Raw genomic sequence first — 115,953 nt, 5'->3', positions numbered from 1 at the left:
GAGCATCAGATTTTGCCTCAACACTGCCACTTGCCCTGATGGCGGGTGAGACTGGAGCAAACTCTCGTGTGGCCTCAGACTCATAATTTAAAATTTACCATCCTAATCATTTTTATGTGTGCAGTTCCATGGCATTAAGTATTTTCACATTATTGTGCACCCATCACCAGCCTCCATCTCCAGAACTTTGTCATCTTCCTAATCTGGTACTCAGTACCCACGAACTCCCTCTCCCTCCTCTCCCTAGCTCCTGCCAACCACCCTTATGGCTTCTGTCTTTGTGAATTTTACTATTCTAGGTTCATCATATGAGGGAAAGAACACAGTATTTGCCCTTTTGTGACTGGCTTATTTCACTGAGCATAATGTCTTGAAGGTCCAACCATGTTGTAGCATGTCAGAACCTCCTTCATTTTTAAGGCTGAATCATATTCCATTGTATAGATACTCCCATTTTCGGTTAGCCATTCATTCACTGATAAATATTCAGATTCTGCTTTGAATTAGTAATTCAGCAAAATCTTTGGTTGCAGATCTCAGGAGTGAGGGCAGCCTGTCCGAGCCTGAGCTGAGCCTGAGGTCACTGTCCCCCTCTTCCTGCCTGCTGCTCCAGTGGTCGGCTTCCTTCCTGGGCCCACTCCAGGCTTGTCCACCTTCCTGTGTGTCAGGACAGCTGGCCTGATGGGGTCAACACTGATTTTAAGCCTCAGGGTTGCCAGAGGGATCTTTTCAAACATAAGTCAGCTCAAGGCCCCCTCTGCTGGCCTCCCTAACCCCATGCCTCTTCACTTGGATTGGAGGAAAAGCCGAGGGCCTACAGAGCCCTGCACGTGCCCTTCAAACCCTGCCCCTATGTCTCTTCAAGCTGGTCGTACTCTTCTCCCCTTTCTGTCTTCAACTTCAAGCGTGTTGGCCTCCTGCAGCTCCCTGAACAAGCTAATCTGGCTCCAGGCTGAGGTCTTTGAACGAGCTGTTCTCTCTGCCCGAAATGGCCTTCCCTAGGTTTTCCGGTGGTCCTCACCTTCTACAGCCTTTGTTCAAATTTTACCTTCCCAGTCACATCTTCTACGACCGCCGTGTGCCCCACTCTTCATAGAGGCCTTCCAAATACCTTGGCCAAAAGCATTGCTGTTGGTCCTGTGAAATCTCAGACCCTCTCCTTCTGGAACCCATAAATTCTCACCCTTTGTGTTAGTCACAGGACACCCAACGCACCTGGCTCCGGCTTCTTTTGATCCACAACTGATAAATGGGGAGATACTTCAATATTGCTAAGACCTAATTGTTTCTGTTAAAAATAACCTAGATATTTCATATATTGGAAAAGACTCCTCTAAAAGAACTCTCTCTAACCTCATGGGAGAGGCCCTCATCAAGTACAGCTGTCCGACCCTTGTGCTGCCAGACTCCAAGGAACGGACCCTTGGATTCATGGTGACACACCTAAAGAAAGCCTCAAACCGTGACTGGACCGCCACGTCATCTGGTGACCTGAAAGTAAAGATTTCCTAAAACTGAAGCACGTGACATCATATGAGACAACTTCCCCGAGATATCTGGACCCGGCCTGTTGGAAATTTGTCGCCAACCTTTGATGATAACATAACACTTCAGATGATCTTCAAAGTCTATGATCCTGATAACATATGATGGACTTTAGATTTAAAAATGCCTGAGAGTTCTCTTTCCTACCCATCCTTGTCACTTGAATGTGACCTTAATAGGTTTCCAATGTGTGCACTTTCCCTCCAACGTGAGACACCACAACCAGGAAGCCTTTCCTGGCATTGAGGAGCAAAAACTGTTGTAGCCAGAAAACCTAACTCTTTTTTTTTTTAATTGAAATATAGTTGATTTACAATGTTGTGTTAGTTTCTGGCGTGCACAGTGATTCAGTTATACATATATATTTTATATTCTTTTTCATTATAAGTTATTACAAGATACTGAATATAGTTTCCTGTGCTATATATTAGGACCGTATTTTTTATCTATTTTATGTATGGTAGTCAGTACCTGCAAATCTCAAAGTCCTAATTTATTCCTCCCTCTTTTTCCCTTTTGGTAACAATACATTTGTTTTCTATGTCTGTGAGTCTATTTCTGTTTTGTAAGTTCATTTCTGCCATCTTTATATTCCACACATAAGTGATATCATAGGACATTTGTCTTTCTTTCTCTGACTTACTTCACCTAGTTTGATAATCTCTAGGTCCACCCATGTTGCTGCAAATGGCATATTTCATTTTTTATGGCTGAGTAGTATTCCACTGTATATATATTCACCACATCTTTTTTATCCAGTTATGTGTCGATGGACATTTAGGTTGTTTCCATGTCTTGTCTATTGTAAAGAGTGCTGCTATGAACATTGAGGTGCATGTGTGTTTTTTGAAGCAGAGCTTTCTCCAGATATATGCCCAGGAGTAGGATTGCTGGATCATATGATAACTCTATTTTTAGTTTTTTAAGGAATCTCCATACTGTTTTCCATAGTGGCTGCATCAAATTACATTCCCACCAATAGTGCAGGAGGGTCCCCTTTTCTCCACACCCTCTCCTGCATTTATTATTTGTAGACATTTTAATGATGCCATTTCTATTGGTGTAAGCTGATGCGTCATTGTAGTTTTGTTTTTCATTTTTCTGATAACTAGCGATATTGAGCATCTTTTCATGTACCTATTGGTCATCTGTACGTCTTCATTGGAGAAGTCTGTTTAGGTGTTCTGCCCATTTTTTGATTGGGTTTTTTTGTTGTTGTTGTTGTTAATTGAGTTGTATCAGCTTTTTGTATGAAATTAAACCCTTGTCAGTTACATTGTTTGCAAATATTTCTTCCCAGTCTATAGGTTGTCTTTTCCTGCTGTTTATGGTTTCCTTTGATGTGCAAAAATCAAGAGGTGGACACAGTTCTCTGAGATCTGCATTGCTGAGGCCTGAGGAACACGGCAGAGGCGGGGTTTGGAAGGGAGGGTCTGGGGTCCGCTCTGGCCCTGATGAGTTCTGAGGTGTCCTCAAGACTGTCAATTTGCATCAAACACAGAGAGCCAAACTCCCAGATTTTACTCCTCTCTGTATGAGGCTCTCTTCCTTCCTGGCTACCAGCCTGTTCACCTTGTGCCAACTCCCTTGTTTTAGTCTGGGCTGCTATATCAAAATACTGTAACTGGTTTTATGGCAAACATTTATTTCGCACAGTTCTGGTGGCTGGAAGTCCAAGATCAAGGTGCCAGGGGAGTTGGTGTCTGGTGAGAGCCTTCTCCCTGACTTTCAGATGACCACCTCCTTGCTGTGCCTCCCATAGTGGAGCAAGGGACAGCTCTGGTTTCTTCTTCTTCTTCTAAGGGCACTATTCCCATCAAAGGGGCTCCTCCCTCATGACTTCATCTAAACCTAAGTACCTCTCAAACGTTCTACCCCCAAACGCCATCACATTGGGAGTTAGGGCTTCAACCTATGAATTTGGTGGAGACACAAACTTTCAGTCCGTAACACCTTTTGCCTCTCCAGTCCTCCTCATGGGCGAGCCCATCCCCTTCTGTGTGCTGGTGGCCCCGTGGGAGCAGACGCTTCAGCAGCAGTCTTTGCTGCCAGGGTTGGGTGGTGCCGGGTGGTGGAGGAGGGCGAAAGTGACAACAGGCTTTGACTGGGCTCAGGGATGGACAGAGCTGGCTCAGAGCTGGGCAAGAAGCAAGTGAACTGGGAGCCCAAGGCTTTGGCTCCAGGGTGTGGGGCTTGGAGTCCCCAGGGTAGAGTAGTCAGAGTAACTGGGCATTCCTTCTGAGCCAGGTTCTGTACTTCAGCGTGCTATTTCCTCAATTTTACAGGTTATGAAGGCAAGGCTTAGAGACGCTAAGTAACCTGCAAGGCCACGCCACCCAGCTAGAAATGGTAGAGACAGTGGAGGGTGTCGTTCTGGCTCCCAGCATCGGTGGGAGTGTGTGCGGGAAGGAGATGGACCACAGTGACTCACAAGTTGTGGCAGCCGGAATGGTCGAAGCACACACGGTTTCACTGGTCAAGCGAATGTTGGGTCCCCAGAGGTCCTGTGCTTTTCCTTTCCCTGGCCCTTTAGTGGGTGTCAGACTCAGCTTTCCACACCTGGGCAGACAAAAGCTCGGTACTGCCTGTGCGTGAGCTTTGGGGAGGGTGAAGCCTAAATCGTGCAGGCCTGTCCTCCATGTCCAACTTCATCAACAATTGTTTTAAGAACAGATAAGCATTTTGTGAATACATTATATGAATCGTCACTTGGGTCTGTGGCCCTCATTAAATTCTCCAAGTTCACTGGCCATTTGGGGAAAATAAATAAATAAAATTAGTTTGCTACAGCATGCCAGACTCCAGAAGAAATCCAGAGAGACTGTATTGAAATTACTTTTATTGTTAAGTGAAACATAGATATAAAAAAACTGACCTAATGCGTTTTACAAGTTGCCACCCCTATAACCACCACCCAGGTAAACAGCAGTCATCCAGTGGCCCCTCCACGTGCCTTCTTCAGCCACACCAGCCTTACCCACCAAAGTGACCTCTAACTAATTTCATAACAACCACATCTGCATTTCTTTATAGCTTTATCACTCAAAGAGCATCCCCGGGCATTAGGATTTAGTATCATCCTTCTTGCATTTTACAATTCAAAATGTCTTAAGTCTTTTTAATTTGCAGGTTCCCCCTCCATCTCATCTTTCCCTGATCATTTGTCTGTTAAAGGTCCTGGACCTTAGACCTGTAGTTTCTCCTACTCTGGTTGTTGCTGTTTGCACACTCATGGTGGTGTTTTAGCCTGCTTCTCTGTCCTCAGGGCTTTCTGCAAACTGGTTCAGAGGCTTGACCAGATCCAGGTTTGGTCCCTTCGTCAGGAATCTGAATGGTGGAGGTGTGTTCCTGAAGGGGCAAACCCCACAAACGAACCAGCAGGACCTCCCAGGCAGGGCCACTGCCTTCCTGCTTTTGTGCTTCTGTAAGATGGCTTGCTTCCAGGAAAATGAAACTTACCCCTAAAATTCCATTGGTTCCCAAAATCTCACTCCTGATCGGCCCATTTCTAACACCGTATTTGCATATGGCACGAACTTAATTGAAACCTAAAACCCTATAAAAGCCTGTGTAAACCTCCAGACGGGGTCCAGAGCTTGGAGTGCGAACGCCTCTGGGCCCGCCGGCGTAATAAACCTGAGTTCTCTAACCCTCTGAATGTTTCTTGGTCTCTCGCCGGGATTCAGGTTTCTGTAACATTTCATCCATCCGCTTTCTTGAACTCATATTTGTTGCCTCCAGTCTCTACAACATAATTTATTATGTAATCATATGCCTTAGTGTTATGCATTATTCATTAATGTCTTCATGAGTGTTACTGAAGCCTCATCTGTATTCAGTGTAAGCTCCTTAAGACTGGAGATTGTCTTTCTGCTTCTTTTGCTTTGGAAGCAGTATAATAATCATTGATGGAAATAACCAATAAACAGTCTGTAGTAGGAATGAAAAAAAAAAAAAGAGTTTTATTTGAGCCAAGCTGAGGACGTAGCCTGGGAGATACAGATTGAAGAAGCATTTGAATTTTGTTCCACCCGACTGCAAAATAGGGCAGGCTTATGAAGGCAAAGATCTGCAGATTTACCTAAGTAGTTTGTCAGTGATCAGAATCGGAGCTGGCAAGGAGTAAGCCTGCTTGTTAAGCAAGGATTGTTTAGGGTCCAAAATGGCTACATAGTTACAAGGGGGGAACTTGAGACCCTAAGGTTACAGGTGGCAGCTGCTAGAAGATACTTATTTTGAGAACAGTTGGTGGTGTCCTTGAGTCTGATACAATTCAGAAAATTCAAGGTCTCAGTGATGCAGGAACCTACCTGATACCATATCCACTGAACCAATCACTCCATTTTGATTTTTAAATGTAATATTTTCTTTAGTGGTTAGAGCAGATACACAATGAAGGTTTGACAGGCCATAGACCAGCTGTTTTAGTTAGCATCAAGTTAAAGTTAAATCATGTATACAAGCCTGAATGACTTCCTCAAACCTCAGTATGTGGAACTTTCTTCCATCATAATCAATCACAATTTTGGAAAGGTTAAACCCAACTTTACATGTCTCTGATAGTCCCTTAAAAATGTGTTCAGAGGGATAGTCAGCTCCTACGTACAGATGAAAATTTGGACAGGTCCAGGCCACTTCTGCTCACTCTTAGGCACCTGTGATGGCCACAACAGGGGCCCCCAAAGATGTCTACATTCTAACCCCCAGAAAACATAGTAAAGGAGAATTAAGGTGGCACATGAAATACATGGAATAAGTTTGCTAATCAGTGGATTTTACAATAGAGAGATTATCTTGGATTATCTGGGTGGACCCAGTGCAGTCACAAGGGTCCTTAAATGTGGGAGACAGAAGCAGAAGAGCAGCTCAGAGTGATTCAACATGAAAAGGACTCAGCTCAACATTGGTCTTTTGAAGACAGAGAAATGGGCCAAGGAATGCGGACAGCTCTTAGAAGGTGGAAAAGCAGGCAAACATATCGCACCCAGAGTCTCTGAAAGGAACACAGTCCTGCCAGCACCTTCAGCCTAGCAAGATCTGTGTCAGACTTCTGATTTTCAGAACAATAAGACAAAAAAAAAAAAACAAAACCCCGAAAACTGTGTTGTTTTAAGCCACTAGATTTGTCTTTATTTGTTATAGCAGCAGTAGAAAATGAACACTGTACAGCAGATTTACCATCATCTGAATTCCCAAACCTAGTCTCAGTTCAGAAACAAACCCTCTTCTTGTTATCAGACCTGAGACTAATGAAGGTGCCCTTCCCCATTCCTCCCCAGTTAGGGTATGTGTGCGGGACTCCCAGAGAGCAGCAGTGCTTTACAAAGATAATCTCGCCAGTCCTGCCCATCCCCAGCTCCACCCCCATCTTTCTACATGTAAAGATGATAAAAAGAGGGAAGAGTCAGGGACCAGTTCCTTGAATGAGCCCTTCCTAAATTCTGCATCCAGGTATCTCTTACACTCGGTGTGGTATCTGATGGCTCTCAGACTGGTGACTCGGTTTAAACTGAAGCAGAGGGAGTCCCATTTTAAAATGTTCTGCTCTACAATCAAATACATACTAGTTGCTAAATGAATACACGCAGACCTTGAGACTGGCCTATATATTGAATTTGCTGTTAGAACAAACTTTCTTGTGCAAAGTCCTTGCTTGGTGAGCGCTTTTCACACATTCATCTTTTCCAATCTCTATCAAGCTTCTGTTTTTAGCCTATTTTGGAAATTGATCTTTTCCCAGCAAGACTGCCTGTCCTGTATGTGTACATCAAAGTACAACGTGTTCCTTTTAATAATCTGTCTTAAGGTATTCTGTGCAAACAATAATTCCCAAAGGCTTTGCCGACATTACCACCAGTCTGGACTAACTTGCCCCACGTCCCAACTGGCAAAGTGACGAAGACAGAGCTCTCAGCTGCTGCCATACACGGAGTTTCTTCAGAAATGTAGTTTACTGGCATAAAGATGAAAATGAGATGAGTGTCAGGAATATGCACGTGTGAATTACTATTATCAAAATCATTTGCCTGATACTTGAGTGTCCTTCCATTAATAGAGTTAGTGTTTTTCTGTATCAATCCTAATATGATCACCTAAATGAACTCTAACCTCTGGGACTAATTATTGTCTTGTGCTGAGAAATGAGTGTGACTGTTGACTTGGTACTGAGGGATTCATTATTTTCAGGCCTCCTTCAGGGACTGTTTCTGCTCCATCGGAAAGTCTGATCTCTTTGGATTTAAATTATACAGACTCAGGTGCTGAGCAGATCAGCACAACTGAAGTGAGGAGAAACACCTTCCCAGGTGTGGGGATGGGAAATGGGGAAATGGGGGACCTGGTTTCCATGTGTGGCTCAGGCCACACCGCCTTTTGGGGACAGGGAACATTAGCTGGGGCCCAGGGATTACCATAATGAGTCTCCTCAACCAGTGCCCGCGTGGGGTTCTCTCTGGAGTGGTTAATAGGAAACCTTAAAGAAAAAAAAAAAAGAATGCTTACTTTTCTGTGATAATGACAGTAGTCAACAGAGAACCTGTAGTGGAAACATCATATTTTCTCAAAGAGCAGGCTACTCAAAGTCTCAGGAGGGTCTACCAGTCTAAAGCAAACAGATACAGTAAGGGGTTAACATACTTGAAAAGCAAGGTAACCACAAATCAAAAGCATACAACAGAGTCACGAAAACTAAAAAGAAACCAAGCTAATACAAAAGAAAATTATCAAACCGGTAAAATACCATATGATATCACTTAAATGTGGAATCTGAAAAAAAAAAAAAAAAAAGGCAAACGAACTTATTTACAAAACAGAAACAGACTCACAGACACAGAAAACAAACTTATGGTTACCGGCAGGGGAAGGGGGTGGGAAGGGATAAATTGGGAGTTTGAGATTTGTAGGTACTAATATATATAAAATAGATAAAAATGACTAGTTCATATTGTTTAGCACAGGAAACTATATTCAATATCTTGTAGTAACCTGCAGTGAAAAAAATAGGAAAACAAATCTATGTACGTTCATGTGTGACTAAAGCATTGTGTTGTACACCACAAATGGACACAACATTGTAAACTGACTATACTTCAATAAAAATAAAAATTAAAAAAAAAAGAAAGTCTTAGGAGGGTAAAACCTTGTGGCTTGCTGGCAGCCAGTTCACTCAACTTGGATCATATTTATATATGTTTATATGCATACATACATATACACATATGTATATATGGATACATACATAGACACATGTTTCTATATATTAAGAAAAAAACGTTAGGCTTACAGAAAAACTGTAAAAATAGTAAAAAGATTATACCTTTAACCCAGCTTCTAAGGCTGACATTTTATAGAAGCAGAGCACGGTTGTCGAAACTAGAATAGTAACTACAGTCCTTACTCACATTTCATAATGTGCAAACAAGATCTCGTACTGCATTTGATTGCCTTTGTCTTCTTAGTCTCTTTCCATCTCTGACGGTTCCTGAGTCTTTTCTAACTTTGACACATGGTAAGAGTACCACTAGGTTATCTTTGTAACAGAAAAGAACAAATCTGACTCCGTGTTAGGTCTGCTCCTTTGGCTTTAACCCTGTGCCCTGTGTTCCAGGCTCAGTCTTGCTGGCTCTGCACCTTTTGTGAAATAGCGTTGCCTTTAGCCGGAAATGTAAGGAGGGCCTATTCTCAAGGCTCTGACCTTTAAGAGTAGTAACAGTTTCGTACTTATATAAAGATAACAAGTTGCAGAATAGAAAATGATGTTTGTTCTCTTACAGGTTTAGCAGGGGCACCATGCCCTGACCCACGTGGACAGCTGCAAGAACAAAGAATTCCTAGAAGTTTGCAGCAGCTAACCACACCCACTCCTGCTTTTTAATAAAAAAAGAGCCTTCATTCTGACTTAGGGGAGATGGTTCTCCAAGACACTAGTCTGCCATCCTCTCGGTCGGCTGGCTTTCTGAAGAAAGTCGCTATTCCTCACACCAACACCTCATCTCCCGATTTACTGGCCTGTCGTGTGGCGAGCAGAACGAGTCTGGACTTGGTAACATCTTGTTAAATGGCCCTGAGTTTGGGTTTGTTGGCTGCTTTCTCATTATTAGGTGAAGGCCATACATGTTTGTCAAGAGTGCCACAGAAGCGGTGTTGTGTCCTCTCCAGGGCATTATATCAGGGGGTCCCTGATGTCAGTCTGTCTTGTTAGTGACGGTGTTAACCTTGATTAGCAAAGACAGGTTTTGAGTTAGGAGATGGTGGGGGAACACATGCCACAACAAGCATAATGTCCCAGCCTGGGCAAGCGGCCAGCTGTTTCTTTGGGAGGTAAGTCTGTCCACTCACTGCCAGCTGGGGGCCTTATACCCTAAGGGGACTTCTATCCCTCGGACCTGGGCTGTGCAAAACCACCATCCCTCCTTCAGGGGTTGAAGAATGTGGCCGACTTGATAGAATGCACTGGCTTGGGCTTTGCCAATCCTGTTCTCAAAGTTTTAGTGTTTCTCAAACACATGTGACTGTGACTATAATAACAACAACAATAGCAAGACTGATGAAGGTAGCAAAATAATTGACATCTACTGAGCCAAGCATAGGACTGAACGCTTCACATTTAATATTTTATCACTCAATCCTTACGACAACCTTGAAGTAGGTACTATTATTATTTTTAGATAAAGAAATTGAGGATACGAAGCAAGATGGCGGAGTAGAAGGATGCTTGTAGCTCACCCTCTCCCACAAATACGCCAAAACTCACATCTGAGGACCTACTCAGCCAACCAGAGCACCTGACGAACTCTGACAGAACATCGCCCTCTTCGAAAGACAAAGACGCCAAAAATCTGGTAGCAAAACAGGGTGAAGACACAAAGACCTCTCGATAAAATCATTAAGAGCACACCATCTCCAGGATAACCAGGTAACTGATACTCCTTAAGCCACAGTGCCAGAGAGATATGAGCAATAGGAAGAAGCAGAGGAAGCACTCCCAATTAAAAGATCAAGAGAAATCCCCTGAAAGCACGAGCAAGGAAACAGACATGGATGGCCTACTAGATAAAGATTTCAAAAAAGGAGTGATCAAAGTACTGAAGGAACTAAAAGAAATAGTGTTTAGAGATACAAAATATCTCAAAAATGAAATAGAAGCTATAAAGAAGAACCAAGTAGAATCAGTAAACTCATTGGCTGAGATGAGAGCTGACCTAAAATAAAGGCTGTGCAAAGCAGGGTAGATAATGCAGAGGAACGAATAAGGGACCTAGAAGAAGGACAACAGAAAGCACCCAATCAGAACAGCTGAGAGAAAAACAAATAAAGAAGAATGAAAACAACATAAGGGACCTATGGGATAATATAGAGTGTGCCAATCTATGCATAATAGGGGTTCCAGAAGGGGAAGAAAGAACAAAGGGGACTGAAAAGGTATTTGAAGAAATCATGACTGAAAACTTCCCAAACCTAAAGAAGGAATCAGATATCCAAGTACAGGAGGCTCAGAGGGTCCCAAACAGGAAGAGCCCAAACAGACCCACACCAAGACATATCATAATCAAGATGGCCAGAGTCAAGGATGAAGAAATGATCCTAAAGGTAGCAACAGAAAAAGCAAAGAGTGAGTTACAAGGGAACCCCCAGAAGGCTCTCAGCTGATTTCTCTACACAAACACTACAGGCCGGAAGGGAGTGGCAAGATATATTCAAGGTCCTGCATGAAAAAAAGATGCAGCCTAGGATACTCTATCCAGCAAGGCTATCCTTTAGAATAGAAGGAGAGATAAAGATTCACAGACAAGCAAAAACTAAAACAGCTTAGCAACACTAAACCCACGCTGAAAGAAATATTGACAGGTCTACTCTAAATAGAAAAGCAGCAGGATGCTACAAAAATGAGAAACTCATAACTGGAAAGGAGATAACTGCCATGAATTACAAATAGAATAAACACAAAATTGTAAAAGAAGACATCTAAATCATTAAGAGTGGGAGAGGGAAGCAAGGAGAGCCACTGTGGAAAACAGTACAGAGATTCCTCAAAAGACTAGGAATAGACTTAACGTATGACCCAGGAATCCCGCTCCTGGGCATATATCCAGAAGGAACCCTACACCAAAATGACACCTGCATCCCGGTGTTCATAGCAGCACTATTTACAGTAGCCAAGACATGGAAACAGCCTAAATGTCCATCAACAGATGACTGAGTAAAGAAGATGTGATATATTTATACAATGGAATACTATTCAGCCATAAAAACCGACAACATAATGCCATCTGCAGCAACATGGATGTTCCTGGAGAAGGTCATTCTAAGTGAAGTAAGCCAGAAAGAGAAAGAAAAATACCATATGAGATCGCTCATATGAGGAATCTAAAAAACAAAACAAAACAAAACAAAACCTAAATACAAAACAGAAACAGACTCATAGACATAGAATACAATCTTGTGGTTGCCAAGGGGGTGGGGGGGTGGGGAGGGACAGACTGGGATTTTAAAATGCAGAATAGATAAACAAGATTATACTGTACAGCACAGGGAAAAATATACAAGATCTTGCGGTAGCTCATAGTGGGAAAAAAATGTGACAATGAATATATATATGTTCATGTATAACTGAAAAATTGTGCTCTACACTAGAATTTGACACAACATTGTAAAATGACTATCACTCAATAAAAAAGTAAAAATAAAATAAAAGAAAAGAAAAAGAAAAGAAAATACACACACACACAAAAAAAAGAGAAAAAAAGAAATTGAGACCCAGTGAAATCAAGAAATGTGCCCAAGGTCACAAAGCTCCTAAGATGCAGGGCCAGAATTCAAATCTCGGCCTCTGGGCCCTCGAGTCTGATCCTTCACCAAACACCATGGCTGCCTCCAACTAACCAAAGGGCCATATAAGTAACACACATCATCAAACGACCCAGCCTACTCATGGGCACAGCACAAACATACACACACCCTACACGTTCTCACACACACTCACAAACACAGCCGCACACAGTTACTCACACTCACCCAGTCGCATAACTGAAACAGTTGCGCAGAATCATCGCTGCCAGGTGTGATGCCTCTATTTTTGTCTTGCCTTCCATTTCATTTCTTAAAATGCTGGACTTTGCAATAATGATTCTCTAATAAAGGGTGAGGAAACCCTGCCTGCAGCCCACTGTTCTTTCCTCTATGCGTCAATCCTGGGGCCAGCTAGCAGAGGGACCCAGAGGGTGAGGACAGTGTGGACTGGCTATGCCATAGACATTTCTGGGAAAACCTGTAATTATGAGTGTGGAATATGGGTTAAACTTCTTGAGTTTCCTCATGTAAATATGGAAGCAGCTTTGAGTATGCCATTCAGTTTAAGAAATCGAGCCTTGCCAAAACCTTAGAAATCCCATGGGTGTCCGCCCCAATTGTGTCTTTTCACATTAACTACCGTCCTGAAGTACCTTTTAATCATGTCCTTACTTTTCTTTATAATTTTACGTGTGTACATGTCTCCAGATAGTTTTAACTTTTGGTCCTTATAAAATGAAATCATGTAGCAAGTTCTCCTTTCTTTCTTTCTTTCTTTCTTTCTTTCTTTCTTTCTTTCTTTCTTTCTTTCTTTCTTTCTTTCTTTCTTTTTCTTTCTTTCTTTCTTTTTCTTTCTTTCTTTCTTTTTCTTTTTTTGGCTCAGTGTCTTTTTTTTTTAATTTTACTCCTTTAAAACTATATTATATTTTCCAAGAATAATTTCCAAATTCAGTTTTCTGTTATTTATATTCCAAACTTATATGTATGTATTCCAGGTTATATTTTACCTTATTCCAGTATGATTTCAGTATGATTAAGACTTTTTAAAGACCATATTTTGCCAAATAGAGTTCACAGAGTATTATCCAGTAATCTAAACTTAAGCCTTAGAATCTACGAGTCATCCAGAAACATTCTTATTACAATGCTTTTTAGGACTTGCGTACTGTCCCATGTCCTATGACCTCAGGAATATCAGGATGAAACTATACCTATAAAGAGAAGTATCAAGTAAATTTTAAGAGAGAAATTCATTATATATTTTTACAAGGAACTATCTGGGGATTTGAATTATAAGGGAAGAAAGCATGAGGAATCAAAGTAATAGTTACTACTAATATTTTGAGAAAGCTTTGGCTCACTGTCTTTTGTTTGAGATTCACTCAGTGTTGTGTGTGGCTGAAGTTCCTCGTTCCCTTTTTCTGTGGTGGTCTGCTGCATCCCTTCTGTTGAGAGCTGTTTGGGCTGTCTCTGGTCTTTGCTGCTGTAAATAGATCGTGCCACAGTGGGCACCCTTGTCCTGTCCGGTGCACCGTGCAGGAGTTCTGCAGGGTGAGGAGGCTGAGTTGTGGGAAGGGAAGAAACGGAGATGCTTTTGGCTGTCGGACCTGTGAGGTGATGTGCAACTGTCTCTGGTGGGTGGAGACCTGGCGTGCTGCTCAGCTCCCTGCAATGAATGCTCAGGACAGCTTTCCCACCGACTCCCACCCTCCCACACACCAAACAATTGTCTGGCTCCAAATGCCAGTGCCGAGACAGAGAACCCCTGCTCTAGGGTCGATACCTGGGGTGGACTGCTGGCTGCCTGGGTGGGTTTGTGCACGTTGAACTTCAGTAGATACTAACGGGCTGTTTACACCCTTTCAGCAGTACATGGCCTCTCGAATTACGCATTGTCCTTTTCAGCACTTGATCATCGCTGCCTTTCAGATTTTTGCCAGCTTAGTATATGTGGAATGATGTCTCACTGTGGAATTTTCATATCCTGAATAGCAATGAGACTGAGCATCTTTTCGCGTCTGTCTGCTTTTTTATTTCCTTTGAGAAATGCCTCCTGATATCATTTTGCCCGTTTTCCAGTTGTTTTATTTGTGCTTTTCTTACTTGTATCTGGGATTTCTTTATATGCACTAGACCCTTCTCATCTCCGAGACACTAACCCTTTATATTTGTTGTAGGTAACTTCTCCAGTTCATGAGTTTATTCTGATGAACAGAGAAGTTCTTGGTTTAAGCGGGGAAGAACTTACTTTATTTATGGTTAATGCTTTTTACAGGTAGGTGCGCTTCCTGCTGGATCCCCAGGCAGACAGGACTGCCTCCGAGGAGACCACACTGGAGCAGCACTGAAACTAGGTCTCAGTGAGGGTAACATACCTGCTACCAGGGGCCCAGATGGGATGGGTGTTACTGGGTCCCTGGGTGAGCAGGACCGAGAGCAGAGCTAGAGCCTGGCCACTGGGTTGCTTCAGGATCTGAAGTCTGGTCCAAGGCTGGTGGGCCTGTTACTAGAGGCATGGATGGTGTGACTTCTCCTGAGTCCCTTGTCAGATGGGACTGGTTGCAGGACCATGGCCAGGGAAGCCTGGAGCTGAGTTCATAGGGGGTTGGGGCTGCTTTCAGTTTGCTGGCAGAACCATGTGAGCTTGCCACCAGGCTGCAAGTCTGCCTTTTCAAAGCAGTTGTCCTTGGTCTGAGGGTTCACTGGTTTTTTGTAACCTCCTACCTGGATCCCAAAGCTTCCACAAAGGCACTTTTGTCTGTGGTTGCCAGCCAAATCATTGTTTGTGTAGGGAGATGCAGACTGGGGACTTTCTGTTCCACTATCTTGCTAGGGTCACTCCCTGTCTCTCTTTTCCTAGTTTAGATCAAACGTGTCAGTTCTGCTATTCAAGGCTCAGTAATTTTACCTGCTTGACCAGTTACTGTGTTGAAATCTCTTACTATTATGATGCATTTGTCAATTTCTATGATTATATTAATTTTTATTGTATTTTGAAGTTATATTAGTAGATGCATAAAGTTTAAAATTATTATAGTTTTCTGATGAGTCATACCTTTTTTCCTGTGACGTTACCTCATTACCTCTGAAAAGACTTTGTTTTAATCTTATTTGTTGTTTTTGATTGTAAAAAACACATGAAATAAAATCTACTACCTTAACCACTTTTAAATGCACATTTCAGTGGTGTTAATTCACATTGTTGTGCAATCTCCAGAACTTCTGTATTTAACAAAACTGAGGCTATACCCATTAGACGTCAACTTTCCATTTTCCTGTCCACCCACCCCTGGTAACCACCATTCTTCTTCCTCTTGCTATGAATTTATAAATACTTTAGATATCCATTTAAGTGGAATCGCACAGTATTTGTCTTTTTGTGACTGGTTTATTTCACTTAGCGTAATATGCTGCAAGTTTCATCCTCAAGTTGTAACATGTGACAAGATTTCCTTCCTTTTAAGGCCGAATAATGTTCTGTTGTAGGTATGCACCACCTCTTGATCCATTTATCTGTAGGTGGACATTTGAGTTGCTCTTATCTCTTGGCTTTTGTGAATGGTGCTGCTGTGAACCTGGGTGTCCCTTTGAGACTCAGCTTTCAGTTCTTTTGGTTAAATGCCCAGAAGTGGGATTGCTGGATCCTATGGTAGTTCTGTGTTTAAGTTTTGGAGGAACCACCATACTGTTTGACATAGTGGTTTCACCATTATGCATTCCCATCAGCAGTGCACAAGGGTTCCAGTTTCTCCACATCCTTACCAGCATTTGTTATTTTCTGTTTTCATGATAGTGGTTATCCTAGTGGGCATGTGGTGATACCCCATTATGGTACGGTTTACATCTCTCTAATGATTAGTGATGTCGAGCAACTTTTCATGTGTCTGTCTGTGTGCCTGTGCCATCTGTATGTCTATCTCTGGGCCATCTGTATATCTTTTTTGGAAAAATGTCTATTCAGGACTTCTGACTATTTTTTGTATATATATATTTTTTATTGAAGTATAGTCAGTTTACAATGTTGTGTCAATTTCTGGTGTACAGCACAATGCTTCAGTCATACGTATACATACATATATTTATTTTCATATTCTTTTCACCATTAGTTACTACAAGATATTGAATATAGTTCCTTTTGCTATACAGTATGAACTTGTTGCTTATCTATTGTATATAAATTAGTATCTGCAAATCTCAGACTCCCAATTTGTCCCTTCCCACTCTCTTCCACCTGGTAACCATAATTTTGTTTTCTATGTCTGTGAGTCTGTTTCTGTTTTGTAAAAAAGTTCATTTGTGTGTTTGTTTTTTTAGATTCCACATATGAGTGATAGCATATGGTATGTTTCTTTCTCTTTCTGGCTTACTTCACTAGAATGACAATCTCCACGTCCATCCATGTTGCTGCAAATGGCATTATTTTATTAATTTTTATGGCTGAGTAGTATTCCATTGTATAAATACATCATAGCATCTTTATCCAGTCACCTGTTAATGGACACTTAGCTTGTTTCCATGTCTTGGCTATTGTAAATAGTCCTGCTATGAACAGTAGGGTGCATGTATCTTTTTGAATTAGAATTCCCTCAGGATATATGCCCATGCATGGGATTGCTGGATCATATGGTAAGTGTATTTTTAGTCTTTTAAGGAATCTCCATACTGTTTTCCATAATGGCTACACCAAACTACATCCCCACCAACAGTGTAGGAGGGTTCCCTTTTCTTCACACTGTTTCCAGGACTTATTGTTTGTGGACTTTTGAATGATGGCCATTCTGACTGGTGTGAGGTGATACCTCATGGTAGTTCTGATTTGCATTTCTCCGATAATTAGTGATATTGAGCATTTTTTCTTGTGCTTGTTGGCCATTTGTATGACTTCATTGGAGAACTGCTGATTTAAATCTTCGGGCCCATTTTTGGATTGGGTTGTTTGTTTTTTTCTTATTAAGTTGTATGAGCTGTTTATATATGCTGAAAATTAAGACCTTATCAGCCTCATCTTTAGCAAATATTTTATCCTATTCCGTAGGTTGTCATTTTGTTTTGCTTATGGTTTCCTTTGCTGTACAAAAGCTTATGAGTTTAATTAGGTCCCATTTATTTATTTTTGCTTTTATTTCTACTGCCTGGGTATATTACCTTAGGAGAACATTGCTGAGATTTATGTCAGAGAATGTTTTGCCTGTGTTTTTGTCTAAGAGGTTTATTGTGTCTTGTCTTATGTTTAAGTCTTTAAGCCATTTTGAGTTTATTTTTGTGTATGGAGTGAGGGAGTTCTAACTTCACTGATTTACCTGCAGCTGTCCAGTTTTCCCTACACCACTTGCTGAAGAGACTGTCTTTACTCCATTGTATGTTATTGCCTCTGTTGTCGAGGATTAATTGACCAAAAGTTTGTGGGTTTATTTCTGGGCTCTCTGTTCTGTTCCATTGATCCATGTATCTGTTTTTGTACCAATATCATGCTGTTTTGATTACTGTAGCTCTGTAGTATTGTCTGAAGTCTGGGAGGGTTATTCCTGCAGCTTCTTTCTTTTTCTTCAGTATTGCATTGGCAATTCTGGATCTTCTGTGATTCCGTATACATTTTAGGATTATTTGTTCTAGTTCTGTGAAAAATGTCCTGGGTAATTTGATAGAGATCACATTAAATCTGTAGATTTCTTTGGGTAGTATGGCCATTTTAACAATATTGATTCTTACAATCCAAGAACATGGATATCTTTTCATTTCTTTAAGTCATCTTTAATTTCCTTAGTCAATGTTTTGTAGTTCTCTGAGTATAAGTCTTTCACTTCCTTGGTCAGATTTGTTCCTAAGTATTTTATTTTTTTGTATGCAATTTTGAAAGGGTTTGTTTCTTTACTTTCCTTTTCTGGTATTGCGTTATTAGTGTAGAGAAATGCAACTGATTTCTGCAAAGAGAATCCAACAACAAATAAAAAAGCTTATACACCCCAATCAAGTTGAGCTCATCCCAGAGACACAAGGATGATTTAACATATGCAAATCAATCAATGTGATATGCCACGTAAACAAGAGAACGGACAAACATCACATGATTATCTCAATAGATGCAGAAAATGCTTTTGATAAAATTCAGCACCCATGTGTGATAAAAACTCTAACCAAAGTGGGTTTAGAGGGAACATATCTCAGCATAGTAAAAACCCAGAGCCAAAATATTACTCAATGGGGAAACATTGAAAACGTTCCCACTAAAATCTGGAACAAGACAAAGAACAAGACAAGGATGACCACTCTCACTGCTTTTATTCAACATAACATTGGAAGTCCTATCCATAGCAATCAGACAAGAAAAAGAAATAAAAGGGATCCAAATTAGAAGGGAAGATGTAAAACTGTCACTATAGGCAGATGATGTGATACTATATATAGAAAACCCTAAAGACTTCACATAAATAAATACTACAGCTGATAAACAAATTCAGCAAGGTAGTAGGATACAATATTAACATAAAGAAATCTGTTACATTTCTTTAAATTAACAATGAAATATCAGAAAGGGAAAGTAATAAAACAATCCCTTTTAAAATAGCATCAAAAAGAATAAAATACTTAGGAATAAAACTGAACAAGGAGGTGAAAGATTTATACACAGAGAACTATAAAACATTGACTAAGGAAATTAAGGGTAATATTAAAAAAATGTAAAGATATCCCATGCTCTTGGATTGGAAGAATTAATACTGTTAAGATGGCCATACTGCCCAAAACAATCTACAGGTTTAATGTGACCTCCATCAAATTACCCAGGAAATTTTTTTTTGCAGAACAAGAACAAATTATCCTAAAATTTATATGGAGTCACAAAAGACCCAGAATTGCCAAAGCAATACTTAGGAAGAAGAACGAAGCTGGAGGCATGACCTTCCCAGACTCCAGACAATATTACAAAGCAACAGTAATCAAAACAGCATGGTATTTGCACAAAAACAGACATATGGATCAATGGAACAGAATAGAGATACCAGGAACAAACCCACAGACTAGAGTCAATTAATCTTTGACAAAAGAGGCAAGAATATACAATGGAGTGAAGACTCTCTTCAGCAAGTAGTGTTGGGAAAGCTGGACAGCTACAAGTAAGTCAGTGAAGTTGGAACACTCCCCCATACCATATACAAAAATAAACTCAAAATGGCTTAAAGACTTAAACAAAAGACAGGACACTGTAAATAAAACACATGGAAGAGAATATAGGCAAGATATTTTCTGACACAAATCATAGCAATGTTTTCCTAGGTCAATCGAGGCAATAGAGATGAAAGCAAAAATAAACAAATGGGACTTAATTAAACATATAGGCTTTTGTACAGCAACAGAATTCATAAACAAAATGGAAAGACAACATACAGACTGGGAGAAAATATTTGCAAACGATGCAACTGATAATAACTTAATTTCTAGAATACAACAACAGCTCATACAACACAGTATCGAAAAGCAAACAACCTAATTAAAAATGGGCAGGAAACCTAAATAGACATTTCTCCAAAGAAGACACACAGAGAGTCAATAGGCACCTAAAAAGATGCTCAATATAGCTTATTATCAGAAAAATCCAAATCAAAGCTGCAATGAGGTACCACTTCACATTGGTCAGAATGGTGCATTAAAAGATCCACAAATGATAAATATTGGGGAGGGTGTGGGGAAAAGGGAACATTCCAACACTGGTGATGGGAATGTAGTTTGGTAAAGCCACTATGGAAAACAGTATGAGATTTTTTTTCCCATAGGGCATATGATCCTATAATCTCACTCCTGGACATATATCCAGTGAACACTCTAACTCAAAAGGGTACATGCACCCCAATGTGCATAGCAGCACTATTTATAATAGCCAAGACATGGATGCAACCTGAATGTCTATCGACAGGTTGGATAAAGATGTGGTATGTATATGTATACACACACACACACACACACACACACACAAACACACACACCAGAGTACTACTCAGCCATAAAAAAGAATGAACAATTGCCATTTGCAGCAACATAAATGGACCTAGAGATTATCATACTAAGTGATGTAAGTCAGACATAGAAATACAAATATGATATCACTTACACGTGGAATTTAAAAAAATGATAGAAATACACTTATTAAACATAAAGAGACTCACAGACATAGGAAACAAATTTATGGTTACCAAGGGGAAAAGAAGGGGAGAGACATACTAGGAATTTTGGGTTATCAGATACTAACTATTATATTTCAAATAGATAAAAAACAAGGTCCTACTGTATATACAGGGAACTACATTCAATATCTTGTAATAACCTATTTGAAGAAGAATATGAAAAACAATGTGTATATAAAACTGAATCAGTATGTTGTATACCAGCAACTAACACATTATAGATCAACTATGCTTCAATAAAAATAAGTAAATGAATAAAGTAACTACCCAGGTACAGAAGTAAATAATGTAGAGTGTGGAGAATGGTGAATCCCAGCTGAAACATGTAGAATTGCTTGTATACTTGAAAGTTGCTAAGACTAGATTTTATGCATTCTCAACACACGTGCGCACACACACACACACGCATGCACGCACACACAGAGACTTAGCTAACTAACGTGATGGATGTGTTAATTATCTTGATCTTGGTAATCATTTCACAATGTATATATCTATCGAATAATGATGTACACTTTAAATATGTACAATTATATTTATTGTTATTTATTGTTTATCCATTATTCCTCAATAAAGTTGAGGGAAAATAATTGATCTGTTCTTAACAAAAAGATAAAGTCAAATGCATACCTGAGATCTTGTAACCTGGGCTATGGATTCTAATATCATTTATGTAGATTGTTTCTCTGATGAGATTTTCTCATTTCCTGATTCTGCTTCAAAATTTGTTAACTCCTTTATCTGTCTCTACATGTTTTACTATTTTCATTTAGCTCAACAATAACTTAACCTCACTGGAAGATTGTCCAACACAATTTAATAAACATCTTAAACCTATCAGATATGAACATTTAAATGTTTAACCAAATGCATAGGACTGTAGATAGATTTACAAGTGTATTTTATATTATCTTATAAGCAGTAAAATACACCAAGATATTGTGCTCAGTCTGTCCAAACCTGAGTAAATGGAGTCACTTGGGTTTCATACTAACCTAGGAAATTAGTTAGGTCCTAATATGTGTCCTAATTGGTATATTTGAGAAAAATCAAATTTCTGCTCTCAAAATTCTGAAAACAGTATGAAGACAATTTAAGTCACTGGAGACCAACAAATGCTTATTCAGAGACTATTAATTGCAAGAAAACTATGGACCATTCAAAGATGAGTAATTCAAAATTGTAGAATAGATAAACAAGATTACACTGTATAGCACAGGGAAATATACACAAAATCTTATGGTAACTCACAGAGAAAAAAATGTGACAATGAATATATATATGTTCATGTATAACTGAAAAATTGTGCTCTATACTGGAATTTGACACAGCATTGTAAAATTATTATGACTCAATAAAAAATGTTAAAGGTGAAAAAAAAAAAGATGAGTAAGTCAATCCTAAGGAACTTGCAAGCTATTTGTGTGAGTAAAAGTGTGAATCAAACGTAATACACAGCAGAATAAAAACAGACTGAGTCAGAGCTAAAGGGAAACTATGAAATCCATAATAAAGGAGCCGGTAAACCAAACTGAGAGTTTCAAGACTATGGAAGAGAGGCATTTCCATAGACGAACACAGAGGGAGAAGTCCTTCCAGGCTGAGGATCAAAAATGATGACTCATGAAATCATGTGAAAAGTCCAAAGCTGAATAAACCAATATGGCTGTAGAACAGACTGTTGATGATCAGTGCAGGACACGTGGTTGGAAAGGCACATGAGGACCATGTCATGCATCAGGGTATCTTGAATCATGTACAGCTTGTTGAAGACACATGCTTGTATCAATTTTTGAAAGAATTTGACTCATGAGGTCTAGGGAAATTGGGTATTTATGTTATGCTCAGTCAGGTTGGGTAACTGTTAAATAGAACCCCACTCCCTCACCCTCATTGTAGTATGGTTCGTATTATTAGAAATCAGAAAGAAAAGCAGTGTAATTTGTTGAATGTTGTTGACACACTGAAATGCAGAGTTGAGTTTTTCCTAATAGCACTAGCATTATAAAAGAGGCATCATCTTTTCCCTTTGAACATCAGCTTTCTCCATAGAACCTTCCTCAGAGCCTCCAACACCTCCTTGTTCCTCAGGCTGTAGATGAGTGGGTTCAGCATGGGGGTGATGACTGCATTAAACACAAAGAGATGCTGGCCCACGTCTAGGGGCAGAGAGGAACCTGGGGTCATGTAGATGATCATGGCTGGACCAAAGTAGAGGCTCACCACACTGAGGTGGGAATAGCAGGTGGCCAGGGCTTTGTTCCTGCCCTCGGGGGAGTTCATGTGGAGCACAGTGAGAAAGATGAGGACGTAGGAGGTCAGGATGAGACCAAAAGGTATGAGGAGGAAGACAATGCCGGATGCCAGCACCACCTTCTCATAGGCTGAGGTGTCCTCACAGGAGAGCTTCAGAAAGGCCATGACTTCACAGAAGAAATGGTGGATTATCCTGGAGTCACAAGTAGAGAAATTCATGGCATAAACTGTGTGAATTAGGGAGACGAGCACCCCTCCAGCCCACGAACCCGTGGCCATTTGCAAACAGACCCCGGGGGTCATGATGACTGGGTATCTGAGGGGGCTGCAGATGGCCAAGTAGTGGTCAAACGCCATGAGCGTCAAGAGAACACACTCAGCCACTCCTAGCATCAAGTAAAAGAAGATCTGGACTCCGCAGCCAGTGTGAGAGATGAATGCATGTCCAGAGAAGAAGTCAGCGAGCATCTTGGGGACAGTGGTGGAGATGAGGGTGAGGTCCATAAGGGAGAGCTGGCTGAGCAGGAAGTACATGGGGGTGTGGAGGTGGGCATTGCCCCAGATCAGTAGGGCCAAGACTGAGTTTCCAGCGACGGCTACCCCGAGAATGAAGAGAATGATAGTGACGAGAAGGCCAGGATGCCTGGAGTCTGAGAAGAGGCCCAGGAGAATGAAATCCGTCATGGAGGACCCGTTTCCCTGCTGCATGTCTTACTTGGCTGGTTTGATCATGGGAGAGAAACACAGACAGTGAGACTGCTCTTCCCATATTAATACATGACGGATTTTAATGTGTTCCTGAAAATCAAATATTTGTGGAGTGAATCCAGATGTACTGTAATATATTTAAATGTGGGAAAGATGAATGGTTTGGTATCGATTGTTATTTTAAAATATTATTTAGCAGTCTATCTGGCAGGATAGGCAATGCTAATGAAGAATATCGATTCTGGTCACATTATGCTACATTGTTTGGTACCTTGTTGCTAAAATTCCATAAGTATTTCCAGTCAGTATGAAAAAACTCATATATCTTGGTGGTGTGACTTACAGAGAACATGTAGACTGCTTCCAAAGTGGTTTCTTTTCTTTTTCTTTTCTCCTTTTGCAGAGGGGAGGTAATTAGGTTTATTGATTGATTGATTCGTTCATTCATTCATTCAGTGTAGATCCTGGGGGTTGAACCCAGGACCCTGTGCATGCTATGCACGTGCTCTACCACTGAGCTATACCCTCCTGCCCAAGGCACGGGTTCTAATGCACAGCCGCTGATGGGATCTGGAATCTCTGCACATTTATGGCTCATAGACTCGCCACCTAACTTTAGGTTTATCCTTAGGGGACGCACAGATCAATAAGCCAGCAGCTGTATCAGTCATGGGTGGAAAATTTCATGGCTCCAACCACTGGGGCTATCCTAGAATGCCTTGAAATGGACTTCAGCAGGCTTTCACGACCCCTGTGATACAGCAACCAATGTAGACTGATTTGAGAAACACTGGGCTTGCTTTCTTCCCTCTTTCTCTGTCATGTAACTTTACCCCATGCAATAAATATACCCATTTGAACCAATCCTTCCATAATCTATTGTATCATGACATCAAAAATTTCAACATTGTTCCTCTCTTTTTGGCATTTGTGGAAGAGGCAAGAAAAAATTAAGAGAAAGAGTTACAGCCAAGAACTATTTTGATATAAAATCAGGAAGGAATGGATTCATAGAAACTTAACAGTAGTTTCTCATTCTTTTGTGCCCTCTGTATTGTCTTAAACATGTGTCTCATTAACATCTTTTAATTTACAACACAATTATACATCTTAGCACTAGGAAATGATCATGGAATGAGTAGAATCGTTTACTCTACATTCTGGATACTTTATTAACATGATTCCAAATGTATGTGGCATTATATTCATCCACCATTACCTATCCCACAGATATAGTGTGAGAGTTTCAGTCGTCACTTTTTCCCCTGATCACATTGGAGGGGCGTAACTGTAGGAGTTAAGTCAGACACAAATATTCTGGACAGCATTCTGCAAGACATTTTGCAAAACAGGTGGGTGAAACATTGTTTACTCTATGTCACCCTGGGAAGCATTTATTAGCATATTAAAGACTGAATACTCTTATATTAGAAAATAAATCTCTTTAGCTTTTGAATCCAGAACCTTCTATATAGTTTGACACTGAGCTTGTTTTTCCAATCACATTTATTAACATTCCCTAGTCTCAGATTAGTGAACCACTATTTCGAAATGTTGAATTAGACTTAAAAGACTTTAGCAACTGACAAGATTTTTCCTCCTAGAAATTCTAAATAATATTATCGTTTTTCTTTTGACATCATTTTTTAAATGATCTGGCTAATTGACACAGAGCTCATTGACTCTGGAGACGAAAAATCCAATTTTTGTGAGAACAATGAGGAATAAATAAACAACACAAAACAAAGCACTTTTATGAGTAATTTTTTTGTGTAAAAATATTTGAACTGCTATGCCTTAAAATACACATAAGAACATTTACTGTAGTTGTCTTGCTTTTAAAATAAATTACAGGAAGCATAATAATTACTCAATGAGCAAAAAATAGTTCAGATTCCTATTACTGCCCAGTTGCATAGAACGATGCCAGGAAGAGAAGGTGGGATGAGGAAGAATAAGAAGGAAATCGGGAAAGAGGAGAGACATGATGGCGACACAAAATAACAAGTAAGGGCGTGTGATGGAAGGCGTGCCCCATTCTTCCACCCTTTCCTGAATGCCACTCACTGGGTGTGTCTGCCTGACGGTTCTATTGAAAGTGTATCATCGGCTTGCTTTATTTCCTCATCCTTGTTTCATATTCCTTCCTATTCATTGTCACCATCTGCAATCTTATGATTTGCATGTTTATTTGTCTATTGTTTGTTTCCCCTATGACAATGTAGCTTCTTTGAGGGCAAAGAATTGGTTCCCTACTGTTTCCTCAGTGCCAGTAAGATGCCTGGCAAGTAGCAGACACTCAATCAAAGTTTATGGAACAGATGAATAAAAAGATGCACAAAAGGATGGAAAGCTTCTATGCATGCAGAGAGTGAAGGAAACGGGGCGGAGACCAGGGTGCCTAGCAGAGTCTCCTGTTATGTAAACTGCGTGATCACACGCCCCTGCTGCTTACTCCTTGTTCTCCTCCCAACGAATACTGTACCTGCTGGCACTGCCCACTGATCTTGTAAAAGCCAACTTGGCCTCTGTCTTCAGCTCCTCAGCCTCCATCTTCCATACACAACGAAGGTCCTACTGCAGCTCAGCCAGGAGTGCCATGGAGCTGGCCTCCGGACTGGGGGTAGGTAGACGGTGCAACGTCAAAATGGACAGCATGGCTTTTCCCACTCTGGATGTGGCAATCAGCACCGCTTTCTAAGTCTGAAGGATTCAAAAGATGGTTTTCCAACACGATAGCATTGTGTGAAGGGAAACAAATGAGCTGGGTTCATATCACAGAAGGGTGACTGGAGACAGGATTCTAGGCAGCTCTGGCCTGGCTCATAATAGGCCTTCGTGAGTATATGTTGAATTTACAAACTGAAGCATGAATTTGAGCATTCACTGTTGAATCTGTACGTCTGCAGACAATATTTTAAATATTGTGATTTGTACTGAATAATCTAAGATGCTTTTTTTTGAAACTTGGCTTGGTTAGAGCTCCTTTCCAAAGCCTAGAAACCAAGCAACAAAAAACAAACAAACAAACAAAAAAAACACATCTCTGGGAAACAGGGATTTTATCTACATTTATAACACAAATAGTTTATTTTGCTTAGATTGACTAGTTACGAACTAACAACTAGCTGATCAGTTTAGTGCCATTATAAACTGTGTACATGTAAATACAGATGATCTATGAAATTATCTAATATTATGTGCTGCAGGGTCTGGCCATTCACTGAATTCTCCTGCAGCTGCTCAGCTCTCCAGGAGGGTTTTACCACACACCTGGGAGCGTCTCCTGAAGTAACTTGAAGATATCTCCCCAAATAGGGCATCGCAACTTATTTATGACCCTTGTGTGTCCCTCCACATAAGCCTTGGACGATGACTCCTTTCTCCATTGTGCGCTACCTTTGTCAACATGCGTGTGTCCATCCTCGTCACCTCCTGGGGATTCCGGATGCTTCTACTTCCCCCTTTTTGTCTTCCGCAGCTCATCAAGTCAGACATTAGGTCTTCTATGTGCAGAGTAAAGCCTTGTAACTGATAATCTGGATGAGGTTGGCACTGGCAGCTCACAGTGGATCCAGGGTGTTTCTTGCAGCCCAAGGAGCGGAGATTAAGTACAGCAGCCGTGGACAGGAGATGCCCTGCGGGCTCCCTGCGGAGTGTGTTGGCTCAGGCCAGCCCTGGCAGGTAATTAGCTCAGGTGCCAGGGGGGCAGAGCCAAATTCCCCTGGGGAAAAAGCCACCCTCGGCTGCGTGCTTAGCAGGATGGTGGAGAAGCAAGGTGAGGTTTAAACCCTGCTGCAGTTTTTACAGCCTGTGTGTCCTGGGCGGTGTCCATTGTCTCTCTCACTTCTGCTTCTTCATTCACAAGTTGGAGAGAACAGTAGACCTTTCTCACAGGGTTGTTGCGAAGATTACATGGAAGGTTCAATGAAATCATGCATATGAACAGTGTATCTCACCTGGTCCATGATCGTGTTCAAATGAATGTTCAGGAGTCAAGGGTATCACGGAATGACTGACATTGATTTAACCTGAATTAACTGCGATGTCACTCGTAATGGATGATTTGGGTGCAGGGAAGTTAAGAAAACAATTTCACTGTGGTTTGTATTGTAAGATACACAGTCCAATCAAATTAAAGGTTTGATGGCTAAGCTAACATGGGGGGAGGAGTGTGTATTTGGAGAGGAGAATCTGACTGACCAGTATTGAGTGGGGTGGTTTTAAATGTATCGAAACACACTGATAAACAGCGGCTTCAGGTCAAATTCTGTTCTCTTTTCCACTCATCAGAAACCTCCAGCAGCTGCCGCAAGTCCCTCTGGCCCCATGCTGGGTCTAACTGTGTTTGTGCCCGTTCCTGGGCACATCGGTTTGCATTTCTTCTTGTTCCTGCAAAATGCTTTGTAAAGTCTTGAATGCTTTATGAAATTGTAAGTAATTTATACATGCTGTAGACTTGGTAAATGCTTGAGAAATATATGTCTCAGCTCAGTGTTTAAATGAGGGGGTGGCCAATGATTAATAGCCCTTCCTGTGCAAACATTATTATTTTGCATGACAGTCACTTGCAAGGCATTCCTGTGTGCCTAAATAAGCTCTTTTTAGAACTTTACAAATAAACTCATTAAATTCTGACCACAACCCAGCAAGACAGATACTGTTTTCAACATCTCCATCTTATAGGAGAGAAACTCAGGTCTAGAAGGATGTACTAATTTGTCTAATGCTAAAGAACTGTGAGAGGAGAAGCCTAGAGTGAATCCTAGAAGTGTCTCTTCAGAGACCATAGTCCCCACCACTGGGCCACACGCCTAGGGCCTGAAGGTGTCCCCAGCCTCCTCCCCATGTTCCAGTGCCCCGGTCATGCTCCCTCTCTTCTCACCATACTCCCAGCCCCCTGACTAGACTCCCAGCCTCTTGCTAACACTCAGTGCATTACCTGAAGTGAGTACCTTCCTCGCTCACAGGTGTTACCGGCCAGCTCTTCAGGAACAACTCAGAACCCTGGGAATTCTGAGGCACCAGCGAGAGCTTGGATCCAGGTGGACTGTGCTGCCATTCATCACCATTTGTGTCTCTGACATCAGCCACTGTCCGCGGGGTTGCCCGGGAGCCAGTACTCAGGTTTACCATTGACTGTGGCCAGCCCAGACACGTGAGGATGTCCCTGTTGGAGAGAGCCAGGGCCAGCCACCCTGCAGGCGCAAGGGTGGAGCCTTGTCCTAGACTTCTTACTATGCAGCTTGGGCTTAGAATTGGGGAAATCACCAGTTAACTGAAATAAAAGAAGGTCAGCGGATTAGTCGAAAGCTGTTCCATGTATCTTGCCAGTCACAGCATTGAAACGAACACCCCCTTTATTTCCAGGCAGGAAGACACAGAGAGAACCGCCCTCCCACCCCACGACAGGGAACCGGGGCAGCGTGCACTGGATGATGCATTTTGCAGGAGGCTTTCTGCACAGGATGAAGCTTTCACACAGCTCACAGGTGGTCACCTGGTTCTCAGATCTGGCACTTGGTGTTATCATAATTACTTACAAAATCCCGATGTTCAAAAAAGTGAGTTGAAAAATAATCAAGACATTACCCCCCTTATTTTATACGAATGATTCAGCTGAGAAGGCCCTGAATTTAAAGCAGAAGCCTTGGGAGGTCTCAGATCTAGCTCTGTTTCTATGACATGGGCCAAGTCACTCACCCCATTAAACCTCATACTTGGAAGACACAATAAGGAGGAGTTGCGAGATTATTCTATATGTGTAAAATAAAATAATAAAATAAAATTTCTCATTTTATATAAATATTTATATAAATAAAAGTTCTCATTAGCAGTAATTAGTAATGGGTACAGGTTTATTCTAATTATCACATTGTGCCAATTTATAATATGCATAAATGTAACATAATAATCCACTTATTTTGGCTGAATAAATTTAAATTGAGTATATGTGTGTATATAACTAATATATTAATTATACGTGCAATTAATGCAATACATTAATTAATGATAGCAAGTAAAATGAAGCAAAATTTGGTGTGATCGATGTCTCACCAAATTGAGTGCTTGTTTCATTGCGGCAAAATTACAACAATTCAGTACTTTCCATTTATGATTAACAACTCTTCATAGTTATGCTTCCTAATTTTCGGCAAAAATTCACAAGACATGTTATTCCTCACATTTTACAGATGAGGAAATGTCAAGGGCTACTAGATCAACCAGAAAACTTACTCAAGGTCAAGACGGAAAGGAGTTGAATTATCCATCCCGTCACGTCCCGCAGCAAGGCTCTCCTCTTCTGTTGGAGTCAATTGTTGCCAAGCCAAGCTCTCCATCAGCCAGTACACAGCTTGGTTTGCTGCCCTGATTCTGCCAGTTATGAGACCAACACCAAAGAGTAAGTCACTAAGCCTCCTTTAGATTCGGTTTCCTCATCTACACAAAGGAGATGAAGACAGCCAGATTACAACGGATCATTTCAGAGACTTCTGAAACTGGTGTGAAACCCAGCAGTCCCAGAAGGGTGGCCTGGAAAAGGCTTATTTGAAGGATAGTAGGAATCTCGGGTTCTGCACATCATGTTTACCAATGAATTCACTAATCAGATACGTATTGTGAGCATGTTGCAAGGCATGGGATGTACAGAAGGGGCCCTTAGTCCTGGAGAGAGAGCTAGAAGCAGCGACTCAGCCTGCGGTGAGCAGAAGAGGTTGTGCAGAGTGAGAGGTATTGCATTAAGATCTCAAGGGGGCGGGTAGTCCAGGCAGGGAGTGAGGGCTGGGGAGTGGGGTGGAGAAGGGTTTTCCACGCAGAGGAAACAGCCTGTGCAAAGGCCCAGCAGTTGGGAGAGAACTTGACATCTGGAGAGGCTTCTAGCTGTTGGGCGTTGCTGGAGCACGAGCAGATGGTGGAAATGATGGTGGACTCGCTGGGCCACGTCATACGAGACGTTGCTTCCACGTAGGGGAATCTGTGCTTTACCCACGGGCCACGGGAGCCTTTGACCCAGGGAATGGGTGTCTGCACACAGGAAAAATCACATTGGTTGAGGTGTGGGTGAACTGTAATGAAGCAAAGGGCCAGAGCTGGAGCAGTCATAAGCAATTATTGCTAGAGATCAGGGGAAGAAAAGGAAACGGAGGTAAAGATATTCAGCATATTTGGGAGGTTAACAAACATGGCTTATTGTGTAACTGAATGTGCAAAAGTGATGCTTGTTAGAAAGAGCTTTTATTTCATTGGCTCAAAAAATTGGAATTAATGGGCAGCCGAACGTTTGATACTAACGAGAACAAATGGAATGTGAGGTCTCAGGTAAGTCTCTTTATCTTCTTCCCAAGAACATGACAATTTTCTCATATCCTTTTGCTAAATCTGAAAGAAGGAAGGGCGATCCTGGTGAGTGAAGGATGATCAGGTGACTGGGGGAAGTTTATTGTCACACAGAGAACTGGTTGTGACTTAGACCTCATATAGATTTCTTTAGAAGTGCTCCTCTGTGCTCAGAGAACTCCCTGATTTAGTTACTTGAAGCTGACAATATCAGGAGACAGGGATTTGAGGGGTCCGACATTTGTAGAGGTGATACAGGGGCACAGAGTCTCACTGGGTTTCCTCAGACCCTGCAGCCTCCCAGGGATGCTTGAACTTTGAACTGTCTACTCATCAGGAGATGAAAAGCTACTTTGAGATGAGGTACCTCCCCAGCACCTTCCTCATCAAGCCCCCCACTTCCCTGTTCCTCAGGCTATAGATGAGAGGGTTCAGCATGGGGGTGAGGATGGTGTCAAACATAAAGAGAGCCTGGTTCAAAATCGGGGTATGGGAAGACCCAGGCCTCATGTATATCAGCGTGGCTGGGCCATAGTCAAAGGTGACCACAGTAAGGTGGGAGGAGCAGGTAGCCAAGGCCTTGTTCCTGCCCTCGGGGGAGTTCATTTGCAGGACCTGGAGGAAGATGAGGGTGTAGGAGGTCAGAATGAGGCCTATGGGGAGAAGAACCACAGCAGTGCTGGTCATTACTACCCCTTTCTCATAGTCAGAGGTGTCCTTGCAGGACAGCTTCAGGATGGCTTTGACCTCACAAAAGAAGTGGTGGAGTTCTCGGGGGCCACAGAGGGGAAAGTGCAGAGCGTAGGATGTATGGACCAAGGACGCCAGAGCCCCGCCCACCCAGGACCCCACAGACATCAGATGGGTGACCTGGCGGCTGATGATGATCGAGTATTTGAGAGGGTGACAGATGGCCACATAGCGGTCGTAAGCCATGAATGTCAAGAGGAGGCACTCAGCTATCCCCAGAGCCAAGGTGAAGAAGACCTGGGCCCCACAGCCAGTCGGGGAGATCCTTCTCCTCCCTGAGAAGAAATTGGTCACCATTTTGGGGACTATGCTAGAGATGAAGGCCAGGTCAATGAGGGAGAGTTGGCTCAGCAGGAAATACATGGAGGTATGAAGGCGGGGATCTGCCCAGATGAGGAAGATCAGGGTGGTGTTTCCTGTGATGGCAATGGTGTAGACGAGGAGGACAATGGAAACAAGGAGCCCAGTGTGTCTCATTCCAGGGAAAAGGCCCAGGAGAATGAAGTCTGTGCTCAATGTCTCATTTCCTGTCTCCATGTTCTCTCCTTACCAGTTCCACCTGAAAGATAATGGGGGCTTTCAAAACACACATGTATATAAGACAAACGAATTAAACCAGGGTGGTAAATTTAGCAATTGATAGCATAACATGAAACCTTTTCTGGGAACTGAAAACAGAATTTTATCCAATTCATAAAGGAGTTGAAATCATAGGAGAAGAATTAATAACCAGAGCATAAAGATGACACCTACTAGACTTTTTCCCCATCAATATTCTGAACTTTTCTATATGCACTTTTTCTACTTCATCTTTAATCCTCCTCTTTTGATAATATGAAGAATTCTAATATTCATGCTTTTTCATGTTCTTGGTTTCAGTCAATGTGATTTTGCATCTCACAAGGATGCTTTAATAAAATAATTCATGATTCATGTATAACATGGGCTAGACATATCTTTTGAAGTAAAGAACTCTATTTTGGGAAACCTTAGAATCAACTTGATGCTGCATTTCCTTTGGGGCAGGGACCATTGAATGCTGACACATACACGGGCCTCAGAAACATTTGCTTGCTCAGTAGAATGGGTTTTCTAAGTCTCTTCTCATCAACTGTATTCAGAGATTCAACAAGCAGCAAAGATTAAATTTGATGTGTCCAAGAAGGATGAGAAAGAACACAACTTTTAAAGTTTTTGTCCATTCTCATTGTATTTAGAGTCAACTTAGATGGAATTTGGTTTCATCCGTATAGAGAGAAACAAGGAAATTGTGTCAAGGGTCTTACAGCTTCCACCCACTTGCCTTTTGCATTTCTAGCCAGCCTGATCCACCAGAAAAAGAACACCCAAATATCTGAGAGAGATATCTTCTGTCAGCTTTGGGAACATTTCATAAAGATAAAAAGTGTTTTACTGAGCCTCCATGAACACCAGGAGCCTCTGCCCTGAGGTTGGCAGAGTCCCTTAGCCAACTGGGGAGAGTTGCTGCCCCATCTATTTCTACTCTTACTACTTGGTTTCTTGAACCCCTCTGAGCTCTGACTTGTGGCTCTTAGACACTACTGTGCACTAGGACCACATGGACTACTTGCTAAAATGCAGATTCCAGAACCCACTCCCAGAGATTTGGATGCTTGGATCTAGCATGAGATCCTGAAATTTGCATCTCTAAGAGGAGCCCAAATGATTCTGATACTGGTGACATAGACTGGGTTTGAGAAGGCTGGTCCTGACAAAGACATGAGGCCCCTAGTAAGCAGTGATATCTAGGCATACTGTTACATTCTTCTGTTAGCCACACAGACACACACATAGACTGGCTTCCATATTTTCTCTTAACTACATAACTAACACAATTGACTGGTACTTTGGACAGCTCCAGAGCTCTGGCCCTGTAAACCACAGGCAGTAATGGAATGATTACAGTTGTTCTGTGTCACATGTCAAGTTGATTAGCTGATGCCTTACAGATCGGATAAAGAGCTGTTACACATGCTGATGAACATACACATACATCTCATGGATGCTCAGGTGATTAAAACCATTTTTCATTTTCTGTTTCGAAATTAAGAACCTATTACTCCCAATAGAGTTTGCTCCTCAGAGTCAACAAAATGAACTGAAGGCCAGCTGGATTCCTCTGCATGAAAACTTAAAAAAAATGATCAATGCCAAAATAATTTACTGCTTCAGTGAGTTATCTTAACAAACACCAGCACAGCCATACTGGTGAGTTGATATAATTTGTTGTTCCAAGATCCCAAACTACGTTCCAAAGTAGTTTCATAGGTCCATGGTATGAGTTTTGCTATTTCTTCTTATGACCCTACCTAAGCCAACCACGTGTGTGTGTGTGTGTGTGTGTGTGTGTGTGTGTGTGTGTGTGTGTGTTTGTGTGTGTGTGTTAAAGATCACGGAAGTAGCCAAAGATGTATTAAACTGAGAAAATGTTAGCTCTTTCCCCCATGGCCCCTCTAAAACTGGGGAAGAAATAAGACAGCAAGCAACTTAGCAAGTTTCAGACTAAATTCTGCCAAACTTACAGACATTTATTGAGTAAACATGAAGACACAGGCCGGCTTACAAGAAACTCCATGGGACCTATTCTGTGAGTTCAAGGAAGCCTTGTTCTCACCACCTGTTGTAAGAAAGATTTATTCTGGGAAGGTACTAATAGTGAGAGGCAGGTTTCTGCCACCCAGAAAGCCTCTGGACAAACAGAATCCAGTTTAAGGCTTGATATGACCTGGCTGGTGAGGTTAGCCTCGATCCTCATAACTCAAAGTAAAAGAGGCATGTGCCCAAGCCTAATGTATGACTGGAAGATACATCTGAAACAATTTTTTGTTAATCCACATATTAGGGTTATATTGAATTTTACTTGTAGCAACCCATTTCTACTATTCATCCTGTTAAAACAGCAAAATGTTATTCTCATCAGAAAAAATCTTATCCTGCCACTCTTTTTTTTAATTAGTAATTGTCCATTTCTTCTTCAGCAAAATGTTTAAGAGCCTCTGGTCTAGAACCTAAGATCTCATCTGTTTCAATATTCTATGATTCTAAGATAATTGAGTACCAAAGCTAATTGATTAAATACTTCCACATTCTAGCCGGTAATCTTCTTGATTTTTCTCTTTCTTTTAATTTTACCAACATTTTGGTATTCTGAACCCACATTTTGTTCTTTTCTTCAAAAAATCAGCCATATGAGCTAGTTGATAGAGTAAATTAAGCCTAACATGTCATATCCTAATTCTGTTCCCTGGAGCAGACTCTTCAAGGAAAATTTATCTTTTTCTTTTTGGATTCTGATCTGGATTGAATGGTCAATAAGGGACAGAAGTCCCAGTGTTATTTCTCAGTGACCCATGTGGATGAGGCATGAATATCCTTGGAATACTGGCTATCTAGGTCAAACATGACACTTCTGGGAACCGGCAAAGTCATAGTGCATGGTGGATTTTCCCTGGGAGGCCAGGAAAGAAGTGGGACTTCAGAAATATGTCCAGCTAAAGTTTTTTGTTGCTAATTCACTTTATTGGCCTAAGAAAGTAGGTCCCAACTCATTCAGTGGGCGACAGTGTTTCCACTCCTTTTAGCTGTACAGTGTAGTTGGCATGTCAGGAAGGAGATGCTTTAGCTTAAGGAGTGGTTGATACAGACCCACCTGGGAGAGCAGTTGTCAGGTGAGCTCCAGTCATTGAAACACTTACTTTTGCACTGAAGCTGATAGTTCACAAATGTTATCTGGTTGGATCACCCACAACAACCCCTGAGATGGAAACAACAGCTGTTTCCTTCCGACATTATAGATTGAGGAATTTATACTCCGAGAAATTAAGTGAGCTGTTGGTCAAAAAAGCAGATACTGGAAGACCTAAACAAGCAGTTCTCCAGTGAAGATGTACAAATGGCCAATAGGCACATGAAAAAATGCTCAGTATTGCTAATTATCAGAGAAATGTAAATCAAAAGTACAATGAGGTTATCACCTCATACCAGTCAGAATGGCCATCATTCAAAAGTCCATGAACAATAAATGCTGGAGAGGCTGTGGAGAAAAGGGAATCCTCCTACACTGCTGGTGGGAACGCAGTTTGGTGCAGCCATTATGGAAAGCAGTAAGGAGATTCCTTAAAAGACTAGGAATAGACTTACCATATGACCCAGTAATCCTGCTCCTGGGCACATATCCAGAGGGAACCTTAATTCAAAAAGATACCTGCACCCCAATGTTCACACAGCACTATTTACAACAGCCAAGACATGGAAACAACCTAAATGTCCATCAATAGATGCCTGGATAAAGAAGCTGTGCTATATTTATACAATGGAATACTACTTAGCCATAAAAAATAATGAAATAATACCATTTGGAGCAACATGAATGGACCTGGAGGTCATCATTTTAAGTGAAGTAAGCCAGAAAGAGAAAGAAAAATACCATATGAGATCACTTACATGTGGAATCTAAAAAAAAAAAAAAAAAAGACAAGCAAACTTATTTACAAAACAGAAACAGACTCACAGACATAGAAAACAAACTTATGGTTACCAAGAGGAAAGCGGGTGGGAAGGGATAAATTGGGAGTTCAATATTTGCAGATAGTAATATATATATAAAATAGATAAACCACAAGCTTATAGTGTATAGCATAGGGAACTGTATTCAATATCTTGTCATAACTTATAGTGAAAAAGCATATGAAAATTTTGTATCTTCATATATGACTGGAGCATCGTGCTGTACACCAGAAATTGATACAACATCGTAAACTGACTCTGCTTCAATAAAAAATATATACAAAACAAACAAATAAAAGCAGATACTGGAGTCTGCTGAATCTTGCTCAAGGGTTTCATCCTCTCAAACTGTACTCCCTGGTATAAATAAGGTGATGGTGTTGCAGTGATTTTTATGCTTTATTTTAATCAAATGCTCTTTGTAATTAACACCCCAAAATTCCCTGCAGCTACAAAAGGAGATTGAAACAGCAGGCATTTTCAAGGGAAAAGTTAGTGAGATTTTTTTTTTCTCTCGTCCAAAAGTGAAAGCCTGAAGAATAAGTTTTCATTTCTGAACAGGTGTTTTGATGTTACATAAACACCTGCAGTAGGAGTCTGGTGAAGGCTAAGTGAAGTTCCGGGGTGGGAAACGGCGTGGGGAGGAGGCACAGATGGTTGTTCTCCGAAGGCAGCACAGCAGAAGATGTCTGTGAGCAAATCTAGAGGGCAGAAGGCATGGTCATCCTGCACCTGCCAGGAAGGCATCATTTAGACCATTTTCTTATTAGAAACAAAGAAGAAAAGGAATCTAAGAAACAACAGCTCTCCAGAATAATGCAAGGTCCATGTGGGAAATGCACAAGACAGACTGAAAAGAAACTGCTGAGAACAGAAAGCAGAACATGGACAAGACGAAGCAAAAACTAGAACGGAGTAGGACCAGACATTTGGAATGTGATTTGTTTGTGGGAATGATTGACATGTAATTGATTAAATACGGGATATTTTGTTTAGGTGACAGAAAGGTATGTATAAATATGTTTTGTAAATCACTGTTTTTTGTTGAAATAATTTAGAATCCCATCTCTGGAGGGGTGTGTATGTGTGTATATTTTATGTATAAACATGCATATGAATTTATATTTTAGGTGATTCCTTTGCTTATGTGTACTTTCGATGGCCTCTGAGTGTTTATATTCCAATATGTTACTTTGCTGTCACTGCTTAATGTTAGGAGAAAAACATAAAATTCTTTCATACCTTGTTGAGTTGGAGAATATGGTTTTCATTTAGCATTACAAAACCAAGAACAATTTAATGACATTTCGTACATAGCTGTCAGATGTAAGGCAGGCTATCTAAAAGCACAGAAGCACACTGATTCTTTTAAATATTTGTAAATCTGAGCAAGCAAATTTGGTTCTCACTAGATGTAGGACTTTCTGCCTCCTCTAATTTCAGGAGAGACCCTTTTGCTCTCTGTGGAAGAATGGGAACATTCCAGATCTGTGAGGGGCAGAGAAAAGGCTCAAGTGTTATAAAGCCCTTTGCAAAATGATATAGGATAGTAAGACTTAACTCTTTCGTGGACAATGTGTACAGGGAGACCATTTCTCTCCTCCGTGGGTTTGTAGCTATAATACTCAGTGAGGTCAAAACAGGAAGTCGGAAAGTTCTAAGCTGAGTGTGACCTTTCAGGAAGTACCCCTAGCTGGTATCCTCACTGTGCCTGGTCTCACCTGAAATCCTCAAGGTCCCTTCATGGTGGTGTAGCTCTGTTCATTGGAGCTGTACGCTTGGCGGCGTCAGGATGACTGGCTTGGTCTTCATGAAGATTATTCATTTGACTTCTCCTTGAGCCTCATCATTACACCGTGACCCACAAGGGTTAAAAAAGGTGCTGGATCACCCAGAGTACTCGTGCACCCGAATCTTCACCAGAATCCAACAAAGGACCCAGCGTCTTAGAGGACAGGTCTCTAATGGAACCTATAAAAGCCTTAGTTATGTTAACTCACAATTGAGAGTTAGCGTGCTATCCCTCCCACAGCTGGTGTCACTGAGTGAAAACAGCCCAGATTACTCCTGTAGTGTCTTTTCTGGACCAGTGTCTCCCCAGCTTGCCCAACTGTAGACATCACCTGAGAGCTGAAGAAACAGAGGAATTCCAGGGCTCCTGGATCTAAAATGCCGGGCAAGGGCCAGGAATATGTGTATTTATTATGGTTTCAGGTTATCTCTACCCCCAGACAAGTGTGGCAAAAACTGACTAAGGGAAGATTTAACTGGTCTCCAAATAGTGATAGCTGATGACAGGGCTCCTGGTGGTGGATCTGAATGCTGGCTGCACATAGAAGTTATCTGCATCACTCAGGAACCTGGTGGTGTAGCCTTGGCATCAATAATTTAACTCTTCTCCCCGCCCTTGTTCTAATATGTAAGTAATGTAAAGGGACACAGTTTCTCCTCCCCCCGCAATAGATAATTAAATCTGCTGCTCTCAGGAAACAGGCAGGAGGGAAACAAAAGACCCCAGGTGCGTGTCTTCCATGTTGCAGGACATATGGATATAGGCAGAGCCTCTGTACAAAGCCTTTACCCACATGTGTGCTCAGTAATAGTTGTTAACTTGGGATTCCCACTGGTTTAGGACTATATGCCTCTCAGTCTGGTTATTGGGTAGTGCCAGTGGCCTTTGGGAATTAGAGCTGCAAGTTCCAAATCCCAGATGCCCCCAGAAACAGGCTCAGATCCCTGTGGCACCGGCTCAGTCTTTTGAAGGTTTCTTCTGGATTTTCCAGCTTGTGTGTTACACATTAGGCTAAGTGAGCTAACGGGACGATGCCACCTGGAAACAGAGTATTATTGGAGCTCTGTGCCCTTATCTGTACATAACAAAGCTGGACTGCATGATTTCAAGACGGAAATTTCATGAATAAATAAAACACAATCAGAAGCTTGGATCTATATAACATAGCAGTTGCTCCTTGCTCGCACTGTTCTAAGTGATTTACACATTTTAACCCATTGAATCCTCTCAGCAATGCTAGGTGACAGGTGCCATTATTTTATCCCAGTTTCTTAGATTGTCAGAATTCTATAGTCTTGTTTGGTGCTGTGTTTGCATTAGACAATGGGTATGAACGCAGAGGGAGTTATTGTGAACACACACAAAAAAGAAAATTCTTAGAGTCAAGAGAAAGAAGGCAGGTTTCCTGTTTGTTCCTCCTGAAACAAAATAATGACCTTGAGGTAATGGTGGGTGAGCTTCTGGCAACCGAACAGCTGCCTTTGCCTTTGATAATTCAAGTCAGATCAGACTATTTTAATGCCATTGACAGTTGAAAGTCCTGTGTCAGAAGCTCTGCTTGCTGAGCCCATTCTGAAATTATGAGTTTTCTCACAGCTCCACAGAAGGGACAGCTCAGGCCTTCTTCACATTTGGTGAATGCATTTGTAACTTGGGCATTTCTGAGCAAAAATTATGCTCTATGTTATTTAGAAAAGCAGTGCGGTTTCAGAATTTTGTATCAGAAGAATTGCATCTGAGACCATGGATAGGTTATTTTATTTTTATTTTGCACAACAATGGGATTGAGACAAATGGTCTCTAACATAATTTGTAACAGAATTTGTCAAGTCTTAAAGGCTCCTGAAAGCAATTCAAAGGAATGTGCTAACATAAGATTATAATCACGTATAGCAACCTAGGTGTCTTTTCAACTTTCCCAGAGGGCATCTGCTGGTGACTATACTCTTCAAAGCTTCTAGAATATCCTTGTTTCTCAGGCTATAGATGAGTGGGTTAAGCATAGGGGTGAGGACGGCATTAAACATAAAGAGAGACTGATTTAGTCTGGGGGTCTTAGAGGATCCAGGCCTCATGTAGACCAATATGGCAGGGCCAAAGTAGAGGCTGACCACACCGAGGTTGGAGGAGCAGGTGGCCAGAGCCTTGTTCCTGCCCTCGGGGGAGTTCATGCGGAGGACCGCAAGGAAGATGAGGGTGTAGGAGGCCAGGATGAGACTCAGAGGGATGAGAACCACCAGAAAACTCGAGACCACCACTGACTTCACATAGGCTGAAATATCCTCACAAGTGAGCTTCAAGAGGGCCATGACCTCACACAGAAAGTGCGGAATCTCTCGGGGGTGACAAATGGGAAAATGCATGGCATAGGCTGTATGAACCAGAGAAGTTATAGCCCCTCCTGCCCAGGACCCAGTGACCATCCTTTTGCAGGTGGAATGGCTCATAATGACTGAGTAACGCAGTGGGTTACAGATGGCAACATAGGTGTCATAGGACATGAGGGTTAGCAGGAGGCACTCAGCAATCCCCAGGGTTAAACTGAAGAAGATCTGGGTTCCACAGCCTATCTGTGATATGGTCCTTTCCCCTGAGAAGAAGTCTGTGACCATTTTGGGGACAGAAGTTGAGATCAAGGCCAAGTCAAGGAGGGAGAGGTGGCTGAGCAAAAAGTACATGGGAGAGTGAAGTTGGGTATCCAGCCAGATGAGGAGAATGAGAACAGCATTGCCCAAAACAGCCATAAAGTAGACCAGAAGGGTGAGGCAGAGAAGGATCACGAGGTGGCTGAACTCAGGCCAGAGCCCCAGGAGAATAAAATCTGTGGTGACGGTCACATTGTTTCTCTCCATGGTGGGACGTTATTGCCCGGGAAACAGCTGTAAGAACACTGTTCCATCTGATGATGTGTTACTGTATATCTGGTCTCCTTTCTTTCCCACCAGGACTCCTCTGAATGTATCCCTGCTGACTTTTCTCCTTGTTGTGGTCTCTTTAGTGTTATGCGTAACTTCTCAACGTGCAGACTTTTCATTAATGATACCTCATGGATTACACACTCTACCTACTGTTACAAATTGTAATCATTGAAAGTAACCAAATACGAACACAGGTACATTTAACATTCTATCAACAACAACCAAAAAATCAGTGAATCTGATGAAAATTTATCACGTGTATTTCTTAAAGAACTAATTCAATCATCACCTTGAGGCCCTTTGCATACACAACTTCAGCTGAAGAATTACGATCATTTTACATTGTGAACAGTCAACATTTTCATTCGGTCTTGTGAGGCCTTATGGACTATAAAGAAGGGTCCCCTGAAGATGCGAAGGAGACGTCTTGATAACCTGAGTGAAGAAAAGTATTTTCAGAACTGTGTATAGTCAGTGTTTATATTTTCCTTCCTGCATGGGGGTTTTTCCCGTTTGCCCATGAGTTCTCCTTACTTTGATCCCAACTCGAGCATCTCTTAAGTCAGCAGAACTAGAGCAGAATGACTAACTATGGCACCAGCGTTGAGGGAGGGACCTCAAAAATCCAATTTTTGCCACTTGCACAAAAGTCACTCTACACTGCATGACGTCTGGACCTGTCGTCAAGGTAACCCCAGTACTAACTGATGCTGCACAAGCAGCGGATACAAGGCCATGATGGGGGAGAGTGTTAGGATCCAGCCTGTAAGCAGTGATTTAGTTGAAAAGCTAGACTATCTTCTGTTTATCAAAGGTTCAGTTGGGCTTATAAGCTCTAGATGCAGATACAATACTGTGGACCAGTTAAAAACACAATCTCCAGAAGATCAATACCAGGGTTTGAGGCTCCTTCTGCCAGATGACCACAGTCACCTGCCTGATGGCCTTGGTCTACCTGGATCATCCTTCTGTGCTTCATAAAACTGGACTAAACATACCCACAACCCAGGGGTGATGTGCAGATTTAAAAAGTTAATGAGTACAGATTTGGGAACGTTGCCTGGCCTGCAGTGTTAAATGCATATATTAGGCATAATTAGTAGTTTCCTTTGCACAAATGGCAGAACCAGTGCCTTCAGGTCCCTTGTTACTTACAGAGCTGTGCATACTGGCGTAGTCCATCTGAGTGATTCTGCTACAGTTCTTGTCGGTTCACCTGCGCCTGTAAGGTGCATTGGACCTAGACGGTATTATGGTAAGTCAGACAGAGAAAGACAGATACAGCATGACTTCACTTATATGTGGAATTTGAAAAACAAAACAAATGAACAAGCATAACTAAACAGATACGGAATCATAGATACAGAGAACAAACAGGTGGCTGCCAGAGGGAATAGGGATGGGAGGAGGAAAGAAATAGGTGAGGGAGATTATGAGGTACAGTTTTTCGATTACAAAATAAATGAGTCACAGGTATGAAATATAAAGTGTGGGGAATATAGTCAATAATTATGTGATATCTTTGTATGATGACAGGTGGTAACTACTAAATTTACCTTGGTGATCATTCTGAAATATATAGAAATATCAAATCACTGCGTTGTGTTACCAGGAACTAACATAGTATTGTAGATCAATTGTACTTCAAAAACACCAGCCAGAATGGCTATCATACAAAAGTCCACAAATGACAAATGCTGGAGAGACTGTGGACAAAAGGGAACCCTCCTACTCTGCTCGTGAGAATGCAGTTTGGTGCGGCCACTGTGGAAAACAGTATGGAGATTCCTCAAAAGGCTAGGAATAGACTTACCCTATGACCCAGGAATCCCGCTCCTGAGTATATATCCAGAAGGAACCCTACTTCAAAATGACACCTGCACCCCAATGTTCATAGCAGCACTATTTACAATAGCCAAGACATGGAAAAAGCCTAAATGTCCATCAACAGATGACTGAATAAAGAAGCTGTAGTATATTTATACAATGGAATACTATTCAGCCATAAAAACGACAACAACGCCATTTGCAGCAACATGGATGTTCCTGGAGAATGCCATTCTAAGTGAAGTAAGCCAGAAAGAGAAAGAAAAATACCATATGAGATCGCTCATATGCAGAATCTAAAAAAAATACATAAATACAAAACAGAGATAGACTCATAGACATAGAATACAAACTTGTGGTTGCCAAGGGGATGGGGGGTGGGAAGGGACAGACTGAGATTTCAAAATTTGTAGATACTGTCAGGCATATGTAGAATAGATAAACAAGATTATACTGTACAGCAGAGGGAAATACATACAAGATCTTGTGGTAGCTCATGGTGAAGAAGAATGCGACAATGAATATACATATGTTCATGTACAACTGAAAAATTGTGCTCTACACTGGAAACTGACACAACATTGTAAACTGACTATAACTCAATAAAAAATTTTAAAAAATTATACTTCGAAAACAAACAAACAAAATATAGAAAAAGGGATCAGATGTGTGGTTATCAGAGGTGGGGGACGGGAGCAAGGGGAGTCCTTTTGACTAAAAGGTACAGTCTTCCAGTTATAAGATAAATGAGTACTAGGGATGTAAGGTACAAAATGATAACATAATCGACCCTGCTGTACGTTATGTATGGAAGCTGTTAAGAGAATGAATCCTAAGAGTCCTCATTACAAGGGAAAGTTTTTTCTGTTTCTTTAATTTTGTGTCTATACGAGATGATGGGTGTTCACTAAACTTATTGTGGTCACCATTTCCTGGTGTATGTAAGTCAGATCACTATGCTGTACACCTTAAAGGGCTGTACGTCAGTCGTATCTCAATAAAACTGGAGGAAAAATGATGTTAAGTATAAGAATTTATAACAGGTGCATGAGTGTGATCCAGGGGGAAGAGCTGCGAGTAAGCCATAAGCTTCTGAGGCATATTTTAAAAAAATTAGTGGATAGAGGAACGGCAATTCAGTTTTACTTTAATTGATAAATCGTATTAGCCACTTTCAGAGTCCCAGCTCAAATGCTCCCCCCTCTGTGGTCCTCCCAGTTGGCATCCACTGCTCCCCTATTCTTCATTCTTGTTCATCAGCCTATCACAGTGCATGTCACAGTCTGCCTTAAACCACAGTTATTTGTGGACAAATGTCCTGTCCTTTAACTCTGTAGACTGTTAATCTTTTCAGAAGAGGGGTTCTGCTGTTGTTCTTAAATACTTTGAACTCTCAAGACAGCCTAGGCCTGTACTTTGCAGAGGCAGGTTATCAATGATTGTGTGACAAAATAAATTTTGTTTGCATATTTTCTGCTTTATAGCTTCTGAGAATCCAATAATACAATATTTGATTCTTACGGTTCCATGAAACCATGTTCTACCACTTTTGGGCTATATCCTCCCCCCCAAATCAAGCATTCTTGGTTCTAAAGTTGCCTGTTGAAAACACACTGGTCCCCTTCTCCGGATCTATTAAATTGTATTCTCCATGTGGTTCTTATTATCAGGCCAGACTGGTAAGTACAGGTATAGTACAATATTTATTTTATACCAACCAGGAACTGAAACTCACTGAGGTTAGGTGACTTGGCCAAGTTGACTCAGTGTTGTACAGTAATTGTGACCTTACACGGTAAATCAAGTAAAACTTGAATCCCATGAGATGTGTCTTTCAGATACATCCAGTATTTTGTTATAACTTATATCCAAAACAATAAAAATCTCACTTTCCCATCATTCTTTCCTTTTATTTCAGGGTACATCTAAGATTATACATTTTTATAAAACCATATAGTCAGGTGCTAGGATTATTTAATATTGGTGGTAAAGTAGGTGAATTCCAGATTTATGTATTGACAGACTTGGAAATTAATCCTCATTTTTTTCCATGTTATTTCACGGACTCATTCAGTCATCCTTTCACTCTGCACAGGTCTATTGAGTCCAACGTCTGTGCTGGACAAACGCTAGTGTAGACTATGAACATTCGACAGTAAGACCTCACCTCTGGCTTCATACGCTTGAGGGAATCAGATGGATTATTATAACAAAATATGAGATTGTTTTAAATCAGTCAAGTTGTTCAGAAGCTACAAAGAAATAAGGGAAGTCTTTGTGCTGAATATGATATTTTAACTCCGTTTTGAAGGATGGCTAAGAACTTTTCCATTTGAGAGAGGGTGTCCCAGGTGTCAGGAACACTGTGCATAATGAAGCAGAGAAACAACAGAGAAGGATTGTGGGCAGTTCTTTGGGTTTAGGGCTCAGGCCTTCTGGAGAAAAGTGAGAGAAAGTAAGCGAAATGTTAGAAGTAGTATGCACAATTGCAGAAGGAAAGGAAGCCACGGGGATTGATGTGATCATGCCGGAGAGAAAGTATAGTAGAAAGAGAAGAAGGCGAATGGCTTTACGAATGATTTTATGAAGCCAAACCTTAGGCAACTTCTGGAACGTTGCAGATGTTCAGTGCACGTTTCCTGAATGTCCATCATCTTTGGCTGTAGGCGTCAGGCACCCTGATCATGTGCTGTATTGCTGGTGACGATTCACGGTGCCCTCTGTGAGCCTGTTACATAGGCAGGCAGCTTACTTAGGTTGTCATAGAGTCATATTAGCAATGGTTCATGCAGTATTTGGACAAAGAGCGTTTAGATGGTGCACTGGTCTTAGAACTACTGTCCTCTGTTCATGTGGGAGAGGTTGACACATTTACCATTGACACTCTCCAGATTGATTTGTAGGGATCACAGAGGACAGAGGAAGGACAAGAACCATGTTCACTGATGGTGGTGTACATACAAGAACCATGAGAACAATGCACATTGTTGGTCATTTTCCTGTCTAAAGCCAAATTATGAAGAGGACTATTCATATCTTCATTTGAATTATTCATCTTCTGATGGCTTCCCTGGACCATATCAGGTGCCCAGCATTCTCAGGCTTTCTGTCAAGTTCAAGGATGTTCCCAGTAATTGATTGGCTGCATATGTTGCTCTAATATTTTAATCTGATGTGTGGGTGGTGAGACGGCTAAATTTTTAGTAAAAAAAAAATTTTTCCTTCATTCTAATGCTGGAATCCCAAGCATCAGAGCCAGAGTAACAGGGAAATGTTGGGGTCTTCTTGGTCTACTAAGTTAAAATACAAGTAGCCACACTTTCCTCCTGCCAACAGGAGTGATCCAATGTGGTACCATTTTCTTTGCAATTTCCCCACATTGCCTTCCTATTTCTCTACTAGTTTTCTTCTATCCACTTAACTCTCTGCCCTCTTTCATCACTTTAATCCACACTGTGTCATATTTTCTTCCCGTCCCAAAAATGAGCTCTCCAAATAGCTTTACTTCTTCCCTGAAGTGAGGTTGGTCTCACCTCTCTTACCTATAGGTGTGCTGTAGGTGGAGAGTCAAACAAAAAGCCTATTTTTTTTGTTGTTGTTGTTTTGAGATGGCTTTTAATTAACCAATTACTATACACTTAGAAATACATTCTGCCCCTCAGAAATACATAATATGATGTATGAACACAGGGGACACAGTGTTTTTGCTGATGGCTCTAATTTTACTCAGTTCATTTCAAGGAGGACTTAAGATTTGGGTTTGCCTGTTGCCCTAGGTCAATGCAAATATTTAAATAATCAATTTATAGTGAGACAAAGACATCTTAGGTGTCTATAGTAAAGAAACAGAATCTTTTTGCATGACACTTAAAGCATTTTAGTTAAAAGCAATTAGACTTGCTGCCTTGAATGCATATTGACATCATTCAAGAGAAATTTGGTAAAATTCATCACCTTAGCAACAATGATAAGAACGTAATAGTTACTGATCACTCATTAAATGCTATCATTTTACCTGCATTGTTTATAAGTAAATTCTCTCAACAATCCATGAGATAAGAATTAATTTATATAAATTAATAACTGTATTCTCATTTTTCTACTAAAAGCACTGGAGCTTAGAGGGACTGAGGAATTTTCCAGAGACAAGGAGCCATCAAGTAACCCTGGCAACCTGCTTCTAGAGCCTGCCTTCCACCTACCGAGTGATATCTCCCAAAGTTACCTCTTCATCAGAATCAAAGACTTCTGTGAGAGAACTGATTTCTGTACCACAGCCAAAACTTCCTGGAATAGGGCCTGGGCTATTAACAAGGGTCTCAGTTGAGTCTTAAGATCAGATGAGTAGTAATTCTTCAGGGAACCAGAATGCTTTAATGCCATATAATATACATAATATTCTCAGAGAGTGCATTTACCTCTTCAATCACCACAATCCACGTATTGAATCTCTCCTTTGTATCTGCTTTCTTCTAGGTGCTTGTCCCTCTTCTTGAGGGTGGTCAGATCAGAAAGCCAGGCAGAAAGGGACACATCTCTTTTGTACCACCTGTCCTGGAATGAACAACCAACATGGCCTGGCACTTTTTGGCCCACCTGCCAATTCTGCTACACTGATACATCAATACATTGTTATGGTGTCCGGGGACCTTCATGAGACATCTAAACTTCTCGTGGCCTCTCCGCCAGGGAGCCAGTAGAATGGAGCGGGATTGGACACTCCACACCCGGCAGTGGCTATCTGGATGCAGTTCTTACCTCCTTAGACATCAACTTTGCCTGTGCTCAGCCTTCAGATCAGTCCTGATAATCCCAAGGCAGACGTGTTAGCCATGAAGACAATTCTGTCCCTCTCCCTGACATAAGAACCGCTCACTGATGACAGGAATGCCTCTCTGTCACCTCTCCTCACTCTGGATGAGGCAGGGACAGAAAAAAAAAATCTTAGTCCTAGCTATGATGACTTTGGATTTAGCATGACCTTCCAAATGTTTTCCGTCAGAAAAGTACTGTTGGATGAGATGGTATGATCTTTGAGAGGCTAACTGCTGTGGTGATGCTAATGTAAGTCTGCTTTCATAAGTCAACTTTAAAAAAATACGTTGGCTGATGTGATAATCATTGAGTTTGATTTATGTTTTAATATTATTTTTATTGGATAGACTTTTAAATTAATTCTATTTTTACTGTTGTCACATCACTGTGCAAAATCAGCTAAAATATAAAACTTGGGGGAACACTAGAAGAAAGTTATACAGACCCAACTGAGTCAACGTGTGTTTCATTGATTAGAGAAAATAACAGCTGTGCGTGTTCCTTTACTGAATACCACATTGCTGGTCGTCACACACAGCGCTGCGTTCAGTGCCAATGCCAACCCTCGGGGATGGGTGCTCTCGACACATCCAGTTTACAGATGTCAAAGTCAAAGTGTAGAAAGATGTCAACTCTTTGCCCAAGGTCCCAGAGTAGATAGGTGGTGGGGATGAACCTTTAACCCAATTCTTTCAGGCTCTGGGGGCCATGACCTTGACCACTACCATTAATACAGGATTTTATACCCAGAATACACTTAACCTTCTTTATCGTATAACTTATGAGGTCAAATTGTCCTAGAGATGGAAAATTTAAATCAAGTCCAAATAAACCATTAAATAAAACCCCTTATAATGAACATGAGGACAGGCATTATTAACCACTCATACAGCCATGCCTTTGTCTCTACATTCTCAGTATGATTTGACAGTTTCACCTGCTTGGCCCATCAGAGTTAATACACACTGGATAATTAAAATTATAGTTAATAGCCCATGATTATCATCATTAATGCAAATTAATTGTTAAAGTATTAATACGATTAGCTTTGTTTCATAAATAGAGAAAAACTTCACACAACTCTTCTGCTATCTAATGCCAGAGTAAGTTGAAGTTGGCTACCTCATGAATTCTGTCATTCCCCTTTGTCATTGCCACCGGGAAACCTGGGTGTCTTCGGTGCCACTCCCTGGGTGAGAAGTGCAATGGTTCTTCTTTCCTGTGTCAGAACTGAGACTAAGAATTGGTTGCGGGTGTGGGTAGATAGAGGCTCATTTTATCATGAAGTTGCCCCAAATCTTATCATCAGTGTGAGAAGTAACTATAAGTTACGGTTGCTGGTCAGAGGCAGGATGTGTCTGACATAAGCCAGACTCTTTGGTAATTGAGGATCTCACAGGGGAGTGTCCTGGAAGCATCTTGTCCCCAGATTTTAATTAGAATGACTTTGTAGCATCAGGTCTGAAACTTTATGATTATTTTCCAAAGAAAAATAGCCACCGCTCACGATCTCACTGGCTTTTCCTTAGGCTACCACACATCTATCCAACATTTTTATTTAGCTCTGCTTCTCCTCCACCCCATTCCTAGACTTATCATTTTAGCAAAGGATAGAGAGAGGCTGGAATGACCTACATGGATGCTAGGTTTACATTGTATTTAATATAAAAGTGAGGAAATATCCATTATAGAAACCAATAGATGGAAGAGAAGTGCTAATGGAAATTATGGCAAGAAGAGAAAGTTTAGTGGGGTGTTCTAGGTCCTATCTCCATTTTAACCCATATTCTGTGGTCTGGGATACATGTATTTATAAGGGCAGTTATCTGAGTAATTTATTGTATTATGGTTGAATTGATGACCTTAAGATCCTTAAATCTCCATTTAAGCCAATTCACTTTACAGTGTATATAAAGGCTTCACAGATTTAACCCTTATTTCATGATCTCTATCGTGTGCTAGTCGAGGTTCAAGAAAATGAACCTTCTCATAAACTGTTGGTGGTCGGGCAAATTGTTACAACCTTTTAAGAAAGTAATCTGAAAATATCTGTTAGAACACACTTACCCTTAAAACTATTCTGTAGAAATAAAAGCACCACAATATAAAATACATGTTCAAGAATGTTAAATGTAATTACCATTATCCGTGCAAGCAAAAACCTGGAAATGAGCTGAACACTGTGGCACACATTCAGATTTTTTACATTATGTATCTGTTAAAAGGAATGTGCTAGGTCCATATCTATGTAATGGGAGAGATGTGTCCACGACACAATGTCAAGTGAAAACAACTTGCAGAATGGCATATCGAATAACAAGTGGAAAACTCCATAAATCTGGGTCCATGATAGTATATTTTTGTTTGATCAAGAAGAACTGAGAAGAAGCATTAGCCTCAGGGTGCCAACATTGCATTCTTGAGGAGAGCATGAATAAAGGGAATGGGAAAGTTACTTGGGTGTTCCCTTGTCATAACAAACAGTGCTTCAATAAACAGCGTTTGAATTTTTGCAAGTGTAACTTCAGCACAGGTTTTTAGAAGTGAGATTGTTGGGTTGAAGAGCACTGTGAGTGTAATTGGCTAACTACAAATTCCTTTGTATACGGTGTGTATCACTTTGCATTCCCACCAGCAAAATATGAAAGCACTTGCTTTCCACAGCCTCACCAATGACGTATAGTGTTAAGCTTTAGAAGTTTTGTCAATTTTGTAGGTGAGACATTGTGCTTTTAGTATAGTATTATTTTAATTTCTACTGTAAGCACTTTGATCATTTTTTAGTATTTAAGAGCCACGTGCATTTCCATATCTCTTAACTGTCCTTTCAAATCTTTTGCCATTTTTCTATATGGTTATTAGTTTTAAATTCTCATTTTTTAAAAAAGATTTTAAATATTAGAAACATTAGTCCTTTGTGATAGAAATGCAAACACATTTTCTTCAGCTTGTCATTTGTCACTTGACATTGCTTGGAGACTTTTTGGCCACACAAGGTTTTTCATTTTCATATGATCAGATTAATCAATTTTTTTACCTCAGTGATTTTATTTGTAACAGGTAAGGTAGATTGTGTAAATTTGGCTAAAAGGATCTTTGTACTATCTCTGTTAAGTTTTAACGTGAATACTGTATATTTCATTAAGTTCTACTTCCATTTAAATACTCTGGAATAATTCAAATAGTATTCGGATAATCTGATTTTTTAATGTTTGGTAGAATTCTCTTGTGCCTTGTGTCTGGTGCTTTTTTGTAGAATGCCTTCTGTATCTACTTTTTCCTATTTCTTCTATGTAATTCAGTTCTTTAGACTTTCTCTATTTCATGACTCCAGTTTTCTAGGAATTCATCAATGTAAGTTAGTGCTTCAAATTTATTTATTTAACTATTTTAATATTTTCTATTTTGTTGTATTGATCAGTGTTCTCTAGAGAAACAGAATCAACAGGATGTGTATGTGTGTTTACACACACACATGTATATCTTTGTATATATGGAGAGAGAGACAGAGAGGTTGATTTTATGGAATTGGATCCTGCATTGTGGAAGCTGGCAAGACCAAATTGTACATGTCAGGCCAACAGGATGGAGACCCTGCAAAGAGATGATGTCGCAGCTCCAGTTGTAAAGCAATTTGCAGGTAGAATTCTTACTTCTTCTGAGGGTCCAAACTACCTGCTAAAATATCTTGCTCACTTTTAATTTTTTGTGTTCTTGTAATTGATTTGTATAAATACTAAAGACAGATATACGTCTTTAGATCTCTCTGTTTACATATCGTGAATATCTTCTTTCAGTTTGTGTCATGTCTCTTCATGTAATTAACTGTGTGTCTCAAAGAGACATTTTCATTTGATAATATTTTTAAATCAATTTTAATTTTTTTGTTTTATGAGTTTTTTTCTTTTATGAGTGATTTTTTGTTTTCTAAGTAATCTTTACCTACAAAGTTGTAAATGTTTTGTGTTTTCTTCTAGAAGATGTGTGGCTTAGCCTTTTATGTTTGGGTATATGTTTCCTTTAGAGTTAGTATCTGTGTATGTGATGAGTTAGAGATTGACGTTCATTTTTCCCAAGCGTTTATCCGGTGATGGTGGCTTCATAGAATGAGTTTGGGAGTATTCCCTCCTCTTAAATATTTTGGACGAGTGTGAGAAGAATTAGTTTTGGGGATCTTTTCTATGTAAATTTATATACTTTTGGCTTTGGTGTGCAGGCTGTATGTAGAAGGGTAATTATGCTTTCAACATTCCATTCTAATTTTCAAAAATATCTCAACAAATTTCTTGGGTTGAGATAATTATTTTTATATCCAGTTGTCTCTGGAGTCAGAGAAATATTTGAAAACTAGAGGAATTTGTCTTCAGTTGCCTCCTGTCTCCTGCCCAACCCAACTCAGTGTCCCTCTTCTATATGTAGCATCTCTGTCCTTGGCTCCTTAAATGGTGGTTACCCTGCATTCTCTTTCAGAAAAGCCTAATTTTTCTACATTCCATCCCCATAGTGTTCTAGTTTCCATCTTAAAACATAATGCATTCAGTTATAAAATTTTCTTTTCATATTGCATTTATTAACATGTTTTTAAAAAACATTTTATCTGTTTACAGAACAGATTTGGGTTGCTCTACAACAAAAGATATACACAGAGAATTGTTAAAGTGGAGAAGCAACATCCAAATCATGAAAAAGAGAATGGAAAGAAATAAAAGAACTGTGATTTTTTTTTAGATGGAATTGCAATTCCCCTCAATTACTATGCACTTAATTATTTTTATTTAATTCTTTTCCCCTTGAAGGACTAAGTCATCTCATGAAAATATGCTCCTTTAGCAATATGGGTCACAAGTACATGGTCCAAAACACAAGTTGAGTGCCTTCCCTAAGGCCCACCCAGAAAACTATCTGCTACGAGTGTCACATGGTTAGAACGTTCACTTCCATGGCTTCCATATAAAAATAGAACCCTTTATGAAAACTGTCAAACTTAAATAATATGCTTTATGAACAGGAATTTTTAAACAGAATCTCTTCAGCTATAACTGTTTTTCATTATTATTTCTCCACTTCTTTTTAGAGTTATCTGCTAAACACAGTCTTATCTGTGGGCACTCCTTGGGGTACTGGAGTGTCATGGCACTGCTGAGTGGGTGGTGACAGCCTCATGTCAGTATCCATTAAATGAGCTACTCCCTTTATCTGAGATGGCCGAGATAATTTTCACTTTTCAGTAAAGTGGTATATTGACACAGCTTCAGAGGACATTCCCAGGGCCCTTCTTTGAACCAGATTCCCTAAACCTAAGTCATTCCTCTAGAAATTCTGGACAGACCATGTTTAATATTTTTGCCATAGTTGATATTTGACAGAAAGAAGTTTAACTTCTCCAAAATTCAGCTTTTGTACCTCTGCAGTAAAATTCCCAATGAATGGCTTCTGAGACATTTGAGAGGGAGGATGTTAGGATGTCAGGGTTCCTTTTGAGCATTTCCTATTCACTGAAAAACTAGTTTCTTTTCCTGTCATTTCACTCAGTCATTAAAAAATGTGTAGTAGGTTCCTCAACTTATCTCTGTCTGTATTGAATATAATCAATTTTTGACATAGGTCAACATTTTAGGAACTCATATCACATCTTGTTTAGTTTTATTCGATGTCATAAGTATTCTAAATCATTCATATTTTATCACATACATAGTCTTTTGTGTATTTTTAAACTTATTTACTCACTTGCGTGTGCTCAAGACTTTAAACTTACGGACTATTCCAAACATAAAGAAAAAGTTTATTCTCTGCTCTTTTTGAAAATGACAATTTTTTGCTAGCTACCTTAACCCATCCCACAGCTAAACAATAAAGAAATTAGGAAACCTTAAGGCTGACAAATCATTTTGCGAGGCCAGTCTAGAAAATGAACTAGGTCAGCAAATAGATCAGCAGCTCCGATCCTTTGGTACATGTGAGAATCACTGGAAGTTCTGCTGGTCAGATTCCTGAGCCTCACATCACCTATTCTAATTCTGTTGACTGGAGATGGACACAGAACTTCACTTTATGGGCACTATTAATGAAAATCGAAAGTGATTCTAAAGCAGGTGATCAGAGAATGACTCATTGGAAGCACTGACATAGATTGAAGACTTTGCTTTTTATAGGATTAGAAGAATTAACAATTCCTGTTACGTAGAACAACAACAACAACAACAACAACAACAAACAGTGGCAGATTTACTTGATTCTCAACAATCTATCAACATGCTCATGAATTTAACCAGTGGATACTTCTGAGGCACCAGCTGTGTGCCTGGGGGTGTTCTGCATTCTATGGGTGCAGACATTGAACTTTTTCTCATGGAACCAACATGAAACTTGGCAAATACTATGGTGCACATGAATGTCAAGTAGGTATGGTGTCGAGGACTGATGGACATAGTCCCTTGTCCTTCATCAGCATATCATATGGGACAATTAGACAGAAATTTCAAGATGGAGACAGGAAAGGAGTTTAAATATTTTTTTCCCTGCAGTCGAAAAGGAAAAAAAGCAACTCAGTTAAGATTGGTTGACTTTTCTAGGATCTTGCTGGGGTTATTTTTTTAACTGAAAATTTTTCCTTTGCTGGTGCATTTTTGAATTATCTACAACTGATGGTGAAAATTCTGCCGTCTACCTGGAGGGCTGACACCCCCCATCAACTTTTTCAGTGCACTTAGAACTTCTTTGTTTCTGATACTGTAGGCGAGAGGGTTCAGGAGAGGGGTAAGGACAGTTCCAAACAGAAAGAGACCCTGATTCAACTTTGGAGTCTTGGCAGAGCCAGGTCTCATGTAGATGAACATGCCTGGACCAAAGTAGAGACCCACCACACAGAGATGAGAGGAGCAAGTGGCCAGGGCCTTGTTCCTGCCTTCTGGGGAGTTCATTCTGAGTACAGCAAGGAAGATGAGAACATAGGAGGACACGATGAGAGATAAGGGCAACAGCAGAACAAGGATGCTCGTCACCACTACTGCCTTCTCATAGGCTAAGATGTCCTCGCAGACAATCCTAAGGACAGCCATGACTTCACAGAAGAAGTGAGGAATCTCCCTGGGACTGCAGATGTGAAAATGTAAGGTGAATGCAGTGTGGCCAAAGGAAGTAAGTGCACCTCCAGCCCAAGACACGGCAGTCATCTGCAAGCAAACCCTAGGACTGATGACGACAGGGTACCGCAGGGGGTTACAGATGGCCACATACCGATCAAAGCACATGAAAGTTATGAGGATGCATTCTGCAATGGCCACAGTCAGGGAGAAAAATATTTGAGTCCCACAAGCCAGGAATGAGATGCTCCGCCATCCAGAGAAGAAATTGACTGCCATCTTGGGGATAATGCTAGAGGTCAACATCAGATCCATCAAGGAGAGCTGACTGAGCAGGGAGTACATAGGGGTATGGAGCCGAGAATCCAACCAAATGAGGACAATCAGAAGAGTGTTGCTGGTGAAGGACAATCAGAAGAGTGTAGATCAGGAGAATAATGGAGACCACAGCTGTGATGTATCTAAATTCAGGGAAGAAGCTCAGGAGGGTGAAATTTGTGGGATCTGTCTCATTCCCTACCCACATGGCTCTCTGTGATGACAACAGAAAGGGAAGAGATTTGTAAAAAACGTCACAGTAGTGAAGTAATTCATTAAAGTTTGCTTGCAAACAATTTATGACAACAGTGGCCGGCTTAAAAATATTCATCCATGATTATTTGCATCAATTCTTAATATTTTTGTTGATATCCCTTTTCTGTGCTCTAAATACTTTAGAAACTAGAGTGTACGTATTATAATGCATCTCATTCACTTTACTGTTTGAGAGGTATTTTCATATATTAAAACAACTTTTGAAATTTATAGATTTTACAATTATAAAATTCAACACTGAATTTGACATAATTCACAATCTCCAATTGCACATTGTCCAATTTTTCACTATTTAAGAAAATGACACTATTTCCATTTTTATCTTTTCAGTAATATTCTTAGCAATGTTTTTGAGGCAAATAAGTTGTTTTTATTTCCAGGTCAGATATTACAGACTTTGTTTGGCTACGGAAAACATTACTAATTTAATTTATAGAAGAATTTTTAAAATTTGAAAATCCTTCCTCTTTACCCAAAGTTTCTGGCCCTGGGTATTATAATTTAAGGAGAAACAGATCATTAGGACTGTGGTTTGTGTTATATACATTTATGGTTACTAGACTTTTAATCTAATGGGCTCTGCTTTCTACTCAGGGAAAAAAACTCATTATGTTTACGTGGTCTGAAGTAAATTCAGATTAAGTATCAGTAAGAGAGAAAGTTTTTTTTTTTTTTTTCCTACATGACCTTTTAGAGTGCCTGCCCTTGCAAAATTTATATTACGTTAACCATTAGTTAAGGAGTTATGTGCATGATGGGCACAGGGAAAAACGTTGGGGCTCCTTTTCCTTTGACTTGCCGACTTTTTCCTTCTAAGACTTTCTTGGCTGTATATAATCCTTCCCCTGATGCCTGAATAGCCCTTTAAACATCTACACAAACTCTTGTTCAGTTTATCACGAGAGGACACACACCCATCTCCTGCGAGACTCGTAAGACCTCATTTCAAAAGCCTGACTGCAACAAGCACAAGAAGGGGCAAACTGCAAGCAGGTAGTACTCATGAAAATGCTTTCCAAAATTCTCATAAAGGAGCAAATTGACTCTAACCATGTATTACAAACTCATACTCATTTAAATTTAATGTAAAGCAAGATTAACATTAGTATGTTTACAAAGAACAGATGTTTATAAGCGTTTGAACAGATTGAATAAAAAAAGTATAGACATTACTTACAAAAACTTGATACAGTTTATTACTAAATCACGATTTAAAAACCACCCTAACAGATTAGTAGTAGAATAAAATATTCCAATATCCTTTTCTATTATCTTCTTGACAACCTGTGACACTCATTTGTTAATGAAAGTATTGAAGATATAATTTCTGAACTGCTAGGCTCGTCCTGTCTTCACATGTGTGTCGATGTATGTGTGTCAACATGAACGGTGAGACCCAAGTTTCCTTTGCTTTTTACAGAACGATCTAGGAGAGTGTTTTGCTCACAGTACCTCTTCCTTAGAAAGAATGAGCTAAAATACTAAGCCATTGTTTTCTTTGTTTAATCTCGTGCAATTTGATCTCAACTCATTGCTTCCATCCAGACACTTGATTTAGATTTGGTCACCAAAGATAACGATCAGTTTTTAATGCAGGAATTGTGGTAGCAAAAATGGTCTAAGTCTGTTCTCCCATTGCTTGGCCACCGAACGCCTTCATTTCTTGCAAAGAGCCAGCAGACCTCTGCGGGTTGGCACTGCCAGAGAATAAGCACCTATGTTTATATATACAACCTTTATTTGAGCATTCTTTTGTTGATCATCTTCAAACCAAGAGATTTCTTCACTAATCAGGTCCTGCCTCGTGTCACTGGGTGTTTGACTTGACAAGTTAGCCTGATTTTAGATGTGGAGATAGTTTAAAATTAAAAAAACAAACAAACACAATTTTAATGAAAAAATTGGTCAGCATGTATCTTTTTTTTTTAATTGAGGTATAGTCAGTTTACAATGTTGTGTCAGTTTCTGGTGTGCAGCACAATGCTTCAGTCATACATGAACATACATATATTTATTTTCATATTCCTTTTTGCTATGAACTACTATAAGATATTGAATATATTTCCCTGTGCTACACAGTATAAACTTGTTTATCTATTTATATATATCAGTCATTATCTGCAAATCTCGAACTCCTAGTTTATCCCTTCCCACCCCCTTCCCCCTGGCAAACATAAGTCTGTATTCTATGTCTGTGAGTCTGTTTCTGTTTTATATATAAGTTCATTTGGCTTTTTTTTAAAGATTCCACATATAAGTGATATCATATGGTATTTTTCTTTCTCTTTCTGACTTACTTCACTTAGAATGACATTCTCCAGGGCCATCCATGTTGCTGCAAATGGCATTATGTTGTCATTTTTATGGCTAAATAGTATTCCGTTGTATACATATACCACATCTTCTTTACCCAGTCATCTGTTGATGGACATTTAGGCTGTTTTCATGTCTTGGCTATTGTAAATAGTGCTGCCATGAACACTGGGGTGCAGGTGTCTTTTTGAATTAGAGTTCTTTCTGGATATATGCCCAACAGTGGGATCAGATGGTGAGAAACCAAGATTTCAGAATGGCCAGATCTTTGAAAATTCACTAGCTCTGTAGATGAAATAAGCAGGGCTCTGTGATTTAAGTGCTGTGTTGCACATCCTTTCAATTCTAGCTCAAGTGCTGCTCCCCAGCATGGTGAGCTTCAATCATTACAAACTCTCACTCCAAATTCTATTCATCGTAGAGTGAATTTACACCTAAATTTTATCACTGTTTGTGGTTATATGCGTTAACCTGTACGTCACTGTTTAAGCCATGAAATTTATGACGGACTGAACTGTGTTGGCTGAGCTCCACCTTTTCTCTCTGGATCTAACTTGTTCCTTTCAGTGAAAATAACTTAAATACACAATCAGCTCAAGGCTGGAATCCAGGCCTTAGGACGGTGGATTTACTGCCTGGACCAAACTAGATGCATTTTGCACAAAAATCATTTTTCTATCTAAAGGCATTCGTTTGTTTGTTTGTTTGTTTGTTTCTTTGTTTGTTTTTGCCTGGTGACCTCTTATTGACTTCAAAGTACTTTCCAGCATTTCTTCTGGTTGGAATATACGGGAATAGGTTTAACATTATTACATCCAACTGAGAAACGATAGCCAGAAAGTGCACGTAACTTTGCCAGGCACATGGTTAAATAGCACTCCTACTCTCGGATAAATTATCTGTTCTCCAAGATGGAGCCTCACAAGTACTGTTGAAAAATAACTCTAGAATTAGCATTAGGAGTGGATTTTTACAATCTGGAAAACTTAGATTCCTTCTCTGTTAAGACGCTTACCTTGAATTTGTGTCCAGTTATGATTTCTTAGAAAGTGTAAAGGATTCAAAGCTCCTTCTGCCCATTGATTCTGATTATACTGTTAAAAATGGAAAAGTAAACAGGTTCAGTAGAAAAGACAGATAATTGAATAGGTCTTGATAGGCTGGCAAGTTAAGCAGGGCTGGATCTCCCTAATTCCCCAATGTCCTGAGGTTCCGTGCCGAGTGGCTGGTCAGCCCGAGCATTGCTGCTTCGTGACTTAGCCCCACCAGATTCCCATTAAGAGCTAAGCTGCCCAAGTGTAGTGTCCTGGAGGAATCTTCCCCCCAGGGTATAATTAGAAGTTTTCAAAACTATCTCCTGGCTAAATACTCTGAATGTTTTTGGTTTGTTTACCTGGTCAACACCACTATCATTTCCCCTGAGGTCCAACTCAGAATTTTTTTTGACTTTTAATCATTAATCTCATACAACCCATTAGACAGATTATTGGTTTCTCCTTTCTTTCTATTCCTAGGACCCACACTCTAGACCTATTTCTTCTGTCTAGAATTACCTCCTTTGTTTTTTTATCTTCTTAGATAAATTCTCCTTTTTCTTCAAGGTCAAATTTAAGTCTTGCTTCCTCAGTGAATTCTTCCTTTATTTCCACAATGAATATAGACATATTTTTTTCTTAATTAATTATGGTGTCCCTCTTTCTTGGCTGCCTTATATTATAGTGTAAATGATTTTTTTACCACTCTCTTACAATTAACAATGAGATTGCCAGTGAATATATACATATGTTCATGTATAACTGAAAAATTGTGCTCTACACTGGAAATTGACACAACATTGTAAACTGACTGTAACTCAATAAAATAAAATTAAATTAAACAAACAAACAAAAAACCATGAGATTGTAAACTATGGAAGCCCAGGTTTTTGCCAAAGTCCTCTGACTCCCTATTTTTTTGGTAGATTATCTTATTCTTAGTAGGCACCAACTTGACACTACTAATTAAGTGGAATTTCACTAGAATCAACCAATGTTGTACTACATGCTGGGAATTCAAAACGGAGAAAAATAATAAAAGCACTAAAGCCTGCTAAAATGGGAAAACACTGATTATGGAGAACAAGGTATTATGATATGGGGGATGAATTCCACAGTAAAATCGTGTAGACATCACTGTAGCAACATATGGAAGGAAGGGCTAATTCATGTAGAGGGAAAATTGGGGGATGATCATGTGAACGAGGAATACTGCAAACCACATCAATAAACGAAGAATGCTGAAGCCATCAAGCCATCAGTGGCTGCCACCACCCCCCCTGTGAAGACAAGCCTGCAGCCCAGCCTCTGCAGCCACTCACAGTGGTGCACCCTGAGGGGACTCAGAATAAGAAAGGGCAGGACACTGGCCCTAGATAGCCAGGTGCTTGTCAAAGGAATGAATCCAATGAGCCCTAATGTTCGCTTCCTCCCGTACATAGAAAAGTGCTAAATTCTTTAACTTGAGATGCCTGGTTTTCTTTAGATAACAAGTAATCTTTTATTGTTCCAACTACCTGGCCTTTGTTATAAAACTTCTATATATCCTAGCTCCTCCCCTACCTCTTCGGAGCAGTCCCTCAGAGCCATCTGCGAGGCTATCATCCCGGCTCGAGTCCTCCTGCCAAATAAAACATAACTCTCAACTTTTAGGCTGCGCGTTTATTTCAGTCAACAATCAAAGAATGGTTTCATGGGACCGACAACATCTGAGTTGAAACTTAACACGTAGGAATGAATGAAAAGAGGACTGAGGAAAACTTAAGCATAGGAAACTATATATGGGGTCAAGGCAGATGGACTAACATGGCTTTTACAAAAAAGTAAGTAATTCATGAGTTTTGCTGGACATAGGAGCTGTGGGGATGGACGGTGAGTGATGCTGGGATATAGAAGGAAACTTAAAATGTACAGCCAGCACAGGGGACATGAGTATGATTTGGGCACTAAATTATTGCATTCCCAACTCCTACCCAGGGAAGAAGCTTCTGTGATTAACAGATGTTATGAGATAAAAGAAAGATATTAGAATGAGTATACATTTAAGTGGCCACATTGTTAAAGATACACTCAGTAAGGGCCTTGAAGAATTAAAGGAAATGTGGGAACATCTTGTGTGTGGGCAGGGTTTATTCCTTTTCCATACCTTTACCCCTTTTTCCTTCCTCACACAGTCACCTTTGCTGCTGCTGAGAACGGTTGCATTTGAGCTCCAGCCAAGTACTTTGGGCTGCCAGACCCTATTTGGCAGCATTTTTGTTGCCAGTAGATGCAACCGGTGTTCCAGGTTCTTGTCCCGTCCCAGAAAGAATTCAGAGACAAAACGCAGTGGTTAAAAAAGTAAAGTGAGGATTTATTAAAGGATGGATAGTACACTCTCAGAGGAGAGCGGGCAGGCTCAGGTGAGTGGCTGCCTTGAGTTTCTTTGGCAAGTTAGCTACATAGGGTGTAAAAATGAATGGGCAGAATATTCCTTGGGGAGGGAAGGGTTTGGGGTCGTGTCGTATTCCCTGATTATCATCCCAACTCCACCTTCCCAAAGGGAGGAGAGATTTTTGTCCTAATTTAGTCTGGATCAGAAGTGTCATGGTGTCGATGCATGATGGGTACTTCTGATCTGCAAGGCTAATTTTATTGAAATGAGGGCATGATGAGCAAAAGGTTACATTCGGACACTGGAAATTCCTGCTTTTTCTCACCTTTCTTTGTTGTCTCCAGGCCACTCATCACCCCAAAAGGTGTGATCACTTATCAGCCCAAAGGTTCCTGCTTTTCTTTCTCTGCCCGGGGAACCCTGGTGCTCACAAGATGTGTGGTTTCCTGCATTTGCCCTGTGCCCCTCCTTTCTCTGCGCATATCTATCTGCCTGCTCTAACATTTTTGTGACGTTTTCCGCCTAAATATGAATCCAAATAGATCTCGGATTCAAAAGAAAATTTAACGAGTTCATCAAGCTAGACACTTTTAAAAGACCAATTATATCTTAAAGCACACTTTCAATTTTTGAAATGTTCTAGATTAACAGAGAAGCACAAAGACACGACCGAGAGTTCTCATAAATCCCTCGCCCAGTTGTCCCTATTGTGAACACCTTAATTGCTATGGAATCAAATGTTGATTCTTTAGTACAACTAATATTAATATTAAATTCTATACTGTATTCAGATTTCACTCATTTTTTCCCCCTAATGTCCTTTTCCTCATTCAGAATCCCTTTCAGGACATCACATTGTATTTAGTCTGTATATCTCCTTGGGCTCCTCTAAGCTGTGAGCATTATTCAGACTGCTTGTAATGGCCTCGACAGTTGGGAGGAGCACTGAATGATTTGGTAGTATACCCCGCTATTTCTCTTTGTCAGATGTTTTTCTTACGATTAGGCTAAGGTTATAGGTTTTGGGGAAGAACACTGCAGAGAGAAAGTGCGTAATGTCTACATGACTCATCACTGGTGAAGTTAATCTTGGTCCCTTGGCCGTGTGGTGTTTGCCAGGTGTCCCTACTGTAAAGCTACTTCCCGCCCTATTTGATACCATATTCTTTGGGAGCAAGTCACTAAATACAATGTATATTCAAGGTAGGAGGGAAGTTAATCTCCACCTTCTTGAGGGATGAAGTGTCTACATAAATTATTTGGAATTCTCCTGCATGGGAGCTTGTTTTTTTCTTCATTATGTTACTGACCACTATTCTTGGCCTCTAATCGATAAAGATTATTAAGAGATCAGAGAGAAATTCAGACAAGGCTTTATTGATACTTGTGTTGCAGCAGGAGGAAGGAAAAACAAGTAATATGTTCACTTGCTTGACCCTTGGAGGGGAGCAAACCGGTCCCTTAAACGGGGTGAGGGTAGACGCATCTCCAGGGGTAGGTGGGGCCAGAGGGGTGGCTTAGATAGTCTGCCAACCTCCATGGTGGTACTGCATGCAGGGATCATGGCCAGTACCCTGCTTTTGCTCCCGAGACCTCAGAAGTGGCAGTTGGTTTTTTTTTTTTTTAAGTCCCTTATTTTTCCTTTGTGTTTTGATGCTGGGTACCACGGCAAGCATTGCAACTCAGCGTCCCAGGTCCCAGCCTGCCTCAATTTCTTTCTTCCTTCATTCCTCCCTCCCTTTTTCCTTTCTCCCTTCCTCTCCTCCCTCCCTCCCTCCTTCCTTTCCTTCCCTTCCCTTTCCTTTCCTTCCTTCTTTCCTCTTTATTTTCCACTCATTGTTTATATCAGAATGGACTCATGGATTTTATATTTTGGAAAAAACGAATCAGATTTTTACTCTCTCTTCTCTCCAAAAAGCCACAAGTAGTGTGTACAGTCTTCGACTACCCTTTTTTAATTTTAATTTTGAGAGAGAGTTTTACATGCAGTTATGAGAAATAATACAGACCAATTCCACTGTGCTTCAGACACTTTTCCCCAGTAACAATCAGGAATTAATGCAGTCCAAGTACCGTATTTATACTTCAGCAGTTTTTTATCCACCCATTTCTGTGTATTTATATCTATGCATTTTTTTCACCTTTGTAAATTTGTGTAACGACCAGCACAGTCAAGATACAGAAGGATCCCATCACAGGGGTGCCTCATTCTACCCTTTGATGCTCACGGCCATCTCATTTTCTCCCCATTCCTTAACCCCTGACAGCCACTAATCGGTTCTCCGTCTTTATAGTTTTGTTATTTCAAGAATGATATATACATAGAATAATGCATCATGTGACAGACTCCTTGATACTAGCTTTATTTCGCTCAGTAGAATTCCCTTAAGGTCTACTCAAGATGTATAGTGTACTAGTCACTTACTTATTATTTTCTTTTGCTAAGTAATGGTCTATAGTGTGAACGTGTCATAGTTTGCTTAAATATTCACCTGTTGCAGGATATTTAGGTTGTTTCCAGTTTTGGCCGTTTGGACAAGGTTGTTGTGGATATGGGTAGCTTTTTGCGTATGCATAAGTTTTCGTTCTCTGGGATATGTGCCCAGGAGTACAATTACTGGATCATATTTCCAGAATGCCTGCTTATATTCCCAAGAAAAATATATGAGACATCTGATATTCCTACATCCTTTTCAGCAGGTGATGTCACTACGTTTCCTTTTAGTCATTCTAACAGGGGTGCAGTGACATCTCATGGTTTTGGTTTGCACTTCTCTTAACGGCTAATCATGGCTTTTCAGGGGCTTATTTGCCATCTGTGCATCTTCTTCAGTGAGATGTCCATTCATGTCTTTCCCCCATTTTCGAATTAGATTATTACTATTGAATTTTGAAAGCCTATTATATGTTATAAGTAAAGACCTTTGTCAGATATGTAGTTTATACATGTTTCCTCTCATTCTGTAACTTTGACCCTCTTGAAAAGGTCTTTTTTTATTGTGTGGTAAGAACACATAACATCTTCTCACAATTTTTAATTGCAAATATTGTTAACTATAGGGACAATGTTGTACAACAGACGCCTAATTTATCTTGTGTAACTAAAAATTTGAGCATGTCGAAGAGCAACACCCCGTATTCCCTTCTCCCTAGCCACTGATTACCACCACTCTGCTGTTTCTCTACATTTGACAGTTTTGTAATTTATAGTTTATAATGCATGTAAGTGGGATCATATAGTATTTATCCTCCTGTCACTGGTTTATTTCACTTAACACAATGTTCTCCGCGTTCACACATGCTATCGCATATGGAAGAATTTCTTCTTACTTAAAGCTGAATAATATTCCATCGTATATACTGTGTACCATATTTTCTATATCTTTTCAACTGCCAATGGACATTTAGCTTGTTTCCAACTCTTGGCTATTCTGAATAAAGCCAGGTCCCATAATCATGGGAATGCATATATCTCTTCAAGACCCTCATGTCAATTCTTTTGAATAATCCCAGAAATAGGGTTGCTGATCATATAGTAGCTCTATTTTTAATTTTTTGAGAAGCTTCCATACTGTTTTGTATAGCAGTTGCTCCATTCTGCATTCTGCTAGGATTTTAGTTTATCCACATCGTCACCAGGATTTGTTATTTTCTGTTGTTTGTTGCTTTGGATAGTGGCCAGCTTAACAAGTATGTGGTGGTGTCTCATTGTGGTTTTTATTTGCATTTCCCTGATAATTAGTGATGTGGAGCATCTTTTCATATACATGTTAGTCTATCTTCTTGGAGAACTGTCTATTCAGTCCTTTGATCATTTTTAAATTGGGTTATTTGTGGTGGGTTTTTTTTTTGCTATTGATTGTTAATATGCCTTATATATTTTGGATATTAATTTCATTATATATATATATAAAATTAGAAAATATTTTCTCCTATTTTGTACGTTGCCTTTCACTTCATTGATTGTTTCCTTTCTGTGAATAGAAGTTTTTTTCTGATGCAGTCCTACTTGTCTATTTTCTTCTTGGTTGCCTATTCTTTTGGTGTTATATCCAACAAATCATTGCCAAGACCAGTGTTGTGAAGATTCTCCTTATGTTTTCTTCTAAGGATTTTTAAAACTCAGGACTTACATTTAAGTTTTTAATCCATTTTGAGTTGACTTTCGAGTATAGTGCAAAATAAGGGTCTAATTTCACTTTTCGTCATGTGGACATCCACTTTTCCCTAGACCATTTGTTGAAGAGACTAACCTTTCCCCATTGTCTATTTTTGGAAACTTTGTCAAAAACAAGTCGTCTATATATGTGTGGCATTATTTTTGGCCTCTTCATTCTGTTCCATTTGTCTATGTACTTTAATGCAGGTATCATACTGTTTTAATTTACTGAGATTTACATTATTTTTTAAATTTTATTTTATTGAGTTATAGTCAGTTTACAATGTTGTGTTGATTTCCAGTTTACAATGTTGTGTCAATTTCCAAAAATAGAGCACAATTTTTCAGTCATACATGAACATACATATATTCATTGTCACATTCTTTTTCACCATGAGCTACCACAAGATCTTGTATACATTTCCCTGTGCTGTACAGTATCTTGTTTATCTATTCTATGTATACCTGTCAGTATCCACAAATTTCAAACTCCCAGTTGGTCCCTTCCCACCCCTCTCCCCTCTGGCAACCACAAGTTTGTATTCTATGTCTGTGAGTCTGTTTCTGTTTTGTATTTATGTTCATTTGTCTTTTCCTTTCCTTTTCTTTTTTTTAGATTCCACATATGAGCGATCTCATGTGGTATTTTTCTTTCTCTTTCTGGCTTACTTCACTTAGGATGACATTCTCCAGGTACATCCATGTTGCTGCAAATGGCATTATGTTGTCGGTTTTTATGGCTGAACAGTATTCCATTGTATAAATATACTACAACATCTTTATCCAGTCATCTGTTGATGGACATTATATTTTGAAATCAGGAAATGTGATACTTCCAGCTTTGTTCTTCTGTCTCAAGACTGCTATGGTTATTTTGGATCTTTTGTGGTTCCATATAAATTTTAGGATTTCTTTTTATTTTTGTAAAAAAAAAAAAATCCACTAAGATTATCTTAGAGATTGCACTGAATCTGTAGATCATTTTGGATAGTATAGATATTTTCATAATATTAAATATTTCCAATCCATAAACAGGGATGTTGTTCCATTTGTTTGTGTCTTCCTTAAATTCTTTCATTAATGTTTTACGGTTTTCAGTATATGCCTTTCATCTCCTTGGTTAAGTTTATTCCTATGTATTTTTGATGCTATTATAAATGGGATTGTTAATTTCATTTTTGAATAGTTTGTTGTTAATTATAATAACTGATTTTTTTACTTACATAATGAAAATAAATGTTAACCAATAATCTGTGTTGAAAGAATAAGAAGTCTATGTCTGTTTCTGTTCAAGTTAAATCCATTCTTTTTAAATTTTTATTTTTATTATTTATTGTTTTTATAAAACTTGGAAAGGTTACTTTCTATTTACAATAATTACAAAATATTGGCTATATTCTCCATCTTGTACAATACATCCTTGACCTGAGCTTACACCCAGTAATTTGTACCTCCCACTCTCCAACCCTTGTGTTGTACCTCCCCCCGCCACTGAAAATAACCAGTTTGTTCTCTATATCTGTGAGTCCTCTAATTTTTTGTTTGATTCACTAGTAGTTTGATGTATTTTCAGATTCCACATATAAGTGATATCATACAGTATTTGTTTTTCTCTGTCTGATTTATTTCACTTAGCATAATGCCCTCCAAGTCCATCCATGTTGCTGCAAATGGCAAAATTTGGTTATTTTATACAGCTAAGTAGAATTCCATTGTATATATAGACCACAGATTCTTTATCCATTCATCTGTTGATGGACACTTAGGTTATTTCCATATCTTGGCAATTGTAAATAATGCTGCTATAAACTTTGGGGTGGATGTATCTTTTTGAGTTAGTGTTTTTGATTTCTTCAGATATATACCCCAGGATGGAATTGCTGGGTCATATGGTAGTTCTATTTTTAATTTTTTTGAGAAACCACCATACTGTTTTCCACAGTGGCTGCACCAATTTACATTCCCACCAACATCGTAATAGGGTTCCCTTTTCTTCACATTTTCACCTACATTTGTTATTCATGTTCTTTTTTTTAAAAACATTTTTTATTGATTTATAATTATTTTACAATGTTGTGTCAAATTCCAGTGTAGAGCACAATTTTTCAGTTATACATGAACATATGTATATTCATTGTCACATTTTTTTCTCTGTGAGCTACTGTAAGATCTTGTGTATATTTCCCTGTGCTATACAGTATAATCTTGTTTATCTGTTCAACAATTTTGAAATCCCATCCATCCCTTCCCACCCTCCACCCCTCATGTTCTTTCTGATAATAGCCCTCTGACAAGTGTGAGGTGATATCTCCTTGTGGTTTTGATTTGCATTTCCCTGATGATTAGAAATGGGCCATCTGCATGTCCTCTTTGGGGAAAAAAGAGTATATTCAATTTGTTTGCCCATTTTTAAATCAGGTTGTTCATTTTTTGATGTTGAGTTGTATGAGCTCTTTATATATGTTGGATATTAATCCCTTATCAGTCATATCATTTGGAAATATTTTCTCCCATTCAGTAGGTCGTTTTTTCATTTTGTCAATGATTTCCTTTGCTATGCAACAGCTTTTGACTAATTCAGTTCCATTTGTTTATTTTTACTTTTATTTCCTTTACTTTAGGAGCCAGAGCCAAAAAAATACTACTGTGGCTTATGTCAAAGAGTGTTCTGCCTATGTTTTCTTCTAGGAGTTTTAGAGTACACAGTCTTACATTTAGATCTTTAACTGATTTTGATTTTATTTTTGTATATGGTGTTAGAGAATGTTCTAATTTCATTCTGTTATATGTAGCTATACAGTTTTCCCAGCACCACTCATTGAAGTGACTGTATTTTCTCCATTTTATATTCTTCCCTCCTTTGTTATAGATTAATTGATCATAAACACATGAGTTTATTTTACACTCTGTATTCTCTTCCATTGATATATGTGTCTGTTTCAAACCAGTACCATACTCTTTTGATTACTGTAGCTTTGTAGTATAGTCTAAAGGGAGGGAATATGATTTCTCCAGGTTTGTTCTTTCTCGAGTTTGTTTTGGCTACTTGAGTCTTTTGTGTTTCCATACAAACTTTAGAATTATCTGTTCTAGTTCTGTGAATAATGCCATTAGTATTTTGATGTGGATTGCATAGCATCTGTACATTGCATTAGGTAGTATTGTCATTTTAACAATATTGATTCTTCAGTCCAAAAACATGGTATAACTTTCCAGCTGTTCATGTCATTTTCAATTTCCTTCCTCAGCATCATACAGTTTCTGGAGGACAAGTACTCCTTAGGATAGCTTACACCTAGGTATTTTATTATTTTTGTTGGAATGGTAAATGGGATTGTTTTCGTAATTTCTTTTTCTGATACTTCATTATTAGTGTATAAAACTGCAACTAATTTCTGTATATAAATTTTGTATCCTACAGCTTTACCAAATTCATTGATGAGATATATATATACTACACACACCCCAAAGATGAGGCATACATACATACACACCTACATACATACATACATACATGCTTATATATTTCCAGTGGAAGTGAGATTGTTTTGATAATTTCTTTTTAGATAGCTCATTGTTTTTTTTTTAACATTTTTTATTGATTTATAATCATTTTACAATGTTGTGTCAAATTCCAGTGTTCAGCACAATTTTTCAGTTATTCATGGACATAAGCTCATTGTTAATATATAGAAATGCAAGTAAATTTTGTACATTGACTTTATATTCAGAAACTGTACTGTATTCATTGGTTATTACTCTTTTTGCTGGAGTCTTCAGGCATACACATACATACATACATACATATATATATATATACATACAATCTGAAAAAAAAAAACTGAGTCATTTTGCTGTACATCTGAAACTAACACAATATTGTAAATAAACTATACTTCAATAAAAAAGATTATGTAATCTACCAAAAGATAAAATTTTATTTTTCCTTTTTGATTTGAAAGCCTTTCATTTATTTTTCATGACTGATTTCTCTGGATGGGACTTCCTGTACAATGTTGAGTAGAATTAGTGAGAGTCGAAATTCTTATGTCTTTCCTGATTTTAGAGAAAAGCCTTTAAGCTTTTTTTTGAGTATGAGGTTAGCTGTTGCGTTGTTACGGTCTTTATTTTGTTGCATTGCATTCCTTCTATACTTAGAATATTTTTTACCATGAAAAGCAGTTGAATTTTGTTAAATGACTTTTCTGTACCTGTTGAGATTATCATGATTTTATCCTTCATTCTGTTAGTGTGGTGTAGCAAATCAATAAACATTGATTTTTATGTGTTGAACTATCCTGGTATCCCAGGAATTAATCCCACTTTATAATGCCATATGATTCTTTTAATGTACTGTTGGATTTTGTTTGTTGGTATGTTTTTGATGATTTTTGTATCTATCTTCATCTGAGATATTGGTTATAATTTTTTTTCTTATACCGTCCTCATTCGGCCTTGCTATCAGGATAATGCTGGCCTCACAAAATAAGTTTGGAAGTGTTCCCTTCTTTCACTTTTCAAATAATTTAAGAATTGGTATTAATTCTTTAAATATTTTGTAGAATTCACCCATAAAGCCATCTGCTCATGGGCTTTTTTTGCTTTATTTTGTTTTGTTTTGATTACTGATTCAATCTTTTTATTCATTATTTGTCCGTATTTTCTAATTCTTCATGATTCAGTCTTGGTAGGTTGTATTTTTGTAGGAAATTATCCATTCTTTTCTGGATTTTCCAATATGTTGGCATATAATTGTTCATAGTAGTCTGTTTTGATCATTTGAATTTCTGTTACTTCAGTTGCAATATCTCTTCTTTAATCTCTGCTTTTTTATTTGAGTCCTCTTATATTTTTTTGCACGATTCAACCAGAGATTTTTCAATTTTTATCTTTAAAAGACACAATTTTTGCCATCCTTGATCTTTTATACAGGATTACTAGTCTGTATTTTAGTTATTTTTGTCTCATCTTTATTATTTTGTTACTTTCCTCACCTTTGCTTTTTCTTTTTTTTCTAGTTCTTCAAGGTGAAAATTAGATTGTTTAATATCTTTATTCTTTTAAAAAATTTTTATTAAATTATAGTTGATTTATAGTATTGTGTAAGTTTCTGGTGTACAGCAAAGTGATTCAGCTTTACATATATATACATATTCTTTTTCATATTCTTTCCCATTATGGTTTATCACAGGATAGTGAGTATAGTTCTCTGTGTCATACCGTAACACCCTGTTGCTTATCTGTTATATATAGTATTTTGTATGTGCTAATTCCAAACTTATAATTTGTTCCTCCCTCATCTGCTTTCCACTTTGGTACCCATAAGTTTGTTTTCTGTGTCTGTGAGTCTGATGAGTCTGATTCTGTTTAGTAAATAAGTTCATTTGTGTGATATTTTTATTTCACATATAAGTGATGTCATATGGTATTTGTCTTTCTCTTTCTGGCTTACTTCACTTAATATAACAATCTCCAGGTCCATCCATATTGCAACAAATGGAATTATTTTATTCTTTTTTTATGGCTGCGTAGTATTCCATTGTATGAGTATATCACAGCTTCTTTATCCAGCCATCTGTTGATGGACATTTAGGTTGTTTCCATGTCTTGACTACTATATGTAGTGCTGCTATGGACATTGGGGTGCATGTATCTTTTTGAATTAAGGTTCTCTTCAGATATATGCCAGGAGTGGAATTGCTGGATTATATAGTAAGTCTACTTTTAGTTTTTTGAGGAATCTCCATACTGTTTTCCACAGTGGCTGCACCAAACTACATTCTCACCAACAGTGTAGGAGGGTTCCCTTTTCTCCACAGCCTCTCCAGCATTTATTGTTTGTGGACTTTTGAATGATGGCCATTCTGACTGGTGTGAGGTGATACCTCATTGTAGTTTTGATTTGCATTTCTCTGATAATGATACTGAGCATTTTTTCATGTGCCTATTGGCCATTTGTATGCCCCATTTGATCATGGCTTGTTATCATTTTAGTACTTTGGTGATTTTAGTTTGCTAACATTTTTTGAGGATTTTTTTCCATCTACGTTCATCAGGGGTATTAGCCTATAATTTTCTTTCTTTTTTTTTCTTTTTTGATGTTCATCTTAGTCTAGTTTTGGTATCAGGATAATGCTGGCTTCATAAAATTAATTTGAAAGTGCTTCTTCCTCTTACTATTTTTTGGAATAATTTGAAGACAGGTATTAACTCTTTTTAAAATATTTGGTAGAATCACCTCTGCAGCCATCTGGGCCTGAACTTTTGTTTCTCGGGAATTTTTTGATTACTGATTCAAATTTGTTACTGATTATTGATCTATTCAGGTTTTTATTCAGTCTCAGAAGATTCTATTTCAAGATCTTGATTCAGTCTTCCAGGTTGTCTAATGTGTTGGTATATAATTGTTCATAGTGTCCTCTTCTGATCATTTCTATTTCTGTGGTGTCAACTGTAATTTCTCCTTTTTGATCTCTGGTTTTATTTATTTGGGCTCTCTTTTTCTCTTGGTTTGTCTGGCTAAAGGTTTATTAATTCTATTTACCCTTTAAAATAACCAGCTCTTAGTTTAATTGATTTTTTTTCTCTTGTTTTGTTTGGTTTCTATTTCAATTATTTTTGCTCTGATCTTTATTATTTCCTTCCTTCTACTAATTTGGGGTTTTGTTTGTTCTTTTTTTCTATATTCTTTAAATATATATTTAGACTGTTTATTTGAGATTTTTCTTGTTTCTCAAAGTGGACATACATTGCTCTGAAAAGGGAATTCATTAGGTCTTCTGCTTATCAGCAAGGAACAAAACCCGAGGGAATCCTGGAGGTGACTACAGGCTTGGGGTCCCAAGGGAGACGATATTGTGTATATTTTCCAGTGTCCTGTGGGGGAAAAAGGAGGCTGTTTTCCTTTCGATACTCCTTTGAGAAGTTCTGACAGTTCAGGCAATTGGAAGATTCTGTTAATTAAAGTGAAAAGACAGAAATCCCACAGGGCATCTAAAATGAGGCTCTGAGCCGCTCTTAATTCACCAGCGTGAAGGAGGCTGGCTTCCTGTTATGCAACACCTGACTCAGTCTCCCTGAAACCCGGCTCGTATTTAACCTTCAGTTTATTCTGGAGGCACAAACCGGCCCCAGGGCCAAGCCTGCAAACCAGTAGAAGTGAAGATGCGTTGATCTCTGTCAATATCACATTAGCTGCGTATGTTTTTATTCCTTAGAGGCACAAAGTGTCTCCTTGTGAGAATAGTCACCACCCAGTGAACAACATTCTGAAAACCAACATTTATAAGGAAAAAAAAAAAAAAGATTGGCAGGACTTGAATAGCTTAAAAGGTTATGAACTTGCTACAACAGTCTCCTGAGGTTGGTCATTTTCTTGGCGTTTTTAAAAATCATTATAAGCATCCTGTGATGCATGAAATTCCGGTCATCAGACACAGACAACTGAGTTGGGGCTTGGGGACAGAGGCAGAAATTTGTGAATTGCTGTAATAATAGTCAATCAACCTGTACTTTATTTTCAGCCCCTCTCTAAGTAGCTATACCTTTACAAAAAAGAAAGACTCCTGCCACTTTTGATGTCTGTTAGAGTGTTTTCATAATTAAAGCTCTAAAAAGATATGGACACCGTCTAGTTTATCTTTTTCTCAGGCTATATTTTACTGCATAGCAACAAATGAGTCATGTGAGGTCACCTTGACAGCACAAATATACCTTGGGCCACACTTCTGGTGTTCTCATTACCTGCTCAATGTTCTGGAAATAGAGATGAAAAATAGAACCATGACATGACAAAATAGGGACTCAGGATGTGTCGCATACTTGTGAAAACTTGGGCAAATATCTGAATCTTTCAGCATCAATTGCCTTGTCTGAAAGGTAGAGATAATAATATTATTTTCTTCATAGAGTTGTGGTTTATTCATTTTTCAGTCATTTACTAGCATCTTTGATGTTCCAGGAATAATATTAAATACGGAGTTTATCGAGATAATTGAGATGTGGTCACAGCACTCAGGAAACTTATGGACTAGTGGTGGAGACAGTTGCATAGATAGAAATTAAAACTGAAAAAAGGTGAGAATAATGATTTATTACAAAGGACTGTTTGAAAACTGTTAGCTTCTTTAGAAATATTAAGAAACTAATACTTCCTTACATTATCAGGCGCAATCATTCCTTCCTTCAGCCACCTGTCAAGGCCCCTTATCAACATTTCTGCAGCCTCTCATTTTTTTCCGTCTCACTTCAGTGCTTTGCCCATTTGCACCATCCTCTTTCTGCTCAGCTGACATCACTATCGCTATCTGTGCCATTTCTAACCGACCTGTAGCACATTTCACCTTTCCAGCACCTCAGTTCCCCATCCTCTTGTTCTCAGCACTCAGGTGTCCCTACTCATTGTGGGCCATCGTGAAAGCAGTTTATAAGAAGGAAAACACTCTTGAGCTGCTCTATGGCATTTGACAGGCAGTAGATCCAGTCTGCAGAGCCGCCCATGGACCTGATCTGAAACCTGACTCTGCTCCCTGATAGCTGTATGGGAAATTATATACCTGGCTGTGCCTCTGTTTTGCTTCACCAAAAAATGAAACTAATCCTGACATTATGAACCTATTTCTCAAATTAATATTTGCAGCATCTTTAGGAGGTACTGCTTAATGCTTGGTAAACCAATTCTTGCCATTTGCTTTCTTGGGTCTGTTGTTGCAAAGATTGCATTCTTTGGTGGGAAGTTGGATTGGATGACTTCCACAGTGCCGGTAAATGTCCTATGTCCCACCTCATTCTCTGGTCCCATTAGGTTAGGTCTCCCATGGCACCAGGCTCCAGGAGCCATCTCTACACGATGGAATAGTGAGAAGAATCTCTCTGCATCAGCCCCACCCCTTACTCTGCTTTCCCTCCAGTGGGGATTAAAATGATTCTGGGAGGAACTCAGCTCTGGATGAGGCTCAGGGAAGTGTTCTAAACATGTTTTCCTCCAGAAGCAGCTGGGTGATAAGCATCATAGGATTCTATAGAGAGGACACACAGGCCACTGATGCTCAGGGTAGAAATGTTTGGTATGAGCCCAGTTATTTCTCTCCTCTTCTTCCTTCCTCCTCTTCCTCATCAATTGCCTTATTCACTTATTCTCCATTTCTAACGTGCCTCACCCGCCTGTTTTCCTGTTCCTATGGTATAAAATGACCAACAGGAATTAACCTCAGTGAAAAAGTAGCGACCCAAGAGCAGGGGACTTCTTTTCTGTTTGTTGGTGATAAATGGGCAGTGATTTCAACAACACATTCTAGTTCTAAAGAGTTAGGCAAACTGGAAACGTTGTATCTACTGCTTTTGGAAATAGGATCTTGCTGCGGGATTCCAGGATTTGGTCCAGTTCTAGTGCTAAGCTTGGAAGCAGGTTGACAGTTGGAATTAAGTGGATGAATAATAACTCTCACCCACCTGGAAGATCTGAGTGCGTGTATTTATCTAGCTCAGCACCAACTCCAACTCTCCTCGTGGAAAGCTCTGATTTCTTGATTAAAAGGTACAATTAAGTCATTAAAAAGTAGTAAGATTTTGTCACTGAGCGTTCTGATTCTATAACTTAACATTTTTGTGATTGAGAAAATAGATTCTCTGAATCTAATTCACTATCATTAGAAGAAACACATTTCTCACAAACTATATTTTGATTATGACAAAGAACCATAAAGACAATTTGTTAAAGTGAACATTTAATTAACCAGTTGATTGATTTACATAAATGATACTGAATATTGAGTAGAGAGACCCAGGTCCTGAGAAGCATCCAAAGTGGCCCAGTTTTCATAGTATTAGCATCTATGGTATGTGCTGACAATGCCACAAAAGAATAAAATTGGGCATTATTTCATTGACAATTTTTTTCTCTTCTTTCTCCTTGACTTTTTCTAACTTCTTTTTCCTCCTCCTCCTCATCTTCTTTTACTTCTTTTAACTCCACTTCCACCTCCTTCTCTTTCTCCTCCCAATCCTTGCTCAACTCCTTTTTCCAGAAGTTATTTTAACTCTAGATTTGAATGATCTCTGACAGCAGGCAGACATAACTCCTGAGAACTGAGCTTGTCAAAGTAACCTTTCATTTTTTGATGTTGAGTTGTATGAGCTCTTTATATATGTTGGATGGTAATCCCTTATCGATCATGTCATTTGGAAATATTTTCTCCCATTCAGTAGGTTGTTTTTTCATTTTGTCAATGATTTCCTTTGCTATGCAAAAGCTTTTGACTTTAATTAAGTTCACAAAATAGCAGGGACATAATAATCTTGAAATGTCTACATTCCAACACTTTCTACTACACTCATCCATTTTATGATCCACCCTATTAAATTGTATTGAAAGATTAATATATATATGTTACTTTTCTATTACAAACTGCTGCAATTCAAGGGGAATCAAATATTTAAAAGGGTAGGTAAAATCTGTTATGTACCACTGACGGGACAGATTAACGTGTGCTGCCAAAATTTAGAGGAGGAAGAGACTGCTTTTTGATTTGGCAGGGGATGTAGAGAGTTTTGAGATGACGTCAGTGAGGTGCTGACAAATAGTCAGGAAATTAAATGATGGGAAGGATTTGATACAGGTTGTATTGGAGGGGGATTGGCCTAAACAAAAAGGAAACTATAAGTAAATGCATGGAGATTGACAGCTGTGACATTTCATGAGATTGTGGTTTAAGTTGTTATAAGGGGACAATTTATTATAGTACAAAAAAAAACTGACCTCGTAAATTAGTGACAAATTTGTTGAGCATCTAAATGTCAATATAAACAGCACTGAGCTTAATTCACTCACTTATGGAGAATATCTCAGAAGTTGATCTCGAGAGTAACTTAATAACAGCTATGACTTAAGATGATTATGGCTTGAAGGAAAATGAGATTGAACAGTCAGAAGACGGGGCACTGAAGGCTTAGAATTGAATGAAATAATATGTTTGGAAAAGAGGGAAGAGTCTGAGAGACATTAATACAGCAAGGCCAAGTAAGTAATGAAATATAGAAGGAAAGGAAATCAAAAGTGTTCTCAAGGTTATAAGCCTGCGTGTTTGTGTTAAAGGGAAGGTGATGGCAGAAATAGTCAAATAGTAAGAGATGGATGTTGAGTTCAGTTTGGGCATTGATGAATCAGAAGTGTTGGCAGGGTTATGTGGTGAAGATGTTTAAGAAGTGGTTGGAAACACAGAAATGAGCTTAGAGGAGGCCAGTTTAACATGTGGTTCTGAGAGCTTGATCCTGTGAAATCAGGAGTGAATGAAATCAGTTTCATTCATGCAACCATACTACGTTCTGTAATTAGCAAGACCTCATGCGTGGTTTAATGCTCTGATGTTGCTGTGTTGAAATTTTTATTAATTTTGAACAAAGGGCACTCCATTTTCACTTGTCATGTAAAATATGCAGCAGGTCCTGCCCTTTGGGGGCCACAAAAGATTGACAAAGGAGATAATATAGACAGAGGAGAAGAGGATCTATTTGAGACATTTGGAGAAATGTTCCCACTGGTAAGTCAAAAACCAAAAGGAGACAAAAATATGGAGCCTCATTATGCCAGGAAATTCCAAATAATGGATTTTTAATTCTTGGCCGAGTACTATAACTGTGTAGATATGAAGCAATTTCTAAATAGTGGAATGAAATGATAAGCGTTTAGTATTTTTCAAAAAAATAAGTTTAAGATTAGTAAACCTCATTTTTAAAACCAGATTACTGGTTTATCATAAAAGGATGTGATAAAGGATACAGATGAACATCCAGATGGAAGAGATGTGTGTGGCATGATATGTGAGGAGGGGTGTGGACGTTCCGTGCCCTATTTGAATTTGCCACTCTCCCCAAATCTCCACATGTTCACCAACCCAGAAGCACCTCAAGGTGTTTTAAATATCATTTTCATCTGCTAAGATGTAAAAAGAATGGATAGGAAAAAAGCTCATTGAAAAATAAAGGCTGATAACTGGGCATCAGATTTAACAGATGGCCTGTGTTCTTCTCCTACCACACATCAGCTGCCACAGAGGAGGCTGAGATATGACAAAAAGAAATAACACATCCACCACAGATTTCATCCTCTTGGGCCTCTTCCCTGAGCTCCGACACGCCAGCCTCCTGGTCTACCTCATCCTTCTGGTCTACATTATCGCCCTCACAGGGAACTCTGTCCTCATCTTCCTGATCTGGGTAGATGCCCACCTCCACACTCCTATGTACTTCTTAGCCAGCTCTCCCTCGTCGACTTGCTCCGCAACTCCAGTTCGGTTCCTAAGATGGTCATCAACCATTATTCAGGGCAGCACAGCATCTCTTTCATTGGCTGTGGTGTCCAAACGTTCTTCTGCCTGAGTCTAGGTGGTGCCGAGTGTATCCTTCTAACCCTCACGTCCTATGACCGATTTGTGGCTGTCTGTAACCCGCTGCGCTACACAGTCACCATGACCTCTAAGGTTTGTGTGCTGATGGCTGTGGCCTCATGGGCTGGGGGTGCTCTGAATTCACTCACTCAAACCATCTACACCATGCACTTCCCGGTTTGTGGTCTGACGGAGATAAACCACTTCTTCTGCGAGATGCCAGCCATCCTGAAGCTATCCTGTGAGGACACTTCAGATTATGAGATGGTAGTGTTTGTGGTAAGTATCGTATTTATCCTCATCCCCTTTAGCCTCATAATGGCCTCCTACATTCGAATCTTCCTCACTGTTCTCAGGATGAACTCTCCTGAGGGAAGGAACAAAGCCCTGGCCACGTGCTCGTCTCACCTGATGGTGGTGAGTCTCTACCTGGTGCCAGGTATGGTGGTGTACATGACCCCTGGCTCCTCCCACACCCCAGCACTGGATCAAGGTGTTTCTGTGTTCTATACTATACTTACTTCTATGCTGAACCCCCTTATATACAGCGTGAGGAACAAGGAGGTGGTGCGGGCTCTGAGGAAGGTCTTGAGGAAGAACCTCTTATCCAAGTAGTTTAAGAAATATCACTGCCATAAAAATTAGTTTCAACGTGGCAGTCAAGGCTCCCGGCTTCCATATTTCTTCATCGACGCAGAATTCCTATTTAGGAACACAGATTATTTTAGGCATGGGTCATTGAATCTCCAGTTACCTTATTGTGTTTGAAACGAAATAATTGGGTTCATTATACAACGCATACCACGTAGAAACATTTGGAGAAAAAAGACTTTGGTAGCAAGTAGATGAAAGCATGTATATTCTTTCTTATAATCCACCCACAACAGTGGATGAAGGTTCTTATCACTCTGTTTTCTAGCATCACAGAGACAGAGAAAGCTGGGACTGCTTATTCTAATTTCTGACTGACTATCCGCCTGGTCTGAGAGTAGAACAAAGGAGGAAGACAGGGACATTCACTTTCTCCAGGAAGAACTGTTTTCTCCAGATTAATGATATATCTTTTGACTGAGTGAAACGCACATTCAATACTTTGACAATTATTAAGGAACAATTATCTATTGCCTTTATTTCATACTTTTGTTCAGTCTAATAAAGTTTCACTCTGACCTCATGGTTACACTAGAACTTGTCACAGATGTGCTAGCATACAATGCACACTTAGTCCTCTAAACTCGCCTCCTACTCTCTTTCTCTCCTTTGCTCCACTCCAGCTACAGTGAGCACAAGATGGGTTAAGTGTATATCACCAGCCCACTTCCTCCTCCCCTCTTCCCTTAAACTAGAATGCTTTCCCCTTCACTTCCTTTGGGTACCTATTCAAAAGTCCAGGTTGCCGTATCTAAAATTTTAATCTTCTTCCAATATTTTACATCCCTTTTCCCTGCCAATTTTTTTCTTCTTACTGATTGTTACCATCTGGTACAGCATTGATGTGTTTATTTCTTCATCATATTTATCCCTACCAAAAGTAGACCCCATCAGGGTAGGGATTTTTCCTGTCCTGTTCACTGCTGTAGCCCCAGTCTCTTAAAAGGTTTGATATACAGTACGTAGTATGCATTGTATAAATGTCTATTAAATGAATTAAGGGGTACCTATTGTAGACTCAACAGCTTCCAGATATACTAGAACTTGACTTTAAAAAAGGGTGGATTGTTTCTTTCTTCATTGTAAATGTGCTACCATCCCAGGCAATATGGCATCGTGTGGCAGTTTTTGAACCAAACACAAACTGAAGAGAATTCTTACTGGGCAGATGGCTCCCACTTCCCTCCCCACATTGGCACAGCACAGCATGATGAAGGCATAAATTGGGCAGAACATGCCAATAATCCTCAGGTAAAGGACAGGCATAAATAATATATTTTTGGAGACATGGGCTTCCCATCCCACCCTACTTCCCGTGAGAAAAGGTTGGGGGTGAAGGCGAGGGAGAGAGAAGAGAGACGAGGGCAGTGCGGTGCTTTGTTAGTAGATTGGAGCTCATCACTCTATCAGGATCTTGTGACAATACTTAGGCAAAGCAAAGAAACTGTGTCTTGATACGCTAGGAGAAAATTCTAATGATTCCTCAAGACCCAGAGAGAATGAGTATTAGGAAAAGGGAATGCTAGCTGATATAACAGAGATGCTTCCCAAATGTTAGTTCCTTAATGCAATAAAGGTTTCTATTTTGCTCATGAAAGTCAAATCGATAGAGATTGGTGGGGTATATCGTTCTGCTTTTTGCAGTCACTCAGGGATCCAGGCTGACGGAGGCTCTGTCATCAACATGTGGTTTCTGAGACTGGGCATTAATGTACAGCCAGCAAACAGAGGGCAGGAGTGTCTGAGAGGGTCCTAAGGGCCAGGGAGTGGCAAGCATCATGTCCACCCACAGTCCGAATCTGGTCTTCTGTACAGCACCTCAGAAAGGAAGGCTGAGAAATATCCTCTGGCCGTGTCCCCAGAGGAAAAGCAAGTGGTTTTGGTGGACACTTAGCAAAATGATTGTGTATTATGTCTTGGCACAAGGAGCCAATAATGTAGTCACTGGTTTCAGTAAAACAGTTAAGCAGCAGAATAACACATATACTCTCAGTTATTGAAAGGGAGAAGCTCTAAAAGGGACCAACTCCGCAAAAGCAAGGTACAATCAGAGGGAAATTACATAATTGCTTTTAAAATATTTTTGAAAAATATACAGGCAGCAGCCAGATTGAATCTCAACCAGTTAATTCATTGCCCATGAAAAAATATATTTAAAACTGTTTTCTCACTGTTTGCTACTTCTCAATTCTGCTATCATCTCATAAAAATAATTTTTAAAAGTTGTTTTGTGTTGATAGCATCCCAGTAATACTTTGTTGTATTCATAATGTACTTATCAGCTGAAATAATTGCAAAAATATTCTAATTAGAATCCAAACATCATCGATTTTATGGCTCCCTACAATAGTGATTTTTAGCACATCCTAACCACGTTAAGTGCCAGCTTTAAGTAAGGGAAATAAGAACTAAGATACATTTCTCTACTGAGCAGTTGTTACTATTAAGGATTTACCACTCATAATCATCAAATTAAATACTATATATTGTAGGCATATTTTGTGCCAGGAACTGTGTTAGAAGATTACAAACAAAAGTCCCATAAAGCACATGTAAATCTGGGTTTTATTTTAATGTTGGGATGGGCAGACTTGCAAGTTTAATGTATATTAGGGAGTCAGGCAAGACTTCTCTGGGGAAGATTTTTTTTAAGCTGAAATGTGAAAGATAGGGAGCAACCAAATCAAGTAGACAGAAAATGTATGTCATGATAATAAATAGAATGCAGGGGATTCTAGGCATTGGGAAGGATTTAGAGGATTAAAGTCTGCCATAAAGGCCTATGTGATCATCACTAATAGGAGAGGGAGAGAGTGGTGGCAAATAGATTTGAAGAATCTCTCCCCTTGAGTTCTCCTGAAAAGAGCCTGATACAGGGACTTGGGAGATTGCCTCAGGAAGCAAGAGTGTCAGAGTAAGGAGAACGGCATAGAGAAGCAGGGGGGAATACAGGGTTTTCATATCAAGGCTGTCGATGTGTGTCACTGGAGGACAATTTTGTTGGGATTCCTAAGAAGCATAGAAATTACCTCCCAGAATTATCTAAATGAAGATCAGTAGAAAGAAGAATTTCCCCACTAGTCCCAGTCCCCTTTGGCCAATGGTTGCTCCCAGGAGTAACTTCTGAAGTCGCACCCCAAGTCTAGGACCTACAATTTAACAGAACCTCATTTTGAGAGAATGGGAAGCATAAATTCCACAAGTGATGGAATGATGGCAGGAGGGAGCAATCACCTCTTTGGCTCCTGCACTGATACATTCCAGGTGTTGTGTTAGAGCACCATGGAATAACCCTTGATTCAGTATATGTACCACATCTTGGAGGACAACACCCCATCTGGTTGCCATTCAGCTAGAATCTTAGATGAAGCTTTAAAAGGCATTTCATTGTTCTATCAGGTCAGCAGCTTCCAGATGAAATCGCATATGGTAGGATGAGTGGATCATGTGGTTGGTCATGCACCTACTGCCACACGTCCATCACCATGAAATAGACACCTTTGCTTGAGGCAAAAGTTAATGTAAGATCTGATATTTCTCAGTAAAGTACTGTGCAAACTCTTAAAGAGGTACTGGAGGAGGTACTGCAGAAATAAAAATCAAACACATAAGCATAGATGCCGATTCCATAAGCATCATTGCCTTCTCTGGGGTAGTGCAGCCATGTATCAATTTGCGACAAAATGGCTGATTGGTCATCCTGAGGATTCAGCATTGGCTTCTACTGTTGACAGCATAAATAATCAGCATAGGATTGGCTTTGGCTCAAGGGTATCCATGCTAATGAACCGTGCATGCCTTGCTTCCTTGCATCCTGATCACTCCATTCATGGTCCTGTTATGTAAGCACTAGGTTGGCTGCTAACAAAGACTACTGACGGCTGCTGGATTCAGCAATAGGTCTTCAATGACAATAACTTGATCTAATTGATGTGAACCTCCAATAAATATGTTCCAAATATTTTTAGTAAGAGTGAAAAATAGAATAGGCATGTAAATGTGCCAGAGACTAAAATTTAACTTTCTAACTCCCAGGAAAGACAAAGTCCTTTAATGTGAAGACACTTCAACTTGTGTGAGCTTTCCTAATTAATCAGTAGAGCCCTAAAAATAAATGAATGTGCTTCATAGTTGATTAATTATTAAAGAAGGACATTATATTTGTAGTCTAGAATTTAAGTAATCAATCCTTTAACTGAAATTTGAGGTCAAGTTTTCCTTTATCCCTGATATGATTCTTCCACACTTGAAATAATAGACCAAGGTGGTCAATGTAGAGTCATCCTCCAGCTTTAGAGAAATTCACAGGATGATCATTTATCACCAGCTATCATGTTATCATCTTTTCCCAAAAGAAGGAGTCTACCCATATAATACACCAAAGATAACTCTGATTGGGGGCAGAGTTCTTATATCAGTTATGAGAATTGAACTGGGCCATTTGTTGTTTGATTGCTTACTGAATGTGCATTTTGGATGCTCCATCCTTCTGGAAGCAGGTCCTCTACTGGATCAGTCATTCTGTCCACCTTTTTGATCAGTGTCCATTCGATGATGGGTGACCTATGGTGACACTGATATGAGATATAAAGCTGTGCCCTCTTTATTCCAATCTTAATGGGTCCATTCGTGCTTCATGCCCCTTCCATAGGTTTGCTTGTTCTTGATTACCCAATTATGCTTCTTCAGGCCACTAAACAACTAGTCAAACCACTAACTACTGCTTGTGAGTTCATGTATGTCCTTAACTCAGTCCATTTCTCCCCCCATATGGAGTTAATAAACCTCTGCCCTGAGGAAAGATTTTTCTCACACTAAAAATGGGATCATAGTGTAGTGAAAGCCCCTTTTTTACTAAACCAATGTAATGAGCCAATGCATCAGTGAACTAGGTTCTCATTTTTGCTTCTTCCTTACTTTGATCTTATATGAAGGGGTATGTCTGAGCTTTGGAAGAGGCATTGTTTCAACAAAAGTAGATTTCTTTGAAGACAGAGTAGGCTACCGCTCATGGATATTGCTTATAATCTCAGAATATGATTAAGTCAATTTCTGAATCTTATTTCCATCATATGTTAGGTTGCTGCTACATCTGGTTGACCTCATGATTCAATCCACCTGAAAATAACAGCTCAGAATGGGCAATTCCTGTTGCAAAGTCACTTGTTGTCCCATGGACAAGTGTTCAGTTTCTGACACTAGGTTGTGTTTCAAACAATAAGATATTCTCTGCTGTAGAAGACACGGACCTCTTTAAAATCCTAGGGTTCTGAATTGTGACTCTCCTCCAGTCCTTGTCTAAGGGTCCTTACTCAACATTTCTGTTGACCTCTGTGGAAATAAATGAAGATACCACAAATGAGAGAAAGCAAAGAATATTTATTCAGCTCTTTTACTGCAAGGGAATCAGCCACTGTCACTTGTATTTGGCAGAGAATCAAAGGCAGGCAGAGGATTGGGAAAGCTGTATGGTGCAAAAACAAAAAAAGCAAAATGTCACGCATGCTGTAACGGAGAGTGTTGACTTGAGGACACTGTAAACAGGCTAACTAAAAACAGGGTGTCCTATGTGATTAATTAGGAGATGAGATTTGACTTCTTCCAGTCGGCCTGAGGCTGGAAATGAGCGCAAAAACTGAGGAGACTGATAACTATTAATCAAGTCTTGACTGCTTGGGCCAATTGCTGTTGGGTTATCACTTGATTTCTGGGACTGGTTACTATGGAGTGTAGGTTGGCTTCCTGGGCTGGTTGCTGAAGGAGTTCTATTTGAATATATAGTCTGGCTGTTACCCATTTTTATATTCATCTCTCACCTCTAGCAACATTTGATCTGGTGGGTTATGACACTGCCCTACAGCAAGACTGTGAGTATGGACTACTGTATACTTCCCACATAACAACTGAGTAGTTTTTGATCCTGTTTATTGGTGAGGGTTAAAAAGAACACATTTGCAAGATTAACGGCCACATAACAATACTTAAGACTGTGGTTATTTCTCGCATCAAAAGTATCACATTTGGATGCAACATGTCCGGGAATATCACCAGCCTCCTTATTCTTTTATCCTTGAAAGGGAGAATAAAGTTAAATATAATGTTGTATCACCTTTCAAATTCACAGAACAGTTATTTATAACATATAAAGTGCAAGATAACAAAGACTAGAATTGGCAAACTTTTTTTAAAGGGCCAGATTTTTAATATTTGAGGCTTTTTGTGGACCACAGGGTCTATGTTACAACTAACCGACTCTGCAGGTAAAGAAGCAGCTGTCCCTAATATATAAATTAATGTTAATGTATTCTAATAAATCTTACTTCTGGACACTGAAGTTTGGATTTTATATAATTTTCTTAGCTCATAGGCCACACAGATAGAAGCAGCAAGCCAGATTTGTTGGTAGTTTGCTGACTCCAAATGTAGACGATATAAAGATAAATTGGTGTTGTCTTTGTCCTTAAAAAGGTGCATTATAACAGGGGAGTGTATACAAGTAAATAATGCAATATAACAAGACAGAGATTTTGCTCAAAAATTCAATCAGTAGTGTACGGTATGTTTGTCCCCACAGCTTGTACAAATTAAACACTTATTAATTTATATGCAAATAGTTGACATTGCTAAGATACTACATATTGCATTCTTATTGCATTTTATTAACAAAACAAAATATTACGCTTTTATTTCCAACTCTTTTGAGAGTCACATGTGTGAAGGAGGAGCTGAAAATATTTAGAACAAAGGTTTTTTACTAACATACTTAATTTTTCCAACTTTTTTCTGTAATATATTTGCCTGATTTTTAAATTTTCTTTGATAATTCTCTGTTGTTTTTTTTTTAAAGAATTGAACTGAATATCAAAAAAAGAAAAACACAACTGTCTGTTAATGCTAATTATTTTGCAAATGTATTTGGGTATTTATGGGCAAATATTCACTCCGGGTCAATCGTACTGCTTTAGAAAAAGGAGACTTTCTTCAGATGCTGAGTGTTAGCCTAAAGGTATACAAAAGGAAACATCCTCAAACCAAGTAATGAGTAACCAAGAGAATACACCACATCGACTTGCTGAGGAACATTACAAAGGACTCTATTTTTTTTTTAACCAAATACGTTATATAAAACACAATCTAGATCTTATGGTAGCTCACAGAGAAAAAAATGTGACAATGAATATATATATGTGCATGTATAATTGAAAAATTGTGCTCTACACTGGAATTTGACACAACATTGTAAAATGATTATAAGTCAATAAAAAATGTTTAAAAAAAACCCCCACAATCTAGTAAGACAAATGTTATTATTCCCACATTGACAGACAATATAACAAAAACTCAGAGATTTAAGTTACTTGAATAAAACTTGTAGTTAAAATGTTGGCAAGATGACCTTTTAATTTAGGTCTGTCTGACTGCAAAGTTAATTTTATTTATATTGTGTCAGTATGTTAGAACGAAGTCATATAATGATCAAGCTGCTACAAAAAGAAAATTTTTGTAAGATATATTTTTAAAAAAGAATCATGCACAAATTGGGGGAAGTTTTTTGGGAAAGGTGAATTAAATGTGAAGATATTGCATATTAAACTCTCCTTTTACTTTTGAAGTTTAGTATAGGGCAGATCTCACGTCCCTGATGGCACTTGGTCATTTACTCCGTGGTGTTTCATCTGAAAACACTTGAAAACATCTGAATATTTTCTATGATGAGGAATATTTTTTCATACAATTTAAACTTTTACCAGTTAATTTTTAAGGTTCGCAATTACGGTTGGAGATCAAGGTTAATTAAGGTCTGGGGACTGTGTTCCCCTAAGTCATTCACTGCAAAGGTCTCCAGACCCTTGATGGAAAATTACTGAGCAACCTAACAAGTTAGATCTTAGCGGATATACCAACCAGTATTTAATATACATAGTATTATAGAATCATGGTCACTGGGCTCATTTCTAAAATGTTTGATTCTCCATCAACATCAAGCCAATTGGTTTTATTTTTCTATGCAGAAAAAAAGGTCTAATGCTGCATGGTGAGACAGTGTGCCTAGTCACAGAAAATCTGGAAGTTACCAGCAATTCCAAGAGGCAGAGGTGAACAGAGATAAGCAGAATATAAGGTAGATACCAAACTGGAAAAAACGAACAAACAAATAAAAGAAAACCTAAGTTTCTTGAATTTTGCCTGGCGATGGAAATTTTATAGAGAAACCTAATACTTATTGCTAAGTCTCACAAATGTCAGACTTTGGTTATTGTAAAAGGAAAATAAAAATCTGACAGTCTTAGACGTATATTCTGTAAGTTTCCCAGGATCCAGGTCTAGGGGAAAGCTACATAGAGTTACATTTCTGTTTGACTATCTGCAAGAATCATATCAGTTAAATAACAGGTCATAAATACTGTTGCCTGATCAAACCCAGCATAATACGGATCAGGTGTTACTTATGATGTTAAGTAAAACGTTTGAGAATAAGAATTACTATACTTTTAGACTCAAAACTGTTATACCCAAGAATGTGCCTAGAGTCAGTAATCAAGTTAATCTCTTGTTAATTTCTTGACTGTATCCTGTTGTTTTAGAAGAGCTATTTGGTGACTGAGTTCTGATGTCATTTCTGTCTGCCTTGTATGTACCCCATAGACACAACCTCGAATTATGCTAACAATAAGGGCACATTCTGTTCCTAAATGATGTAATAGTCACAATTTGGAAAAATTTTGCAAAAGTCAATAAATAAAATTTTATAAGTTAATATAAAATTGCATTTCTCTTTTTTGGTAGATTTATCTTCTATATTAAAGAAATCAAGGGAGTATGTTTAGAATTGACTCAGTAAATACTTATTCCATTGCATTAAATTGACTAGAAAAAACAGGTGTATTTTTGTGGGAACAATTTGGTAAATAATTCAGAAATCTTTATTAAGTGACAGATGATTTTTCTATTCAGAGGATATGGTCTGTTGTCTGTGCTATGATCCAAGGTTTTTACCTCCTAAACCCCAACTAATAGTTTGTTTTCAAGCAGTTGATTATTACTTAATAAATATTTACAAAAACTAAGTGAAAATGTTAAGGAAAATATATTAGATACATGTGGATGCTTCTTCTTTAATGTTTAGCTTGAAAAATTTTAAACATTGCATGCTTTACTTTGTCCTCCGCATTTTTAAACTCTTTGCCAGTTGCATTCTCTAAGTTAAACACTCATAGTCATAAATATTATGGCTTGTGTAATTGAAGGTTGGAAAATAGACCTAGAACAAATTGTGGAACAGGGTGGCAATGATGATACTGGTGATTATAATTATAGTGGATGATTTGGGGCACTTAGAATGTTTTGAGTGTGCCATGCCTCACACACACCTTATGGTGAACGTCCTTTGATTATCCTTATTCTAGCAAAAGAAATCAAGTATTTTTTGCAGACAGATGAGTTAGACTTAAAATACCAACAGACAATTGGATTTCTCAGCTCAGTGAAGTAGATGGCAGGCAAGCTATGTGGCAGACTACAAATATCCAGGTAAGAATTCCATGAGGTTATTCAGGAATGTGAAAACTGCACACTTTCAGAGTTATAATATAGTTCAAAATAATTGAATTGAAATTTGCATATAAATTCCAATGTTTCTCACTTACTTATGCAATGTGACTTTCACCAGCAATCAATCAATGTTCTTAACCACAACAAACTCTTTGTTGCCTCAATCTTTGAATTTACTTGAGTTGCTGTGTCCTAAGGTAGACACAGCTCAAATTAAATCTTACCTAATTGTCCACTCGTATCTTACTCAGATATCAGCTCTCTCTTTTGTGTTGACATATCACCTGATAGGAGCCTTAGCTTTAGCATTTATTTCACTCTTTTGTGATTAGTTGATACAAATAATTTCATATCTAAACTCAGTTCATTGAAGATATAGCCCATGTTCTAACCCACTGTTGCCTTCTCTTGGCACCGAGTAGAATGAGCATTCAGTGAGTGTAAAATGAAAAATAAATGAATGGCAAAAGTTATTCAAGAACTGATTTGTCAGTTTCCTTCAAGTAATATGAATATAAGTTTAGCAAGATCCACACTTCCTGCTCATTAGAAACAGAACAAGATTAATAATTAGCTTCATATTTTATATTGTAGCAGACTTGTGTCTAAAGGAACAATCATAGTTTTTCTTAACTGATATTTTTGTTAAAAAAAGAATCTGAATATACATATTCAGAAATAAACCATCACCTTAAACCAGAGGATGGCATTGTTTTACATAATGAACTTCCTTCTCCAATAACAGAGAACAGGGTTTCCAGGTATTTTGAAGTCTGTGTTATTTCATACCAGTGAGTATGGAAAAACTTCCACGTGTGCAGCAATTGTCTTATTCCGGAGAGGGGTGCTCTGTTTCAATAACAGGACATGGAGGGAAATAACTTTAGCTCTCACCCGCAATGCAAGTCCAGTGATGTTATCTGTCATATATTCTGCTTCAAAATGTGGACTGTTGAACTCCACGGAGTTTGCTCAGCCTCCTGGTTAATAAATATTCACTGGCTACATACTCTGCCGAAGCTATTCTGCTGATTTTATTGAGATATAAACATGTAAAACATGACCTTAGCACTTAAAATCTTAAGAGTTATTTGAGGAGAAACATGGACACATGGAAAACTATAATAAAGGTATAGAGTAGTAACTCATCTGAGCCTCATGACTGCCCCCTTGGGGTCATTTGATTAACTTCCTTATTTTAAGATGAGGAGAGGGAGTCGGAGATAGTAAATGATACAGATAGACTTTGAATTCAGGTAGCCTAGCCCCTGATAAATCCTCTTAGACTCCAAGCCACACTGTCTCTCAGCTACAATGATACATAATTTTATGTGTGATGTGATTAGGAATGTAGGAGCATAGATAGAAAACTCTCTTATTCTTCCATTTTCGGAGGTTGTACTTGAATAAGCCTTAAGACATCTTTAAAAAGGCTCCAACAATGCAGGAGAGAGGGATAACCCTGAGCAGAAATAAAAGCAAAAGTGCAAATGTGTGAATACGCAAGTCACGTGGAGAGATAATGAGATTACACATTTGACTGGAATTTGAGTTATGTGTTTTAAAATAATACAAATTAAGATTTATAAGGTTTCTTGAGTCCAAGTCATGGAAGATCTAAAATTCTAGACTAAAACTGTGAGCTTTCTTCGGTCAACAGTAGGGGGGTATCAGTGGCTTCCAGCCAGGGCAATTATGTAAGTCTGGCAATTTCTAGTACTGTATTTATGACATCATGGCACTTGGCCAAAAGGTAGATCTGTAGGATATTTCATTAAAATTTTGCTAAATAATTGATTTGTAATTTTAAACACTAAATTGAGTGAATTATTTTGATATTTCTTTCTTCTTTTGCCCAAATATACAAGTGTTAATAATTAGGGTCCCTGGCTATCAGAAATAATATGTACATTTTGAGGTTCATATTTGTAGAAAGTAGACCCATCATTATTATAAGATTCTCTAACTAAAAACAAAGAGAGAGAAGAAGGAAGGAAGGAAGGAAGGAGGGAGGGAGGGAGGGAAGGAAGGAAGGAAGGAAGGATAGGAAGAAGCAAAGAAGGAGGGACGGAAGGAAAGAAGAAAGGGAAAGAAAGATAAACTCAACAGAGGCTAGGAGGCACTAAAGTTGATCATTCTTTTCAATACTCTATATTTAAGAAACATTTAGGTAGTTGCTTAACAATACGTATAAAATACCTCTAATGAGTGGATGGCAAATATTAAAGAGTCCAATGTGGATATAAGACCTGTGCTGAATGTCAACAGTTCTAATCCATTTGATTTGTCTCCCAGCCCTGTCATGGTGGGTAGGAATGAGTCATCAGCAACTGATTTCATCCTTGTGGGGCTCTTTCCTGGGTTTCAGCACGCCATTCTCCTCAACTCCATGATCATCTTCATCTACATCCTTGTTTTCCTGGGAAACGTACTTCTGATTGTCTTGATTTGGGGAGACTCTCGGCTCCACACGCCCATGTACATTCTCCTCAGTCAACTCTCCCTCATTGACTTGACATTAACGTCTACCATCGTCCCCAAGATGGCCTCTAACTTCTTCACTGGGAGAAAGACCATATCATGGGTTGGCTGTGGAACCCAGAGTTTCTTCTTCCTGATGTTGGGAATGTCAGAATGTCTCATCTTAACTCTCATGGCTTATGACCGCTACGTGGCTGTCTGCAGCCCACTGCGTTATCCCACCATCGTGAGCCCCAGGGTCTGTCTGCACATGGTTGCTGCATGTTGGATTGGAGGCTCTGTAGGTTCGTTTATCCATACGGTCTACCCCATGCATTTTCCCATCTGTGGGTCAAGGGAGATCCACCACTTCTTCTGTGAGGTCCCGGTCCTCATTAGGCTTTCCTGTGAAGACACCTCGGCGTATCAGTTAGTGGTGGTGGTTACAAGCATTGTCCTGCTTGTCGTGCCTTTCAGCCTCATCACAGCCTCCTACACGCTCATCTTCCTCGCTGTCCTCCGTATGAACTCTGTGAAGGGCAGGAAAAAAGCCCTGGCCACCTGTTCTTCCCACCTGACTGCGGTGAGTCTCTTCTTTGGCCCCAACATATTCATCTACATGACTTTCACTTCCTCCCATAGTCCAGAGCAGGACCAGGCTCTCTCGGTTTTCAGCAACATCCTCACCCCCTTGCTGAACCCCCTCATCTACAGCCTGAGGAACAAGGAGGTGGTGGCCGCTCTTATGAAGCTGATGGGGAGATGTGGGGCGTCTTAGTAGACGAGCAGTACTTCCCAGCTGTGAAAAGGACATGCTTGTGACCACGGGCAAAGCTACGGGTCAAAATTTAAATGCCAGAATGGTGTTGTGTATTTTCAGAAAGCCCAGAAGATTGCGGGTCTATGTAAATATGTGATTTTCTAGGCATCCAGTGGAGATTCCTTTACTTTTCATTGGGGCATTATTAAATTAGGAAAATATTAATAAAATTATTTTGTACTTTTAATTAAATTTAGACTGAAATCTCTGAAGTTATTAGACATTTTCTGCAACTAAAATAAGAATCCACATCTGGATCTCAAAATGAACTCAGCTTCCTTGAGTTGGCTTAGTATTAAAAGCAGCAAGATTATTTGAAATGCAATAAATAAAAATTACTTTATGAACCAGGGTTAGATGAATTCCAAAGTCTAAAATTAATATTAACTGGTACCTTTTGTAATGTTAAGGAAAGGGGCATGTTAAACTACCAGATGATGAGGTAAAACTTATTTAAATATTTGTTAGGTGTTATAAGCTCATACTCTTCAGTATAAATTTGTTTTATTGTGTATTTGGCTCCTATAATTAGTTACGATAATAACTATAAATATATACAAATCCCATACGCTACCTTAAAAGGGAAGAATGAAACCTTATCCTACTGGTATGCTGAACATCTGCGGTTTGGTGGATTCATCAGGAAAATGTAAGGTACTCCTCTTACACCTGTTCTGTCCCCCAAATTTCTCTCCTGCCCTTGGACGAAATCTCAGGAAATCATTACAGCTGATTTGTCCCCCTTAGCCAGTGAAAAGACCCTGATCATTCTAAGTTATAAGAATAGTCTCAATTTAATAATTTTAGTAAATCTTCTTGCATCTTATAGCTATATGTAATTACACAACTCTCCTCACTCAAGATGTAATTAGTTATTAAGCCAGTGGAATTGATGTAGTGCGGGAAGAAAACACCTTCATTCTCCTCCTTTCCCTCGGCTACCTGTGCCTGCAGGCTGGACCCTCTGGTCCTGCTTTGGCCTGATCCCAAATGACCATTTCCATCTTGTGAGAGACTCCTGCTGGACCTTTTTGACTTGGTGGGGTGACAGAACCCAGATTTTAATGGGTGGTTCCAGATACAATATCACTTGGTGATGTGTCCAGCAACATGCCAAGAATTTTGTCTTTAATTTTATTTTTTCGAATTTTAAAATTTAGATTTAATTGACATATAACCGTATACCAGTTCCAAGTGTACAAGGTAATGACTTCACATATGTACATATTATGAAATGATCACCACAATATGTCCAGTTAATACTTATTACCACACATAGAATTTTTTTCTTGGGATGAGAACTTTTAAGATTTACTCTCTTAGCAACTTTTAAATATATATTACAGTACTGTTAACTCTCATCATCCTGCTGTCCATTGCACGCTCATGATTTACTTGTTAGGTAACTGGAAGTGTGTTCTTCTTGACCCATTTCGCCCATCCCTCGGCTGCTGCCTCCGATAACCACCTATCTGTTCTCGACATTTGTTTTCTTTTTTCTTTTTTAGACTTCACACGTAAGTGAGACCATACAGTACTTGTCTTTCTCTGTCTCACTTAGTTCACTTACCAAAATGCCCTCACAGTCCACCCATGCTGATGCAAACGTCATGCTTTTCTCCTTGTTATGGCTGAATAATATTTCACTATATATATTCACCTATCAATGGACATCCAAGTAGTTTCCAAGTCTTAGTTATTATAAATAATGCTGCAGTGAAAATGGGAGTGCAGGTATCTTTATGAGTTAGTGTTTTTTTATTTCTGTCAGATAATACCCAGAAATGAAATTGCTGGGTCATAGCGTAGTTCTATTTTTAATTTTTTGAGGAAATGCCGTACTGTTTTCCGGAGTGGATGCACCAATTTACATTTGCAGTAGACCACAAGGGTCCCCTTTTCTCCTGTTCCTCACCTTCACTTGTTATTTCTTATCTTTGATGACAGCCATCCTAACAGGTGTCAGGTGACATGTCTGATTTGTGTATCTTGGATAATTAGTGATGTTGAGCATCTTTCTGTGCACCTGTTGGCTATCTGCATGTATTCCCTGGAAAACGTCCATTCAGATCCTCTGCACATTTCAAAATAAGGTTATTTGTTTTCTGCTATTGAATCATGTGAGTTTTTAATAAAATATTTGAGATATTACCCCTTATCAAATATAAGATTTGCAAATATTCTCTCTCATTTGGTAGACTGGCTTTGCAAATTGTTGGTGATTTCCTTTGTGGTGCAGAAACTTTGTGGTTTTAAGTAGTCTCACTTTTTTATTTTTGCTTTTGTTGTCTTTGCTTTTGGTGACTAACTGCCTATGTTTTCTTCTAGGAGTCTTATGGTTTTACCTTTTATGTTCAAGTGTTTAATCTTTTAGAGTTAAGTGTTCCGAATGGTCTTAAGATATTGGTCCACTTCAAAAAAAACCAAAACAAAACCATGTGATGCCCACACACAGAAAGATATTTGTCCAGTTTCATTCTCGTGCATGTGCTTGCACAGTGTTCCCAACGCCATTTATTGAAGACAGTGTCCTTTCCCCACTGAATAGCCTTGGCTCCAATGTAGTATATTCACTGACCATATACGCATGGATTTGTTCCTTGGATCTGTATTTTGTTCCATTTATCTGTGTGTCTTTTTTTTTTTTTTTCTATATTCTGTCCATGGCAGTGCATGCTGCATCACAGCACTGGTGATGGCCACATTCAGGAGAACGAAGGTGAGGCAACTCCGGCCCCGCATCATTCCAGCTGCCAATGCTGCTGCAAGGGAAGCGTGCAGAAACCTCTGTGTGCCTGTTTTTAATGCCAATAGCATGATGTTGACTGGTATACTTCTGTAATAGAGTTTGAAGCCAGGAAGCATGATGCTTCCAGCTTTGTTCTTATTTCTGAGGTTGCTTTGGCTATTTGGGTCTTTTTTAGTTCTATCAAAATTTAGCATTGTTTATTTCTTTAGAAAATGCCGTTGGAATTTTGATAAGGATTGCATGGAATCCTTAGAATTTCTTTGGATAGTCTGAACATTTTAATAACATTAATTCTTCCAATCCGTGAGCATGGAATATCTTTCCATTTATTTGTGTCTTCAGTTTCTATCATTAATGTCTTGTAGTTTTCAGCATACAGATCTTTCACCAACTTAGTTAAATTTATTCCTGGGTATTTTATTCTCATTGACATAATTATAAATGGGATTGTTTCCTTAATTTCTCTTTCTGATTATGTGTAGAAACACAACTGATTTTTTCAATTGACGTATAGTCAATTTACAATGTTGTGTTAATTTCTGGTGTACAGCACAGTGATTCAGTTACATATATATATATATTCTTTTTCATATTCTGTCTCATTATGGGCTGTTACAAGATACTGAATGTAGTTCCCTGTGTTATACATGAGGACCTTGTTGTTTATCTATTTTATCTAGAGTAATTAGTATCTCCAAATCCCAAATTCCCAATTTATGCCTCCCCTCACCACCTCTGGTAATCATGAGTGCATTTTCTATGCCTGTGACTCTGTTCCTATTTTGTAAATAAGTTCATTTGTGGCATTTTTTTTAGATTCCACGTAAGTGATATCCTATGGTATTTGTCTTTCTCTTTCTGGCTCAGTATGACTTAGTATGACAGTCTCCAGATCTATCCACGTTGTAACAAATGGTATAATTTTATTATTTTTATTGCTGAGTAGTATTCCATTATATATATGTGTGTGTGTGTGTATATACACACACACACACATACACACCTGTATATATATACACCACGCCCCTTTTATCCAGCCATCTGTTAATGAACATTTAAGTTGTTTCCATGTCTTGGCTATTGTAAAAACTACTGCTACGAATATAAAGGTGCATGTATCTTCTTGAATTAGAGTTTTCTCTGGATATATGCCCAGGAGTGGGATCGCTGGGTCATAGAGTAATTCTATTTTCAGTTTTTTAAGGAATCTTCATACTGTTTTCCATAGTGGCTACATCAAACTACACTTCCACCAGCAGTGTAGAAGGGTTCCCTTTCCTCTATACCTTCTCCAACATTTATCGTTTGTGGATATTTTAATGGTAGCCATTCTGACTCATGTGAGGTGATACCTCATTGTACATTTGATGTGCACTTCTCTGATAGTTAGTGATAATGAGCATTTTTTCATGTGCCTATTGGCCATTTGTATGTCTTCATTGGATAAATGTGTGTTTAGGTCTTCTGCCCATTTTATGATTGGGCTGTTTCTTTTTCATTATTTCTAAGTTGTATGGAGCAGTTTATATATTCTGGAAATTAAACCCCTGTCAGTTGCATCTTGTGTAAATATTTTCTCCATTTCTATAGATTATCTTTTTGTTTTGCTTAACAGAAGCTTGTAAGTTTAATTGCCATGCAAAAGCTTATAAGTTTCATTAGGTCCCGTTTGTTTACTTTTGCTTTTATTTCTATTGCTTTGATAGACTGCCCTAGGAGAACATTGCTAAGATTTACGTCAGAGAACATTTTGCCTATGTTCTTTTCTAGGAGGTTTATAGTGTCTTGTCTGATGTTTAAGTCTTTAAGCCATTTAGAATTTATTTTGTATATGGGGTAAGAGATTGCTCTAACATCACTGATTTACATGCCTCTGTCCAGTTTTCCCAACACCATTTGCTGAAGACACTGTCTTTACTCCTCTGTATGTTCTTGTGTCCTTTGCCAAAGATTGCTTGGCCAGAAGTCTGTGGCTTTATTTCTGGGCTCTTTATTCTGTTCCATTGATCTATATGTCTGTTTTTGTACAAATACAGTGCTGTTTTGATTCCTGTAGCTCTGTAGTATTGTCTGAAGTCTGGAAGGGTTATGCCTCCAGTTTTGTTCTTTTTCTTTAGTATTGCTTTGGCAATTCTGGGTCATTTGTGATTCCATATAAATTTTAGGATTATTTTTCTTGTTCTGTGAAAAATATCCTGGGTAATTTTATAGGGATCATATTAAATCCGTAGATTGCTTTGGATAGCATGGCTATTTTAACAGTATTAATTCTTCCAATCCAAGAACATGGATTCTTTCCATTTCTCTAAATCATACTTAATTTCCCTCAATAGTGTTTTATAGTTGTCCACATATAAGTTTTTCACCTCCTTGGTTAGGTTTATTCCTAAGTATTCTGTTTTTTAAAGTGATTTTATTTTTTATGCATATATGTATTTATTTTATTTAATTTACTTTTTTGTTTTTTACAAACACTTGTGTCGAGGGCTGACTTTCAATAGATCACAGCGATGGAGCTGCCCTGCTATGTACGAAACCCCAACCCAGAAGCAGGTCGTCTATGAATGGTTTAGCACCAGGTTCCCCACGAACATGTGGTGTGTTTTTTTAAAAGTAATTTTAAAAGAGATTTTTTTTTTTTTACTTTCCTTTTCTGATATTCCATTGTTAGTGTAAAGAAATGCAGCAGATTTCTGTATGTTAACCTTGTATCTTGCTAACTTGCGGAATTCATTCATCCGCTTTAGTAGTTTTTGTGTGGAGTCTTTAGGGGTTTCTTTATATAGTATGATGTCATCTGCATATAGTTATAATTTTACCTCTTCTCTTTCAGTTGGGATCCCTTTTATCTCTTTTCTTGTCTGATTGCTATGGCTAGGACTTCCAGTATTATGTTGAATAGAAGTGGTAAGAGTGGATATAGTTGTCTTGTTCCAGATTTTAGTGGGAAGGCTTTCAACTTACCACCATTGAGTATGATGCCAACTATGGGTTTGTCATATGTGTCCTTTCTTACATTGAAATATGTTCCCTCTAAACTGACTGCTTGGAGATATTTTTTTATCATAAATGGATTTTGAAATTGGTCCAAAGCTTTTTCTCCATCCATTGAGATAATCATATGGTTTTTATTGTTCAGTTTGTTAATGAATGTTTCATATTGATTGATTTGTGGATACCGAAAAATCCTTGCATCCCAGGGTAAATCTCACTTGATCATGTTGTATGATCCTTTTAATGTGTTGTTGGAATTGGTTCACTAGTATTTTGTGTAGGATTTTTCCATCTATGTTTATCTGTGATATTGGCCTATAATTTTCTTTTACTGTGATATCTTTGGTTTTGGTATCAAGGTGATGGTGGCCTCATAGAATGAATTCAGAAGCATTCCTTCCTCTGTAACTTTTTGGAATAGTTTGAGAAGAGGCGGTGTTAACTCTTCTCTACATATTTGGTAGACTTTACCTGTGAAGCCATCTGGTCCAACTTCTGTTTGATCAGATTTGTTTTCTAACTGATTTAATTTCATTACTGGTAATTGGGCTGTTCATATTTTCTAATTCTTCCTAGTTCAGTCTTGGGAGATTTTACATTTCTAAGAATTTGCTCATTTATTGCAGTTTGTCTATTTTATTGGCATATAGTTGTTTGTAGTAGTGTCTTAATAATCTTTTGTACTTCTGTGCTATCATTTTAACTTCTACTTAGATTCATTTCTGATTTTAATGATTTGGACCCTCTCTCTTTTTGTTGATGTCTGTAGAGCTTTCTACATATAATATTATGCCATATGCAATAGTGAAAGTTGTAGTTATTCCTCTATTTGGTTGCCTTTTGTATTATTTTCTTGCCGAATTGCTCTCGCTAGGACTTCCAATAATATGTTGAGTAAAAGTGGCTAGAGTGAGAAGCTCCATACTGTTCCTGATCTTAGAAGAAATGACTGTAAACTTTTCACCTTATTTAGCCTTTCTGGAATTCTTGGATCTGGATATGAGCTTCCTTCCCCAGGTAAGGAAAAACTTCTGCCATACAAAGCCCTAAAATGCAAAAGTTCATGTACTTGACATTGTCCTATGAGTTACTTAAGCTCTCTTTGCTGCTTTTCATTCTTTTTCCTTTCTTCTGCTCTGATTGGATGAGTTCCACTGCCTGGTTTTCAAGTCTGCTGGTCCTTTCTTTCACTTCTTCTGGTCTGCTCGCCTTTGTGGTGTTCAGTTCCATTACTGCATTTGTCAGATCTGTGACTTCTGTTGGGTACTTTCTCATATTTTCTGTCTCTTTTTTCACGCGTTGTTCTCCTGAGCTCAGTGAAAATCTCTATGACCATTATTTCGAACTCTTTATCAGATAAATCATTTATCTCCATTTTATTAAGTCCTTTCTGAAGTTTTGTCTTGTTCTCTAATTTAGAATGTATTCCTCTGTTTCATTATTTTCCTTGACTCTGTATTCATTCCTGTTCATTAGGAGAAATAACCACCTCTTCCAGTCTTAAAGGAGTGGCTTCATGTATGAGATGAATCTTATCATTTTAACCTTGCTCTCATTCTTGGTTGTTTCTCAGACCTTTGCGATTGTCCAAGCAGATTTCTTTATTCTCAGTGGCTCCCAGTAACCGAGGCTGTGCCAAGGCCCGTCAGTGCCCCAGGGAGAAGGAGCTCAGTCAGCACCTAGATTTCCGGTGGTTAGAATCCAGACCCTCAGCTGGAGCTTTAAAATAGGCAAATATGCCTCTTGCAGGGGAAGACAGGGGAGATGATTCTTTCTACTCACTCTGCACTGAGCCCTGGAGCGATAGTGAGTTAAGGACTGTTTCCTTTTTTTTTTTTTTTTTTTTTTTTAGATTTTAATATCTTTTTGAAGTCAATAATCTTATTTACTTTGACATGGAATCATTTTACATTATTTGATCAGACAGTAATAGATGCTTTATTTTATTCAGTTATGAAGGGAAACAAAAAAGAAGCTATTCAGAAATGTTCTTCGTTATCCTGTCTTACTACAACAGGAGTATCTGGAAACACAGAGGAATCCGCACATCTTACAAGTGAAGGTTGGGGAAGCAGTATTTTGCTCTGGGTAGACGGTCCAGAACCTTCAACTTCTGAGGATGCTTTTCTTTCATGAATGAACATTTACACAGGAAAAGACAATGATTCATGGCACCGAATAATTTAAATGCACTTTTCAAAACAGAGGTCAACAGTGTGAGTGGTGAGAACCAAGCCCCTGGCAGGCAGCAGGGCAGGAGCCTGGGTTAAGAGGCCATTAGTCTGCCCCAGGCCATGGCCACCTGTGGTCCAGCAGAAGGACAGGCACTCCCCCTCACACCAGGCTTTGAACAACACAACTCAACTGTCACTGTCATGGGACAAGAGGCAGTCATTTTGGGGAGCTTAATTTACCACGTGGACATTGGTGCTGGTAAGGGCTATTTTGGAATCCTCCATCTGCCTTATTAGCACCAGGATCCAGACTCACCCACTAGCCTGTGAGGACCAGTACTGGAACATCTCAGGTCAGGCACCTAGCAGGAGGGGGACACAGCCTCACCTATCAGCAGGCAGGTTGCCTTAAGAATTCCTGAGCCCACTGCCACCCTGTGACATAGCCCTGTCCACTAGGGGACCCAGGGCCCAGCTGCACACACGTGTACATACCTTAGCCCCTGGACTCAGGGCCGGGTAGCCAGAGATCATGCAACCCATTCCTACCAACCGATAAGCAGACACCAGCCCCAGGAGCTCCGGTCCCAGCCCTGCCCACCGGTGGCATGACCCCCCCCCCCAACTATGAGACCCCTGCGCCCTGCAACCAGAGACTCCAGGATCCAGTGATGCCCACCAATGAACCAGCACGAACCCAGGAATCCCCTGAGTCTCAGCCCTCTGCTATCGAGGGCCTGCACTAGCCCTAGGACAGCCTCACACACAGTGATGGAGACCAGCCCCAGGACAACCACAGTCAGGCAGCCTGCCGTGACAGGACACAGCAGCCAACCAGCAGGCCGCCACCAGCTCTGAATCACCTTGAGCCCCTCAGCCAGCTGACCTGGGATCCGGTTCCACCAACCTGTGGGCTGCCACAAGCTTCAGTACACCATGCACTCTGCAGCTGGTTGTGTCAGGAACCAGAACCCAACCACCAGCAGGCCAACCTCAGCTCCAGGACCCCCAGGGCCCCATGGCCCGAGACTCCGGGACCCAGCTCTGCCCACCAGAAGGTTAGCAGTAGCTACAGGACTGAGCTTTACCTACCGGTGGATGGGTACCAGCTCTGAGATGCCCAGGGCCCTGACCACAACACAAGCAGGTAGACACAAGCCCCAGGACCACCTGGAGTCATGCAGGTGAAGATGACTGGGCTATAAAAAATGTTCACTACTATCAGGTGGGGGGAGCAGGTGGCCAGTGCTGTGTTCCTCCCCTTGGGGGAATTCATGCAGAGGACAGTGAGGAAGACGGTGGTGTAGGAGGTAAGGGTGATGATGAAGTGAGTACAGAGCAGCACCATGTCTGACACAACTGGTGCAGACCTACATGAAGAGGTATCTTCACAGGAGATCCTCAAACCGGCCATAAGTCACAGAAGAAATGTTCTATCTTCTTGTCACTACATGCAGGTAAATGCATGGTGTGACAGTCTGGCTGATAGAATATAGGGCACCCCCAACCCAGGACCCACTAATCATCATCTTGTTCATGATGGCTGGGTATCTCAGAGGCTGAGAGATGGCCAGGTAGGGATCACAAGCCTTGAGAGTCAGAAGAATGCGCTCTGCTTCCCCCAGCATGAGGTAGGAAAAGATCTGGGTCCCACAGGCTATGTTTGAGGTGTTCTTATGCCCTGAGAAAAAGGCAGTGGCCAACAACTTGGGGACAGCGGTGAAGATAAAGAGCAAGTCGATGAGGGACAGCTGGCTGAGAAGGAAGTACTTGGACCTGGAGAGCTGGGAATCCACCAGGATAAGGAAAATCGGGGTAGAGTTTCCCATGAAGGCAACGACGTAGCCCAGGGGAGATCGTGACGTCCGACTGCTTTGTGTCAGGAAAGCGTCCCAGGTGACTAAAGTCCATTCCTGTTGTCTCACTCCTTCCCTTCCTGAATCCAATTCAACTGTTTTAACTGAAGAGTAATAACATTAAAAATAATGAATTATAATATGATGTATTAAATATTTTTGTTTGTATAAGCTTCAGAACCTCTGTATTAAACCGTCATTTCAGTGTATCATTGAGTTGTTCTCAAAGCTAGTGATGCAAACTAGACTGTACCAGATGCGTTGCATCTTATTACAGGATGGAAGCTGCAAAGAACATGCAAGTGTTAAAAGCCATTACTATAAACTAGTTATTATTCTTGATTTATTATAAATATTACTGACACATCTCAGGCACTCAAACAATTATTCTAAATTCATTCCTGACTATACTTTGAAACAGATTGAATTTTTTTTCACTAACCCACTTCTTTTTTTCTTTTGACACAAAGACACATACTGCATTCTTCAGTCTTCTTTGAATGTGGTCATTTATTTAGCCCTACAGAAAGCAGTGTGAGGGGAAGCTTTACTCTCTCAGGATAAGAAAATTTGGGAAAGTGTGTGGGTACCTAACTCAACATGTAGAGGACAACTCACTGGCAAGGCAAAGCCCCACATTAGGCTGTTTCTTGAGCATGAATTAAATTTTGTTGACATAGATTAAGCCACTAAATGTAGGGTGTTTTTGTTTCCTTTTGTTTTGTTTGCTACCTTCTAGAGAAAGCCAAAATCACATTATACATAGATAAACATATGTGAAAAAGTATGCAGGTTTATGTCTGTATTTTTTTTTTCTGTTGCCTTTTTTTTTAACATTTTTTATTGATTTATAAATCAATATAAAATTTATAATTTTTACAATGTTGTGTCAAATTCCAGTGTAGAGCACAATTTTTCAGTTATACATGAACATATATATATTCATTGTCACATTTTTTTCTCTGTGAGCTACCACAAGATCTTGTGTATATTTCCCTGTGCTCTACAGTATAATCTTGTTTATCTGTTCTACAATTTTGAAATCCCACTCTATATGTCTGTATTTTTAACTTAAAATGTAAATAGATGGGCTGCATCCTTCACTTGTGATCAGAAATGCATCCTCTATCTCAAATGTATCATTAGTCATACTAATCATGAATCTGCCCCCCACGTTCCAGGCGTTCCCTGCCTGCTTGGCTGTGAGGTACCTGGTAGCTCTTCTTTGAGACAGTCACTGGCCTAAAATGTATCGCCAGAAGATCCCTGACTGATGCCTCCACCTCTGCCTGTGCAGGTGGGGCTCTCAAAGCGACATGAGTTGAATATATGCAAAAATGTGGAGAACATTTACACATGAAGTGGCTAAGTTGGCCCTGCAGGAACTTGGCTCGCATTTATGAACACGGACAGAAGTAAAACCTTTATCTTGGCATCCTAGAGATGCATGAGAAAGAGGGAGACTTTCAAATTAGAAAACAAGATTACACTGTGTAGCACAGGGAAATACAAGATCTTGTGGTAGCTCATGGTGAAAAAGAATGCGGCAATGAATATATGTATGTTCATGTATAACTGAAAAATTGTGCTCTAGGCTGGAAATTCACACAACACTGTTAACTGACTATAACTCAATAAAATAAAATTTAAGAAAGAAACCAGGACGGGCGACTAGCTTACCTAGAATTCACTGTATTTATTGCACATTTTAATGTAACAGCTATTTACCCTTTTATCTTTATTCCTATGCGCAGTATCCCATAAAACTTACAACACATTTCTCATTTTTATTTATAACCATGTAAAAACACAATATTTTGTATATACTGGAAAACGCCAAGGGAAAGGTAATCTAAAAGCTTCTGGAGCTGGGTAGCAGGGATGGTTGCACAACACTCGGAATGTAAAATCTGACACTGATGTATACACTTTAAAACTGGTAAAATGGTTAAGTTTTATGTTACATATATTTGACTGCAATAAAAAAATACTAAGTTTAGCACCGTTGCCCTCATTGCAGTTGCATCATTTTTGTGTGTATATGTGTGTATCTATATGTATGTAACTGTATGACAAAATTAGACTTCTCTAATCTGCCTCTTCACATGCAATTATTAAAATACCACGGGCCATTTTGAAATGGGAGCTAAAAATTTACACATTTTGTTGAAATATAATTTAATACATTTATAATATTGTTATTTATTTTTGCTAGACTCTAATGTCTCCCTAATGCTCACTCCTATGATAAGGCACACTGAAATGAATGCCATTAAGTGTTTTTCTGAAGTTACAGTTAAATTATTTTTCCTGACTTTCCACTTCGCCATGGAATTGCATTTCATCAAGCCTCTCCTGCTTACCAGGGGAGTGTGAGGATACAGACAAGGGTGGATGCAAATGTGTCCAAACACAGCACCTTCACAGGAGGTTACTGCTGGTGCTGCGGGCTTCGTGGGATGTCTGACAATATTGATTCTTGCTCTTTAGGCAAGTGATGCCTCACGAGGCTGGGCTACCTGCTCAGCGGAGAGGTGAGAAGCTGGCTTCTAGTCTCCATTCAGCAGCCTTCTTTCATGGAGGCTGATCACACCAGGCACTTGGTGATCATAACTGCTCACTGATGCTTAAAACCAGTCTCACTGCCAACACTGGGTTCTTCTCCAAATACTCCAAATTCAAAGCACATTGCATTGCTGTTTTCTTAGTGATAATGACTACGAAGCCTCCATCTAATACTTTTCATAATGAGGTCAAAGCAAGCTCACTCTGTTATAACCCCTTCTCGCATTTAGAAGAAGTTTGAATTCAAATAATGGATTCAAGGATGAAAGAAAGATCTCACAAATGATTATAGTATGAAGACCTGTATAGGTTTTTTTTTTTTAAATGATAATGCAAGCCCAACAACTTTCTATGTTACATAACACAATTACAATATTATAAATTATTTCAACCAAATATCTCTGTAAGACATAAGACCTTCGTAGATGAGTTAGCAGAGTGTGGGGTTCCCATGAGAAAATTGTGTCGATCCCTGAACACGCCACAGACTTTAAGAGTTATTTTTCCTTTTTCTAAATAGAAAGAGGGTTGCAACAATCTCTTGTCTGCCTCAATATGTGCCTGAAATAAAATGACACGATAAATCAGAAAGACACGTTGTACATTTTAACTCTGTGGGCATCACTAGTGAGTTTTCATTAGACCGAGTTAAGCATGCAAGCTCACATTGGCTCTTTGTAGTTCGTGATGTCATCTGAAGTGTCTGTAATTTTTCTTAGGGCTTCAGACACTGCAGCATCACAACTCCATGTTTCCCATGAAAAATAACACCCAGTGAAGATTAGTTTCACAGTGCTGACAGTACACAGCCTGTCTCCAAGGCCGGAGTAACCCATTGTGGGTTCAGTGACTACAGTTTTTAATATTTCAAGAGTTAATATAGTTTAGTGGAAGTATCTGACTGTGATCTCCCACAAAGAAAATCAGAGTCAGGCGGGCACATTCAGAAAAAGTGATAGTCACGTAAAAGAGAATCTGGATTCGACAGGAAACTTGTGAGCTGTTTCTCCTCTCAAGCCAGAAGATGTTTCTCCTCTCAGACCATTCTGGAGATGGTGGTGAAGACGGGAATTAAGTCTAAGATGGATAGTTGGCAGAAGAACAGACACGTGGGGTGTGGAGTCAGTGGTCCAGCTGAATTGATGAGATGAAGATGGTATTTCCAGAAATAGCAATGGTACAGCGCAGGAGAATGCTGTAGATAGAGAAGCTGATTACCTCTCATATCAAAATACAGTCCAAGAGAAATGAAATCTGTTGTGAAAGATTGGTTTCCTGCAAATCAAAACTACAGTGAGGTATCACCTCACACTAGTCAGAATGGCCATCATTCAAAAGTCCACAAACAATAAATGCTGGAGAGGCTGTGGAGAAAAGGGAACCCTCCTACACTGCTGGTGGGAATGCAGTTTGGTGCAGCCACTGTGAAAACAGTATGGAGACTCCTCAAAAGACACTTACTTTATGACCCAGGAATCCCACTCCTGAGCATATATCCAGAGGGGACCTTAATTCAAAAATATACATGCACCCCAGTGTTCATAGCAGCACTATTTACAATAGCCAAGATATGGAAACAACCAAAGTGTCCACTGACAGAGGACTGGATAAAGAAGTTGTGGTATATTTACACAATGGAATACTACTCAGCTATAAAAAATAATAAAATAATGGCATTTGCAGCAACATGGATGGACCTGGAGAATGTCATTCTAAGTGAAGTAAGCCATAAGGAGAAAAAAAATACCATATGAAATCACTTATAAGTGGAATCTAAAAAAAAAAAAAAAAGACAAATGAACTTATTTACAAAACAGAAACAAACCCAGACATTGAAAACAAACTTATGGTTTTCCCACCTTATGGGAAGGTGGTGGGAAGGGCTAAATTGGGAGTTTGATATTTGCATATACTAAATAATGTATAAAAATAAATAACAGGTTTATACTGTAGAGCACAGGGAACCATATTCAATATCTTATAGTAACTTCTGGTGAAAGAGAATATGAAAATGAGTATATGTATGTTCTTATGTGACTGAAGCATTATGCTGTACACCAGAAATTGACACAGCCTTGTAAACTGACTATACTTTCATAAATATATATATATATATTTTTAAAGATTCATTTCCTTCTCTTATATTTATGCTTTATAAGATTCTTTTGGTAATAAGAGAGTTGAAAACCAGTCAGAGCATGAGAGGAGAAATTTTAGCCTATGGTTCAATATCACTATTTTATCCTTGATCATATTTTTTCATGCCACCTGCACTCATCCTTACCCCATCTCAAATCTGGACATAAAAACTAATTTTATATATATATATAAAAAACAGTATTTCACAATTTCCTCTCTAGTAAGACTTAATAATTCTACATATATAATTGTATTACTTTAAGAATTTATTCTCTGACCTAAGAAGGTATTTTATTTTGTTAACCATTGTTCTCTCCAGATTACTGCTCATATAGATGATCACTGAATCTACGTTGGTAGTAATCATAAAGCATCTTTCATTAATATCTAGAAGTCCAAATGATGTTTAGCCACACTACCGCACTCATCCTTAATAACTTGGTGGCTAAACTTTGGAGTGTTCCAGAGATCTGTTCTTGGATCACTTTGCTTCACTGTCTACCCTAAATTCCTTTATCTCATCAAAGTTCATACTTTAACATACCACCTATATGATGGTGCTCTCCAAACATTCATCAAAATTATTCGTCTGTAGGATATGACTCTCAAATTTATTCATGCAGTCTGGACGATCCTCCAGAACTCCAAACTCTTATATCCAATGGCCTACCCTACATTTACTTAAATGAATAGTAAGTATATCAAAGCTAAAATGTTCTAAATTGAGTTCTGGATCTCCTCCACAAACCTGCCCTAGTGTAGCCTTCCCATGGTGTTACATGGGAATTGAATCATTTAGATCGTTTGGGTAAAAACTTTGGAGTCTACTTTGACTTTTCTCTTTCCCTATTACTTGATATAAAACCGATCAGCAAACCTGTAGGTTGTGCTTTAAAACACATCTAATACATGACTACTTGTCATTCTTCGACTACTCTGCTATTATCTTGTTATTGAAAAAGTCTCCTAAATCGTGCCTCTACTTCTGTTGCTCATTTCTTCCACAATCAGATCTCGATATAGTAGCAGAGTGACCCTCTTAACATGTGAATTGGATCCTGTGCCCCAAAGCTCACCCAAATGGCACTTAACAAAAGTGTCCAGAAGCACTTATGGAAAACAGTATGGAGATCCCTCAAAAGACTAAAAATACACTTACCTTATGATCCAGCAATCCCACTCCTGGGCATGTATCCAGAAGGGACCTTAATTCAAAAAGACACCTGCACCCCAGTATTCGTAGCAGCACTATTTACAACAGCCAGGACATGGAAACAACCAAAGTATCCTTCGACAGAAACTAATAATATAATTGAAACTAATAATCGATTTTTATCCCTCATCTCACTTTACTTACTAGAATTATTTGCACAGATTAACAATCTTACCCTTTAGTTATGAGATGCATCAATTCTGGAGATCAAATATACAGTGTGATGATTATAGTTAATAGTATAGAGCATAAGAAATTTGGTAAGAAATTAGGCTTTAAGTGACCTCACCAGAGAAAAAGATACTTACGTGAGGTGATGGCTGTAATAGTTAAATTGACTGGTAATCATTTTACAATGTACACATATATTAAATTGTAGACCTTAAAAAATCAAGTTATCTCCTTTGTTGTTAAAATTTTCTGAGGTAATTTCCCCTCAGCACTGCCCATTCATTATCTAAAATACATATACCTCAGATTTTTTTGTCTTAAGTTCTATCTTTAATTGCTGTCTTCTACACCAGCATGTTAGGTCTATGAAGACACAGAGTGTTTTAGGTTTGTTAAGTCTACACTTCCAGGGTCCTAGATAAGCCAGGAATGGAGAGCAAGTTCTCAACACATTTTTCATTGAATAGATGATTTAATACATGATAAATATTACATCACCCATCTGTCAGAAACTTCGTTGGAACTCCATCTTACCCAGAGTAAAAGTAATGCTTGTTAATGACTAACTAAGCCCCAAAGTATCTAGTCTCAATCATCTCTCTGACTTAGTTCTTTACTACCCTGCCATTTGCTCAGTCTACTAGAGCCAAACCAGCCTCTTCAATTTACTCGGCTACACTAGGCATAATTCCACTGCAGGGCCTTTGCACTTGCTCTGTTCTTTCTAGTGTTCTCATTCTCTAGGTACCCTCAGTACTCATCTTCTTATCTCTTTCATTGTTCTGCTCAAATCTTACCTGAAGATTTAAGCTTCTTTGGAACTTCTTATTTTAATGGGAGTCTACCAGTACTCCCTGACCCTTTCCCTTGTTTACTTGTCTTCGTAATGCTTATTAGTTGCTATATAAAGTATGAACTTAATAAAGAGCTTAAAAAAGTCATTAGTGTGAATTTAAGAAGTATTTATTGAATTAGTAAATCCACACACTGTCATTTATTGTTTCTAAGTGACTGTGATGTTTGTTCCAAGTCGTTTTGTCTGTGGAATAATGAACTTGATTAACATTTTTCATACAACTGATACAAGCAAAAGAGATTTATAAATGCAATATTCAGGTCAAGCAAATATGACTGTATTCTGGATTTGCTCTCCCTCTTTGAAAACCAGTATCATCTGGAAACCCCTTTTAAAATCATGGTTCTTCTCAATGGGAGAAATTAAACATTTTCCAAGAAAGATTTATAAGTGTTTGTCTACACTGACAACTCTCAGTGTTTCTCAGCCCACGGCTTCTGCACACACTGTTATCCACAGTGACTGGTAGAGCATCATGGACTAAAATCACAGAATGTGTAGCAGGCTTGGCATACTCATGGGGGATGCCTTCAGAGAATTTCATCTTTAGACATTAATTATGTTGAATTTCTGTAATTGGCACAGCCACCTCCCCCCTAGATAATAATTAAGAATTCCTCACTGGACATAATGAGGAACCATTTATTCCTCTGGAATTACAACCATGAGTCATACCAAACTCCCTTGGTAGCTGCAGAATTTGTAACTGGAAGTCAACTTAAAAAGGGTCATCCCTCATGTTAGAAATTTTGGGAGACTTAAACTCCATGGATTTATGAAGGCAATTCATTACATAAATTTTGAATACAACTTAAAAGTTATTGAGGTAAAATATATTAAAAGTTGCATTTTAGCAATTTTAATTGTCCGACTCGCTGGCATGAATGACATTCACACTGCTGTGCAACCATCACCACTATTTCCAAAAATTTCTATCACTCCAAACAGAAACTCTGTACCTGTTAAGCAATAATTTCCTGTGTTCCCCAGTCCACTGTAACGCCTAATTTATTTTCTATCTCTGTGAATGTACCTATTCCAGGTATTTTTCATATAAGTGGAATCATAATATTTACTTTTTTGTGTCTTACTCATTTCACATAGCATAATGCTTTCACGGTTTATCCATGTTGTAAGCATGTGTCAGAATTCCCTTCTTTCTTAAGGCTGAAGAGTATTCCACATATATACTACATTTTCCTTATCTATTCAACTTTTTTTTTAGGTGATAGCACTGACTTAGCTTTATTGAAAGGCCACTGTGTGCCAGGCACTTTGCATATGTGATTGGATCAAATGACACTTTTCTTCCTTTCTGGGAAATTAGGTTGATTTTGGCTGGGGACCTTCCAATAACTGTCAGTAAAAAAATATATATATATCTATATTTTTCATTTCATAGTTTTTTTTAAAAAAAATTATACAGAATTTTTTGGATCCAGTGGATTATTTTTAAAACATTTCAAATACTTCATGTAAAATACAGTGTTCGTATTTTTAGAGATAAATAGATAAGGGGTGATTTATTTTTTTCTGCCTCACAAAGCAATGGATTAAAATTTGACTTTGTCTCCTGGATTTGGGACAGTAGCTCTTTTTCATTATTGAGGGATAAGTGACATACATACAACATAATATAATGTAATTATTCAATATTTGTTTATATGGCAAAATGATCACCACAGTAATTCTAGTCAATGTTCATCACCAGACATGTTTACAGAATACTTTCTCATAATGAGAGCTTTTAAGAAATAATCTCTTGGCAGCTTTCAAGTATACAATACACTTTTATCAACCGTAGTGTCCATGCTGTACATTACATCTCTGTGACTTATTTATTTTATAACTAGAAGTTTCTGCTTTTTGACTCCCGTCACCCATTTTGCCTACCCCGAAACTCCCACCTGTGACAACCACAGTCTGTTCTCAGTCTCTATGAGGAGCTATCTGTTGTTGTTGTTTTTAGATTCCACGTGTGAGTGATATCATATGATATTTGTCTTCCCCTGTCTGAATTATTTCACTAAGCATATTGCCCTCAAGACCCATTTATGTTGTCTCAAGTGGCAAGATTTCATTCCTTTTTTTCTTTTTTTGGCTGAAAAGTATTTCACCTTATTATTTATGGAATAATATATGGAATAACAATATTAGTGTTCAATATTATTAACATATCATACATAATTAATATGGGCATCTATATTTATATTTATAACTATATCTATCTCTATGTATCTTCATGTACCTGTTGGCCAGAAAAGTATCTATTCACATCCTCTGCCCATTTCTTAATCAGATTGTTTCTTTCATTGCTATTGAATTGTGTGAGTTCTTTATATATTTGGATATTAACTCCTTATCAGATATATAACTTACAAATATTTTCTTCCATTCATAGATTACATTTTCGTTTGATGATCATTTCCTTAGCTGTCCAGAAACTGAAAAGTTTAATGTAGTCCCACTTATTTATTTTTGCTTTGGTTGCTTTTGCTTTGGTTGTTAAATCCCAAAACCAGTCACCGATATCAATGTGCTACAGCCTGTGTTTTCTTCTAGGAGATTTATGGTTTCAAGTTCACATTAAAGATTTTAACCCATATATATACACACACACATACCTTTCAAATATTCTTTTCTATTATAGGTTATTACAAAATATTGAATATAGTTCCCTGTGCTATGGAGTACCTTGCTGTTGTTTATCTATATTATACATAATAGTGTGTCTCTGGTAATCCCAAACTTCTAATTTTCCCTCCTCTCACTTTCCCTTTGGTAACCATAAGTTTGTTTTCTATGTCTGTGTGTCTATTTCTGTTTTGTAAATAAGTTCATTTGTATCATTGTTTTAGATTCCACATGTAAGGGATTTCATGCTTTTTTATTGAAGTGTACTTGATTTACAATATTGAGTTAGTTTAGGTGTACAGCAAAGGGATTCAGTTATTTTTCAGACTATTTTCCATGATAGCTTATTAAAAGGTGGTGAGTATAGTTCCTTGTGCTATGCAGTAAATGCTTGTTGCTTATATGTTTTATGTATAGTAGTTTGTATCTCTTAATCCCGTAATCCGAGTTTGTCCCTCACTCACTCCTTCCCCACTTTGGTAACCATAAGATTGTTTTCTATGTCCATTTGTCTGTTTATATTTTGTATATAGATTCGTTTCTATTATTTTTAGATTCCACAGATGAATGATATGCTATAGTATTTGTTTTTATTGGCCTGACTTATTTCACTAAGTATAATATTCTCTAGGTCTATCTATGTTGCTGCAAGTGGTAATATTTCATTTTTTTAACATCTTATATTGATTTATAATCATTTTACAATGTTGTGTCAAACTCCAGTGATATTTCATTTTTAATGGCTAAGTAATATTCTACTGTACATGTTTACTTTTTATTAAATCAATCATTTGTTGATGGGCACCTTGATTAACTTGCGTGTCTTGGCTATTGTAAATGGTGCTGCTATGAACATGGATGTGCATGCATCTTTTCAAATTAAACTTTCTGTTTTCTCCAGATTATATACCCAGGAGTGGTATTGCTGGATCAAAAAGTAGCTCTATTTGTAGTTTTTAAAGGAACCTCTGCAGTGCTCTCCATACTGGCTGCACTAATTTACATACCTGCCAACAGTGTAGGAGGGTTCCCTTTCCTCTACACCTTCTCCAGCATTTATTATTTGTAGACTTTTTGATGATAGCCCCTTTGACCTGTGTAGTTTTAATTTGCATTTCATTAATAATTAGCAACGTCCAGCATGTTTTCATGAGCCTAATGACCATCTGTATGTCTTCTTTGGGAAAATGTCTATTTATGTCTTCTATTCAATTCTGATCGAGTTTTTTAATATGAATTTATATGAGCTTTTTGTATATTTTGATTTTTAACCACTTGTCTGTTGTGTCATTTGCAAATATTTTCTCTTATTCTGTAAATTGTCTTTTCATTTTATTGTACAAAAGCTTTTAAGTTTGATTACATCCTATTTGTTCATTTTTAATGTTCTTTCTTTTGCCTTGGGAGACTGATATAAGAAAATATGGCTACGAGTTATATCACAGAAAGGTTTGCCTATGCACTCTTCAAGGAGTTGTATGGTGTCGTGTCTTATATTTAGGTCTTTAAAATATTTTTACTTTATTTTTGTGTATGGTGTGAGGGAATGTTCTAATATCGTTGATTTGCACGTAGCTGTCCAGCTCTCCCAACACACCTTGTTGATGAGACTGTCTTTTCTCCATTGTCTATTCTTGCCTCCTTTGTCATAGAACAATTGAATGTAGGTGCCTGGATTTATTTCTGGACTCTCTTGTGTCCATTGATCAATATGTCTGTTTTGTCTTTGTTTGGTTTTGGTTTTGGTTTTGGTTTTGGCTAATACCATGCTGTTTTGATTACTGTAGCTTTGTAGTATAGTCTGAAGTCTGGAAAGGGTAATCCTCCAGCCTTGTTCCCTCAGGATTGCTTTCGCGTTTGTGGGCCTTTTTTGGTGCTGCATAAAATTTAGGATTATTTGTTCTAGTTCTGTGAAAACTATCATGGGTATTTTGATAGCAATTGCATTAACTCTGTAGATTGGTTTGGGTATTACGGCCATTTTAACTATATTAATTCTTCCAATTCAAGATCCTAAAATATCTTTCCAAGTCTTGAAAGCATCTTCAATTTCCTTTATCAATGGTTTATAGTTTTCAGCATATGATATTTCACCTCCTTGGTTAGGTTTATTCTAAGGTATCTTTTTATATTTTTTGATTCAGTTTTAAGCAGGATTGTTACTTCTTTCTCTTTCTGATATTTCATTATCAGGGTAAACGAATTCAACAGATTTCTGGGTATTAATTTTGTATCTTGAAAATTTACTGAATTTATTTATTAGTTCTAATAGTTTCTGTGTGGAGACTTTAAGTTTCTTTACATAGAGTGCCAAATGCAAATAGTAACAGATTTACCTCTTCCTTTCCAATTTGTTTACCTTTTATTTCTTTTTCTTGTCTTATTGCTGTGGCTTGGGCTTACAATACTATGTTAAGTAAAGGAAATGAGAACTAAGACAAACTTCTCTCCGGAGATATTGTTAATTCTTGAAGATTTACCACTCATGTTTATCAAATTGAATATTATATATTCTGTGAATATCATATGCAGGAACTGTTAGATGTTTGTGAATAAAAGTCCCATAAAGTGCATATAAATCTGGGTTTTATTTTAATATTGGGATGGGCAAACTTACAAGTTTAATATATATTAGGGAGTCAGGGAAGACTTCTCTGAGGAAGTTCTATTTAAGCTGAAATCTGAAAGATAGGGAGCAACCAAATCAAGTAGACAGAAAATGTATGTCATGATAATAAATAGAATGCAGGGGATTCTAGGCATTGGAAAGGATTTAGAGGATTAAAGTCTGCCATAAAGGCCTATGTAATCATCACTAATAGGAGAGGGAGAGAGTGGTGGCAAATAGATTTGAAGAATCTCTCCCCTTGAGTTCTCCTGAAAAGAGCCTGATACAGGGACTTGGGAGATTGCCTCAGGAAGCAAGAGTGTCAGAGTAAGGAGAACGGCATAGAGAAGCAGGGGGGAATACAGGGTTTTCATATCAAGGCTGTCGATGTGTGTCACTGGAGGACAATTTTGTTGGGATTCCTAAGAAGCATAGAAATTACCTCCCAGAATTATCTAAATGAAGATCAGTAGAAAGAAGAATTTCCCCACTAGTCCCAGTCCCCTTTGGCCAATGGTTGCTCCCAGGAGTAACTTCTGAAGTCGCACCCCAAGTCTAGGACCTACAATTTAACAGAACCTCATTTTGAGAGAATGGGAAGCATAAATTCCACAAGTGATGGAATGATGGCAGGAGGGAGCAATCACCTCTTTGGCTCCTGCACTGATACATTCCAGGTGTTGTGTTAGAGCACCATGGAATAACCCTTGATTCAGTATATATACCACATCTTGGAGGACAACACCCCATCTGGTTGCCATTCAGCTAGAATCTTAGATGAAGCTTTAAAAGGCATTTCATTGTTCTATCAGGTCAGCAGCTTCCAGATGAAATCGCATATGGTAGGATGAGTGGATCATGTGGTTGGTCATGCACCTACTGCCACACGTCCATCACCATGAAATAGACACCTTTGCTTGAGGCAAAAGTTAATGTAAGATCCGATATTTCTCAGTAAAGTACTGTGCAAACTCTTAAAGAGGTACTGGAGGAGGTACTGCAGAAATAAAAATCAAACACATAAGCATAGATGCCGATTCCATAAGCATCATTGCCTTCTCTGGGGTAGTGCAGCCATGTATCAATTTGCGACAAAATGGCTGATTGGTCATCCTGAGGATTCAGCGTTGACTTCTACTGTTGACAGCATAAATAATCAGCATTGGATTGGCTTTGGCTCAAGGGTATCCATGCTAATGAACCGTGCATGCCTTGCTTCCTTGCATCCTGATCACTCCATTCATGGTCCTGTTATGTAAGCACTAGGTTGGCTGCTAACAAAGACTACTGACGGCTGCTGGATTCAGCAATAGGTCTTCAATGACAATAACTTGATCTAATTGATGTGAACCTCCAATAAATATGTTCCAAATATTTTTAGTAAGAGTGAAAAATAGAATAGGCATGTAAATGTGCCAGAGACTAAAATTTAACTTTCTAACTCCCAGGAAAGACAAAGTCCTTTAATGTGAAGACACTTCAACTTGTGTGAGCTTTCCTAATTAATCAGTAGAGCCCTAAAAATAAATGAATGTGCTTCATAGTTGATTAATTATTAAAGAAGGACATTATATTTGTAGTCTAGAATTTAAGTAATCAATCCTTTAACTGAAATTTGAGGTCAGGTTTTCCTTTATCCCTGATATGATTCTTCCACACTTGAAATAATAGACCAAGGTGGTCAATGTAGAGTCATCCTCCAGCTTTAGAGAAATTCACAGGATGATCATTTATCACCAGCTATCATGTTATCATCTTTTCCCAAAAGAAGGAGTCTACCCATATAATACACCAAAGATAACTCTGATTGGGGGCAGAGTTCTTATATCAGTTATGAGAATTGAACTGGGCCATTTGTTGTTTGATTGCTTACTGAATGTGCATTTTGGATGCTCCATCCTTCTGGAAGCAGGTCCTCTACTGGATCAGTTATTCTGTCCACCTTTTTGATCAGTGTCCATTCGATGATGGGTGACCTATGGTGACACTGATATGAGATATAAAGCTGTGCCCTCTTTATTCCAATCTTAATGGGTCCATTCGTGCTTCATGCCCCTTCCATAGGTTTGCTTGTTCTTGATTACCCAATTATGCTTCTTCAGGCCACTAAACAACTAGCCAAACCACTAACTACTGCTTGTGAGTTCATGTATGTCCTTAACTCAGTCCATTTCTCCCCCCATATGGAGTTAATAAACCTCTGCCCTGAGGAAAGATTTTTCTCACACTAAAAATGGGATCATAGTGTAGTGAAAGCCCCTTTTTTTACTAAACCAATGTAATGAGCCAATGCATCAGTGAACTAGGTTCTCATTTTTGCTTCTTCCTTACTTTGATCTTATATGAAGGGGTATGTCTGAGCTTTGGAAGAGGCATTGTTTCAACAAAAGTAGATTTCTTTGAAGACAGAGTAGGCTACCGCTCATGGATATTGCTTATAATCTCAGAATATGATTAAGTCAATTTCTGAATCTTATTTCCATCATTTGTTAGGTTGCTGCTACATCTGGTTGACCTCATGATTCAATCCACCTGAAAATAACAGCTCAGAATGGGCAATTCCTGTTGCAAAGTCACTTGTTGTCCCATGGACAAGTGTTCAGTTTCTGACAGTAGGTTGTGTTTCAAACAATAAGATATTCTCTGCTGTAGAAGACATGGACCTCTTTAAAATCCTAGGGTTCTGAATTGTGACTCTCCTCCAGTCCTTGTCTAAGGGTCCTTACTCAACATTTCTGTTGACCTCTGTGGAAATAAATGAAGATACCACAAATGAGAGAAAGCAAAGAATATTTATTCAGCTCTTTTACAGCAAGGGAATCAGCCACTGTCACTTGTATTTGGCAGAGAATCAAAGGCAGGCAGAGGATTGGAAAAGCTGTATGGTGCAAAAACAAAAAAAGCAAAATGTCAGGCATGCTGTAACGGAGAGTGTTGACTTGAGGACACTGTAAACAGGCTAACTAAAAACAGGGTGTCCTATGTGATTAATTAGGAGATGAGATTTGACTTCTTCCAGTCGGCCTGAGGCTGGAAATGAGCACAAAAACTGAGGAGACTGATAACTATTAATCAAGTCTTGACTGCTTGGGCCAATTGCTGTTGGGTTATCACTTGATTTCTGGGACTGG

At 38.9% G+C, this 115,953-nt stretch overlaps 6 protein-coding genes across 6 annotated transcripts; 2 read left to right on the top strand and 4 right to left on the bottom strand.

Annotated features, from left to right (window-relative positions):
• Window positions 1-22,526: 22,526 nt before the first annotated feature.
• Window positions 22,527-23,480, bottom strand: LOC105064485 (olfactory receptor 2V1-like). The gene has a single exon (XM_010949429.3). It carries the CDS (start codon window positions 23,472-23,474, stop codon window positions 22,527-22,529), a length of 948 nt encoding a protein of 315 aa, XP_010947731.2. The 5' UTR covers window positions 23,475-23,480.
• Window positions 23,481-30,297: 6,817 nt separating this feature from the next.
• Window positions 30,298-32,427, bottom strand: LOC105064486 (olfactory receptor 2AJ1-like). Its single transcript, XM_045512454.2, has one exon. It carries the CDS (start codon window positions 32,097-32,099, stop codon window positions 31,161-31,163), a length of 939 nt encoding a protein of 312 aa, XP_045368410.2. The 5' UTR covers window positions 32,100-32,427; the 3' UTR covers window positions 30,298-31,160.
• Window positions 32,428-39,764: 7,337 nt separating this feature from the next.
• LOC105064487 (olfactory receptor 2AJ1-like) lies at window positions 39,765-40,733 on the bottom strand. The gene has a single exon (XM_010949431.1). It carries the CDS (start codon window positions 40,731-40,733, stop codon window positions 39,765-39,767), a length of 969 nt encoding a protein of 322 aa, XP_010947733.1.
• Window positions 40,734-54,076: 13,343 nt separating this feature from the next.
• LOC105064488 (olfactory receptor 2M5-like) lies at window positions 54,077-55,049 on the bottom strand. The gene is given in 2 exon segments (XM_074355241.1): window positions 54,077-54,928; window positions 54,930-55,049. Coding segments are annotated over 2 exon segments (972 nt in total).
• Window positions 55,050-76,851: 21,802 nt separating this feature from the next.
• LOC105064489 (olfactory receptor 2T27-like) lies at window positions 76,852-77,995 on the top strand. The gene is given in 2 exon segments (XM_010949433.2): window positions 76,852-77,241; window positions 77,244-77,995. Coding segments are annotated over 2 exon segments (933 nt in total). The 5' UTR covers window positions 76,852-77,060.
• An 8,531-nt stretch (window positions 77,996-86,526) lies between these two features.
• Window positions 86,527-90,821, top strand: LOC141577124 (olfactory receptor 2T27-like). The gene has a single exon (XM_074361163.1). The coding sequence runs from the start codon at window positions 89,796-89,798 to the stop codon at window positions 90,819-90,821; it is 1,026 nt and encodes a 341-aa protein (XP_074217264.1). The 5' UTR covers window positions 86,527-89,795.
• Window positions 90,822-115,953: the final 25,132 nt, after the last annotated feature.

The sequence above is a fragment of the Camelus bactrianus genome, chromosome 3 (assembly GCF_048773025.1).
Source record: "Camelus bactrianus isolate YW-2024 breed Bactrian camel chromosome 3, ASM4877302v1, whole genome shotgun sequence".
Classification (NCBI taxonomy): Eukaryota; Metazoa; Chordata; class Mammalia; order Artiodactyla; family Camelidae; genus Camelus; species Camelus bactrianus.
The sequence above is the reverse complement of the archived record's forward strand: the minus strand, read 5'-3'. Positions and strand labels throughout refer to the sequence as shown.

Coding starts and splice junctions, on each gene's coding strand:
- LOC105064485 (XM_010949429.3), bottom strand. CDS start 23,474: ATGCAGCAGGGAAACGGGTCCTCCATGACGGATTTCATTCTCCTGGGC.
- LOC105064486 (XM_045512454.2), bottom strand. CDS start 32,099: ATGGAGACAGGAAATGAGACATTGAGCACAGACTTCATTCTCCTGGGC.
- LOC105064487 (XM_010949431.1), bottom strand. CDS start 40,733: ATGGAGAGAAACAATGTGACCGTCACCACAGATTTTATTCTCCTGGGG.
- LOC141577124 (XM_074361163.1), top strand. CDS start 89,796: ATGGCAAATATTAAAGAGTCCAATGTGGATATAAGACCTGTGCTGAAT.